Below are 144,179 nucleotides of genomic sequence, written 5' to 3' on the forward strand. Positions count from 1 at the left end.
TTCTTGACTTTACTTTCCAGTGTTTCAGGGGGCAGCCAGGATTCCTGTGCCCAGGTATAAGTGCCCAGCAGTTCTTGCTTTGGGCCTGTCTGCAACCTTTGTTAGAAAGTAAGAAGTCTGCTTGTTTTACTCACCCATACTTTGCAGAGAGGAGAAATGAGGTGGCAGTGATGGAAGGAAACAATTACAGTGACTTTTGTACGTGGTTAGAAGAGTGAAGCTGAAACTTAGGAAAGTGCTAATTCTGAGTGAAAGCCTGGCGGGGAAGTGGAAGTGAGAAAGCTGCATCTTCCAGTTCTCCCTGTGGGGTATTTTCTTTAGGCTACAAAGCTAACGTGATGGAGAGCTCCCTGTGAATTTAGGGATTTCTGTACATTTTCTAACTGTAGCTAGAGTAACTAGTTCCTTTTCTTTTTGGTGTATGTATTCATTTCACTATTTTAAAGGGAGTTAAGATTTTTGGCATTTGCTTCTGGCTTGCTATTGTTGATATGGGGAGAAACTGTCAAGATAGTTTCTCACCCATGAAAATCCACACCAATTGACTACACTGTAAAGTAGGTCATGAGAATCACAGAAACCATGGGAAAAATGTCTTAGAAATAAAAAGCTCTAGCCGAGTGCAGTGGCTCATGCCTGTAATCACAGCTCTTTGGGAGGCTGAGGCAGGAGGATTGCTTCAGCCCAGGAGATCAAGACCAACCTGGGAAACATGGTGAGACTCTATCTCTACAAAAAAAAAAAAAAGAAATTAGCCAGGTGTGGTGGTGCTACTTGGGAGGCTGAAGTGGAAGGATATTTTGAGCCCCCAAATTCAAGGTGGCTGTGCCTGTATTAGGGTTCTCTAGAGGGACAGAACTAATGGAAGAGATACATATATAAGGGGGAGTTTATTAAGTATTAACTCGCACCATCACAAAGTCTCACAACAGACTGTCTGCAGGCTGAGGAGCAAGGAGAGCCAGTCCAAGTTCCCAAACTGAAGAACTTGAAGTCCGATGTTTGAGGGCAGGAAGCATCCAGCACAGGAGAAAGATGTAGGCTGGGAGGTTAGGCCAGTCTCTCTTTTCACATTTTTCTGCCTGCTTATATTCTAGCTGTGCTGGCAACTGATTAGATTTTGCCCACCCAGATTAAGGGTGGGTCTGCCTTTCCCAGACCACTGACTTAAATGTCAATCTCCTTTGGCAACACCCTCACAGACACACCCAGGATCAATACTTTGTATCCTTCAATCCAATCAAGTTGACACTCAGTATTAACCATCACAGTGCCACTGCACCCAAGCCTGGGCAACAGAGTGAGACTCTTCCTGTTTCAAAGAAAGAAAAGGGGCAATGGATCAAAGCTGGATGGAAAATGACTTTGATGAGTTGACAGAAGCAGGCTTCAGAAGGTTGGTAATAAAAAACTTCTCTGAGCTAAAGGAGTATGTTCTAACCCATTGCAAGGAAGCTAAAACCTTGAAAAAAGATTAGATGAATGGCTAACTAGAATAAATAACCTGATGGAGCTGAAAACCATGACATGAGAGCTACGTGACACATGCACAAGCTTCAGTAGCCGATTTGATCAAGTGGAAGGAAGGATATCAGTGATTGAAGATCAAATTAATGAAATAAAGCGAGAAGACAAGTTTAGAGAAAAAAGAGTAAAAAGAAATGAACAAAGCCTCCAAGAAATATGGGACTATGTGAAAAGACCAAATCTATCTTTGATTGGTGTACCTGAAAGTGATGGGGAGAATGGAACCAAGTTGGAAAACACTCTTCAGGATATTATCCGGGAGAACTTCCCCAACCAAGCAAGGCAGGCCAACATTCAAATTCAGGAAATACAGAGAATGCCATAAAGATACTCCTCGAGAAGAGCAACCCCAAGATACATAATTGTCAGATTCACCAAGGTTGAAATGAAGGAAAAAGTGTTAAGAGCAGCCAGAGAGAAAGGTCGGGTTACCCACAAAGGGAAGCCCATCAGACTAACAGCAGATCTCTCGGCAGAAACTCTCCAAGCCAGAAGAGAGTGGGGGCCAATATTCAACATTCTTAAAGAAAAGAATTTTCAACCCAGAATTTCCTATCTAGCCAAACTAAGTTTCATAAGAGAAGGAGAAATAAAATCCTCTACAGACAAGCAAATGCTCAGAGATTTTGTCACCACCAGGCCTGCCTTACAAGAGACCCTGAAGGGAGCCCTAAACATGGAAAGGAACAACCGGTACCAGCCACTGCAAAAACATGCCAAATGGTAAAGCCCATCAATGCTATGAAGAAACTGCATCAATTAATGGGCAAAATAACCAGCTAACATCATGATGACAGGATCAAATTCACACAAAACAATATTAACTTTAAATGTAAATAGGCTAAATGCCCCAATTAAAAGACACAGACAGGCAAATTAGATAGAGTCAAGACATCTCAGTGTGCTGTATTCAGGAGACCCATCTCATGTACCTAGACATACATAGGATCAAAATAAAGGGATGGAGGAAGATCTAACCAGCAAAAGAAAAAAGTAGGGGTTTCAATCCCTGTCTCTGATTAAACAGACTTTAAACCGACAAACATCAAAAGAGACAAAGAAGGCCATTTCATAATGGTAAAGGGATCAATTCAACAAGAAGAGCTAACTATCCTAAATATATATGTACCCAATACAGGAGCACCCAGATTCATAAAGCAAGTCCTTAGAGACCTACAAAGAGACTTAGACCCCCACACAATAATAATGGGAGACTTTCAAACCCCACCGTCAATATTAGACAGATCAACGAGACAGAAGGTTAACAAGGATATCCAGAACTTGAACTCAGCTCTGCATCCAGCTGACCTCATAGACATCTATAGAACTCTCCACCCCAAATCAACAGAATGTACATTCTTCTCAGCACCATATCGTGCATATTCTAAAATTGACCATATAATTGGAAGTAAATCACTCCACAGCAAATATAAAAGAACAGAAATTATAAGAAACTGCCTCTCAGACCACAGTGCAATCAAATTAGAACTCAGGATTAAGAAACTCACTCAAAACCACACAACTACATGGAAACTAAACAACCTGCTCCTGAATGACTACTGGGTAAATAATGAAATTAAGGCAGAAATAAAGATGTTCTTTGAAACCAATGAGAACAAAGACACAGTATACTTGAATCTCTGGGACACATTTAAAGCAGTGTGTAGAGGGAAATTTGTAGCACTAAATGCCCACAAGAGAAAGCAGGAAAGATCTAAAATCGACACCCTAACATAACAATTAAAACAACTGGAGAAGCAAGAGCAAACATTCAAAAGCTAGCAGAAGGCAAGAAATAACTAAGATCAGAGCAGAACTGAAGGAGATAGAGACACAAAAAACCCTCCAAAAAATCAATGAATCCAGGAGCTGTTTTTTTGAAAAGATTAACAAAATTGATAGACTGCTAGCAAGACTAATAAAGAAGAAAAGAGAGAAGAAACAAATAGATGCAATAAAAAATGATAAAGGGGATATCACCACCAATCCCACAGAAATACAAACTACCATCAGAGAATACTATAAACACCTCTACGCAAACAAACTAGAAAATCTAGAGGAAATGGATACATTCCTGGACACATACACCCTCCCAAGACTAAACCAGGAAGAAGTTGAATCTCTGAATAGACCAATAATAGGTTCTGAAATTGAGGCAATAATTAACAGCCTACCAACCAAAAAAAGTCCAGGACCGGACAGATTCACAGCCGAATTCTACCAGAGGTACAAGGAGGAGCTGGTACCATTCCTTCCGAAACTATTCCAATCAATAGAAAAAGAGGGAATCCTCCCTAACTCATTTTATGAGGTCAGCATCACCTTGATACCAAAGCCTGGCAGAGACACAACAAAAAAAGAGAATTTTAGATCAATATTCCTGATGAGCATTGATGCAAAAATCGTCAATAAAATACTGGCAAACCAAATCCAGCAGCACATCAAAAAGCTTATCTACCATGATCAAGTGGGCTCCATCCCTGTGTTGCAAGGCTGGTTCAACATACACAAATCAATAAACATAATCCATCACGTAAACAGAACCAATTACAAAAACCACATGATTATCTCAATAGATGCAGAAAAGGCCTTTGACAAAATTCAACAGCTCTTCATGCTAAAAACTCTCAATAAACTAGGTATTGATGGAACGTATCTCAAAATAATAAGAGCTATTTATGACAAACCAACAGCCAATATCATACTGATTGGGCAAAAACTGGAAGCATTCCCTTTGAAAACTGGCACAAGACTGTGATGCCCTCTTTCACCACTCCTATTCAACATAGTGTTGGAAGTTCTGGCCAGGGCAATCAGGCAAGAGAAAGAAATAAAGGGTATTCGATTAGGAAAAGAGGAAGTCAAATTGTCCCTGTTTGCAGATGACATGATTGTGTATTTAGAAAACCCATCGTCTCAGCCCTAAATCTCCTTGAGCCGATAAGCAACTTCAGGAAAGTCTCAGGATACAAAATCAATGTGCAAAAAATCACAAGCATTCCTATACACCAATAACAGAGAGCCAAATCATGAGTGAACTCCCATTCACAATTGCTTCAAAGAGCATAAAATACCTAGGAATATAACTTACCAGGGAGGTGAAGGACCTCTTCAAGGAGAACTACAAACCACTGCTCAGTGAAATAAAAGAGAACACAAACAAATGGAAGAACATTCCATGCTCATGGATAGGAAGAATCAACATTGTGAAAATGACCATACTACCCAACGTAATTTATAGATTCAGTGCCATCCCCATCAAGCTACCAATGACTTTCTTCATAGTATTGGAAAAAACTACTTTGAAGTTCATATGGAACCAAAAAAGAGCCCGCATTGCCAAGACAAATCCTAAGCAAAAAGAACAAAGCTGGAGGCATCACCCTACCTGACTTCAAACTATACTACAAGGCTACAGTAACCAAAAGAGCATGGTACTGGTACTAAAACAGATATATAGACCAATGGAACAGAACAGACACCTCAGAAATAACACCACACGTCTATAACCATCTGATCTTTGACAAACCTGACAAAAACAAGAAATGGGGAAAAGATTCCCTATTTAATAAATGGTGCTGGGAAAACTGGCTAGCCATATGTAGAAAGCTGAAACTGGATCCCTTCCTTATACCTCATGCAAAAATTAATTCAAGATGAATCAAAGACTTTTAAATGTTAGACCTAAAACCATAAAAACCCAGAAGAAAAGCTAGGCAATACCATTCAGGACATAGGCATGGGCAAGGACTTCATGACTAAAACACCAAAAACAATGGCAACAAAAGCCAAAATTGACAAATGGGATCTAATTAAACTAAAGAGCTTCTGCACAGCGAAGGAAACTACCATCAGAGTGAACAGGCAACGTACACAATGGGAGAAAATTTTTTCAATCTACCCATCTGACCAATGGCTAATATCCAGAATCTATAAAGAACTTAAACAAATTTACAAGAAAAAAACAACCCCATCAAAAAGTGGGCAAAAGATATGAACAGACACTTCACAAAAGAAGGCATTTATGCAGCCAACACACACATGAGAAAATGCTCATCATCCCTAGTCATCAGAGAAATGCAAATCAAAACCATAATGAGATATCATCTCATGCCAGTTAGAATGGCAATCATTAAAAAGTCAGGAAACAACAGATGCTGAAGAGGATTTGGAGAAATAGGGGTGCTTTTACACTGTTGGTGGGAGTGTAAATTAGTTCAACCATTGTGGAAGACAGTGTGGCGATTCCTCAAGGATCTAGAACTAGAAATACCATTTGACCCGGCCATCCCATTACTGGGTATATACCCAAAGGATTATAAATCATGCTGCTATAAAGACACATGCACATGTGTTATTTGTTTATTGCAGTACTATTCACCATTACAAAGACTTGGAACCAACCCAAATGTCCATCAATGATAGACTGGATTAAGAAAATGTCACACATATACACCATGGAATACTATGCAACCATAAAAAAGGATGAATTCATGCCCTTTGCAGGGATATGGATGAAACTGCAAACCATCATTCTGAGCAAACTATCACAAGGACAGAAAACCAAACACCACATGTTTTCACTCATAGGTGGGAACTGGACAATGAGAACAGTTGGACACAGGTTGGGGAACATTACACACCAGGCCTGTTGCAGGGTAGGGGGCTGGGGGAGGGAGAGCATTAGGAGAAATACCTAATGTAAATGACGAGTTGATGAGCAAACCACCATGGCACATGTATACCTATGTAACAAACTTGCATGTTGTGCACATGTACCCTAGAACTTAAAGTATAATAAAACAAAACAAACAAACAAAAAAACCCACGCAAACTTAAAAAGAAAAAGAAAAGTGACCTAAAAAGCAAACTGTTTCTAAGTAATGGAAATAATATGAAGAGCATACTATTTTCTGGCGTTAATCTAATTGTTCTTTGTAGTTTTATCTCCATAGTAAAGGCTTATTGTAACCAAAAGATGGTCCGGCTGTTCTCCATGTAGGAAAAAAAGCCAAAATGACAAGAGCGAGGGGTGATAAAAAGAGTGAATTTTATTATCTTTTCCCAGAAGTGGGGAAGAGGCCAGAATCCTTTCTGAAAATTGCCACCTTTCCAATTTCTGAAGAGAGGGCAAGGGTTTTAAGAAGGGGACTTGGAATACATGGGAGGGAAGGAGGGGCGGGACTTGGAATACAGGGGAGGGAAGGAGGGGCTAGGAGGTGCCAGTTGGCGTGACTCACTCCAACAGCTTATCTTGAATTATTGTTCCATCTGGTGAAGGGGCCGGCTCCGTCGTGGGCCTAAGTGGGTTACAAATTAATTGCTGTCAATCTTGCCGTTAATTTCTAGCTGGGAGTGAACTCTGGCCTCGAAGTATCTTCAGCTGGGGAGAGAGTTCTGGCGGTGCCTAGGTTGTGTCAGAATTCGGCCCTTGAAGCTTCTAGGGAAATATGTGACCACCTAAGTGGTGGGCATGGTGTGAGCGTAACAAACATCGAGGTAAATAAATGTGCATATGGCGTGAGAGCATAACGTGGGTTGAAAGGGAAGGGAGTGGGGTTTTAAAGCACATTCTAAAGCTGTATTTCCAGACAAAAGAAAACACATCCATAGTTTGTCTCAAAGGTGTATTGAGACTAAGGAAAAAGGAGGAAAGAAAAAGTTTTCAAATGCAGTTTGAAGCTAAGCTGCTCAGTTACATTAGGTGTACCTGTTATTAAGTGAGTGAGTGTCCAAGTTAACAGCTCATGCATTGCATAAGTGATAAAAGAAAGTCTCTAAGGTTGAATAGGAAAAACTTTTAAAGAAAAAAGGTATTCTTACATTTGCATGTAAGAATCAGAAAATGTACGTACTCACAGCTGCTAAGTGTGACTACAACTGAGATGTTACTGGAAAGGGGTCCTGATCCAGACCCCAAGAGAAGGTTCTTGTACCTTAACCAAGGAAGAATTTGGGGTGAGTTCAGAATAATTTGAAAGCAAGTTTATTAGAGAAATAAAGAAGCAAAAGAATGGCTGTTCTATAAACAGAGAAGTGGAATGGGCTGTTCGACTGAGTATACTTGCAGTAATTTCTTGATTATATACTAAAAGTGGGGTAGATTATTCATGGGTGTTCTAGGAAAGGGGCAGGCAATTCCTGGAACTTAGGGCTCCTCACAGTTTTAGATCATATAGGGTCACTTTTGGACATTGCCATGACATTTGTGAACTGTCATAGTACTGATGGCGGTGTTTTTTTTTTTTTTTTAGCATGCTAATGCATTATAGTTAGTATATAAGGAGCAGTGAGGATGACCAGAGTTCACTTTCATCTTGGTTTTGGTGGGTTTTGGCTGGTTTGCTTACCACATCTTGTTTTATCAGCAGGGCCTTTATGACCTGTATCTTGTGATACCAACCCTGCCAACCTCCTGTCTCATCCTGAGACTAAGCATGCCTAAACTCCCAGGAATGCAGTTCAGCAGGTCTTACTTTATTTTACCTAGCCCTTATTCAGGGTGGAGTTGCTCTGGTTCAAATGCCTCTGATGGAGGTAATATTCATTTTTAAAAGCCATGCTTTTCTTTTCTGCCTTTCCATGTATTTTTCTTCTACATCCTGAGGGATTCATAGGGCTGGGGATAGAGGTAAAGTTAAAGGATTGTTACAGTGGAAATAGAAAGAGAAAGAAAGAATTAGTGTTCAGTTTCTGGTATTTCAAACAGGATTTTGCATTAAGGCAATAAGCTTGCAAGACAGACTTTATTGAGGAAGGACCATTTTTGTCAGTCTCCTCAAATTTTATACATATGAAGAACCAAACAGGGAGGACTTTGATCAGTATCATTTCTTCCACAAAGGTGAAAAAAAGATACCCCCTTTGATATTGTGAAATAAATCTGTGGTCTCTCTCATTTCCTGACATACAACTCCTAAAATCCTTGAAATCCCCAGAGTAGCAGGTGTGTTTATATAGGCCAATGAGTTGGCTGATCGTTGGGGGCTCCTGGGTGACCTCAGGATGGGGGCTGATTGCCATGGGAACCAACCATGTCATGAGAGGTTGGAACTTTCAGTCATACCTGCAAGTGACACCTGAAGAGGGGATTGTGGGAACCCTGACATACAGCTGATAGATTAGAAGCACAGGTAAAACAATATGAGTCTTGCAAGTGTCATCTGAAGTTGGGGGCAGTCTTGTGAGGGCTGAGCCCTCAACCTGTGGGATTCTATGCTATCTCCAGGTAGACAGCGTCAGAATCTAATTGAATTAGAGGAGACCCAGGTGGTGTCCACTGCAGAACCGATTGGTCGGTTGGTGTGGGGGGAACAATACCCACACGTTTGGTCGTAGAAGCATTCTCTGTTGTGAGAGTAAAGAGTATTGTAGAAGAAAAAACAGTTTGCTTTTCTGCACATCCTCATACACAAAGAATAGGTGAAATGAAATCCTCTTGTCCTGAAAACTTGTAGGATAAGGAAAGAGAAGAAAGGCAGAGTAGATGGGAGTGAGAGACATCCCAACCCCTCCTCGCTGGGCTAAAGGATATGAGGATCAGCTGAGGGAAAGGCCGAAGGCCAGGAGCAGCCCTGTCCTCAATTGGCGTTTTGGTGTTGGGGCTAGGGGATTATTTATAAATTTCTCCTGATTTGTGGTGGTAGCCACATCAAATTAAATGGTTGGCTCAGTGGTTTTAGGCACAGAAGGGGTGCCTAAGCTTAGCTTTCCCACTCCCCTTTGGTTAAGGGGTAGCACAGACAAAATCCAGATTTCAGTGTCCTCCAGGAAGGACATGAAATTTAGCCGAGGCAGTCACTCTAGGCTGTGCAGGTGGAAAGGGTGTCTTTGCAGTGTAGCTGAAGGATCATACAGGCCATGCAACCAGACTTCCAGTGGCCAAGTAAACCAGTGAGCACTGTCAGGCCTGGATCAACCAAAGAGACCATTAATGGAAAAAGCAAACTATGTACAATGTTTTAAAGAAGTTTTTACTGAGCCAGTATGAATGACCATGACTTGGCGAATAGTCTCAAGAGGTCCTGAGGTGCTTGCGTTACAGCTTGGTTTTACACATTTTAGGGAGACATGAGTTACAGGCAAAGACATAAGTCGATACATGGCAGGTACACATTTAGCCCAAAATGGGAGGACATCTCCAAGTGTGGAACATTTCCGTGCAGGGGCATACAAGTCGTAGGGGGGTTTTGGGGATTCTTTAGTTAATTGGTTGAGAGAGTTAAAGTATCATCTGGAAACCTCAAGTCAGTAGTACGGGGTGCTTGAGTTAAGAGGTTTATGGGGGGTCAAGGCCCTTGTTATGTAGATAAAGCCTCATAGGTATCAGCCCTCAGAGAGAATAGATTGTAAATGTCACTTTTCAGATCTTAAAAGGTGTCAGAGTCTTAAGTAATCTCTTGTACATTCAGGACAGGCCTAAAACAGGAAGCCCAGGCTGTATTAATGGAGATTCTCTACAGGTACAAATTTTCCCTACAAAAAATGGCTTTCCAGGCCCATTTCAAAATACATCAATAAAATGTATTTTGGGGTAATGTATTTTGATTTGCTTCAGAGTCTGCTGTCCGTCAGGTGATGCTATTTTAGAGTCAGATTGAAAAGTAAGCCATGTTATACTGGGTTAATAAAAAACTCATTTACTGGTCAGGCACGGCGGGTCCCACCTGTAATCCCAGCACTTTGGGAGGTCAAGGCAGGTCGATCACTTGAGGTCAGGAGTTCGAGACCAGTCTGGCCAACATGGTGAAACCCCGTCTCTACTAAAAATACAAAAATTAGCCAGGTGTGGTGATGCATGCTTGTAATCCCAGCTACTTGGGAGGCTGAGGCAGGAGAATTGCTGGAACCCGTGAGGCACAGGTTGCAGTGAGTTGAGATTGTGCCATTGAACTCCAGCCTGGGTGACAAGAGCTAAACTCTGTCTCAAAACAAACAAACAACAACAACAAAAACCTTTTACCAAGATGCTATGGTTTGTAGGGTGTGACTTCACCCTGACCTTGCATGGCCTTAGATCTTGTTTATAATTTGGTATCTTATTGCTACAAAGAGTCTGTTCTGTCAGCCTTTTGAGTGCTATTTTAACCTTAATGCTGGTCAGTTGTGCATAAACTCCGAAAGGGAAAGGGTATAACGAGACACTTCCAACTTCCTTACTTGTCATGGCTGGAAATTCAGTTTTTCAGGTTTCTCGGGGTCTCCTTGGCCAAGAGGAGATCCATGCAGTAGGTTGGGGGCTTAGGATTTTATTTGTTGGTTTATAAGACCAAATCACAAATTACACCAGGCACTGACTGGTACTGTAAGTACTGGCCAAGGAAGAAGGAACCAGGCTGACTAGGGAGGTTGATGTAGAGGTCAGAGAAGCCAGAGGGTACCACCCAATCCCAGATCCCAGATCTCCTTCTCTACTGCTATGAGCATGCAGTACACTCCCGTCACACAACTGCATGCCATCTTAGGGCAGGGGTGGTGGGTGGGAGAAGCTTGGAAAGCCTGGGCGTGGTCCTAGCCTGGCAAGTCCTAGGAGAAGTCTGGCTATATCTGTCTCCTGCATGATGCAAGCCAGGGACTCTGCCTTGCAGCCTTCAAAAGAGATAAGTTAATTCAAGAGAGTTCAGAGTATGGTCTCAGACAGAAAATTACTAGATTGAATTAAAGGGTAAATGTTTTCCCTCTGCTACTAACTGGTGGGTAGTTGTGCAAATGATCAGAAGAGTTCTAATAAAAAGATATGTTTTCTCTGCCTGTCTGACTGAAGAGTGAGAAACTTACATCCATGCAAGGGCACAGCAAGAAGGCAGCCATCTGCAAGCCAGGAAGAGGACCTCACTGGTTCCTGGCCATGCCAGCATCCTGATATTGGACCTCCAGCTTCCAGAACTGTAAGAAACAAATGTCTGTTATCTAAGTGACCCAATCTATGGTATTTTGTTGTAACAGCCTGAACTAAGACCTATTTCTTACTCATGAATTTTTCTAAATCTTTGAAAAAGTTCACTGGCATGATCACTTAAAGGTAATGGGTTTCCTTAGTTTGTTGCCCACATTGTTAAGTAGAAATTTCTTTGTAATAAATTCACCTCTCTCAAACATATTACCCTTTGTTACTTTATCAGACAAAAGAAACAAGGAAAATATGTTTTTATTTTTATGATGCATACTCCTCTTTAAAATGAGATGGTTTGAAAGGAACCTGGCAAATGAAATAGATTATTTACAAAAAGGAAGAAGTCACTGTTCTTTCTGCCTCAGTAAAGAAATGATGTTTTCTGAAAATGGCTCCATACTGTCTCTCACTGAAATCCAAAACCCCCTCTCAAGAGTTGAAGTTTGGGGATTGTTGTATCCGTCAAAATTTCTTAGCAAGGTTTTTATGCTTTTCTGAGGCATGGGTAGGTGCAGCTCCTAATGTAGTTCTTCTGGTCCTTGCTTTTCACTGGGGAAATTAAGGTAGTAAGCTCCTTGTCATTCATGTCTGCCATATGACTAACAGCTTTTAATTGAGTGGCTGTATATTCAGTATACTTCATAGAGAAGAGTGAACTGGAAAACCAAAATGTAGGCATTGGCAGACATTTCTCCATGAGTCTCTTGACTTTCTGCACATCTTATGAGCAAAAGCACTGAGTGACTTTGTTTTGGGCTATCATTTCAATGACATTTTATGGCAAACATCCTTGGAAGATAGAGATAGTATCTCCTTCTGGAACAAAGACAGCCACGCTTACTGTTCATTGTAAAGTATTGGTTTCCTGTAACACCCTACTGAGTATGCAGGTAGCACTTGGCTCTCATTGCTTTGCTTTTTGGTAACTGGGGCTTGGAACTGACTTAAGAAAAGGTGAATACTCTGGCAACTGCTATTGCTGTGAGTAACCAAGTGTTTGATTCTGGTCCAGGAGTTTCATATTTTCTGTTAGGATCCATAAGCTGTGGCAAGCTGAGAGTGAAAGAAGAATAGATCGTCAGAGAAAGTCAGCTTGCAGTTATTGCAAAAGGAAGAAATTGATCCTTCGCAAACAACAGCCAGGTATCTGCCACCATGGCTTACTTTCGTCTCTATTCTCCTTTCGTCATACTGATTTCCTTGGGTAGCATGCTCTCCTTGTTCAAGTCCTGGTCTTCACTCAAGGCCCAGGAAATCTCTCCAGCCCACGAATGGCATGGAACCTCTTGTTATCTCATTTTTCAAAAAAATGCATTGCATAAAGTAGGCAATAAATATTTGTTGATTTTGACGGCATTAGGCCTTCTGTGTCCTCTGGCCATGAGCACTTGGAAGACAGGAAGTATGATATCTGGAACTTATTAAAGGGTTTAGCAAATATTAAAATATAATGTAAAAAGTCACATTACCTAGAAAAATATATGTTAATACGAACTATGTTTTTAAATACTCATGACTGATTTCAAACTTACGTTGTGGGGAAAAATCACTCTCAGTAATATAAAACAGGTATAAAACCCTTCTTTAGGGAAGGACATGCTATCTTCCATTCTTTTCTGGTCTTTGGGATCGTGCAATAATTTTTGGCTACATCTAAGAACTTAAAGAATCAGTGTGAGAAGAGATGCATACTGAGAAATATTTTTACCTCAAATATTTCATTGGAATGATGGTACGTTTGATAAAAAATTAATAAGGAGAATGGTCAGAGGTTGTGTTTTCAATATCTAGAGCTAATTTAACTACATGTATGCCTCAAGCTGAACTTATTTCTTTGCAAAAAGAAACTAGGCGTGTTCTTGAGTACACAATGTCGTAGGACCAATGCTCTACGCTGAGACTCTCTCTACAGCTATTGACCTCATTTGAAAGCATTCCAAACCATCTCTTGAAATACAAGAAATTTAAACACTTCTTTTCCATATCCATTACCAAGATTCCTTCAAAACTCCATCTCTTCCTTTTCTTCTCTGGGGTTACTTTACAGATCTGAAAGCTTTTAAAGTTTAATCATTCCTTTTAAAGTAATTCTTTGAAAATGGCATGTAATCCAGTGGGTACAAAACTTTACTCAAAGGAATTAAATCCAAGGCGGCTGGCTTTGTCATTGGCAGAGATGTGTACACTGGGGAAGGACTGGCAAAGTGGATCTCTAGGGTGAGAGCAGTTCCTAAGTTCTCATAAGCGTGATAAAGGGGAAAACATAAGCAAATATCCAATAAGATTTTTTAAATAAATGACTTTATTTTAATAAAGAAACCACGAGGGAAACATTTAAGAGTTTTAATAAACAGGAAAAGTAAACCAAGAGTTTTGAACTTGAAGATAAGTGAAAAAATACATAAAGAACTGCTATGAAAGCTGTGGTTCCCAAAACATTGTTGGAATCACCTGGGGGAATCCTTAAAAATGACTGAGGCCTGGTTCTCACTCCCATACATTGCAATTTAGTTGGCATGGGGTGCCACCTGGGCACTGTGAGTTTTCCAGGTGTTTCTAGTGTGTGAGCAGTTTGGGAACAAATATGCCACAGAGTATTACCTCAGCAAGATGCTTCATGCTCTGCAATGAGTTTTTAAGGACATTAATTACCTGTAGTGGGCTGAATGATGGCCCCCAGAAGGATATGTTCACGTTCCGTGTTACCTTATTTGGGAAAAGTGCCTTTGCAGAGGAAATTAAATTAAGCATCTTGAGATGAGGAGATAATCCTGGGTTGTCTGGGTGGGTCCTAAATCCAACGACAAACATCCTTTTTAGAGGGAGGCAGAGGGAGATTAGAGAGAAGAGGAGAAGCCAACAAGAGCTGTAGGACCAAGAAGGCAGAGATTGGAGTGATGCACCCACAAGCCGAGCAATCACCATAGCCACCTGAAGCTGGAAGAGGCAAGGAGTGGAATCTCTCCTAGAGGCTCTGGAGGCAGTACAGCCGTGCTGATACCTTGATTTAGGGCTTCTGGCCTCCAGAACTGTGAAAGAATACATTTCCTTTGTTTTAAGCCACCTAGTTTGTGGTGATTTCTTATGACAGCCCTGGGGAACTAATATATTACCTAATGCTGCTAAGCAGCAGGGCAGATGCTGATATGAAGGACAAAGTTGATAAACGCTAGCTTCCTGCCACAAATGCATCACAGCCATAAGAGAGCTTGGTGATTCAGGTCTAATTGTCTCCACTGTGAGCAGCTGGGCTGGGGCAGGCCATGGTTTGCTAAAGTGAAACCTCCTCTGTCTGCTATATCCTTTATCTTTATATCATTTAGGATTTCTTCAGTTGCCACAAGAAAAAATCCAACTCATCTCTCTCATACTGGTAAACAGATGATTGACAGAGAGGTCCTAATGGAGTACTCAATAGCTTAATTAGGGGATCAAACAATGTAAGTGGGATTGCATTTCTTTCCATCTGTCAGCTCTGCTCCCTTCGCTTGGGCCCCATTCTCAGGCAAGCTCAGTCCTTTGTGGGAGAGAGAGCAGCAGCTCCAGATCTTATGTCCTTGAAACTTCAACTGCTCCATCCCAGAATTGTCAGCAAACTTCTCCCGGTAATTCATGGGCAGTGACAGGGCTAATTGCTAATTCCTGAACCCATGGCTATGGTCAGGGGAATACCATATATTGACTGCTGTAGGCTAGTATAAAGAGTGCCCATTCATAGATATGTGCTGAGATCTCTGAATGTTTGATTCTGTCTCAAAGCTAAATTTTAATGATTAGGGGTTTTGATTCATTGTAATTTATTCTTACAGATAGAATACTTGTATTTTAGTCTTGCTGATTTTAATTAGTATTCAGAAACTGTCTTTTGGGCATTTTTCCTCTTTGTTGTGGAATTTTCCTTGGCCACAGGCCCTGCATGGAATGAAATCTGTCCCTGTGTGATTAGTTAGATGACAAGCACTGCGTAGTGCCTCCACAAGGCAGAATGGATGCATCTGAAGGACCATATTGGGGACCACATGGTTTGGCTTCTAGGTACACATATGTGGGCATTTCCTGTAGAAGCTGCTCTTCCTGAATAATGAGCTATTTGAAACTGAAATATGCTTACCTCTTGTCATCACTGAGATGCTGACATAAGGGTGTCTTTTATTCCAAGTAGTTATACGGAAATAAACCCTCCCTTTCTTTTGAGTATTTGGCCTGAAAGTCCAGTTTAACAGCCCATTCCTAGACACTAGGGATATATAAGGTATTTCTTAAGTTGCTTTTTTTCCTCCTCCTGCTCTCCCATTCCCTTTTAAGTTAAAGAAATTGAATTGCTTGTTCTGTAGAGTTTTCATAGTCTGGATTTTACTGATTATATTCCTGTGGTGCTGTTTAACATCCTTTGTATTTCCTGTAAATTGGTAATGGGTTCTAAAGTCTTCATCAGATTCAGATTCAGATTTGATTTGGGGCTTGGGGGAGGTCTCCTTCACAGGTGGTATTGTGTTTGTCCTTTGGGAAACACTCGCAGTCTTGTTGTCTCTCTTTTTTAACATTAGCAGTCTTTGATGATCAATGCCTACATCTATTAATTCATTAGTAATTGCAAAATGACATTCCAATTTTATCATAACCCTATATTTTTAATCTATTAAAGTAATGCATGCATAGAGTAATACAGTCTAAAAAGTCAAATAGTATAATAGAATATACCAAAAAGCAACATTTCCTACAACAAACAATTTAATGAAAAGAGTAGCATTATTTTACATTTTTACACATCTTTTAAATGTCTAACTTAATAGAAGACAGCTGGATTCTCATAGCTTCTCTGCATGTATCCTCCGGAAAACTCCCCTATACACTAATGAGAATGAAAAATGCATATCATATTCTGGTATTATTATAAAAATAGTTTTGATCATGTAAACCCCCAGTAGTATCCTGGGGACTCTACACTTTAAGAACTGGTGCTCTGGAGAACACATTTTCCTCCTCTTGCTGGGGTGAGACTGGGTTGGTGGTCTGTCTGTGCAAGTTGGGGAAAGGATCTGGGAGTCAAAGTGCTCCTTATGTAGAGTTTCACCCAGTTTTGTTTCAACCTTCACCTCTCTTTGCTGTACCCTATCCCTTCACCTTGGTATGTGATGTATTCAATTCTCAAGATGTACTAGAGTTCTACAGCATGAATTGCCTTGTTTTTGTTTGCATCCTCCTTTATCAATTCTAAAATTCCAGCTTTTCCCACTCTGCTAGGTAGATGTAGTGATTTTGATTGATTGATCGATTGATTCTTGATTCAGAAAGGGTCTCACTCTGTCACCCAGGCTGGAGTGCAGTGGCATAAAGAAGACTCTCTAGAGCCTCAAACTCCTGGGCACAAGCAATCCTCCCACCTCATCCTCCTGAGTAGCTGGGACCACGGGCATGTGCTACCATGACTAGCTAATTTTTTATTTTTTTGTAGAGATGGGGTTTCACCATGTTTCCTAGACTGATCTTGATCTCCTGGCCTCAAGCTATCCTCCCATCTCACCCTCCCAAAAAATATAGTGGTTTTAAAACACGTCTGCAAATACTTTGACTCTTCTTCCAATGAAAGGTGGGGTCTGTGTTCTCTCTTCTTGAATATGGGCTGACCTCAGTGAGTGACTGACCAACAGAATACAGTGAAACAATAATAAGTGGTGTCCAAGGGTAGATCAGAAAAGAGGATGCACTTTCTGACTGGTTCTCTTGGGACACTCATTGTCTGATACCCGAGGTGCTATGTAAGAAGTCCTAGGCTGCCATACCCTGACAAGGCCCAGACTACGTAAAAAGATCACATGCAGGTGTTTCAGGAGACAGACCAAGCTGAGGTTGCAGCCAATAGCTAGCTAGCATCAACTGCCAGATGTATGAGTGACAGAGCTACCAGGAGTTCTTGAATCACCCCAGTTTTTGAGTCTTCCCAGTTGAAACCACAACATTGTGAAGTGAAAAGATGTTCCTACCATGTCCTTTTCAAAGTCCTGACTTCCAGGATCTATAAATATAAAAAATAGTTGTTTTAAGTTGCTAAGCTCTATGGTAGTTTGTCATACAACCACAGATCACCAGGGCAGTCAGTGGTCACTCATTCTTCTGTTCTCCATCTTCTAGAATGCTCTTGTCATCATTGGTCCATTGTCTTCTAGTTTCTTGCTCTTTTGTCTTAATTTGTTTATACCCTTTATTCCTTTATTTTAGGGATTTTGGCAGGTAGTAGAGAGAATACATGCTCACTTTACAGTGTTTCAAAGGGCTACTTTTCTACATGTGTTATATCCCACTGAAGTTCATTTGAAGATTGTCTTCATTTTTAATGTAGTGTGGCTTTAAATTGGCAACTCTGTGAGTGGGTATGCCTATGTACACGTGAAACATATTTATTTGACCTTTCTGAGAAGTTAGAAGAATGGCTACTCCATGAAAACAACCGTGTGGGTATTGTCAGCAATGCCCATGGTATTCCTCTAAAGCTGAGGTGCTCTAGATAAAAACACATGTTTTTCCACATCCTGGTACTTGGGAAAATGGCATATTTTTGAGTTATTGTAGAAACAGTTATAGTGCTCAGAATCTCCAACGGGAAGTAATTGCTCAATAATGTTAAGTATTTTTGCTTTCTCCATGGATCCCCACACCTGTCCGATAACAAAGGATCAAATCAAACCCAGTAGGGTTTGGTGAGCTCTTTCAGAAGGGTGATGTGTGAGAACATCTCCTAAGCAGTGCCTGAAGAAGATTAGTCTGGAACTGCCTGCTGTCCATCCAAGCGAGATTAGGCTGGTGGGGCTAATGCATTCTGTTTGATCATATTACTTTTTTGAAGTTTAGGAAGAGGTAACACCCAAATGGACCCCACACACTGAATATTTAACTTGTTCTAGCCAGTATCCAAGGCACTTTTTTGTTTAAAAATTCCATCAAGATTTTGTTTTTCTCTAGAACCATTGAGTATACTACTAAGGAACTAGCACTTCTGTATTAAATGAATAATAATGAGATCCTTTGGAAGGAGCTGCAGGCTGCTGCACATTCCGTGAGACAGGTGAAAAACTGGTGTTCTCTCAAAAGCGCCATCTTCTGGCTGGAGGCCAACCAACTCAGGACATTACAACAACTCATGACAGAACAAGCTGGCTCCAAGGAAGGAGAAAACAACAGCTAATTCCACTGGCTACAACATCCTGGCTAACCAGTGGTCCTGAGTCTGTCCATGTGACAACTTCACTGCTAGCATAACCAGCATTCAAGAAAGCCAGCACACTAAACATATCTACAACCAAGGACTCTCACGGAGTCTTATTTAACTTCCCTGCCACCTCCACTAGAGCAGAAGCTGGTATCCACACCTGGGAGACCTGAAGACAGATCACATCATGGGACTCTTTGGAGACACTTCTCAGCACCAGCCTGGAACCTGGTAGCCCCAATGGGTCGCTAGATTCAGAAGAGCAATAACAATCACTGCAGTCCACCTTCCAGGAAGCCCCATCCCTAGGGGAAGGAGGAGTTCATCACATCAAGGGAATACTGTGTGGGACAAAAGAATCTGAACAGCAGCCTTTGAGTTCCATATTTTTCCACTGAAATAGTCTACCCAAATAAGAGGGAACCAGAAAAGTAATTCTGGTAGTATGACAAAATGAAGTACTATAACACTCCAAAAAGACCACACTAGTTCCCCAGCAATGGATCCAAACCAAGGAGAAACTCTGAATTGCCAAATAAAAAAATTCAGGATCTTGATTATTAAGCTACTCAAGGAGATACCAGAGAAATGTGTCAACCAACTTAAAGAATTTTTTTTTTTTAAAAATTCAGGATATGGATGAAAAATGCTCCAGAAAAAACAGATATCATAATGAAAAAACAATCACAACTTCTGGAAATGAAAGACACCGATAGAGAAATACAAAATGCCCTGAAAAGTTTCAACAACAGAATAAAACAAGTAGAAGAAAGAACTTCAGAGCTCAAAGACAAGGCCTTTGACTTAACCCAATCGGATAAACACAAAGAGAAAAGAATAAAAAAATGAACAAAGCCTCCAAGAAATTTGAGATTATGTTACATGACCAAACCTAAGAATAATTGGTGTTCCTGGAGAAGAAGAGAAATCTAGAAGTTTGGAAAACTTATTTGAGGGAATAAGTAAGGAAAACTTCCCCAGCCTAGAGAGCTGGACATCCAAATACAAGAAGCTCAAAGAACACCTGGGAAATTTATTGCAAAAAGATCATTACCCAGGCATATAGTCATCAGGTTATCTAAAGTCAAGACAAAAGACTCTTAAGAGCTGTGAGGCAAAAGCATCAGGTAACCTATAAAGGAAAACCTATCAGATTAACAGCAGATTTCTCAGCAGAAACCCTATAATCCAGAAGGGTCTGGGGTCCTATCTTGACCTCAACCAAAATAATTGCCACCAAAAATTTTGTATCCAGGAGAACTAAGCTTCTTAAATGAAAGAGAGATAAATCCTTTTTCAGATAAACAAATGCTGAGAGAATTTGGCACTACCAAGCCAACACTACAAGAAATACTAAAAGGATTTCAAATCTGGAAACAAAACTTCAAAATACACCAAAATAGAACCTCCTTAAAGTATAAATCTCACAGGGCCTAAAAAACAATAACACAATGAAAAACTCAAGGTATTCAGGCAACAACTAGCGCAATGGATAAAGTAGTACCTTATATCTCCATACTAACATTGAATATAAATGGCCTAAATGCTCCACTTAAAAGATACAGAATGGCAGAATGAATAAAAATCCATCAACTAGTATCTGCTATCTTCAAGAGACTCACCTAACACATAAGGATTCACATAAACTTAAGATAAAGGGATAGGAAAAGACATTCCAAGCAAATGGAAACCAAAAGCAAGTAGGAATAGTTATTCTTATATCAGACAAAACAGACTTTAAAGCAACAACAATTAAAAAAGACCAAGAGGGACATGATGTATTGATAAAAGGACTAGTCCAACAGGAAAATACCACAATCCTAAATATTATGTATGTACCTAACATGGGCACTCCCAAATTTATAAAACAATTATTACTAGACATAAGAAATGAGATAGACAGCAACACAATAATAATGAGGGACTTCTCATGCCTGTAATCCCAGCATTTTGGGAGGCTGAGGTGAGCAGACAACCTGAGGGTAGGAGTTCGAGACCAGCCTGGCTAACGTGGTGAAACCCCATTTCTACTAAAAATACAAAACATTAGCCAGATGTGGTACGTGCCTGTAATCCCAGCTACTCAGGAGGCTGAGGCAGAAGAATTGCTTGAACCCAGGAGGCAGAGGTTGCAGTGAGCTGAGACCACACTATTGTACTCCAGCTTGGGCAACAAGAGTGAAACGCAGTCTCAAAAATAAATAAATAAATAAATAAATAAAATAATGAGGGACTTTAATACTCCACTAACAGCACTAGACAGGTCATCAAAACAAAGTCAACAAAGAAACAGTGGACTTAAACTATACCCTAGAAGAAATGGACTTAACAAATAATTACAGAACATTCTACTCAACAGCTGCAGAATATACATTCTTTTCATCAGCTCATGGAACTCTTCAAGTTAGACCATATGATATGCCACAAAACAAGTCTCAATAAACTTAAGAAAATTGAAATTATGTCAAGTACCCTTCCAGACCATAGTGGAATAAAACTGTGGGTTTTATTTCCTGCAAAAGGAACCCTCACAACTATACAAATACATGGAAATTAAATAATGTGCTCCCAAATGATCTTTGGGTCAACAGTGAAATCAGGATGGAAATTTAAAAATTCTTTGAACTGAAAGATAATAGTGACGCAACTCATCAAAACTTCTGGGATACAGCAAAGGCAGTGCTAAGAGGAAAGTTCATAGCCTTAAATGCCTGCATCAAAAAGTCTGAAAGAGCACAAATAGACAATCTAAGGTCACACCTCAAGGAACTAGAGAAACAAGAACAAACCAAACTGAAACCCAGCAGAAGAAAATAAATAACAAAGATCAGAGCAGAACTCAATTAAATTGAAACAAACAAAAAATAATGCAAAAGATAAATGAAACAAAATGCTGATTCTTTGAAAAGATAAACAAAATTGATGGACCATTAGCCAGATTAACCAAGAAAAGAAGAGAGAAGATCCAAATAAGCTCAATTAGAAACAAAACGGGAGATATTACAACTGCTACCACAGAAATACAAAAGATAATTCAAGGCTACTGTGAACACCTTTATGCACACAAACTAGAAAATCTAGAGGAGATGGATAAACTATTGGAAATATACAATCATCTTAGATTAAATCAGGGAGAAATAGAAACACTGAACAGACGAACAATAAGTAATGAGGTTGAAACAGTAATTAAAAATTGCCAACAAAAAAAAGTTCAGGACCAGATGAATTCACAACTTAATTCTGCCAGATATCCAAAGAAGAATTGGTACCATTATTTCTGAAACTATTGCAAAAGATAGAGAAAGAGGGAATCCTACTGAAATCATTCTATGAAGCCAGTATCACCCTAATACCAAAACCAGTAAAGAACATAACAAAAAAAAAGAGAAAACTACAGATCAATATCCCTGATGAACGTAGATGCAAAAATCCTCAACAAAATACTAGCTAGCTGAATCCAACAGTATACCAAAAAGATAATCCACCATGATCAAGTGGGTTTCATACCAGGGATGCAAGGATAGTCTAACATACACAAGACAATAAATGTGATACTTCATATAAACAGAATTAAAAACAAAAATCATATGATTATCTCAATAGTTGCAGAAAAAGCATTTGACAAAATTCAGCATCCCTTTATGAATAAAACCCTCACCAAATTGGCATAAAAGGGACATACCTCAAGGTAATAAAAACCATCTATGAAAAACCCACAGCCAACATTATACTGAATGGGCAAAAGTTGAAAGCATTCACCCTGAGAACTGGAACAAGACAAGGATGCCCACTTTCACCACTTGTATTCAACATAGTACTGCAAGTCCTAGCCAGAGCAATCAGACAAGAGATAGAAATAAAGGGTATCCAAACTGGTAAAGAGGAAGTCAAACTGTTGCTCTTTGCTGATGATATGATTGTATACCTACAAGACCCTAAAGACTTATCCAAAAAGCTCCTAGATTTGATAAATGAATTCAGTAAAGTTTCAGGATACAAAATCAATGTTCACAAATCAGTAGCACTGCTATGCACCAACAGCGACAAGGCTGAGATTCAAATCAAGAACTCAACCTCTTTTACAATAGCTGCAAAAAAAAAAAAAAAATAATAATAATAATAATTAGAAATATACCTAACTGAGGAGGTGAAAGATCTTTACAAGGAAAATTATGAACCAGTGCTGAAAGAAATCATAGACAACACAAACAAATGGAAACACATCACATGCTCATAGATAGGTAGAATCAATATTGTGAAAAGGACTATACTGCCAAAAGTAATGTGAAAATTCATTGCAATTCCTATCAAAATACCATCATCATTCTTCACAGAACTAGAAAAAACAATCCTAAAATTCATATGGAACCAGAAAAAAGCCTGCATGGCCAAACAAGACTAAGCAAAAAGAACAAGTCTGGAGGCATCACATTAACTAACTTCAAACTATACTACAAGGCTATAGTTACCAAAACAGCATGGTACTGGTATAAATATAGGGACATAGACCAATGGAACAGAATGGAGAACCCAGAAATAAAGCCATACACTTAAAGCCAATTGATCTTTGACAAAGCAAACAATAACATAAACTGGGGAAAGGACACCCTAGTCGACAAATGGTGCTGGGATAATTGGCAAGCCACATGTAAAAGAATAAAGCTGGATGCTCATCTCTCACATTATATAAAAATCAACTCAGGATGGATAAAAATCTAAAATCTGAAACCATAAAAAGTGTAGAAGATGACTTTAGAAAAACCCTTCTAGACATTGGCTTAGGCAAAGAGTTTATGACCAAGAACCCAAAGCAAATGCAACAAAAACAAAGATAAATAGATGGGACCTAATTAAACTAAAAAGCTTCTACAATGGAAAAGAAATAATCAACAGAGTAAACAGACAGCCCACTGAGTGGGAGAAAATCTTCACAAACTGTGCATCCAACAAAGGACTAATATCCAGATTCTACAAGGAACTCAAATTAATCAGCAAGGAAAAATAAATAATCCCATCAAAAAGGGACAAAGGACACAAATAGACAATTCTCAAAGGAAGATATGCAAAAGGCCAAGAAACGTATGAAAAAATGCTCAATATCACTAATTTTAATGGAAAAGTCCATCAAAACCATGGGATAGCACCCTCTCTGGCAAGAATGGCCATAATTTAATCATCTAAAATAACAAATGTTGGTGTGGATGTAGTGAAAAGGGAACACATTCACACTGCTGGTGGGAATGTAAACTAGTACAACTACTATAGAAAATGGTGTAGAGATTCCTTAAAGAACTAAAAGTAGAACTGTCATTTGATCCAGCAATCCCACTACTGGGTATCTACCCAGAAGAAAATAAGTCATTCTGTGAAAATGACACTTCCATGTGCATATTTATAGCAGCACAATTTGCAATTGCAAAAATATGGAACCAGCCTAAATGTCCATCAACTAAAACATGGATAAAGAAAATGTAGTGTGTACACACACACACACATGCACACACCATGGAATACTACTCAGCCATAAAAAGGAATGAAGTAATGTCATTCATGCCAACCTGGATGGAACTGGAGACCATTATTCTAAGTTGAAGTAACTCAGGAATGGAAAACCAAACATCTTATGTTCTCATTTATAAGTGATAGGTAAGCTATGAGAATGCTAAGCTATAAGCATAATATAATGGACTTTGGGGACTCGAGGGGAAAGGGTGGGAGGTGAGTGAGGGATAAAAGACCACACATTGGGTACAGTGTACACTGCTTGTGTGATGGGTGCACAAAAATCTCAGAAATCACTGCTAAAGAACTTTTCCATGCAACCAAACACCACTTGTTTTCCCAAAACTATTTAAATACAAATTAAAATTAAAATTAGAGAAAAAACACAATGATATAACATGAACCAATCCGAAGTGTGATTAGAGAAAATCCACAAAAGAGAAGGGTGGGAATTATCTAAGTCGACCACATTCTTTCTCTTAGAGGGCTCTTTTACTTTTGAGATGCCATGATTTCTGTGTACAAGGGCCCTCTGCCAGGAATGTCTTCCCTTGACCCCCACTTATAAGCAGAGTAAATGCTTAGTTCTCATAACTCAGATCTAACAGCTCTTTTTGAAGGCTTCCCAGTTCAGCCACACTATTACCTTATTATTCTCTCTTTTGGAAGAACTTGTCAGTTACTTTCATTGTTGATGATATGGGTATGGTTTTTAAAGATCCTCTAATTGAAATATTATAACTTTATTTTTTAAAAATGAAATTTAATGCTTGGGCCCCATTCAGTTAATTCTGATTTGCCCTACTTTTTTTTTCCCCCAGGGAGGTTTCATATAAATTCTGAGGAATAGGCCAGGTGCAGTGGCTCACACTTGTAATCCCAACTCTTTGGGAAGCCAAATCAGGTGGATTGCTCAAGACCAGGAGTTCAAGACTAGTCTGGGAAATATAGCGAGACCCTATTTCTACACTAAAAATAAGAAACTAGCTGGGTATGGTGGTGTGTGCCTGTAGTCCCAGCTACTTGGGAGCCTGAAGTAGGAGGATTGCTTGAGCTCGGGAGGTCGAGGCTGCAGTGAGCTGTGATTGTACCATTGCACTCCAGCCTGCGTGAAAGAGCAAGACCTGCCTCAAAAAACAAATAAACTAATTAAATAAATTCTGAAGAATCTCCCAGCACCCATGAAAAAGGAACATCTTATCTTTGGTTGTCATTGGTCCCTGTTGGCATCTGCTTCTGTCAGTCATACCAGCTCATTCCTGCCAGACCTAGTTATTGGCTTTTATCCTTGCCAGCATCCATGAAACACGGACTTTCCCAAATGGATTCAAATGCAAGTCCTAGAAGAATATTCTCTGTTCTTGATTTGACAAACATTGAGGCTTTTTCAGGTCCTTGGGCTTTTTCTGCTATACCGAGCCTCTGTAGGTACAGTCAGGTCAAATAAAGTTTTTGATGCTTTTCCAAGTGACATTGGGGTCATGAGCACTCAGTGAGGGTGTCTAAAGCTTCTCTTTCTTGGTCACCATATGTGCTCTGCCACTGTGGGGTGTGGGTGAACTCTGGGACTTCACATAGGAAACAAAGTTCATATTTCCTCTGTGCCCACATCCCACACTTGCAGTGGCTTCCTTGTGCTGAGAGAGGCCAAGGACAAAGTTGCCAGGGGCACTCCCCAGTCTCCGGTTCTCTTGTCTCTTTCTGACTCCTCATGCAGCTCAGAAAACCTCCTGTGTGGGTGAAAAATGCCTGCTGCAAGTGGTCTGCTATTTGTTTTATAACGGACTTTAGAAGTACCAAAACCAGTAATTTGAATCCTTTGTTCTCTAGGCTGCCTCTGACACTTCCCCTTCTGTCCCTTCACCCTTGAAACAATGGTGCCAATTTATGATTCTCTGTCAGGTATAGTGTGACTGCATGCGTGTGTGCGTGTGTGTGTGTTGAAGTAAAACAAAACATTTCTCCCTAAAATATTGAGGATTGTTAAGTTAAAAACACTGAAAACCCAGGGGAACACTCTGCCTCAGCCTCTATTTGCCTGATGGTGGAGGTAAATCCTTCCTTACTGGAGACAGCACCTGCTTTTCAGCCCAGAGAAGGCACCAGCAAGCACCAGAGAACCCCAGGAATAGATTTTACTGTCTTCTCATGTTTTCCCACCTTTTAAAAGACTGTAACTGCTCTCCCCTTTTTCTTATCACTATGTAGGATTTATGACTCTTTGTTAAAATGCTATGTAAGCAAAGCCCCTAAACCACTGCCTTGAGAGAAATACTTTTGAACAAAGGCCTCTCCCGCTGATGGGTACAGCAGGAGTTAATAAACTTCTGCTTGTTTTTCTTTTGTTCATTTGACTTTTGTTTTCAGGAGAATGTCTCAAGTAAGAACCAAAAAAGGGAAAGAAGAGAAATTATGCTTTCTCCCTTACAGTGGTAAGTGGCTTGTTTTCCTTTTTTTTTTTTTTTTAATATTTTATTTTTGGAGATCTGGTGTGTTCTTTCTGCTCTTTCTCCTATTTTCTTCTTCTTGTTGCCTGCTGCCTATAATTCACATATGACAAGTGGAGCAGCCTTAAGGTATTCTTCACGATGAAAGTCAGATTCTGGGGAAGGCAGGGCAGAACTGAGCCTGGGGCCCTGATAACTTCATGCAGCAAAAGTCCTTGCCCTGGACTGCTTGACCCCAAACAACCCTATCCCTGGGCTTTTTTTTTTTTTTTTGGTCACAGAATACATCCTTTGTGTTTAAGCGACTATTATTTTTTCTTTGTATGTAGCCAAACCTAACCTAATTAACACTGCTATCTTCATCATTTCAAACCTGAGTCTACAAGTGTTGCATAGAAACCAAGGTAAACAGAGTATTATTCTTGTTCTCAAAGAGCTCAGGAGCCATTATGAAGGGTGAAAACCTGAACAAGTTACTTTGGCACAAGATAAAGTAGGAGAAGTACAAAAGAGATGGGTGAATACTGTCAGAATTCAGAGAAGAAAGATGTACATAAAGTTTAGTGTGGAGCAAATGTGGTGAGTGGCTCAGCAGAAGGTAGATTTAGAAGAAAATGGGTCAATTTTTTAAAATGGATGAAGACAGGAAGGGAAGGGCCTTCTAGGCAAAATACATAGCATGAGGAAAGGGGGCTGCATAGTTTCCGTGCCAGGAATTCTGCATTGCCTGGGTTGGCAAAATTCCTAGGTGGAGAAGAGGAGAGTGAGGAGAGATGAGGCAGGAGAGTTAGGTTAAGGCTACCTCTTATAGGGCACTGAGTGCTCATGCACCAGGGTCAGTGTATTGAAAAATAGTAACAAGCATTTCTCTTTGTTTTTTCCATGTAGCTGACCTTCTCCATAGTCAAGGCACACAGCTTCCTAGAAAACAGAGACATTAGGATTCTTAAAGTTAGAATGCAAAGAAAAAGCAAGTGCCATTATTTAGCTTGTGACATTCAAAATGGATTCAGTAGCAAGACAATAAGCCTTGGAAGCCAAATTTTATCTTAAAAGGAGAACTTTCTGAATTCCATTAATAGGCAAAGAATAGAGCCCTGAGGCCTCAGATTACAGGATTCTACCACAGTGTTTAAAAGATTCCCCTCTTCCTTTTGTTGTGTAAGCCTGGAGGCTTGAAGCCCAAGTAGGAATGAAACTGTCTTTGCAAGATTATAACAATGAGAAAAATATGACAGTGAAAGAGACATGATCCAACCAACCCCCATCTTGCCTTTAACCTCCAAATTGTCTTTGGTCATTCTTGGGCTTGGGCCAAGCTAACTTTGGCAAAAAATTAGTTTATAGTTTAAATGATAATAGTCCTTCCCCAAAACTAAACTGCTTTGTAAAACTAATGAAAGACTACCAAGTTAGGAAGATGAGAGGAGTCTGAATTCTGCTAAGATCTGGGCATGAATGATTATCAACCATTATTCTGGTGGTCACAAGATTTGCAATTTCTGCAATTACTTTTGCAGACAACATCACTATTGTAGAACCTAAGACTGGCCTTTTGAGATGTCCTTTCAGGCTTTTGCATTTCTGATGACCAGATGGCCCCCACCCAGACCTGTGATTTCTGGCTCAACTGCTCCTGTGGTCCCACCCAGAAGCTGACTTAGCACATGAGGACAATTTTCCACACACCTCTACGATTGCATCCACAACCAATCAGCAGTAGCCATTCCCCCATCCCCCTGTTTACCAAACTATCCTTGAAAAACCCTAACTTCTAAATTTTTGGGGAGATTGATTTGAGTAATAACTCCATCTCCATCTCCCATGTGGTGTGGTTGGCCTCATGTCAATTAAAACATTTTTTTACTGCAATTCCATAGTCTCAATGAATTGGTATTGTCTGTGCAGTGGGCAGGATAACCCATTAGGCAGTTACAGGATTACAGGAATCAAGAATAAGACAGTACAGATCTTTTCAATCTGTGTACAACCAGTGAGCTAGATGCTTCTCTTGATCCTTGGTCTTCAGGAAAACCCAACATGACCCAAGGTGGCCATACCTTTTGGCTGGAAGCTATGGCCCCTGGCTGGAAGCCTCTGGACATGAACAATTTTGTCTGGGGCTTGAGTACAATGGAATCAAGCACTCTTCCTGCGCATGGCCTAGGAGGTGCTATACACCCAGTATTGTCTTCAGGAGCCAGCTGGTAGGTGGGGTGTGTTTTTACCCATTGTAGACACGTGGACTCTGATGCTGCTGGAGATGGGGGAAGGGCTCATCTTCCAGGTGCCCAGGAGCGTGGGGGGCAGTGTTGAGAACCTATGGTCAGTGTTCAGAGGTGAGTGGCCTCATGGGGACTCCTGATTGACCTAGTTGGGGCTGTTTCTCCATGTATCAGACACTTTTGTCCATGTGCGGCAGATGTTCCCTTTTATGGTACCCAAACCAGTGGCAGAGTTGTTATAGTCTCACCAATGCACCACAACATAGCATTCTCTTGTGAGGTATCACTTGGAATTCTTTGTATCATGACCAAGAGAATTAAGGACTGTGGACACAAAGGTTGAGGTTGGAGCGAAAGTTTAATAAGCCAAAGAAGAAAGCTCTTTGCTGTGGAGAAGGGACCCAGAAGAAGGTTGCTATTTTTACAGTTGAATGCAAAGGCTTTTATAGGAAACTGATAAGGGCTGGGTCTCTCATTTGCATAAGGCATGAATTTCTGGTAGCTTCACCCTGTCTTCCTAATGCAAACGTGGGCCCTTAGCTTGAGTTAGTCCATATAGCTTTGTTCCCCTTACTCCTCATGTGTCAGGGGACAGAATTTTGCATTGTGGGCATGTCCAGGCAAGTCATCTGTGTAGCCTTTCTTATTTGTATGGCTATGGGCATGTCTTAGGGAAGTCCCTCTGTGCAAGTTCCCTTTTCTGTGCCTGCAGGCTGTTTTTTTGTTTGTTTGTTTGTTTGAAAGGATTCAACTGAGGACCCACCCTAACTGCTTGCCTGACCCGATTTTTTCCTTTCTTCTTTCCCAGAGTGACTGCTCTAACAACACATGTGGTTCTGCAAATTAACTTCACCACTAGTTTGAATACTTGTAGAAAAAAGTGTGATTGCACTCGAAGTGCCTTTGTATTATCACCAAAAATTTCAGTGTTTCATTTGTCAATAACAAAAAAAAAAAAAAAAAGGAAGAACTGGTAGGCCTTTTAAATGTAATTTTAACTCTTGTCAATTTTTGAATTTACAATGTTCAAAATTCAAATATTTATGGTAGTTATTTCCAAAATTTTAAATGGCTGTAAAATATCTGGTGTAAAAAATGGTTTTAAACCTATCACCCACTTGTGGGAATAAAGTTTCTCATTAATGTAGACCGTCTAGAGTTTGAAGAGCTTGTCATTAAAAACTTGAACAGGAATTGTTTATGCCTATTTTTATGGATAAAAGCTGATGTAAAATTTACGTACATAGAATCAAGTTCAAGTTTCTCTTAAAAAATGGAAAATACCTTATTTATGGTCAGGTGCAGGGGCTCACGCCTGTAATCCCAGCACTTTGGGAGGCCAAGGTGGGCGGATCACGAGGTCAGGAGATTGAGATCATCCTGGCTAACACGGTAAAACCCTGTCTCTACTAAAAATACAAAAAGAAATTAGCTGGGCATGGTGGCAGGTGCCTGTAGTCCCAGCTACTCAGGAGACTGAGGCAGGAGAATGGCGTTAACCTGGGAGGCAGAGCTTGCAGTGAGTCGAGATCGCGCCACTGCACTCCAGCCTGGGCGACAGAGCGAAACTCTGTCTCAAAAAAACAAAAACAAAAAAAAAACAAAAAACAAAAAACAATAACAAAAACCTTATTTATATGTTTTATAAATATTCAAAATTTAAGTACTTTCCTAGTACTTGGATTTTTATTTATTGTATGTTAGAAAAATAACGTAATAATTTTTTTCAGCAAGCCATGGATAGGTGTGCCCAAATCCCCTCCAGTTTATCCCAGTGTGCAGTACAAATATTATCAAATTTTATGTTTGTTATGAAAATGGATGAGAAGTATTGACAAAGAATACTCTACTCCCTTTACAGAGCTTAAGAAGGGAGACTAAGTAAAGCAAGCGTCAAGGATTAATTAGAACTATCCAGACAAGTATATCAGAGCCTGAGATGACCAGGACTAGTAGTAAAACTTCTCAGTTACACTAGAGGACACTGCAAGATTTAAGAAGCAGCCTTTCATGTAGCCACTACTAACAGGAAAAGTACAAATGATGGCTCAGCAGCATTGATGGGAGGAGCTGGACAGACAGGCCTGTAGCAGTCCCTCTGGCTCCCTGTGAGCGAGGGATGCAGGAAGTCCCATTTGTGCCAGTGAGGGGGCATGGAATTGTTAACTGTGATGGGGTCTGATTAAGGCCTGGAGGGAGCACATAGGGATTAATATGGGTGGGGCCCTCTGGCCTGGGAACAAATGACTGGGGCCTGAAGTGGATGTTCTCACATCATCCCCAACACAGTCAGACATGGCTGGTTGCACCTCAGGGTCAGTCAGTCCAGCCATTCTGCAGCAACAATCAGTGGACAGAGGAAGCCATGATGGTCTGAGGGCCCCTTCCTGCTGCTGCTGGGAGGGCACAGTAAATCCCTGTAACATATATAGTGGCTGTCATGGTGGAGTTGGAAGTGAGAGGGCAAAATCAGAAAGACCGAACATTTGGCAAAGGGTCTCAGTCATCCAAAAAAGATCATGCAAACTAGGCATGATATGAGGTTAACTTTGAATACACTATTTAAACTTCATTATCCAAACTGACTGTTTAAAAGAGATGAGATTAAAATATTGCTAATTGCAACTCTAAATTACCCATGCTACTTAGCTAGGTGGGAGTTTGATGATGAAAATCAGGTCAGTCTTACAGACAGAAGAAATTAGGCTTTCTGGTCACATCAGAATGCAGTGTGAAACAAGGAGTATCTGTCCTTCGCCAGGTGAGAGGTTTAGGCTTCATTTCATAGGCAATGGGGTGCCTTTAAACCTTTGTTGGTGTCATCAGCTTCCTGTGCTTTACAGACCAGGAATATACCTTCCTTTCCCTCTTTGCTCATCTGAACGTCCCAACTCTTCCAAAAAGGACACACACTGCTCCTGGAACAAGAACCCCACCTCCACTTCCCAAACTCCTGTTAATGGAAATTCTAAGGTTTCCTGTTAGGGAATAGTTGGGAGATTTCTGTATTTCCCTAAAATAATCTGGCCTAATGAATATGCTCATTAGAGTTTTTATTTCAGTTCACACTATCTTCTTTTCCTAAATCCTAAAATATATGAAAATACATTAGGTAACAGAATGATGATGAATCCCCTTACATAAAGTGACTATAACTAGAGATTGTTTTTAAAAAGCTGGCATTGAGACATCACCAAAAGCATCCTCCTAGGTCTGCAGAAGGGATTTTGGAAATGGCATGTGATACATTAATTCTAACTTACTGCTTCCCACATACCATGGAATAATCATTTTTTTAAAGCTGAAAATATTGGATGATTATTTCTAATGTGAAATGTTTTTAAGTCATAAAATGTGCATTGTGAAATGCCTATCATATGTGTTTCTTGGGTTGGTAATCTCTGGGGTGAAGATAAACAAAGATGACAGCAGAGAAAGAATGTTTGTGAGGCTGCCTGGTCCCCTCATTGACTACGGTGATGTGTCTTGGCCTCTCCCACTGTTGACATTACACTTTGCTTAGGATCTGACTTCTTAACTTTTCTGCCTTACTCCGTTCTCTTTCTCTCTGGGATGCATCTTAATTCAGGTCCTTTCTCTTGAAACACTCATATTTTATCACAGTCAATGGGAGTCACACAGTAAAAATGCTTTGTGATTAAATTTTTTTTTCTGTTTTCTTTTACAAAAGGTACAAGCCCAGTTAAGAAGTTTAAACCTGAATTATATATAGAAAAATGTGAATATTACTCATTAAAATGATAACTTCTGTACCTTTTTATTTTTGGTTTTAAATTATACCACTAATCCAAATACTATAAGGAATAACTGGTTTATAAAGGTTGATTAAGTTAGGAGTGACAGATACTTACCTTTTAAATAAAAAAGTCAGATCCTTAAGGTATCACAGGGTCCTAATTTATAAGGTCATCCTCTTTCAGCAGTCTGCCCATCTCAATTGTCTCCTGGGTTTTCTTTATTTTGAGGACACAACAATGCTATTATTTTAGGTGTGGCAGCACGATGGAAAAATAAGGAAGCATTTCATAATTGATGATGCAATCCTTTCCTTTATCTTGACATTCTTTTTTTTTTTTTTTTTTTTTTAGTGGAGACGGGGTTTCACCATGTTAGCCAGGCTGGTCTCGATCTCCTGACCTCGTGATCCGCCCGTCTCGGCCTCCCAAAGTGCTGGGATTACAGGCTTGAGCCACCGCGCCCGGCCTATCTTGACATTCTTATCTTTGAATAGGAAAGGGGTAATGTGTTCACTATGTAAATTAATTGTAAGCCTTTGTTTTTGCTCTGTAAAAAGGGAAAACATTAAGGTTTTAGATAGTAATTGTTCTTTGACTCTGAACATGAGTCTTTGGAGAAATTCTCTTTGGTAAATGCAATTCACTCACATGCAGTGAAAACAGCCATCAAAAGCTTTCATAAAGAGGCTAATAGTATGGAGTAATAACTACTTTGAAGGGCGTTGGGGGAATTATTCAGAGAGGTTCTGCAAAGTGGTTTGGAGACGAAAAGTGCAATATAAATGCTAAGTAGCCCCATATTTTTCTGGAAAGAGGTGCAGTAAACGTAATCACGGCTCTGCTCAAGCTGAGAAGCCACCTCTACGCCCATATTTAATGTTGATGAAATCACTGACACAACTTCCAACAGAGGATCTCTTTCTTCCCACTCACTGTCATGTAAATAATTTCCACAAAAGTCAGAGCAATTCCTGCTTATGAAAGGTTTACACAATTTTCAGAATTGTGAAGAAAAAAAAAAAAAACAGGCATATGGTATTTATATAGTAGGTACTCAGTAAATATTTGTTTATTTTGTTTTATTTTACCATTGCTTTTTAGGTGCCCTTTACTCGTGTGCTTTTGAATTCCCCTAAGATGATATCAGCACTAGATGGCGCTATGTTACCGTGAAGACTGCCAGGGTGGTGGTGGTGGTGGTGGGGTGAATCTCTAATTTTGTAATTAGCCAACAATGCAGATAAGCAGAGGTTTAATTTAAGTCATTTCCCCCCTCATTATACTTTATAAGAAATCATGACCTTTTTATTTTGGAGGGGGGACAGGGACCTACTGTATTATTTTATCTCAGCATAAGCAAATTCAATTTGCTTTAATTCTCACTTTGAAGGAGAGAATGCCAGGCTGCCTCCTGCTCTGTTTCACAGTGTGTGGCATTGGTAATGAGCTATGACAGCATTCCTCCTGCCGCTAACTGTGTCACATGAGCCGTCGGAAGGTGACTTGAGATGTGAAGAAATGAAGGTGCGTAATTGATTCTCACAGTGAGAACATGCTTTCTAGTCTGTCTTTCTCTGAAAAGCTCATGACAATTTTTATTAGAATAAAAGGGATGGTTTTCTCATAGTCCTTGGAAATTCCCATAATAGGCTAATGTTCCTTTTCCCTCTAAAAACAGTTTGTAGTGATTCAAATGGTCAATGATTTTGAAAATAATTGAACAGCTAAGCCTTAAAGTAATGTATACAAGCAAATTTTAGCAGAAGAGATCACTGGCTTCCACATTATCTTTGTGGGACAGAGGATATTCCTCCCAGCCTCTCGTCTTTTGTAGGTGTGAGGTGACATGGTGTTTTAGTGTGTTAATGTATGTTTCTATCTGTCTGGTGTTGAAAACCTTCAAAGGCGATTAACTCCTTTACAGAAGCTGAGAGGGAAGGAAATGAGTCCTTCACCAGGATATAGGTCTCTGAATGGTGGCATTACTATAATGACATACATGCTTATGTATCTCTGTATCTCTACATACTTTAAGTCATATTTTATTAGGACAGTCTGTGGCTACTCGAAAAGGAAATTGGGAAGGAGAAATTTTAGAAGGGCAGCCGGAGAAGCTACTCAAGAGAATAGAAATAGCTTGATCCAAGAAAAGGAAAGAGGATAAGGTATAAACTAACCCTGCAGTTTCCAAACTACGTGCTGGGACACCCCAGGATCCTGCAGCCAACTCACAGGGAGGCCCCAGGATATTTTGAGTTTTTGAAGGAAATGGAGCAGCATCTACCGGAAACAAGCAAATGACGTTTAGAGTTTCGTACTAAATTGCGCTACATTCATATAGTCCTAGATGACATCATATTTTTGCAAAGCTAGGTTTTTGGAGGCTGATGGGATAAAATGAAGTAGTATGCAAAAATGAACAGGAATAGTTAACAAAGATGGCAGTGTCCAGTCTCATTCCAATGATGGAGCGGCTGTGTAGGTCCTAAGGGGCACACATGCCACATTTGTAAGTAATTGTGGTTATTTAAGACTGAAATGAAACATTTTTTTCAATTTGTATGTATAATTTTTTCAAATAGCTACTTAATTATTAGGACATACATAGTTAAGATTTTTGGATTTAACTACCTAATGAAAGGAATGGTTATGTATTTTTATTTATTTATTTATTTTTTGCTGTTAAAAAATTACTAAGACACTAAGGGTGCCAGGAACTTAGAAAGTTTGAACTTCTGGGCTAACACTGTTTCTTGATGTCCCTTGAGGAGTAGACACACTCCTGCCCCAGAGACTTGGCTCTCGCTGTCCTTCATCTGGAATGCGCTTCCCTCAGATAACTGGTTGACTCAATTCATTGCTTGCAGTAAGCCTCTGCTCAAATCTCACCTACTCATGGGGGCCTCCACTTACCACCCTCGTTCATCCTGCCCTGCCCACCCTCCCCAGAGCTCACTGCCTCTTCCTTTCTCTATTTCCCCTTTGGTCCATCACCCATCTCACTTTTAATACCCTACATCATTTAGTTATTTATTACTTTTGTTGTTTATTGTTTGTTCCTCTCACTAAACTGTAAGTGTCACATGGACAGGGTTCTTTGCTGTTTTTTTAAAATAGACTAGTAAATTTAAAAAGTGTTTAGAACAGTGCCTGACACATAGAGCTCTTAGTAAATATTTGTGGAATGAATGAAAAGTTGTCAGTGGCATCTCAAGCCTGGTAAATAATATGTTTTGTTTCTATTTATTATACAAAAATGTATATAAAAATTATACAGAAGAAAATACCTTAGGAGTTCTGAGGTGTTTTGTGATTCATATATTGGAAGAATAGTTAACTGAGTCATTTTTGTGGTTGTTGTTATTGCTTAAATAAATCCTGTGTTTTTGCTCTATAAAATGAGAGAATGGGTACATCAAAGATTGTATTCTTCCTTTTCTTAGTTTACCATTCTTTAACATAAGCCAATATGTATCTAGAGTTATATAGTCACGTGCCACATAATCACACTGTGGTCAATGACAGACCTTATGTATGATGTTGGTCCCTAAAGATTATATTGGAGTTGAAAAGTTCCTCACCTACTGATGCCTTGATGATCCTGACCTCTGTAGGCCTAGGCTAATGTGTGTGTTTGTGTTTTAGTATCTAACAAAAAAAGCTTAAGAAGTAAAAAAAAAAAATTTTTAATAGAAAAATCTTATAAAGATAAAAAGAAAAAATATTTTTGTATAGCTGTATATGTGTTTGTGTTTTAAGATGTGTTATTACAAAAGAATCATATAGTTTAGACGAATTAAAATGCTTTTAAAGTAAAAAAGTACTAGTAAGCTAAGGTTGATTTATCACTGAAGAAATATATATATATATATATATATATATATATATATATATATATTTTTTTTTTTTTTTTTGAGATAGAGTTTCACTTTGTCGCCCAGGCTGGAGATCAGTGGCACGATCTTGGCTCACTGCAACCTTGGCGTCCTGGTTTCAAGCAATTCTCATGCCTCAGTCTCCTGAGTAGCTGGGACCACAGGCGCAGCTACCATGCCCGGCTGATTTTTTTGTATTTTTGTAGAGATGGTGTTTCACCATGTTGCCCAGTCTGGTCTCAAACTTCTGAGTTTAGGCAATCCGCCCACCTCAGGCTCCCAAAGTGCTAGGATTACAGGTGTGATTACAGGATTACAGGATTACCACACTGGCCATGAAAAATGTTTTAAAAATAAATTTAGTGGGCCGGGCACAGTGGCTCATGCCTATAATCCCAGCACTTTGGGAGGCTGAGGCGGGTGGATCACAAGGTCAGGAGATCAAGACCATCCTGCCTAACACAGTGAAACCCCGTCTCTACTAAAAAAAATAAAATAAAATAAAAAATAATAAATAATTAAACAAGTAAATAAATTTAGTGTAGCCTTAGTGTTTATAGAGTTTGTGGTAGTATACAGTAATGTCCTAGACCTTCACATTCACTCACCACTCACCCAATCACTTACCCAGAACAACTATCAGTCTTGCACGTTCCATTCATGGTAAGAGCCCTACAAAGATGTGCCTTTTTTTTTTTTTTACCTTTTATATCATATATTTATCTACATTCTCTATGTTAACATATACAAATACTTACCATTGTTATACAATCACCTACAGTATTCAGTACAGTAACATGCTGCACAGGTTTGTATCCTAGGAGCAATAGGCTCTACCACATAGCCTAGGTGTGTAGTGAGCTCTACCATCAAGGTGTGTGTAAGTGCACCACTCTATGATGTTCACAGAGTGACAATATCTCAGAATGTATCCTAGTCATTAAAAGATGCATAACTCTATTTACTAAAGTCCTTTAATTGTCATCCAGTAGGGACCAACGTTCTGTAAAAGAATTAGAAAGTATCACAAGGCATTAATTTAAAACTTTAGTCTTCTCTGAAGTGAAGAACAGCTCACACAGATAAGTACCATGCATCTAGTAGTGATGGTTGTAATTACTACAAATAAATGAGAGAGGGAGCTCACCAAAGTTTGATCCAAAGTAAAAAGGATTCCATGTTGACTTCGTGTATTGGTTCTCTATGCTGAAATTACCATAACTTAGTGGCTGAAAACAACACACATTTCTCACTTCATAATTATCGTGGGTGAGGAGATGGCACAGTATGGGTTAGCTGGCTAGGCCCTGTGGCTGCCAGCAAGGGATTGGGCAGGTTGCATTCGCAGCTGGAGGCCCAGCTGTGAAGGATCTTTGTCTACACTCATTCAGGTTGTCGGTAGAATTCATTTCCTTGAGGTTGAATGACTGAGGATCCCCAGTCTTACTGGCTGTCAGCTGGAGGCTGCCCTTGGGTTCTAGAGACCACCTGCAGTTCCCTGCCATGTGGCCCTCTCCAGAGCCCATTCCCAGGAAGGTGGTTTTCTTCTTGAAGACCAGAAAGAGAATCTTTCTCCTGCCTGCTGAGATGAAGTCTCATACAGTGTAGCATAATTGTGAGGGTGACATTCCATCACAGGTCTTACCTACACTCAAAGGGAGTGGATTTCACAGAGGCATTAACACCAAGAAGTGGGAATTATTGGGAGTCACCCTTGGGTCTGTTTGTTACACTCAGGCAGCAGAAAATGGAGCACCCTTTATGTTCTGTAAGAATCCTAGTCCCCTATTTGCCCCCTAAGCTATATTTTAGAGTAGCCCTCTTTTCTCAGCATGTATTCTCCTTCAAGACCTGGGATGTTTACTGAAAGGCCGATCACTTGTGCTCCTAGCATCACCTCAGACAATGCAGTTCTTCAGGCTGAGGTGGTCTCTCCGCAGCTCCCTGAGATGTCCTCATCCCCTCCGCACTGGGGGCACTGCTGCAATCTCCAGCCCCCTGCTCTGATAGAACTGGGTCTACTTTAGGTTCTTTGCTGCTAAAGCTCTGTGTTTGTTAAAAAATAAAGGTTTGAGAATTATCTATTATGGTTCTTCTCCCTGAGTATTAGGCTAAATTGTTTTATTTTTTAAAGTTTCATTGTTATATTTGTGATCTCATGAGTTATTACCTTTGAATCAATAGTAACATGTTATGTCTAGCAAAGCATTTTAGATATATTAAGATTATGAGATATTAATACAATACATACATTTTCTTATAAATGTAAAATATTACCTATAAGAAATCCTATGCCTTAACTCTTCTTGTCTAGTTTGAGTTGCTAGTCTATTCATTGCTAATGTAGGGAGTAGGATGATGTTCTGTTAGTATCAAAGACAAATTACAGTAACAGAAGTAGTGAACAGCAAGGTGGAGTTATGTAGCTAGACAGGATCGCTGATGAATAAACACTAAATCATCTACTTCCCCTTGCCTTCTCTGTTCTCAGATTTTTCTCATGGGTAACATCCATGAAACATGTTCACGTCTATTTAGTCCTTGGGAAAGTGGGAGAGAGTTTTGTGCTCAATGATTTAAGAAAACTTTGGACAAAAATGTGACTCTATTTATTATGTAGGGTGATGTTAACTACATATTAAATAACTATATTTTGCTGGGAACAGTGGCTCATGCCTGTAATACCAGCATGCTGGGAGGCTAAGGAGTGACTGAGGCCAAGAGTTTGAGATCAGGGTGGACAACATAGTGAGATCTTATCTCTGAAAAGAAAACCCAAAAAACAAAAAGCTATATTTTACTTGACCATGAACTTTCACTGAAATATAGTGTGTTTGGTATTAAATATTGATACTCAATATTTTTTAAAAACAAGGTTGGAGGCAACCAGTTTGGTATTAGAGAGAGAGGGTTCATAATAGTTTTCTTGCAACATCTCTACAAAATACTTCCACTCTCTTGATAAATCTACTAATTATAAAATTGAATTACAAAAATTAAAGAAAAATATAACACTATTTAAGGAAATTAATCTATTATTTTAACAGTGACTATATCATTTCTATAATATGAAACATTAAATATTATTAATAAAGACATTAATCTATCAAAAGATACGTGGGAGCTATTTAGAGCAAACAAGTCGGAAAAAAGGTCATATTATAAAGTAAAATTCATTGGGGAAGAATACTAGACTGTTTTTCTCAAGACCCGTGAGAATCATAAATCCATGGAAACTGAGGAGTCTCATTTTTCTTTGGCAAAGAAGAACCGTGTGAAGCTTTACCAGGGGTATGAATTTGCATTTATAAAAAGCTGTAAAAATTCCAGTAAAGCCCTGTTTTTAATTATTTCACCATTCCATGGGTTTCATTGTACTGTGGGTCAACTCTGTACCCACAGAGAGCATACGATTAGGTAGTTACCCAAAAACAGACTCAGGATTCAACTATTCTAATAAGTAGATAAGCTTTTAAAAAGGTTTGTTAAGCACTGCCAAATAGTGCCATATAGAAATATGCATGGTTTTTCCCCATGGCCTCATAATTCAAGGCATCATGGTATCTATCCTATCTTTGGTTGTTGAAATACAAAACTGGACATATGTGCACGTTGCTTTTATAGGAATGTTTATTTTAATCTTTTAAGGTTCTATAGGTTTGATGTGGGCTTTAGAGGTAAAGGTTTTTGGAGGCAGAGATTTCCTGTGTCCAGGCGAGGGGAGGTTCAGAAAGGAGGTCAGCAGACTGTCCCTGAGGGGCAGGAAGATGGCTCTTCCAGGTGTCTGGAACCACATTGGGAAGGAACACCATCTAGAATACTTGTATGACCCAGGGCAGTGTTTGTCAAATTAAGCCTCCTTCAGCATCATTGGGAAACCTTGTTTGAGATTGCTGTTCCCATTCCCAGTTCCTGATTCAGTAGATCTGGCTGTGGGTCTGAAATTTTGCATTTCTAACAAGTTCCCAGATGATGCCGATACAGCTGTTCGAAGACCACATTTGAAAAACATTAACCTAGTGGGCCAGTCATCACTTGGCTTGATTAGGAGCTGGTTATTTGCAGAGAACAGGAGGCAAGGAAAGCTGGAGGGAGCACCTAACATGAGGGTGAAGACCTCAAGTCTTGATGCAAAATGCTTTTAAGGAAGCCTACGGATGACACTGACTTTGGGGACGATCACTCTTCCCTACTCCATGTACACTGGCAAGAAAACAAAAACAAGTACAGTGATTGCTCTCTAGGGGAAGTCTTTATGACTAGGATCACAGGCTTTGAAGTCAGCTGAGACTTGAATCTGAGTTACTGCTCTACCTGGCATAGCCAGAGTGAGCCATTTCACCACTTAAGTCACAATTGCTTCTTAGTGGGCTAATGCCACAGAGTGGGTTCTCAAAAATGAGTGTCATTACCCTTTTCCATTTAGGGAAGCCCCTAGTGAGTATAACTGTAACCCCTTCTCCCTCTGCCCAACCTCCAGCAGCCAGGGCAGGGGGACTCATAACTCTGGCTTGGCCACATAGATTATCTTCCTGGAGTGAGCAGGTGGAATCAGTGAGGGAGATGAAGATGGGAGGATGGTTAGGATTTGGTGGTGGTCATAGCCTATCAGTGTTCATCTGCAGTGGGAGCAGCAGTTAGTGGCAGTGGCATTGTATCTACTGCCAAAATTGCTCAGTGCCTTCACATCCTCAGGGACTCTGCCCACATGTGAACTTTATGGGATCTCTTCCCCAACTATTCTTATTTTAAAGAGCAATACCCACCTCCCTCGATGTATAACTCCCTCTCCCCATCCCTGCTTTAATTTTTCTATTAGCATGATCTACTATGCTGGGTATTTTTCTGATTTGATTTTGTGTAATTCTCTCATTAGAAGCTGAGCCTCGGGAAGAAAGAAATTTTGTCTTTTCTTCACTGTCATTTGCCAATGCCTAGAACAATACCTGAAACATAGTACTAGATCAGAACTTATTGAATGAATGAACACTGTGAGCTTGTTATAGTCTAGTAAATTCACTATCTAAAAGAACTAAAATCTATTTTTTGGTTGTCATTATTGACCCTGGAGATACCCATCATTATGAAGTGTTTTTAGTAGTTTTAGTTACCGTTAAAGTGTTTCCATTAACATATAGGAACTACTTTTAAAATTTCGTGTAGGTAAGTTATCAGCTAAGAATGTTCCTTATTAACTAAGATTTTGATGACATACAAACATGAAACAGCTGTATGTCTTTTCTCCAATGTTTTTCTTTTATGCCACCAACCATGTACTGTTAAATATTTCCCATCTCAACAATATTTTAGATGAATCACATTGCATTGTGGACATTTTTGGGTATGGAATTCCAGTCCCACTCAGTGTAATAAGCTTGAAAGGTCAGCCTCATGTCCAATGGAGAAAGAACTCTTCTCATCAAGCCTGGCCTAGGACCCACAGCACCTGCATTGGTGAGGGAACTGCATTGGTGGAAGCCTGTCTTGCTACTTTTCTTTTTTGGCATCTTCTTTTTTTCCCTCTAGTGTGCTAGGGTATGGGGGGAATAATGGGTGAAGGGACAAATGCCTCCCACATAAGAAAAGTCCTGTGTTTCTTCCTTGGCTGGCCACATGATCTGTATGGCAGGCATCTAATAACAGTTCTCTCATTGTCCAGTGGGCAGCCCTCTGGCCACCCAGCTTAAACCTGGGTAATTTCCATGGTGTCCACTTGGCCCAGGGAGATGCACCTAAGGGTGGGAGGGCAGACTACTATGTTGCTTCCCTTTCTTCAGGCAGCCACAACCCCACAATTAATTCACTTTTACTCTGCTCAGAGCGGGCACAGGAGCAGGTTAACAAACTCGCCCACACACAGAGTCCACCTGGAGAATGGATGTCAGTCTTGCAGTTACTGCTAATTTCTTTGAGCATGTGACACTTGGCTTTGGGATAGGAAAATAGCCCCATCCCTGCAGGGAAGAAGAAAAGCCATAGACTTTCACCTTGCCAGTGTTTCTTAATGGGAGAGCTAATGGAAATTTGAGTGACATCAGGTTTTGCTGTGCAGTGCTCTACCTTAAATTGCAGGATATTTAACATCCCTGGATCCCGCCCATTAGATACCAATTGCACCCCCAACGCCTCCCCCCGTTTCCAACCTCCACTCAGCCTGAGAACCATTGGTAGGCCAACAACTCAATAACACACTGGAATTCTAGAACTTCTAAATCATGCTTATGCAGACTGGTGGGAGTAGTGGGTGATAGCTGCATAACTGATAAGTTCCACAGAGATATGTCTGTCAGTTCTCTTTAGAATGTGAAGGATCTTAGCACCTATTATCCTCAGCTTTGGGTTTTAGTTGAAATTCTGAGACAAGGGAAAAAGAGTCCTTCAACATCCTATTACAGGCTGAAAGCAACATGTCTCCATATTACAGTGTAAGATTTGTAATGTTTGTAGATTTCTTTATGTAGCTAGTTTCTTCCTGGTATGTAGGTTCCACTTAGCCTCAGTCGGAAAAGCTGCCCCATTCCTATCTTCTTCATTCAAGTTCTTGTGAGGGACCCCCAGTCTTCAGAGCAGCATAGCTTTTATTCAGCTTCTATAAATACAAATCCTATCCAAATAATCACAGCTATTTTTATGATGTCTGTAGTTCTACAGCATCATAAAAGGAAAATTAATCTTTTGTATTTGATTGAACCATGAAATGACCATTTTTTGTAGGTTAAAATTATTGAATATTGGCAATTTTGTGTAATTCAATCTAAGTATGTTAGTGGACTTCACACCTAATTTAAATGTAAGCAAAAAGCTTTAGCATAAAGCAGTATCAGTGATTGAAAACGACAAGATGTTTATGAGAGAGAAACTCAGATTTCCTCCCCATTCACCATGAATCAGTCTGAACTGAAGAACATGGGGGGGAGAAAGGGAGCTAATCTCTCAAGTTTGCATCATGTTCTGCCATTTACAGAATGCCTTCACATGCATCATTTCATTTGCTTTTTTGTTGAGATGGAGTCTCACTCTGTTGCCATACGGAGTGCAATGGCGCAGTCTTGGCTCACTGCAACCTTCTCCTCCTGGGTTCAAGCAATTCTCCTGCCTGAGCCTCCCGAGTAGCTGGGACTACAGGTGCATGCCACAACACCCAGTTAATTTTTGTATTTTTAGTAGAGACAGGGTTTCACTGTGTTGGCCAGGTTGGTCTTGAACTCCTGACCTCATGATCCTCCCACTTTGGCCTTCCAAAGTGCTGGGATTACAGGCGTGAGCCACCATGCCCAGCCTGCCTTTTCTTTTTTTTTTTTTGAGATGGAGTCTCGCTCTGTTGCCCAGGCTGGAGTGTAGTGGCACAATCTTAGCTCACTGCAGCCTCTGCCTCCTGGGTTCAAGCAATTCTCCTGCCTCAGCTTTCTGAGTAGCCGGGATTACAGGCACAGGCCACCATGCCCAGCTAAATTTTTGTATTTTTAGTAGAGACGGGGTTTTGCCATGTGGGCCAGGCTGGTCTCAAAACTCCTGACCTCAGTTGTTCCGCCTGCCTTGGCCTCCCAAAGTGCTGGGATTACAGGCGTGAGCCACCACACCTGGCCTCATTTGCTCTTTATGCCACCCTAAAACCCATCTCACAGAAGAATATTGTGTTCCTTTAGGGGCACAATTGAAAATGAACATCTTCTACACATGTATAAATATCTAGTCTCTTAAAGAAATTTTCAGTTTTAGAAAAGCCATTTTTTTGCTAATATTCAGGACAGTTCCTCAAATTTAGTCTCTAGTTAGGCTAAATATTTAAAACGCCCAAATAATTAAGAAATACCTTGCCATGATAGTAGCATTATATAAATTACATTTAGTCATATTGTGGGTTTTGGTTAATGATTTCTACATGCCCTACAATGTGTGCTTAGATGAAATGTCTTTCCTGACTACCCGCAGCCCGCAGACCCAGTGGAGATTTAACGTCAGTTTCCTTACGAAAGCAGTCTTGAAATGGTGAGGGAAGAGGATATTGATTTTGGAGAAGGGTGTATGGTTCGGGGATATCATCATACATTTCTTGGGCTTTATGACTTTTGGAAAAGGTTATTATAATGGAGTCGAGCTTTTAGCATTGTTTTGCACAAAAAAAGAGAAAGTCTTTTGTGGGTGAGAATAAAAAGGAGAAGCAGTTAATGAAAAAACAAAATTCTCAGATCTTCTATTTGTCAGTATTTACAATAAAGAAGGTCTATCTACTTATCTAGTGCATGCCAAACCATGGAATTCCATTCAGCGATTTTTCAAGAAAGGAGGCTCTTTCCTAGAGTGAATTTAACCTTTGTGTCTATCCATGTGGATTTGGAGGATATGCCCCGGTGAATAGTAGGACTTTTAATTTGCATGCTACTCAATATATTCACTGTAATTGTTTTAGCTGTGTTTTTTTTCTCCCAGAGGAAAAAGTCACGAGAATCTTAATGCTGTGTCCTTTACTGTCTTCTTCCTGGAAGATGTCATACTGTCATGTTGATCAGTTTGCTCTGAATTCCTTCTGTTTGCTCTCAGTGGTCATTTTTGCTGACTCTCCTTATTGGCTTCCCCAGAGGAGCAGTCCCAAATCTCTGCAACTCTCCCTCATCCTCACTCTGTACTAGTCTCTCAGCAGATGACTCCTAAAAGTCCTGGAAAATGTCAGGGGAGTAGAGGTCAAGGGACTTTGGGCTAATTCCAGCCAGACTTTTATGTTTATAACAACTTACAAGAAACAAAAGCATTACATTCAGTCATATACCCCTTGGGGTACATCTGTCTTTTGGATGTGACATGAGATAATTAATGCGTAAATAATAATTAGAGTGCTTGGCACAGAGCAAGCAGTTAATAACTGCTGGTTTCTATCTGTCTTTCTTTAATAACCTTTTGACCAGTAAAGATGGTTCAGAAAATATTATGTAATTCATTTTCAGCAATTATGATCTAATGAGTTATGACGACCTGATGTCCTTGCTTCATTTGGTGGTTCAGGTAGTATAGCCAGAATAGGAGTGTGAGATGGCTCTAAACCAAAGACAATACCTAAAATGACTTCTGCTGTCAAGCCACTTGGATGGAAGCATCTTTTTCAGCTGTGCCCCAACTTGGATTAATTTTTATAAGATAGACCACCTCATCTCAATTTTAGTGGCAGGGATCCATCTTGCTGAAGCTCCCTAGCAACTAGCTAATGTTTGCAGCTTCTTCAAGCTATTGTCTCAGTTTTGCTGCTGCTGTGGTTGCCACTTGCTTATCTGGACTGACTGGTGACCAACACAGTCCCCAGCTCTCTTCTGAATTCCACTAAATAATCATGATAGCTGGCTGGGCGCAGTGGCTCAAGCCTGTAATCCCAGTACTTTGGGAGGCCCAGGTGGGTGGATCATGAGGTCAGGAGTTTGAGACCAGCCTGGCCAGCATAGTGAAACCCTGTCTCTACTAAAAATACAAAAAATTAGCCAGGCATGGTGGCAGGCACCTGTAATCCCAGCTACACAGGAGGCTGAGGCAAGAGAATCACTTGACTCTGGGAGGCGGAGGTTGCAGTGAGTCGGGATCGTGCCACTGCACTCCAGCCTGGGTGACAGAACAAGACTCCATCTCAGAAAAAAAAAAAATCATGATAGCCTCCCAACTTGGTGTAATGTTAATGTGTGTCCTATTGTGCATGCTGGGACCATTTTCAGTGAGAGATTTACAGTGGCACCGACTCAGCAAAGACTGACTTTTGTGATAAAATGAATTAATATTTATTTAGTGCTTTGCAGGTTAAAATTACTTCTTATATATTATCTCATTTTATCCTTATGTTAACCCAGTGAAGTAGATACAGCAAATGTTTTTATCTGTTTTTTTATTCATAAGATTAAAGAATATTGTTTGAGAATGTTCTTACACTTTAATTTTTTTTTTTTCCCTGTAGGTGAAATGTCCAGCTTTTAAGTGAATTGGTATGGTATGGTGGCTAGTTCCAATTGAAATGGCTAAGCTTCATCCCTTTGAACTCTCAACTTTTCAGGTAATACTTTGGAGGTATAACTGCATGTAGTTGGGATGTTGTAATAGGTATGAGTGTTTTATGTACAGATGCTTTGTGCTTTGAACCGGTTTCTTCCAACAAGCTGTTGTGTTGCCCCACCTTGGAATGATGCAGTTTCTTCCTGAAAAAGTCACATTAAACATGCATAGGAAATTTTTTTAGCAACGTCAACTGTGATATTATTATAATCTTAAAGCAGGAGTGGCAATTTGTGAACAACAACTTTGGCAAAGGGCCTTGTGAAAAATTGAGAATCACTTGTTTATTATTGTTCTTTTAAATCCTCTTAAGTCTCTGCCAAAAAAAGACTTAAATATTTGTTGCACCCAGTAAATATTTGTTGAATAAATGAGTGAATGAATTATAGAAGGCAGCATTATAGATTGATTGATACACCACAGTTGAAATGGACGATAGTGCATCCTGTGCATTTACTAAACTGAACTATTGACCGATTCTTGAACGTTTCCAGCACCTTCCCACCCCATGCTTTTGGTCACTCCATTTCTTTCATCTCTAATGTCCTTTCCATCTCTGTGATTCAAAATTCTACCCAGCCATTGGACTAGATCAAATGCCATTTTCTTCTCCATTTTTTCCTGAAGCCTTTGTGGCTTTTCCATTCCATTCCATTCCACTGGAAATGACTATATCTCAGAAAGTTCCCATTGCTCATGTCTTTTTGGTACTTAGTATATTTTCCTTGTAGAGCACATACATTATTATTTCCTAGTAAAGTATACGCATTATATCTTTCTCTTTAGAATGTAAGTTCTCAACGAACAGACTGTACTGTATTCATCTTTTCAACACACACACACACGCATACATATATTTTAGCAGGGTGTTACATCTGCTAATTTCTCAATCTATGTTGTTGAATTAATTAGGTTTATAGGGATTTAACTATTCTTTCTATATTGTAATACCTATAGTGAAAATTCTTATCCTTAATAACATTTTTCAATAAAGATGCTGACAAATAGGAAAAACACTGAGATTTGATTTTCATTGACAGTTTGAAGCCTCTGATAGAAATACAAATAGTAGAATGGACAAGGCCTTGAGAGAACTAAGTTTGTAAAAGACACAGAGCATATAAACTTGTTGTGATTAGTTAGGGATGAACAGAATCACTACGAGAATCATTGATATTTACTCTAAAAATCTAGTGAGCTAATACAGCATTTTTCTTCAGAGAGAGCAACATGTTAATTTTTTGAAGTTTGCTTTGGAATTCAGCACGTGGCTCTTCAGTAGTTTCCAAATTATTTCATAACATCGCAAAATCAAAACAACAATATCAAAACACTCCTAGAATTATTTCTAGACCCAGTAATGGAACTGACAATAAATATCAGGGGTTTGCCTGGGCTGGGGGTGGGGCCAGCGTGGAATGCATTATTTCTCCCTTACTGTCATTCCAGGCAGTTGCCAATTTGGGCTGATTATTTATAGATGACTCTGCAGTGTGACAGGCAGTTCTCCGAGTGAAGCCTCAGGCAGTGAGGTCCTGAGGAAATAGGAAAGACCTGCACATTCCCTAGAGCAATGGGGAAGGAACTGCCGGGCAGCCAGAAGCAGTCTTCCCCCAGAGCCCCCTTCTTGTTGTTTCCTTTTCACACAAATGCTCCCAGGGGGTTTGCAAAACACGGATTCATTTTAAAAGGTGTTACAGTATATTCCCTAGCGGCAGCCTCCTTCCCTACAGAGACAAGCATTAGAGCCCTCAGAAATCTGGGTTACTGACTTGGAAACCGAATAATTGGGGATGAATGAATGGATGAGAGTAAAGAGGCTCCACATAAAAGAAATCCCTTCCCACAGCATCTTTCATGCCGGAGGACATTAGGATGCCAATAGACGCAGTCCATGGGTTTGGGTTGCCAGGTAACCAGGGTACCCGCAGATTTCCATTTTTACTTTATTTCCGATTCAGGAAAGCCTCGTTTCATACACAGAAAGGAAAGAACACCTCTCCCCACCCCCATTTATTTAGGTCTAACTATTAACATTCACCTGTTGGTAGCTAAAATGTTTCAGACGACGCAGTTGTTTTTAAACATTTAAGCTGTTAGAAAATCAACAGGAAACATCAGGATGAAAACCGGAGGGTGGTAAGGTAAAGGGCAGCGGTGTTCCTGCTTGGTATTCAGGCAGCCAGTGGAAAAACCCCCCGCGTCCCCGCTGAGGTTTCTCAGTTTCTGTTGGCCTGAGCGCATTAATCCGGCTTCAAGGATTCAAGCTCTTCTGCCTCCTTGCTGTGAATTTCCTTGCCTCCAGAAAACACTCAGACACACTGAGGAGACTCCCCCCAATTGCTTGCTTTTGCTTCTTTAAAAGCTTATTGGTAACCCATTCTTTTGTAATAAAATAAAATAAGCCTTTTATGTGTAATTTTGCAATGCAATAAAACCAAACAGAACATTCTCTACCCCACTCCTGTCAAGGAATATGGGGCTAAGTCGTTTTCTTCCCGTTTGATAGAAAAGCAGCGGAATTGAAGAGCTTCTGAAATTCAGTGGAACAAAGGCTAAATAAGCCTGCAGCCCAACATGTGGTTACAAATGAGCTCTTTGGATAGTGTTCATGTCTCTGGAACATATATCTGGGTGTGTAAGTGTGTGAGTGTGTGTGTACAGTTGGGGTTTTGTTGTGTTTATGGCATATAATTATCCATCTGGACCCTGGATGGGAAGCTTGCCAAAATGATGTGCCCTTTAGTGTGGCAATCGGTTTGAGGCTGAGCTGTTTAAGGCTTATCTACCACAACACTAATATTTTTCTTCTAAGGCAGACACAAGTCTAGGAAGACTCACAGGGAAGTTTCCACAGTTCTGGGTGTGGAGTGTGAGTGGGGCTGGAAAGACAGATCTTCGATCTGCAGTCTTTTCATACTGCCGGCCTAGGAAGGTTTTGTCTTTAAAATCTGTCATTTTTCCAGGCTCTTGACGGAGGAAGGCCAAAGCAAAATGAGCCTTGGTCTGGCTGACAACTGTCGTTAGCGCTTTGTGATAATTAACCCCTGACAGATCAATGAGATGAGTTTCCATCAGAAAAACTTGGGACGTTTACAAGACTGAACTAAAATGAGCAGAGAACAATAGTTCAGTGGAATTCTTAAAGTTGCTAATAATCTATAAAAGTAATCTTGGTTGAATTAGTAACGCCTGCTAGCAGACTAGTAACCCTAGTGTTTGCATGTTTTCAAATGCCTTTTGTTCTTGAGTCTTCAATGTTAGAGATGCTGTTTGTGTTAGTTATAAATTACTCAAGGGAAACCAACAGTGCATATTCACGGTCTCAAATTACAGTACGTTAGAAAATGTTATTTCGTCCCTAACATTTCTATACAGTTGAAATCTGGGCAAGATGAACATCAAGGGTAATGCTGAAGGGAAAAAGATGCCACAAAAAAAGCAAAAAATTTCTGAAATGGTATTTGGGCAGGGGCTGGCTGTATTCCATAGTCTTCTAGGAGAAGGAGATGAAAAGAAAATAATTGTGGTTATTTTTATGTGTTTATGTGTATTTGCATACATATACATATTTGTTTGCAGGCACAAATATGAATATGTAAGCACATGTACAAACCGCATTTTTAGTGTGAAGGAATACCACTACATTCTCCTCCAATTCTCTTTCATAGTTTGGATGCCACTGAATCTAGTCACCCTAGTTGGTCCTACTGCAGGAATGTCTGTCTGTGGAATAGTCAGGAAGGGTAGGATATGTACTTTTTGGCATGTAGCACATACTCAATAAAGGTGTGATTTTTCTGAATTATAAGGGAGAAGGGAGGGGTGGGGAGAAGAGAATCAGGAGATCCAGAGCATAAGTTACTCTTCTGATAAAAAGTGAAAATATTGGCCCACAGGGAGTGAAAATGCTGGAACCAGGATTTGCAGATCCAGAGACTAAAACATGACTTTAAATCAGACTGCATCTGCCCATTTTGATGGTAAAGACCTCATGGGGAAGACTTTTTGATAAATGAACAGGCATTAGTCTTATGACATTTCTCCAACATCCTGCAGTCATCTTGATGGCCGCACCTCACTTTTCTTTACTGCCCGCTACTCCTTTGCCTCTCTAGGAGCAGAAAAGGTGAATAATTTTCATTCCAAGGTGAGTTCAATTCAAAGTCTCTCCCCTCCTTTTTGAGCTCCAATCAGCAGGGAAATGGTTTTATTTAGAGTAATTATTAGAAGAATTATTCATAATTCTTCAGAAAGCCAATTTCATGGCATGTAAATGTTGAGTGCAGGCTCTCAGATCCAGTTATACTACGACTCCCAAGGATCCTTTCAAGGTTGTGTCCAGTAGCAGGATTTATGTCACAGAATATTTTTGTCTTATTTATATGTATTACATTGTTTATGCTGCTAAGTTGCAAAAATGGTATTTACTTTGTAGTGATTTACAGTATCTTGCCCTTTTAAAGCAATCTCTGATTTTGGTGTAATGTGAGGTTTTTGTTTAGGAATACAATCATGTGGCCTGGAAGAAGTAAAGATATCTACAGTACTTTGATTTGATTTGCTGTCACATCTGGTTTCCTCAGCAGGCTCTTGGTCAAAGTATGCATGGGGTGGTGGATGGAAGCTGAAGAAAAGTGATAACAGAATGTAATTTGTCTTTGTTTCCCAATGAGATGGATGGATGTCAGCAAGTTCTTTCCTAATGGAAAAAAGATGGCTGAACCATCAAGCTTTTAGGAGTGCTTTTAATCATTGATCTGTTTTTCCTAAGAAATTATGTCCCACAGGTGCCTACAAATGGGGAGGAAATAATGGGGGGAAACTTACCACTTATCTCGTCTATTCACATGCTCACAGAGAGTGCACTTTGAGAATCAGTTCTGTGTGTGCTCTTATATAGATAGGATTGGGTCATATCCCTCAGGAATATTCAGGAAGGAATTGGAGAAGAGTTTGAGAGCCTATATCTTAGGAAGTTTAAAATTTTTCAAAAAACTCACAAAATTATTGCATCAGAAATCACCACTTTCGGCTGGGCATGATGGCTCAGGCCTGTAATCCCAGTGCTTTGGGAGGCCGAGGTGGGCAGATCACGAGGTCAGGAGTTCAAGACCAGCCTGGCCAACATGGTGAAATCCCGTCTCTACTAAACATACAAAAATTAGCCAGGCATGGTGGCGGGCATCTGTAATCCCAGCTACTCGAGAGGCTGAGGCAGGAGAATTGGTTGAACCTGGGAGGTGGAGATTGCAGTGAGCTGAGATCATGCCATTGCTCTCCAGCCTAGGCAACAAGAACAAAACTTTGTCTCAAAAAAAAAAAAAAAAAAAAAAAAAAGACCACTTTGAAAATCCTCTATGAGGTATCAAAGAAAGTATTATGGGCTTTCCTGTTTAGTGGTCCATGAAACTGTGGAAACCAACATATATGGCTTCTGAGTTTCAAAGGAAATTGCTGTCAATAAGTGCCATGTGCATCAATTATGAAATCATAACATGTCTGAAAGTGGAAGGGACATTTCGAATCATTTAACCTAGCTCTTTCATTCTACTCTTGAGGGAATTTAAATCTTATGCCAATTGGGGTAAAAATGTTTTCCACTTCTTATAAATCTGGTTCAATTACAGGAAATGAGAGCACATATTTTAGTGCCTTTCAGCATCTGAGTGTAACTTCTCAGATTGTTGAAAGTAGAAAGGAATGTGGCAAATCTCCTTCTAGAGATTCAGTGCACAAAATATTTCTTTGCAAGAGTTATTGGTCAATTGTAAACTAATTAATCAGTGTTTCCCACAGATCCTTAATATTTCTTCCTCCACTTCACTTCCCTCAAAAGAAATGAAGTTAGGTGATAATGAAGGAGTATATTTGAGGAGGGTCTGTATTACAGTTATTTTTTATGCTTAGAATAGGAAGGTATCAATTTTTAATAGAAATAATATTATATTATACCAAAAAATTGTGTTTTGTTGTCTCATGACAGCTATCTAGAGAGATTTCAAAGTCTTAACTTGAGTACATGTAGTAATTAGGAGGTATAATTAGGTTAATTAGAAGCTGCATCTCTTAATGATTCAAAATTATTCAGGAGAAAAAAAATCACAAAAGAAGAGACAGTACAGGGAGAGAATTGCCTCTGAAAGCTTTTCTCCTTTGAAAGTCATATTATTATTATAGCAGTATTTGCTTATACTCTTGTTGGAAATTTTCATTATGCCTGCTTTGTTTCAGCTCTATTAAGTGAATAGTGATGGATTTATCAAAATAATTTCTGTTCATTGACTAAAAGCTAAAATATTAATACAAACCAGTTTAGACCCTGACATTAGTTAATGCATCTCCTCAAAATCTAGTCCTCTCCAGTACTCTTTCTCCCTCTGAGACTGAATGTCTTCTTCTGGTCCCCATTGCTGGATCCTCTTCTTCTGCCTGCTCCTGTTGTATTGCTAGACCTGGGTACTGTCTGCATGATTTAGCACTTTCCTGGTCTACACCTTTCTCATGAGCTTCTGCTGCCTCACCAGCCTCTCAGACTCTACCCAAATTGAATTTATTATATTCCTCCCCAAATTGCCCACATCTGTTCCTAATTTCTGTAAATGACCACCAAGTCCTCTAAGCTAGAAATAGAGGCATCAACTTTGACTCTTTCCTCTCCCTCATACTGCAAATCCATTCAGTCATCAAATCCTGTAGATTCTATCTCCATAACTCTTTCAAATCTATCTCCTCCTTTTCAATTCTGCCAGTGCTCCTGTTGATCCCTTGTTCTATTTTTGACCCAGGCTGCTTTGGCTACTTCAATCTCTGACAACTCACTCAGGGCATCAGGAGCAGGAACATTTCTCTTTCTCTGTCTTTGGTTTCTTCCATGCAGGGAAACCAACTAGTACACTAAGCATGGTATTGTGGATATGGTTTGTTATATATGTTATATTATATATGTTGACTGAATTGGAATCCTGGCTATATATGTTGACTGGATTGGAATCCTGGCTGCACACGGGAGGGGGGCCTGGACCCAGCCAAGGAAACCATTTTTTCCCTCCTATGCCTCAGGGCCTGTGGTGGGAGCGGTCTCTGTGAAGCTCTTTGACATGGCCTGGAGGCATTTTCCCCATTGTCTTGGTGATTAACATCTGGCTCCTCATTACTTACGCAAATTTCTGCAGCTGGCTTGAATTTCTCCTCAGGAAGTGGAGTTTTCTTTTTTATCGCATAGTCAGGCTGCAGTTTTCCAAACTTTTATGCTCTGCTTCCTCTTGAACTCTTTGCCACTTAGAAATTTCTTCCACCAGATACTCTAAATCATCTCTCTCAAGTTCAAAGTTGCACAGATCTCCATAGTCTTCTGGGAGCCTTTGAGACCTCCCTGCTCCTGCTTCTCCCACAGTAGAATTGTCTGCTCTAAGTCCCCACTGTACTTCACCTGCTTCTCAGTAGCATTTGGTAATACCATTATCGAGCTTAACAGAAGCTCACCTTAGAAAGCCCCTGGGTTCCAGGCTTCATTCTAAGCACTTTACATAAACCACTTGCTTGGCTACATATCCATCTCCCCTATGGGACTGCAAGCCCTTTAAGGACAGGAAAGTCTTAACAATATTTAAATTTTTAAAATTTTTAATTATACAAGTAGTAGATGCAATTAGAGGAGAAATGCCTTTCCTAAAACAAATTCTAACTACTTATGTCTGTATCAATAGACTCTGTTTTCCATCTGCTTTTGTACCTAAGACTGATCCCTCAGCTTGTGCCCTGGTGCCTGCTCTCCCTTTCCTTTTCAGGGATTACTTTTCTACAATTATTTGCTTTCTTTCTTGCATCTTCTATGCAGCGGTAAAGAGCTCATATTGTCAGTTTTCAAACCATGGTTCTATAACTTACTAACAATGTGACTTTAGGCACATTAATTGACTTCTCTTTGTCTCAGTAACTTTGCCACTGAGTCAGTGATACTTTTGACAATTAAGTGAGCAATACAAGAAAGTATGTGTGCCAGTGGTTGGCACAGTGTAATGCTGAATAAATGTAAATTAGAAGATTATTAAAAACCATTTGCAATCGCATGTAACATGCCTTATTATCATGCATTGACAAATATCCTTTGGGTTGATGTTTCTCTCTGGCCACTGCCCTATTTTCATCTCTGCTTCACACAAAAATTGCTTGAAAGAGTTGCCTATACTCTTCTGTCACTCTTATTTTCTTTCTCTGCCTAACTATTTGGAATGGGGCTTTTATCCAAAGCTGTTTACTGAAGCAGCTCTTGTCACGCTTACCAAGGTCACCAATGATTTATATCATGTCAGAGTCAATTGTCGGTTCTCTCTCCTTGTCCCAGTTGACCTCTCAACAGCAGTTGACATGGTTGATGAAATGCTTTCTTCTTTAGGCTCCAGTGACCCTGTAAGTCTGTTTTCCCCCACCTTTTGGGCCTCTCCTCCTCAGTCTTACTGCTGGTTTCTGTCCTTTCCTCGATCAGGCCTCTGAAAGTAGAAGTCTATCAGTCTGGTTGTGTTTTTTTCTTTATCTATGTTCTCATCCTAGCTTGAGATAACATCTATGTGCTGGTAAATCCTCAGATTTATATTGCCAGCCCAAACCTCTTCCCTGGGCTCCTCAACTTAGATATTGAACCGATTATTGGACATTATGACAGGGATATCTAATACATATCTTGGATGTAGCATTCCCCAAATAGAACTATTAATTCCTTTCCTCCAAAATTGCCCTTCTCTCCAAGTAAAGGCACCGCCCTCCATAGTAGGTTCAAGCTGAGGAATCATCCTGGATTGCTCTCTTATCTTCATGTCCCCAGTCATCTCTCTTTGCATACAGTCTCTGATGTTACTTTTGTACTCCTGCTGTTAATCTTCCTGAGTGATAGTTCTAAAACACATATCAAATCATGTCACCCTTGCTTAAAACACTCTAAAACTTCTATTATGCATAGAATAAAATTCAGTCTCCTTGACATAGTATACAAGGCTTCCCATGTTCTTGTTCTTTCATAGTTCTGGGACCTCATCTTCTGCTTTCTTGTTTGCTCTCTTCTCTATAAGTTTACTGGATTTATTTGACCTTCGTCATGCCACTGTCATTCCAGTATCAGGGCCTTTGCACTGTTATCCTTCTGTAGGAATGTTCTTTCCTACAGATTTTAACATGGAAGCTTCCTTCCCATCATACAGGTATCAAGTGAAATACAGTAATAGGTATTAACAGAATTGCCTATATTTAGAATTTTTAATTGTAAAATTCTAGCTCTTTTATTGATCTGTATTTTGTTTTTATAATTGTTAGGAAGTAGAAGTCTAACAATTTTGTTCTCCAATTCAGTCTTTTGTTACAATAGCATTTATTTAATAGACAACTATTTTCTCCACTGAATTGAAATGCCAATATCTGACACCTAGACTGCTTGTACAATATTTCTTGTGAAAGAATTGGTGAATGTACTTAGGAATCTAAGTCTGGATTTCACAGGATAGTCAGTAATTCCTGTGGATTGTGGTCAAAGTTTACATTTGATTGAAAATTACTCTGCCTTCACGAAATTTTTATTTTACATTGGCATCTACTATCCAGAGAAATTTATTAATGAACAACTTTTACTATCTGGTGAATATTACCTTTTATAAGAAATATTTGACTGGGTGTGGTGGCTCATGCCTGTAATCCCAGCACTTTGGGAAGCTGAGGCAGGTGGCTCACCTGAGGTCTGGAGTTCAAGACCAGCCTGGCCAACCTGGTAAAACCCCATCTCTACTAAAAATACAAAAACTTAGCTGGGTGCGGTGGTGGGGACCTCTAATCGCAGCTACTTGGGAGGCTGAATCAGGGGAATCACTTGAACCTGGGAGGCGGAGGTTGCAATGAGCCGAGATCACGCCACTGCACCCAGCCTGGGTGACAGAGCGAGACTCCATCTCAGAAAAAAAAAAAAAGAAGAAAAGAAATATTCAAGTTAAAACCCCAGGGGTTTCAAGTTAACTGAAATTCCCTTGATCTCAGTTTTGAGTCTCCTCATTTGTAAAGTAACTTTTATAGCCCATTTAGCTGCTATCAATGCTGTAACTGTAGACTTGGGCTTCTTAAAACTTCCTCCCTTATATTTTTGAATGAAGTCTCCTCATGTACACTGATATCAAAGATATTCTATAGTTTCCATACTACATTCTTTGGTCTAGAAATTAGAGTGTAGAAATTCAACTGTTTCTAGGGTTTTTGTTTTGTTTTTTTTTTTTGGAAAAACATTTGTCAACATCAAAGACAGCGTTTGTTGTTAGCACTTTGAGGTTGTAAAGTTTTCCTCACATCCATCTTTGTTTCCTTTTTGCTTCAGTTGCTATGTTTCTTTTTAAATATATGACCAGAGAAAATGTTGATAATATTACCTTGGGAGTATGCTGGAGTTGTGCAAACTTGATTCTTTTTCTCCCTATTAATGATGGAAATTTCTGATCTTTGGAACTGAAATGCAGAAATACCAATGGTTGCTCAAGGTCATTAAAAATAGCATTGTGAATTTGCACTCTATTTGGACAATTTCCATACCGAAAGGCTCAAAATGCTCTACTGTGTGACTCCCCTTTTGCCCTCTAAGAAAAAGGTCTAAACATTTTAAATGGAAATAGCAAGGCTATTATGTAGGAAGTGTGGTTATAAAGCAGAATGTCATTTTGATAACAGAAAGCAAGAAAACTCCTGAACAGAGCCTGACTTCCCTATTCTTAGTGCTAAATAAATAATGCATTTCTCAAAGCCTGCATCTTTGGATGCAAAACTAGTTTTTTGGTAAAGAAGAAAGGCATTTCAACTCTATTATTGGTCTTTGGACTGTTTCTGTTTTCCACCAATTCTGAAATTACAGTCAATTAGATACTTCTTCTCATGACAGATTGGAAACCAGAAGGGAGCTTTATGAATTCAAACAGAGAAATTTGAGCTAAAGTATCTTTAAAATACTTCTTTACACATTTTCTCTTTAGAATTTACAGAGTACATTAATTTTCTGATATAATTAATGATGAGATGTTATAGGCTTAGTCTTATGTAAAGTTAATAGTAGGCATGCTTTATTTTTAATCCTTAACTACTTTTAGATTTAAATATTTATTTTATGCAATTGGTAGACTGGTTGAAATGAGACTTCTTATAACTAGAACCCACATCTCCTTGACTATTAATTCCTAGTTTCTTCAACTTGATCCCTTGTTGAAAATCTATGACAGCTAAACTTTTTTTGAGTTTGTAGCACCATTTGGACCCCTTCTAAGTCCATAGTGTGAAAATGATAGATTTCTTTTTATGGTTGGGAAAAACTCCCATTTCAATATCTTCATTTTGAAATAGATATTTTAAACCCAATAAGTATCAATCTGGGAAGGCAGTGCTCATGTTTGAAACATTTAGTGGATAGGGAATTTGGTGGACGCTGTTTTGATGCCCTGCCCAGATCTAAAAATGTTTTTGAAATACTTCTTTGCATATTTTCTCCTTAAAAATTTACATAGTACATTAATTTTCTGATATAATTAATTGTGAGATATTTTAGGCTTAGCCTTATGTAAAGTTAATAGTAGGCATGATTTACTTTGAATTCCTACCTATGTTAAAATTTATGTATTTATTTTAACCATGAATTTAAATCTCTGATTCAGATTCTGCTTCTAGAGAGCCTGACCTGTGATAGTTGGTATCAGATGAGGGAAACTGGGAAGAAGACTGTAAGGGATTCTGAAGTTGAATAGCTTCCCAGGTAATTAGCAGCGAGTCCCTATCACCAGTGATAGGTGAAGTACTGATAGCCCCAGACTTGTAGAAACAGTGAAGTTGCTAATCCTTTTACTTGTAGTGAACTGGGGTGGATACAGGTGGGAGAGAGACTGGTTCGTGTAGTATCTCTGGCATTTGAGATGTGCGGGAGCAATAGCATTACAAGGACTTATTTGGGTGTCTGTGGCTGTGTGACGCTCATGGCAATCAATCATTGTATTAGTTTGTTCTCACTCTGCTATAAAGAAATACCCAAGACTGGGTAATTTATCAAGAAAATATATTTAATTGGTTCATGGTTCCTCAGGCTGTACAGAAGCATGATGCTAGCATCTGCTTGGTTTCTGGGGAGGCCTCAGGAAGCTTTCAATTATGGCAGATGTGAAGTAGAAGGAGGCACATCTTACAGAGCTGGAGCAAGGGGAAGAGAGAGAAGAGGGAGGTGCTACACACTTTTAAGCAACCAGATCTCATAACTCACTCATTCACTATCATGAGAACGGCCCCAAGAGGATGGCACTAGCCCATTCACAAGAACTCCACCCCATGATCCAATAACCTCCCACCAGGCTCCACCTTTAACACTGGGGATTATAATTAAACATGAGATTTGGGTGTAAACACAGATCCAAACCATATCATTCCATTCCTGAGCCCTCTCAATTCTCATGTCCTTCTCACATTGCAGAATACAATCATGCCTTCCCAACAATTCCACAAAGTCTGAACTCATTCCAACATTAACTCAAAAGTCCAAGTCCAAAGACTCATCTGAGACAAGGCTAGTCTTTTCTGCCTATGAACCTGTAAAATCAACAACAAGTTAGTTATTTCCAAGATTTAATTATGGCGTAGGCATTGGGTAAATACTCCCTTTGCAAAATGAAGAAATTAGCCAAAAGAAAGGGGCTAAGGCTCCATGCAAGTTCAAAACCCAGCAGAGCAGTAATTAAATATAAAAGCTCCACAATAATCTCATTTGACTTTATGTCTTATATTCAGGCCACACTGATGTGAGGGGTGGGCTGCCAAGGCCTTGGGAAGCCCTGCTCTTGTGGCTTTGCAGGGGTCAGCCCTCATGGCTGCTGTCATGGGCTGGCATTGAGTGCCTGAGGCTTTTTTTCCAGACACAGGATGCAAGCTGTTGGTTGATTTACCATTCTGGGGTCTGGAGGACAGTGGCCCTCTTCTCCCAGCTCCACTAGACAGTGCCCCAGTGGGGACTCTGTATGGAGGCTCCACCCCCATATTTCCCCTCTGGACTGCCCTAGTAGATGTTCTTTCCGAAGGCTGTACCCCGGCAGCAGGCTTCTGCTTGGATACTCAGGCTTTTCCAAGGCTTATGGCTTGCACTTTCTGAAGCAGCGACCCAAGATGTACCTGGGCCCCTGTGAGCCATGACTGGGGCTGGGGTGTCTGGGACATAGGCAGTAGTGTCCTCCGGTTGCACAGGACAGGGCAGCGGGGCCCGAGGCCTGGTCCATGAAACCATTCAGTCCTCCTACGCCTCTGGGCCTGTGATGGGAGAGCTGCTGTGAAGGTCTCTGAAACGCCTTCAAGGCTTTTTCCCCATTGTCTTGGATATTAGCACTTGGCTCGTCTTTACTTATGCAAATTTTTGAAGCCTCTTTGAATTCCTCTCCTACATCTGGACTTTTCTACCACATGGCCGGGCTGCAAAGTTTTCAATCTTTTATGCTATGCTTCCCCTTTAACTATAAGTTTCAGCTTTACATCATTCTTCTAACAGCATAGGCTGTTAGAAGCAGTCAGGCTCCACCTTGAATGCTTTGCTACTTAGAAATTTCTTCCACCAGACTCCCTAAATCATGTCTCTCAAGTTCAAAGTTCCACAGATTCCTAGGGCAGGGACACAATCCAACCAAACTCTTTGCTAAAGCATAACAAAAGTGACCTTTACTCCAGTTCCCAGTAAGTTCCTCATTTCCATCTGAGACCTCCTCAGCCTGGACTTCATTGTTTATATGACTATGACTATGACTTGTTGAATGGTTGTGACATTTTGGTTGTCACAAATTTGGAAATTCCCAATTTTCCCTCCTGTTCCTGTCTTCTTCTGAACCCTCCAAACTTCTCCATGCTTTGCCTGTTTCCCAGTTCTGAAGCCATTTCCACATTTTCAGGTATCTTTATAGCAATGCCTCACTCCTCAGTACCAATTTTCTGTATTAGTCCATTATTGCACTGCTATAAAGAAATACCCGATACTGGGTAATTTATAAAGAAAAGAAGTTTAGTGAGCTCATGATTCTGCAGGTTGTAAAGGAAGCATGGCAGCATCTGCTGGGGAGGCCTCAGGGAGCTTTTACTCATGGCAGAAAACAAAGTGGGAGTTATGGGCCGGGCGCGGTGGCTCAAGCCTGTAATCCCAGCACTTTGGGAGGCCAAGACGGGCAGATCACGAGGTCAGGAGATCGAGACCATCCTGGCTAGCACGGTGAAACCCCGTCTCTACTAAAAAATACAAAAAACTAGCCGGGCGAGGTGGCGGGCGCCTGTAGTCCCAGCTACTCGGGAGGCTGAGACAGGAGAAGAGCAAAAAAAAAAAAAAACAAAAACAAAGTGGGAGTTATGTGGTGGAAGTAGGAGGATGGGGTGTGGGGGGAAGGTGCTACATACTTTTAAACAATCATATCTTGTGAGAACTCACTCACCATCATGAGAACAGCATTGAGGGGAGGGTGCTAAACCATTCATGAAGGATCCACCCCAACGATGCAATCACCTCCCACCAGGCACTACCTCTAACACTGGAGATTACAATTTGACATGATATTTGGTGGGGGCACATATCCAAATCATACCAATTGCCAACTCAGACTCTAGTGTGAGAGTCATAGGGCCTCCTCAGCAAAATTTAAAGAGATCCTCATGTCCTGCTCCTTGACGAATGACAGGGTTAAAGACCAGTGTCAGGACTCAATTTTATGAGTGACAGATCTTTGAAAAAGGCTGAATTCTTGGCCTTTCAAGTCTTCTATGAGAAAGTTAGGTCCCTATTAGGGAGGAATTGAAACTCTGAGATTTGGGATGGAGATAACTGAGTAGATGTACGAGAATAACTGGAATCTCAGATTCCTCTGAACTCTTGAGACTCTCATAGTCTCTCTTGTTGGAATACAGAGTCCTTTGCTTGTTTGACTACTGTGGAGAAGTTGCATGTGATAGAAGTGCTTTCAGGACAATAATGGCCCTCTCAGCATCTGTCCCCATCTCTCTCCCTAGCCAGTAGACCAATACCTCAGGCCAAATCTCGGCATGACTCAACTGGGGAAAAACTAAGCTTGCTGATAGAGGGGAGGAATTATATGCAAAAGGAGCTACAGGGCCTGTCAAGATCCAGGAGAGTATGCCTGGGAGTGAATGTGAGTGTGCTGGATTAAGGGAGATGGAATTTAAAGCTAAATAAGGAGTATTTTAAAAAAATGGGATACTCTCTTTTGATACAGGATTTAACATTCTGGCAAAGACCCTGGAAAGCCAATTCTAATGTTCTGCTGAGATGGGTCTTGGAAACTTGGAAAAAGTGATGACCCCCATTAAATTGACTAGGAATGCCAGAATGGTTATGGCTGACTTTGGAGAAGTTGCAATGAAGCCTCTCCCTCAGCTTATACCTATGATCTTGTGGAAGGTTTCCTACAGTCAGCTGGTAAATATGGGAAAACTTGAGCTTGGTTTATGGATGGTTAGTCTGGTATATTGGTGCAAGTGAAAACTGACAGCTGTTGTACTTCATCCCCACTCAAGAGTGGTTTTAAAAGACCGTGGTAAAGAGAAATTCTGGCTGTGGGCAGTGCAAATGATTATCAATTGTGTAAAAGGAGAAGCAGCCGAAGGTAAGAATATATATGGATTCATGAGCTGTGGCAAATGGTTTAGCTGATTGGTTGGGGCCTGGAATAAGCAAGATTGTAAGGTAGGAGACAAGGAGTTTAATGTAGCGACATGTGGATGGACATATGGGAGTAGGCATGAAGTGTGAATTTCTTGGTATCACAGGCTAGTTAGTATAAAACAGAAAGCATCTACTAGGCAAGAGTCATTAACAAACCAAGTGGACAGAATAATTGGCTAAGTTATTCCGAATTTGGCCACCACAGCACTTTTGCAATGAGCTAATGAATGGAGTAACTAAGGTGGGAATACGAAGGACTTGTATGAACCCATTAGCATGGGGTCTCTCACATTCAGGCTGATGTAGCTGCTGTGGCTGAATGATTGGCCTATCAACAAGAGTCTTATGCTGAATTCCTGAGATGGCAATATCCTCAAGGTAAGCACCCATGTACTGGGTGACAAATTGACTACATTAACTCCCTTCTACTGTGGAAAGGGCAACAATTCATTTTGAATAGATACAGATTCTAGTTATGGGTTTGTCCTTTCCACCCATAGAGTCTCAACCAGAACCACTATCTAAGGGCTTAGAAAATGTTTGACTCACAAACATGGGATCTTGCATAACATCACATAGAATCAAGGGACATGCTTCACAGAAAAAAAGGTATGACAGGCAGCTTGCGACTGTGGGGTTTGGTGATCATACAGAAGGTACTGGATTCAAAGCATCAGCTGAGGCCTGCAGGAAACAAATACTGAGATGGAGCAGGAGTACAAAATGGTATTGTATGGGGGAATGCCTTTGAAAGATTAAAGGGAGATTCAACAAAATTGGACAGGGAAAGATTTTAGACTGGGATTCAATCTGACATCTGTGAAAAGAGGGGAGGAAGAAGGATTGGGAAGGAAAGCAAGACTCAGACCATAGTGTAGACCTTACAAAATCAACGAGAGCCCTAGAGAAATGGTTGCCCTTTAGATCCCACACTGGGCAGAGATGCTTTGCTGCTGGCTGCTGGCTGCCAAGGAAAAGTGTAGCCTTGACTCAAAAGCTGAGGCAGAGCTTAAAGACATTAACAGCTGGAGGTTATTACCTAAATGCCCTCCTGCAGCTGAGGAGCCTGTTATTTCTTGGAGGGAGATTTGAGCTGCACGCTTCTGTAGCTGCCACAGCCTATGCCTTGTGCCATGTGGATCCACATGTTCAAGGGGCAGCTCTTTCAGAGTTCTAGTGGCCTCTCTTCATGAGGGGAATTTAGAGAGGGAAAGGTAGTGGGATGATCTATTGCCCTAATAGCTGCAGTTGGTCTTGGAGCTGTGAGTGGTACTCAAGTTTTTCTTTTATAAAATCCATTCTAAATTCCCTTGCTTTCAGGTACTATTTCTGTTGGCCTCAGTGGCTTACCTGGTGGGATGACCAAACTCTTCATTCCTGAGGAATGTGAGTCCCTGATAATTCTATCTTTCTCATGTTGGACTGTTGCCCTTGTCTACTTACAGTTGAAACAGGGCAAAGGAGTACCAAGAGATGTGAATTCAGGTGAATTCCACACATATTTCTCCTTTCCTTCACCTCCACCTGATAGTCTATTAACCCTGCCACAATAGTGACTACTTTTCTTGTCTATTATTCCCTGGACACAAAAAGTTCAAAGTGCCCAGGTTGCAGTCATAGCTTTTAGTTGAATAAGACCTTTGTTTTGTTCCCTGGCAAGAATGTGCCCTCATTGTGGACCCAAAGAGCCCAAAGAGCCCAAAGTTGTGGGAACAGGAAGCATTAAATGCCCAGTGGGACACTGGGACTGTAAGTGGGGCTATTTCTGTTTCTATGCCTTGGTTCCTGGATTCATATATTCTTATTGGGACATAGAGGTCTCTAATTCAGTGTGTATCTTACATCCTATGGGATGACATTCCACCTTCACAGAGTATTGCCTCTGAGATGGCACTGCAGCTTAAGGGGTCCCTTACATAGGGCAGGGGTGAAGCTCATGGTTGAATACAGTAAGTTTAAAGAAAAACTACATGTACAGCCAGAGGGGAGATGAAGAGTTTCTTGTTAAAAGGTGCATGTATAGATTGGTATTTGGGACTATCTCAATGAATATACAGCTCTCTGCTGATGGAGAGATCTCTTTTTTTTTTTTAATTTTTATTTTTATTTTTTTTTTGAGGCGGTCTGCATCTATCACAGGCTGGAGTGCAGTGGCCGAGATCTCAGCTCACTGCAAGCTCAGCCTCCCGGAGTTCACGCCATTCTCCTGCCTCAACCTCCCGAGTAGCTGGGACTGGCCATACCTCGCCGGCTAAGTTTTGTATTTTTAGTAGAGGCCGGGGTTTCACTGTGGTGGCCAGGATGGTCTCGATCTCCTGACCTCGTGATCCGCCCGTCTCGGCCTCCCAAAGTGCTGGGATTACAGGCTTGAGCCACCGAGCCCGGCAGGAGAGATCTCTTTTAAAACCAGATTATCTGATGTTTGAGCATTTAAAAAAGAACACTAGAAGACATTTGATAGATATGATGGAGAGTATGGGAAAAAATTAAGCATAGTACATAGAAAATGAAGGAAATAGAATTTTTAATGCTACTTACCACCTTGTAAATTTAATTATTTATTGTGCTTACTGTCTTCTATTGGAATATCAAAGCCAAGGGGCCAGTGATCTTTGCTTGTTTGCTCACAATTGTATCCTAAGCGCTTAGAATAGAGCCTGGTACACAGGGGAGTTAAAGAAATACCAGTTGAACAGACGAACATTTTAAGCAAACATAAACAAAAATACAAGCAATTATTAGCTCTGGGGGAATTTATATATAAATGAAATCAAACTACATTAAACTCAAATTCAATAGTCATAGAATATAATACTATAAATCATGATTTTAACATTTATATTATAACAATACAACATATAGTAGAATATAAATATATAATTATATAAAATATAAAAATTTTATAATAAATAAAATTAATAATATAATTTTAGTATTTATATCATAATTATAATAAATTATTAATTTGATTAGATAATATATGGTTTTAGTATGATTATTATCATAATTTGCATATTAGATTGTACATTTTAATATATAAAATATAATGATACAATTATACAAGGTTTATATAACAAAGGACATTAATTAATAATATACTTAACTCTAGTAAAATACTTTTACAAAATTTTGTTTAAATTTTTTTTTGAAATTAGCAGGTCAAATTGTATGTAGTTGCTATACGCAACTTGATATTTTGAAGTATATATACCTTGTGGAATGGTTAAATCTAACTACTTAACATATATATGCATTGCCTCACAGTTATCATTTTTGTAGTAAGAATACTTAACATTCATTCTTTTAGCTTTTTTCTAGAATACAATATATCATCATTCACTATAGTCCCTATGCTGTACAGTAGATCTCTTGAGCTTATTTCTCCTATCTAAATGTAATTCTCTATCTTTTGACCAATATCTCTCCAACACCACCCTTATGCTTGCCCCAGCCTTCGGTAACCACCATTCTACTTTCTATTTCCACGGGGTCAACTTTTTTAGATTCCACATATGAATGAGATAATGCAGTATTTGTTTTTCTGTGTCAGGCTTATTTCACTTAATGTCCTCTAGGTTCATCCATGTTGTTGCAAATGACAAGATTTCTTTCTTTTTGTGGCTAAATAGTATTCCATTGTATGTCTATACTACATTTTCTTTATCTGTTCATACATTGATGGATGACACTTAGGTTGATTCCATATCTTGGCTGTTGTGGATAGTTTCTGTAATAAACATATTTGGAGATTTGTGAAAAGAAGGTAAAAGTTTAAGAGTGCTAACTCATCACTTACCATATTTTGAAGTCAATAGGTATTATTAAAAAAATTAGAAAACAGCAGAATAAACCTATTATTTAGAAACATGGAAGCAAATATCAGAAGAAACACTTTAAGTGGTTAAAAGTATTTGGTCCTGGAAACTCCAGTGGACATTTGGGAGAAGAGAGAGAAATGAGTGTTGTTTCTCATTATGAGCCTTTTAGTATATCTGATTTCTTTAACTGTGTGTATTACTTTGATAAAAGTACCAATTTATTTAATCAATTCTCTGAACATTTAAGGAAGGCACTGTGTAGTTTTTGTGATCATCTCAGACTTATTCTAGAATTGTATTAATGACAGGGGAATCAGTCCTGGGACTGGTTTATGCCCTATTATGCTTTGCAGATCTAGGAGATCTTCTTGGTATCTGAGTGCATAAGATAGTGGGTACAGGAGTAGAGGTTCTGGAAGGTGTCAGTGGAAGCCTGAACCTTTGATAGTAGCCTGGGAGCTGAGAAAAATGTTTACAGAAATCTTCCCAAAAGTGCTAGTGATATATGTTCATAGAATGTATAGCCACCACGAAGGACATCGGAGTTGAAAGACACCAAAGTTGTGAATTCCTTAGAGAATTAAAAAGGAATCATGTAGATAAGTAGCCTGAACTTTCTGAGACCTATGTTGTCCTAAGAATCTATTGATTCTGCACTACAATTTGCAGCAGATGATTTTGAGTAGAGCCTAATACGATGATCTTTTCTTTCCTAACGTAGATAACAATTTTCAAGTTGAAATAAGAGTCAAGTAGTAGAATAGGATGCACATGGACAAGTTTACATCCATAATGACCATTGTTTTGTGGAGCTCCTACTTCAGGTTTTGCTGCATTCTGTATTCAATACATATTTATAAGAGGACTGATATTGTTATACCTTAATAAATCTTACTTCTCCAGGGACTGATATTCCTAAATATAGTAAGAACAGTTCCAAAACAACACCTGAATGGGCTCTCTTTCAAAGATTTGCAAATGTGACTGTAACAGAGAGCATATAGAATTTCTTCCAACACCAAGAGTTAAGACTGGCTTTCATTTTACCACTAAATTTGCTTATAGGAATATATTGATTAATTTGTGTTTGTCTATGGAAATTAAATCGATGCTATTGAGAAATGCCAGAATATATATTTTATATTCCATTTCTTTGAAAACGAATTCGCAGAAAAGGTCCTAGGGATGGACTTTCAGGGCAAGTATAAAGGTAGAGATTGACACATGTTCAAATACTTGCTTATGTACTATCAGTGCTCTGCCCACGTCCCAGGGTCAATTCCATTTACTTGTGTACTGCCTCCTTAGTGCTTTCCCTCGGAAGGGCTGTCTTCAGGCTGCTGGAGATGGCTTTGTTTTTGTGCAAAAGGGAGCAGAGAGTGCCTGGGTATTTGGCTTCCCAGAGCCAGTCCTTAACCAATGACTGACAGGTGCAAGGTAATAAACACTCCAACTTTCTCGCCCTTGATGGGACAGCAGCCTACACTATCTCAAGAGGTCCCTGTGGAATTGAGCTAAGCTACATTCTCAAAGAGTTGGCTTGAAATCTCACCCTTGAAGAGCTTTTTATCCTATCATGTTTCCTTTCCCCACTTCCCTACTGTTTGCTCCCTGAAATACTTCTCAGTAAATCAGTTTTATGTGAATCTGCATCTTAGGATCTGCCCCTGGGACCCCACCTCAGACACTTACCATATGGAATAGGAATTGTACTGTAGTTCTGAATACATTTTTATTCTCTGACTTTTCTCTTACAACAGTATTGCTTCTTTTTATTTCCCCACAAAAATTGCTCAATGGCCCTTTACAGGGTTTGAGATAGGCATGCACTTTTGAAAATTCATAGCATATTTGACTAAATCTCCATTTTTTCCTATTAGCAGGTTATTTGCTAATAAAAAGAAACTCAAGTTATTTTTATACTTGAGAAGGGAGTTCCTTTCTCCTTAGCATTGAGATTCATGAATCTGTTTTGTAAACAAGTTGCTTCCTATGGCATAATTTATTTTAGTGGGTTGAAAATAGCACTAAAAATATATCTGGTATCTGCATAAAGCTATAAATATAAGAAGAAAAGGGAAAAAAATGAGAGGTGGGGGAAGGATGTGAATATAGAATCTACCATGTAGCACACACTGTATATGCAATCTGAAGGATGAGAAGTGAAGGAATTTGCCCCAAGGTCACACAGACAGTGACAATCCAGACAGGGATTTAAACCAGAATATAACAGAAATAAGTGAAATTAAGTTCCTTTGTGTTCTAGGAAAAACTGCACTCTTACATTTTACGATAACATTACTTTTATTGTCTTCATGCAACACATCAGTCTTGGTTTAATGCTACTGGCTCATTTTCTATAGTATTTCTATAGGATTTCTTTGGCCTTTCCAGGTTTTTCCGTTCTCATAGCCAAAGTGCTGTGAGGTATTAGTGGACTGCTGCTACCCCCTCTGCTCACTCCATTTTTGCACAGGAGGATCGGCATTGGCTCTTTTTAGTGGGGTGTGTTGTGTTATGTCTTTGTCACCAGAACACAGCTGTGGTTTCCCAATTGCTTTTTCTACAACATTAAATATTTTTTTTTATTATAGTCCTACAGGCTCTCCATCAGTGGATGGAAAGTACCTTTTTGCCAGTTGCTATCAACACCCATTTGCTTTGGCACTTGTGTTTAGCTTAGGAGGATAGACTGATTTGTCTTTAATCCATATACAAGCCAAACTTAGGCTTTGGACACCTCCTTATCCTTCATTCCCTCTTACTCTGCTGGAGGATCCATGTGCTGTTTCCTTGTGACATACACCAGGCCCCAGAATTTGAATCCTTACCAGTAGAGAGAAGGCTGTATTCATCTATCCAGTCCCCACTCACAGAAGTAGCTAAGTGTCTCCGAATATCTGTAGATGGCTTTCTTCTATATGTTTTCCTCTTGTGAATATTTATGTGTTATTTATCCTCCTCAAGCCCACTATTACTTGGTCAAACTTCCAGTTTCCTTGTAGCTTTCTGCTATTTTGATAATTTTGTGTTGATTTTAAATGAAATGTCAGAGTTCAGAGTTTAGAACAGGAAGCAACTTCAGAGGTTATCTAATTCAACCCTATTTAATTTGTCCAATTCATGATGTAAATTATTTTTGAATTATAAAAGTCATATGTTTTTGAGTTCAGAAAACTTTGAGAACAGAAAGGAGAAAATAACAAAGATCATGTGTAGATGTATTTTGCATGTGAGAAGGACATGAATTTTGGGGGCCAAGGACAGAATGCTGTGGCTTGAATGAATCCCCTTCCAAATTCAGGTGTTGAAACTAAATGGCCAATATGATGGTATTAAGAAGTGGAGCCTTTAAGAGGGATTAGGCCATGAGGGATCCTCCCTTGTGAATAGGACCACATAAAAGAGGTTTTATGTAATAGTCCGCTCTCTTGCCCTTTTGCCTTCTGCCATGTGAGGATGTCATAGACCCTCACCAGACAATGAACCTGCTGGTGTACTGATCTTAAGATTCCCAGTCTCCAGAATTGTGAGAAAATGAATTTCTGTTCTTTATAAATTACCCAGTCTCAAGTATTCTGTTATAGCAGCACGAAACAGACTAAGACAGTATGTAGTATTACTGTCTGGTAGTGACCGCTGCTAATATTTTCATGTATACACTTTTAAAAATATTGTGTTATGTTTGTAATTTAAAAAATATTGGGGCTGAGGCGGGAGAATGGTATGAACCCAGGAGGCAGAGCTTGCAGTGAGCCGAGATCATGCCACTGCACTCCAGCCTGGGTGACAGAGCGAGACTGCGTCTCAAAAACAAAAAAAAAAATTTTATGGACATTTAATTTTCTTCATTTTTTTCTTTTAAGATATTTTAATTGAGTATGTTATATGGAAATGCTTACTCATTGTTACAAATGCTAACAATATATATACACTGAAAATTTTCCTTAACCTCTCTTCCTTGCCCATATCCCAAATCTATTTCTTCTAAACATAATCACTATAATCAATTTAGTCTGCATCCCTTAATATCTATTTCCCTGTATTTACATATACATATGTACGTATAAAATATTTAGTTTTGTTTTTTACATATTATGTTAATCATGTCATCATCTATGCCTTTGTCTGAAGTTTGCATTCTTCACTTGTAAATGCTTTAGACATCTTTTCATATCAATCTATCATGTAATTCAGGGTCCAGATAGAAAGCAAATGGATCAACTCCAACTAAATAATTTGACTGAATCTTCATAAACTAAATTTTATGGCCATGTACAGGGAAATCATAGGGGAATACCCTGAGATTAGTAATAATAAAGACACTCCTACCACCTCTAGACCAGAACAGGGAAGGGTGGGGAGGAGGTTTTGGGGAGAGGGAGAGGTTGCGAGAGACAGAGAAAAAGAAACAGCAATATATAGAGAGAGACAGAGAGAGACAGAGACGAGAGAGTTGTGTGGCATCAGCTGCTTGGCAGGGCTGAGAACTTCAGTGGAGGGAGGCAGTCAGTCTAAACCAATTCCACAGGGAAGGAACCAAGGAAATAAAAAGCTCTCCATCCCTTCCTTTCTATTGTGGACTACATATTTCTATCCCCCTCAAAATTCATATATTAAAGCCCTAACCTCCAACATGATAGTATTTGGAGATGGCGTTTTGGCGGGGAGGTAATTTGGGTTAGATGAAGTTATAAGAGCAGACCCTCATAATGGGAGTAGAGCCCGTATACGAAAAGAGAAAGAGAGACAGGACTCGCACTCTTTCTCTTCATGTTGCATGGACTGAAAAAAACACCATGGAGCACACAGCAAGAAGGTGGCTGCCAGGTGCAATGGTTCTTCCTGGTAATCCCAGCACTTTGTGAGGCTGAGGTGGGAGGATCCCTTGAGCCCAGGAGTTTGAGATCAGCTTGGGCAACATAGTGAGACCCTCATCTTTACCAAAAAGAGAAAAAGAATCAGCCAGGTATGGTGGCTCACACCAGTAGTCTCAGCTACTCAGGAGGCTGAGGTGAGAGGACTGGTTGAGGCTGGGAGGTCGAGGCTGCAGTAAGTCATGACTGCACTACTGCACTCCAGCCTGGGTGACAGAATGAGAGCTGTTTCAAAACAAAAACAAAACAAAACCACAAAAACAACAACAAAAAAGATGCCATCTGCACATCTGCAGGCCAGGAAGAGAATCCTTACCAGAAACCAAACCCCACCAAATCTTGATCTTGCACTTTCCAGCCTCCAGAACTATGAGAAAATAAATTCCTGTTGTTTAAGCTACCCAGTCTGTGGTATTTTGTTATGGTAGCTTGACTAGACCAAGACACCCTGTTTGATCTTGGAGGGAGATTCTAATTGGCTGAACAGAGTCAGAAGTTGGAGAGAAAGGGAGTATGATGATGCCATCCATATACGTCAATCTTCCAAGGAACAGTACTGGCATGTTCTTATAGATTTGTTAATTCTTTCAACACATCCTCAGTGCTTCTTTATGACAGACATTGTTCCACGGTCAAGGGAATAAGGTCAAAAAAGTCATTGTCCTTCAGGAGTTCATATTTTATTGGAGTTGGTGTGCCATAGAATACAAAGTAGTTCCTAGCTAGCACATACCAGAGTTTATTAATCCATTACTGATAGGAATTTATGCTGTTTTAATTTTTCCTTATTTATGCAGTGTTGCTTGAATTTTCTTGTTTGTGCGTCTTTCTGCATATGAAAAAATACTTCTTTCAGGTAGATACTAAGGTAGAATTGCTGGATTTAAAGAAATATGCATATTTAATATTAAATGGCAGATTTAAATTACACTTCTACTAATGGGATGTAAGTATACTTATTTCCCCTCATTCAATGACAGTTATCATTCTCTCAAAGTTTTGTCAATCTTTGGGAAGCAGGGATAGTAGGTAATTATTGAGTTTGAATCTTCCTGATTACTGGTGAGAATTAGAACATTTTAATGTATTTATGGCTATCTGAATTTCCTCTTTTGTGAATTGCCTTGCCTGTTCATATCCTTTGACTGCTGTCTCTCTTTTTTTTTTTTTTTTTTGAGATTCATTGTCGTTTAAATTTATTTCTAAGCATTCTTCATACATTTTATGCTATATTCTAAGTCTTGTTCTGTTTGCTGTAGTAACACTGTTTACTTAGTGTCCCATTAGGTCGTGTTTTTGCTTGGGGCCACTCAGAATATCCTGGTCTGGTATTCCTCCTATGTCCACCAATGTTTGATTGAGCTCATGTTGTAATTACTCCTGTTAATACTTTATCTCTTTCTGACACCTGATCTCTAAGGACTGGGGGTCTATGCCAGTGGGTGGAATATACCTGTAGCTTTTCTCCCAGGAATGTAACTCACCTGTTTTTCCTGGGTATTGCTAGTCACCTGGAGCTCATATCTGTCCTAATACTCTGGCTAACATGGCCCACCTCACTGCTCAAGTCTGGTGGCAGATGCCTTTGCTGCTGAGGCTGGGCGTGGGGAGGTTGGGGAGGGGCAGGCTATCTGATTACTCCTGCTGAAAGGTCCTGACCAACCACTCTCCCAGCTGCTGATGGACCCTTCTACTCTCTCTAATTGGTTTTCTGAGCCAGATGTTCCCTGGAGTCATTTCTGCCTTTTATGCCTGACTTTTTTTCTGGGTGTATTATGCGTCATAGTTTTTCCATTTTCCTCTAATCCCATTTGCCTTGTGTCTGTCAGGGATTCCTCATAAATTTAAGTGCCCAAGAACACTCCTTCTTGTTTATCACGGCTATTACAGAATTTATATATATTTTTATATTCTGTCGTGACCAGAGATTTGCAGTCAGAGGAAGAAGGCTGGAACATGATCTAGCCCAGGGATTGCCAAACATTTTCTGTAAAGGGCCAAATAGTAAATACTTTAAGCTTTGCAAGCAAGATGGTTTCTGTCACAACTACTCAACTCTGCCTTTGTAGTGCAAAAACGGCAAATGATGAATGGATGTGGCAGTGTTCCGACTGGCCTGATTTACGGAACAGGACAGAATTTGAACCAAAGGCCCTAATTTGCAGACAACTGACCTAGATCCCTTTCCCTTTATGGAAGAGATGAAGAATCTGCACCTAGAGGAGGCTGAAATATTTGCCCAAAGCTACTCAGCTAGTGTGAATGGAAGGACTAGGTTGATCACCTCATCTGCTTACTCATCTGTGATCTTTCCTCCACTTTGCTGTTTTTACAGGGTTAAAAAGACGCCTAAACAGATCTCAGTTCTCCCAGAGCCTTGGAAACAGTGAAGTTACCTTCAGTTTCTTCTACTTTTTGTTCTGTGACTTAAAGGCAAATAAAGTCCAGGTTAAGTTACTTAACTATGGCGCTCACTGCTGTTGACAAAATGATTCAAATTCTGTAAAATATTTGAAAAGATTTGTTCTGAGCCAAATATAAGTTACCAATGGCCTGTGACACAGCCCTCAGGAGCTCCTAAGAACATGTGTCCAAGATGGTCAGGGCACAGCCTAGTTTTAGACATTTCAAGGAGACATGAGACATCAATCAAATACATGTAAGATTTACATTGGTTCAATCTGGAAGGGCAGGATAACTCAAAGTCGGGGGCAGGCCGGAGGGGTTTCCAGGTCATAGGTAGATTTAAAAATTATCTGATTGGCAGTTGGTTGAAAGATTTATTATCAATAGAAAAGATTGTCTGGGTTACTACAAGGGGTTGTGGAAACCTAGGTTTTATCATGCAGCCAGAGCCTCCAAGTAGCAGACTTCAGGGAGAATAGATTGTAAATATTTCTTTTTAAAAAAAAAATTTTAAGTTCTGGGATACATGTGCAGAATGTGCAGGTTTATTACATAGGTATACGTGTGCCATAGTGGTTTGCTGCATCTACGACTGACCTATCCTGTAATTCCCTACCCTTGCTCCCCACCCCCCAATAGGCCCTGGTGTGTATTGTTCCCCTCCCCTGTGTCCATGTGTTCTCATTGTTCAACTCCCACTTATGAGTGAGAACATGTGGTGTTTGGTTTTCTGTTCCTGTTAGTTTGCTGAGGATGATGGCTTCCAGCTTCATTCATGTACCTGCAAAGGACATGATCTCATTCCTTTTTTTTTTTTCATTTTTTGAGACGGAGTCTCGCACTGTTGCCCGGGCTGGCATGCAGCAGTGTGATCTCGGCTTGCTGCAGCCTCCGCCTCCCGGGTTTAAGCGATTCTCCTGCCTCAGCCTCCTGAGTAACTGGGACTACAGGCACACGCCACCATGTCCGGCTAATCTTTGTATTTTTAGTAGAGATGGGGTTTCACTATGTTGGCAAGGATGGTCTTGAACTCCTGACCTCATGATCTGCCCACCTCAGCCTTCCAAAGTGCTGGGATTACAGGTGTGAGCCCCTGCGCCTGGCCCCTTTTTATGGCTGCCTAGTATTCCATGGTGTATATGTACCACATTTTCTTTATCCAGTCTATTATTGATGGGCATTTGGGTTGCTTCTATGACTTTGCCATTGTAAATGTTGCTGCAGTAAACATATGCGTGCATGTGTCTTTATAGTAGAATGATTTATATTCCTTTGGGTATATGCCCAGTAATGGGTCTGATGGGTTAAATTGTATTTCTGCTTCTAGCTCCTTGAGGAATTGACATACTGTCTTTCACAGTGGTTGAACTAATTTACATTCCCACCAACTGTAAAAGCGTTCCGATTTCTCCACAGCCTTGACAGTATCTATTGTTTCTTGACATTTTAATAATCACCATTCTGACTTGGGTGAGATGGTATCTCACTGTGTTTTTGATTTGGATTTCTCTAATGATCAGTGATGTTGAGATTTGTTTCATATATTTGTTGGCCTCATAAATGTCTTCTTTTGATAAGTGTCTGCCTTTGCCTACTTTATGATGGGGTTGTTTTCTTCTTGTACATTTGTTTAAGTTTGTTATAAATTCTGGATATTAGACCTTTGTCAGATGGGTAGCTTGCAAAAATTTTCTCCCATTTTGTAGGTTGTGTGTTCACTCTGATGACAGTTTCTTTTGCTGTGCAGAAGCTCTTTAGTTTAGTTGGAATCCATTTGTCAATTTTGGCTTTTGTTGCAATTGCTTTTGGTGTTTTCGTTGTAAAGACTTTGCCCATGCTATGTTCTGAGTGGTATTGCCTAGGTTTTCTTCTAGGGTTTTTCTGGTTTTGGGTTTTACATTTAGGTCTTTAATCCATCTTGGGTTAATTTTGTATAAGGTGTAAGGAAGTGGTCAAGTTTCAGTTTTCTACATATGGCTAGCCAGTTTCCCCAGCATCATTTATTGAATAGGAGATCCTTTCCCCATTGCTTGTTTTTGTCAGGTTTGTCGAAGATCAGATGGTTGCAGATGTGTCATGTTATTTCTGAGGTCTCTATTCTGTTCCATTGGTCTATATGTCTGCTTTGGTACCAGTACCATGCTTTTTTGGCTACTGTAGCCTTGTAATATAGTTTGAAGTCAGGTAGTGTGATGCCTGCAGCTTTGTTCTTTTTGCTTAGGATTATCTTGGCTATATGGGGGTCTTCTTTGATTCCATATGAAATTTAAAGTAGTTTTTTCTAATTCTGTGAAGAATATCAATGGTAGTTTGATGGGAATAACATTGACTCTATAAATTACTTTGGGCAATATCCATTTTCACAATATGGATTCTTCCTATCCATGAGCATGAAATGTTTTTCCATTAGTTTGTGTCCTCTCTTATTTCCTTGAGCAGTGATTTGAAGAGATTCTTCACATCCCTTGTTGGTATTCCTAGGTATTTTATTCTCTTTGTAGCAATTGTGAATCGCATTTCATTCATGATTTGGCTGTCTGCTTGTCTACTGTTGGTGCAAAGGAATGCCTGTGATTTTTGCACATTGATTTTGTATCCTAAGACTTTGCTGAAGTTGGTTATCAATTTAAGGAGTTTTGGGGCTGTGACGATGGAGTTTTCTAAATATAAAATCATGTTATCTGCAAATAGAGACAATTTGACTCTCTTTCTTCCTATTTGAATACCCTTTATTTCTTTCTCTTGCCTGATTGCCCTGGCCAGAACTTCCAATACTATGTTGAATAGGAGTGGTGAGAGAGGGCATCCTTGTCTTGTACCAGTTTTCAAAGGGAATGCTTCCAGCCTTTGCCTATTTTATATTATATTGACTGTGGGTTTGTCATAAATAGCTTTTATTATTTTGAGATATGTTCTATCAACACCTAGTTTATTCAGAGTTTTTAACATGAAGGGATTTTGAATTTCATCAAAGGCCTTTTCTGCATCTATTGAGATAATCGTGTGTTTTTTGTCTTTGGTTCTGTTTATGTGATGGATTATATTTATTGAATTGCATATGTTGAACCAGCCTTGCATCCCAGGGATGAAGCTGACTTGATCTTGGTGGATAAGCTTTTTGATGTGCTGCTGGATTTGGTTTGCCTATATTTTATTGAGGATTTTCACATTGATGTTCATCAGGGATATTGGCCTGAAGTTTTCTTTTTTTGTTGTGTCTCTGCCTGATTTTGGTATCAGGATGATGCTGGCTTCATAAAATGAGTTAGGGAGGAGTCCCTCCTTTTCAGTTGTTTGGAATTGTTTCAGAAGGAATGGTACCAGCTCCTCTTTGTGCCTCTGGTAGAATTTGGCTGTAAATCCATCTGGTCCTGGGCTTTTTTTGGTTGGTAGGCTATTAATTACTACCTCAATTTCAGAACTTGTTATTGGTCTATTCAAGGATTTGACTTCTTCCTGGTTTAGTCTTTGGAGGTTGTTTAGGTCCAGGAATTTATCCATTTCTTCTAGATTTTCTAGTTTATTTGCGTAGAGGTGTTCATAGTATTCTCTGATGGTAGTTTGTATTTCTGTGGGGTCAGTGGTGATATCCCCTTTTTCATTTTTTATTGCGTCTATTTGATTCTTTTCTATTTTCTTCTTTGTTAGTCTAACTAGAGATCTATTTGGTTAATTTTTTCAAAAATCAGTTCCTGGATTCCTTGATTTTTTGGAAGTTTTTTTGTGCCTCTATCTCCTTCAGTTCTGCTCTGATCTTAGTTATTTCTTGTCTTCTGCTAGCTTTTGGATTAGTTTGCTCTTGCCTCTCTAGCTTTTTAATTGTGATGTTATTGTGTCAATCTGAGATCTTTCTAGCTTTCTGATGTGGGCATTTAGTGCTATAAATTTCCCTCTTAACACTGCTTTAACTGTATTGCAGAGAATTTGGTATGTTTTCTGTTTGTTCTCATTGGTTTCAAATAACTTCTTGATTTTTGCCTTCATTTCATTATTTACCAATGAGTCATTCAGGAGCAGGTTATTTAATTTCCATGTAATTGTGTGGTTTGGAGTGAGTTTCTTAATCCTGAGTTCTAATTTGTTTGCACTGTTGTCTGAGAGACTGTTTGTTATTATTTGAGTTCTTTTGCATTTGCTAAGGAGTGTTTTACTTCCAATTATGTAGTCGATTTTAGAATAAGTGCCATGTGGCCCTGAGAAGAATGTATATTCTGTTGATTTGGGGAGAAGAGTTTTGTGGATGTTTACTAGGTCCACTTGATCCAGAGCTGAGTTCAAGTCCTGAATATCCTTATTATTTTTCTGTCTCATTGATCTGTCTAATATTGAGAGTGGGGTGTTAAAGTCTACCACCATTATTGTGTAGGAGTCTAAGTCTCTTTGTAGGTCTCTAAGAACTTTTTAATGAATCTGAGTGCTCCTGTATTGGGTGCATATATATTTAGAACAGTTAGCTCTTCTTGTTGAATTGTTCCCTTTACCCTTATGTAATGCCTGTCTTTGTCATTTTTTATCTTTGTTGGTTTAAAGTCTTGTTTTGCCAGAGACTAGGATTGCAACCCCTGCTTTATTTTGCTTTCCATTTGCTTGGTAAATTTTCCTCCATCCCCCCCCACCTCCTTTTTTTTTGAGCCTATGTGTGTCTTTGCCTGTGAGATGGGTCTCCTGAATACAGCACACCAGTGGGTCTTGACTCTATCCGATTTGCCAGTCTGTGTCTTTTAATTGAGGCATTTAGTCCATTTACAGTTAAGGTTAGTATTGTTATGTGTGAATTTGGTTCCTGTCATCATGAATGGTATCTGGTTATTTTCCACATTAGTTGATGCAGTTTCTTCATAGTGTCATTGGTCTTTATGTTTTGGTGTATTATTGCAGTGGCTGGTATCAGTTTTTCCTTTCCATATTTAGTTCTTCTTTCAGGATCTTTTGCAAAGCAGGCATGGTGTTAACAAAATTCCTCACAGCATTTGCTTATCTGGAAAGGATTTTATTTCTCCTTTGCTTATGAAGCTTAGTTGGGCTGCATATGAAATTCTGGGTTGAAAATTCTTTTCTTTAAGAATGCTGACTATTGGCCCCCAGTCTTTTCTGGCTTGTAGAGTTTCTGCTGAGAGGTCTGCTGTTAGTCTGATGGGCTTCCCTTTGTAGGTGACCTGGCCTTTGGCTGCCCTTAGCATTTTTTCCTTCATTTTGACCTTGGAGAATCTGATAGTTATGTGTCTTGGGGTTGATATTCTCATGGAGTATCTTAGTGGTGTTCTGTTTCCTGAATTTGCATGTACTCTGAGTCATATAGGGAGAAATAATTGGAGGTAGTTAGAGGTAAAGTGGGTCTGAAGTTACAGAAAAAAAGTAAACTCAGTTTTTTCTACTGTACTTTTAAAACAGGAACACCTCTGTGACCAAATGTGTGTGGTGTTTTTCCTATACACCAAGGAGGCAATCAGTTCTCAGCAGATTCTCCAGCGGACACGAGGTGAGTGTCTAATTCAGTTTAATTGTGATACTATCAACTGGAAGGTCAAACAAGTTGAGGACTCGGTCCCACAAGATTGTCCTCTACTTCAGATGCCAGTTTTAAGTCTGGGCCTGCAGAACTTCTGGCCAATTAGCTATAATTTGGGGTTCCCATAACCTCTTCCTAGGGTTCAATTAATTTGCTAGAATGGCTCATAGAACTAAGGGAAACACTTCATTTATGTTTACTCATTTATTATGAAGGATATTACAGAGGATACAGATGAACAGCCAGACGGAAGAGATGCAAGGCATGTGATAAGGGTGCAGAGCTTCCATGCCTTCTCTGGGCGTGTCACCCTTTAGGAACCTCTGCATATTCCTTGAAACCTCCCAGAACTCAGTCCTTTTGGGTGTTCATGGAGTCTTCATTACATAGGCATGATTGAGTACATCATTGGCCATTGGTCATCAACTCAACATTTAGACTGTCCTCTCCCCAGAGGTTAGGGGGTGAAGCTTAAAGTCCTAACTCTTTAATCATGTCTTGTTCTTTATGATAACCATTCCCCCATCTAGAAGCTGTCTAGGAGCCGCTAGCCACCAGTCATCTCATTAGCATACAAAAGACACTCATATCACTCTGGAGATTCCAAGGGTTTTAGGAGAACTTTGCCAGGAAATGGGGAAGAAGGTCAAATATATATTTCATCATATCACAGTGGGGGAAATGCTTAAGGAATGAAACTGTTTATTTAAAAAAAACTTCTTCCAAAGCTTCCAAGGCCTTCATTATGCTTTGCCTTTTCTTTTATGACCAAGGAAACCCAAGCTGCACAAGTGATAAGTATTGAAGTCTGATTTTGACCTCAAATCTTCCCTTCTCTGTGGTAGGCCATTACAAGGCCGGTTCCATGGAAATATATGGCAGCCCAATGGCATAGCAAAGATTGAAACATGACAATAGCTGGATTATACGAAGTGCTCTGTCAATGCTAATAGCTGTTATGTTACTGTCATGTATAGAGGATAAAATATAATTTCTTACCTTTTTTAGGTTCTTAGTTACAGGTACTTAGACAGGCATGAGCGGGCAGGGGCAGGGGAGGGCTTTCCCTCGCCCACTAGGAATGTTGGATGATGGTTTGGTGATTATCACATTGCCTTTCTAAATTGGCAGCTGGTGCCAAGGAGAGGTCATTTCCTGATGGTCCACACCTGTTGCCCTGAAGTATTAATTGAATGCAGGTGCCAGGGAGAAGCAACTTTCTGGGCATGCACATTAAGAGACAAAATGGCAGAGTATAACCTTCCAAGGGCACACCACTGGAAAAAGGAAAAAAAACCCTATATGATCATGTGTACAACTTCCTAAACACACTGCGTGTGCTCACCTCCCAAAGGTAAGGAGGGCACTGTGCATGTGGACAGCCCACCCTAAGAGAAGAATCATGGGAAAGGGGCCAACTTCTTTCTGGAGCTTTCTCTGTGGATCATTTTCAGTGAACTGAAAATGCTATCATTAAACTTGGGTTTGGTCATAAACAGAACTGGCATTTTCTCCTTCATTTTCTTAGCACATCTGAGACTAAATTTTTCTAAAAATATGTATATTTAGGCCGGGCGCGGTGGCTCAAGCCTGTAATCCCAGCACTTTGGGAGGCCGAGACGGGCGGATCACAAGGTCAGGAGATCGAGACCATCCTGGCTAACACGGTGAAACCCCGTCTCTACTAAAAAATACAAAAAACTAGCCGGGCGCAGTGGCGGGCGCCTGTAGTCCCAGCTACTCGGGAGGCTGAGGCAGGAGAATGGCGTGAACCCGGGAGGCGGAGCTTGCAGTGAGCTGAGATCCGGCCACTGCACTCCAGCCTGGGCGGCAGAGCGAGACTCCGTCTCAAAAAAAAAAAAAAAAAAAAAAAAAAAAAGAAAAAAAAATGTATATTTATTAATTAAGGAAGGTCAGTTTCTAGTTATAGCAGTATGAAGATGATCATGATTTCTCTTTGCAAAGCAAATACTAAACTGGGTGATATTGTAAAAACCAAACACTTAAGGGCACTGGAAATTGACCAAAGGTAGACAACAAATTTAGAAGAGTTTATTCTGGAAAATGAAAGTATTTCAGCTAAGAACATCATGCTTATATGGCCTGTGGCTCCTCCCATTCCCCTAGGGTTGCTAGGTAAAATACCAGATGCCCAGTTAAACTCAAATTTTAGATAAATGGTAAATTTTTTTGGTATAAGTATGTATAAAAAATGGTACATATTTATATTTAAAAATTACTCATTGCTTATCTGGATTTCAAATTTAACTGGGAATCCTTAATTGTTATTATTTTTTACCAAACTAGGTAAACCTCTGTCCACCCCATGCCTAACAGCTGGATCAGTAAAGACATGGGGCTGTCACAGAGGACAGACTTAATTTGAGGTGGGAGGTGGGGGTAAAAACATGTGAGTTTGCCAGCTAAAACTGATGAAACTGGTTGGGAACAGAAAAAATCATTTGCTTTGCAAACTTGAGATTGTAGTTCTTTCTGGGGTGAGTAGTATTAGAAAAGCCAGAAACTTAATGGAAAGATCCTGGAAATGAGATCAGCTCTCCAAACATCCCTGGTTGAATAGAAAACTACACAGATGCATGGGGAGACCTGAGAGAGCTGGGAGAAAAGTATATACCAAGGGACACTTAACCGATTGCAAATGTGAGTACATTCCCAGGCCATACACACACGATCAGCAGAGAGGGTGGAAAGCTTTATGGACTTAAGATGTTTGAGTCCAAGCTCTATTCAAATCATTGACACAGGTGAAACTACTAAGAAGCCAGGGTAAAAAATGAAAATTAAGATTAAAAAACATGTCCAGAGACATCAGTGGCTGCATACCACAGAGAAGGCATATCTTTTTTTTTTTTTTTCCTAATTTTATGTTCCAGAGGTACATGTGCATGGTTGTTACATAGATAAATTGCATGTTGCTGAGGCCTGGTGTACAAATGATCCTGTCACCAAGGTAATGCGTCTAACACCCCATAGATAAACCTCCAACCCACCCCTGCTTTACCCTCCTCACCTCAAGGAGTCACCACTGTCTATTGTTCTCATCTTTGTGTCCATGTGTATTTAGCTCCCACTTTTAAGAGAGAACATGCAGTATTTGAATTTCTGTTCCTGCATGAGTTTATTTAGGATAATGGCCTTCAGGTGCATCCACATTGCTGCAAAGTACATGATTTCATCCTTTTTATGGTTGCATAGTATTCCATGGTATGTGTATACCACATTTCTTTGTCTAGTCTGCTGTTGATGGGCATCTTGGTTGATTCCACGTGTAGTATATATGATGATAACAGTATAAGGATGGAGGAGGAAATAAAGCTATAGTGAATCAAATTTGCTGTATTTAATAAAGATTAAGTCAGTGTTAACTTGTAGTAGATTATGATGAGTTAATAATGCATAGTAGGGCCGGGCACAGTGGCTCATGCCTGTAATCCCAGCACTTTGGGAGGCCGAGGTGGGCAGATCACAAGGTCAGGAGATTGAGACCATCCTGGCTAACATGGTGAAACCTTGTCTCTACTTAAAAAACAAAAAATTAGCTGGACATGGACATGCCTGTAGTCCCAGCTACTCGGGAGGCTGAGGCAGGAGAATCACTTGAACCCAAGAGGTGGAGGTTGCAGTGAGCCAATATTGTGCCACTGCACTCCAGCCTGGGTGACAGAGCGAGACTCCATCTCAAAAAAAAAAAAAAAAAAAGCATAGTAATTCTAGATAAACAACTAAAAAACAACTAAAAAAAGCTTAAAAAGCAACAGCAGAATCAAAATGATACACTAGAAAATAAATATTTTACACAAAGTAAGGCAGTAAAAAGGAACAGATAAGCAAATAGGACATGAGATATATAAAAAACAAATAGAAAAATGGTAGACAACTCCCAACTATATCAATAGTTACATGAAAAAGCAGAGACTGGCAGACTGGATAAAAAAGCAGGATCCAAAAATGTGCTGTCTATAAGAAATAACACATGTGTTTTCAAAGACACAAAACTGGTTGAAAGTAAAGGGATGGAAAAAGATGTACCATACAAACAGTAGCCATAAGAGAGCAGCAGTGACTATACTGATTTCAGACAAAATAGACTTTATGACAAACAATATTACTAGAGACAATGAGAAATATTTTCTCATAGTAAAGGGTCAAAACATCAGAAAGATACAAATTTATAAGTGATTATACATGTAACAACATAGTATCAAAATACATGAAGCAATAAGAGAACTGAAAGAAGTAATTGATGATTCAGCAATTATAGTTGGAGATTTCAGTAGTCCTCTAAAAGTAATTAATAGAACTACTAGACAGAAAATCAGTAAGAATTTAGAAGACATGAAAACCACTGTCAAACAACTTGACCTATCTGACACATATAGAATACTCCACCCAACATCAGTAGAATATACATTCTTGTTGTTGTATGTCTAATAATTTTTATTGATTTTCTGCACATTTGGTATAAAACAGTAAAGCCTGAGACCAGTAAGATTTACACCCAGAAATCACTAAGATTTATACCCACTTTTAGAGGACTACTGAAATCCCCAACTATAATGGATAAGTTAGGTCTTCTACTTAGGTTTTTAGTGTGGAGGCATTGAGCCAATCTGGTTTTTGTTTAAGCTGATTTTTGGTCTTTTTGCTTTAACTACCATTAATATATAACAGTCTTCAAATCTGTATTAGTCCATTTTCATGCTGCTGATAAAGGCATACCTGAGACTGGGTAATTTATAAAGAAAAAGAGGTTCAATGGACTCACAGTTCCACGTGGCTGAGGAGGCCTCACAATCATGGCAGAAAGTGAAAGGTACCTTACATGGCAGCAGACAAGAGAGAAAGAAAACCAAGTGTAAGAGGTTTCCCCTTATAAAACCATCAGATCTTGGGAGACTTATTCACTATCATGAGAACAGTATGGCGGAAACTGCTCCCATGACTCAATTATCTCCCACTGGGTCACTTCCGTAACATGTGGGAATTATGGGAACTGCAATTCAAGATGAGATTTGGGTGGAGACACGGCCAAACCATATCAAAACCCCTCCAATGGTAGACTACTGCTACAATGTACTGATTGTGAATCCTAAGGTGCTAGAGGATTTTTCTCCATGTTTTCTCAGCTTTAAGTAGCCCTGCCTTCTCGAACGACTAAAGGGTCTCTCTATGCTCTTATCTTTCTTATGCTCTATACTGCTATTGTTGGTTATTTGGTGGAAGACTAAAGGTGGGAGTGGATGCGGACTCTTAGTTGTCTTGGTCCAGCCTCACTTGGTTAGGTTCTGGGTACCTGGGTCTCAGAAGTCGTTTTTTTCAACATTCCTTTGCCCATGTGGCAGCCAAACCCTACTTATTATCTATGAAGCACTTGGGGCAGGAGAGAGTTTCATCGTCCTCCTCCAGTGGTAGCTAACCTCTGTTTTCTGTCAGTACAGAAGGCTGGACCCTAGGGGATTTCCTCTCTCTTCCCTAGTGTTAGCTAGCTATTGCTCTACTCTTCCCTCAGCAGCATTGTACCTTTACTGGAGATCAGGGACATGTGAATTGCCCTGTTTCTCCCCCACCACCCCCAGTGGTAGGTTGCTAACACTTGTTACTCTGTGTAAGGTTTATAGTGGAAATACAGAGGTTTCTGAGAAATCTCTTCAGAGTTTATCTTTGACTGGGAATAAGGGAGGAAGGAAGGGTTCTCCACACCTTCCCAGTGATATTGGATTCTATCTATGACCAGAGGCAAGGAATTCTTGCCTGAGCTCTGGAGGCAAGAGGACTTATTGTCCCTCACCCAGGGACCCAAAGCCCTTGATTCCCATTTCAAGCACGGTCTCTCTTCAAGAAATGCAAGCAGATGGGGCTTTGTGTGTCTGTGGACTACTGAGAGTGGGGTAGAAAGAATGTGTGAGGCAGTGCTGACTTTCTAGTGTTGAGAGGAACCAGGAATCTAAACCATTGTTCTCACCCATCTGTGACCTTTAAGGATTTCTTAAAATTTGGTGTTTTCTTCTTACCCTCCCATAAGGTGTTTGCATTTTCATGCTGTGCCTTGTCAATGGTAAGGCCATTCATTCACCTTATCTCTCCTCAGAGTGGCCTGTCATCTGAAATTTAGTGCACTTGTTTGTCTTGCTACCTTAGATCGCTGATGAGCTCAAGGCAAATGGATGATTTTATTGATTGTCCAGCTTTGTTCCTGTTTATGTGAAAGCCACATTATTTTGTGGCTTTCTACATCTAAGTGCAAGTGAAACGGAATCCTCCTTTAATTAGTGTCTTCCACTTCCAACTTTCTTCTTGAGTCTCCTCTTCCATCAGTAGCTATCAACTTCTCATTCTTTTTGGAAGAAGATATCATTTGGTCTCTATATAACTGCAAAGAAACTGAAGCCATTAAGATACCTTAGCTCTCCTTCTTAAGAGTTGAGTGCATAAACTTTCTAAAAGTCATATTCGCAGTTTAAAATTTTAGCATTTCAATAGTGCATTGTTAAATAATTGCGGATCATGAGGATCATGAGAAAATGGGGAACATGGTTGTAGATTTTGACTGGCATCTGCTTTTAGTAATTTTAGATTCTTTATAGTTGTTTAGTTAGACACCTCATATTGTATAGAGTATGTTTTTCAAAATGTTACAACTTTTTGTATGACTTAGATGTATGCATTATAAGCATCTGGAAGAGAGTGGATGACAGAGCGTTTGGAAGAGTCTGGCTTTAGCCACTACATGAAATTTTATTTGATCTTAATATCAAATGACTTTAAAAATGAAATAAGAAGCTTCCTGTTTTCTAATTTTTAGTTCTTTTGGCATGATACAATGAAAAGAAATCCAAGAAGAGTGCATTGAGTGGGATGATGTAATGTGAAATGCCAACAAAACTAATGACTTAAGAATGGAAAAAATAGGAGGCTGTTTTATAATTCAAATATTAAGAAAAGTAGCTTATTCATTTTGATAGAAGAACAATTTTGGTGATTTTTTTCTTTTAATAACTAATGAGTTAACTTTAGAATTTGTATTTCATCTGGGAGTAACGTCCTGCTTAACAGATAAAGCAAGTAGTTCGCATGAACTTCTGACCAATTTCTAAAGCATTAAATGTTTAGAGACGTAATGTTATACCAACAAGCAAACAAAAACCTCACAAAAATGAATCTTAGGAAGAAAATATTTGGTTTAAATGCCCGTAACAATTTGTGGAGGTCCAAATACCAAAGCACAGAGAGGTAAGTGTCTTTGCAAATCAGAGGTTTTATTTATTTGTTTGTTTATTTATTTGTTCTGTACTTCTTTATGAGTCTTACCCACACAACCTCACTTCACCGCCATCGTAATACTGTTGCAGAGAGGAGTGTAGAACCTTCCACATACACAGTTTGATACTGAAACACAAGAGTAACTGTTCGATCCCTGCTATGTGACGGGCAGGCTCAGTGTAAGATGCGGCAAATACAAAGATGAGACACAATGTCTATCAGGAAGTATGCTCTTTTAAACTTTCTGTATTTGGGTAAAAGTATACATCCATGAAACCACCACCAAATCAATGCCATACACTCATCCATCACCTGGGAGGTTTGATTTAAAACCCACTCTCAGAAGCTCTAGCTCTTCAGTCTTTGTCTGTAAGGCCAAATTACATCTGCATAGAATTCAATCTGAGTGATGATTGGCTGTTTAATGTTGAATTTTCAGGCTTTATTTAGATACAGAATAAACACAATCTTCACATAGGACTTTGTTTTTAAAATTATATATCTCTTTTACTCCCTAGGTTTTATGGAGTCATCTATTACTCCTGCCTACAAATTCTAGGATCTTCCTGAGGAAGATTCTTTTTGGTTTCTGGTTCAGTAACATAGACTGGCCTCGTGAGAACTGCAGGCGGCTCTGCTCCTGACCCCCTGGCTTCTCTGATTTTGTTAAGTAGTCAGCTCCTCAGTTTTCTTTTCTTGATCCTTTCTGTCTATTCATTCAAGGTTCTGTCTTGCCCCACTTCTCTTACTCTGTATTTTATTCCCAGTGGATGCCACCAGTTTCCGTTTTCAATGGATTTTTAAAATTTTTTAATTTTTTAATTTTTAATTTTTATTTTGTTTCTATAGAGGTGAGTCTCGCTCTGTCACCCAGGCTGTAGTGCAATGGTGCCATCTCGGCTTACAGAAAGCTCTGCCTCCCGGGTTCAAGCAATTCTCCTGCCTCAGCCTCCCGAGTAGCTGGGACTACAGTTGCCTGCCTACATGCCTGCTAATTTCTTTCGTATTATAGTAGAGATGGGGTTTCACCATGTTGCCCAGGCTGGTTACCAACTCCTGAGCTCAGGCAATCCACCCGCCTTGGCCTCCCAAAGTGCTAGGATTACAGGCGTGAGTCACCACGCCGGGTAGCTATTTTTATATAGACAACTTTCAAATATTTTTTGTCCAGGGCTTTTTTTTTTTTTTTCTTCTGACCATCAATTTGCCTAACTGAGATTTCCACTTTGATGTATTATGCTCAATTCAAAGTTCCTATTCCCCAAATGAGCTCGTGATCATCAGCTCCAGATTGCTTCTCCTCCAGTGTTCTTTCTAACAGTAAATGATTTGCACCACCCACTCAGCAATTCATGCCAGGAACCTAGGAGTGGTCTTTGCTTATCCTTCTTCCTTAATTTCCATGACCGATCATTATCACCACCTCTTAAATAGCCCTGGAATCCACATCTACTTTCCTTTCTCACTGTCACCATTCTAATTTAAGTCAACGTTATTGGTCATCTGCTTCTGCAATAGCTTTCTGTTGAATTCCCTGTATCCAGTTTTGCCACTCTAAAATCAGTTGTCCTCACTGTGGCCAGAATAGTCAGTTTAAAATGAAAACATGATCATATCTCATTTCGTCAGGGTAAGATCCAAACTCCTTATCATGGTCTATAGGTCCTGCAAACTTGGTTCCCTGCCCGTGTCTCTGGCCTTTCTTGTTACTTACTCCCTTGCTTTCTGTGTTCCAGCTGTATTAGAGTTTTCAGGTCCCTGAGTTCTCATGTTGTTTTTCAGCCAAGTGCTTTTGAATGGTTCCGTCTACCCATCATAAAATGCCTTTTATTTCTAGTCTTAGAATTCACTTTCTCTGGGGAATCCTTTTTAAGTCACCAGCTGAAGTCACATATGTGCCCCCATAGCATCCAGCATTTGTTCAGTGTGCCCTGTTAGACTAAAGCTGTGTGAGGAAAGGCACTGTGTCTTTTTCAGCACTGTATCATAAGCACTAGCAGGGTGCCTGCCATCAATAAATAGCTGTGAATGAATAATAATACAGGCAACCAGTTTGATTTGGATGCATAAATATGAATATTTTGGATTCATAGGAAATTTCTACCTTCATCACCCTGTACATAATCCATTTGAATCACTCATATTCCTATGGTACCCAGTAGGGCTTAAATGCTTCCCATGTATGCACAGTATAAACCAAGTTTGTGTTGAGAATTTCCTAGAAGGAGACAAGCTTCCTACTTAGGCATGTGACATGTTCTGGGCTCAGAGAGAAGAACAGCATGATAAGAGAATTTCCAGACCTGTGTGCTCCTCACATTATTAAGTGAATGAGTCCCCAGCTGTAGCTACCCTTCTGAATGAGGCTCTGAGATAACATTCATTTTCAGACACAATACCATGATATAGACTTTTCCTGGCAGGATATTTGCAGTTCTTCCCAGGGATTAGAGACTTTGTCTCAATGTGTCTCAGCTTCAGTAACCCCTGTGATTCCATTCTAATGAGATACATTGAGTATAATGATGCAATTTATTGAGAATTTATTGTGGCACAATAATAATAATACTAACACTAATACCTAGGATTTATGGCATAATTATGTTCCAGGAAGTGTTCTAATCATGTTTCACTTATTAACTCATTTAATTATTAACCAACCATATAACATAGGTACCATAATTAACCCCATTTTTAGATGAGGAAACAGATTAAATTGCTTGCCTGGGGTCATATGGCTATTATTTGGAGGAGCCTGGATTTTAAAAAAATCTGTTGGGAAACAACTTATTTTCTTGAGAGTTGGCTCGCACTATAGAACAATGAAAGATCAACCAGCCTCTTTCTTATGTGTTACCCTTGGCCCACTTCCCCATCCCTGGCTAGGCTAGTCTCTCCTTGCACTCTGAGTTCCTCATTTCTGTCCCACCCTTCCTCTCAATTGCAGTTTAAAATCTGTGCATTTTAGGGTGAAAGTAGAAAGCTCTGGCCCTGAAGTAGGCAAGGCAGTCTAAGCATGAATCTGTTTTTGAAGGCTTTTAGTCAGCTTAGAAGAAAAAGATGGATTTGGCGGAGTGGGAGGGGATTGGAGGCTTAGTGCTTCCAGGATTGAAGGAAGACACATCTATCCAGGAGCATTTTGAGTACTTCCCTGGCTGGAATGGGGAGAGGTTGCGCACTTAGTGCTTCTGAGGTGGGGAGAAATAGTGCTTGCATGGCGAGCCCACGGAGAGCTGTGGCCTTTAGAGTGGAGGCAAAGGTCTCCGAGGTGAAACTTGGCCCAGAGGCAGCAGAATTGTTGGAAGAACTACCTATACCTAAATGGACTTGGTTTAGGCCAGAAGCAGGTCAATGCTGAGCACACAGGCTGAGGAACAGGCCATTCTTTGTGACCCAGGGCCCATAAAAACTCTGGGTTGTAGCATGGTATAAGGCGTATGGAGGAAGACCTGAAAATTGGCTATTATATTTGCCTGGAAATCATGATTTTACCACTTTGAAAATTATACTGTAAAATATGTTAAAAACTTTATATTCACATGAAGAGATTCATCTGATAAAACACAAAACCTCAGGTAATCTTTTAAAAAATCCAACTGTTATTTAAATTTCCCTTGTGAAAAAAACCATTTCTTTTTTTAATGTGTTAAACTGAAAGCTGATACACATACACACACACAGACACACACACACAGAGTCAATTATGTAGTCGTATGTGCACATTTACTATTGAGAAATGTGACGTTATTTGCATCTTGAGTGACCTGAATCCAAATGCCCTTGTTTCAGTAGACCTTGGCTTTTCCTCTTCTTACAGGTTAGCCCGGATGCGTCTCAGCTTTGATGGAAAAGACGGCTAGCTGGCAATTACTGAATACTCATATAATCAGAGGAGAACTTGTGAAATCATCCTGGGAAAACATTCTCTAGAGGATAAGAATTTTGGTAGCAGTTAAATGTCTAGACTCTGGAGTTATTACTGAAGGTAACACTATTTTTCAAAGGCTGTTGTTGCTAAATTTAGTTCAAAATATTTCATGTCAGCCTGTGATATGTTGTACCTTTAATACAACAGAGTGTGATATGAACAACTGTGAAGTCTTATTTTTATTTAGCTGTATGCAGCCCACATGTAGTTTCCATCAGCCTGAGAAATGCTCCCAGTGTAATTTCCTAGTATCGAATTATCTTAGATCAATCATAACTGTACCTTTTAGAATACGTCTAAGAGCAGTCAAGCATCTTTCAGTTTCACACATTAAAAAAAGACAGTTTTTTTTTTTTCACAAGAGAAATTTAAATAATGGATGGATTTTTAAAAGATTGCTTGAGGTCTTGTGTTATATCAGGTGAATCTCTTAATGTGAGTGTAAAGTCTTTAACATATTTTTAAAGTATAATTTTCAAAGAGGTAAACTCATGATTCCTAAGCAAAAATATAATGAACATGTATCACTGATTTAACTCACTAATTAATGAAGGAGCCAGTTAGATGTTAATATTGGTTCAAAGAACATTTAAGGAGCTAGGGCACTTATGAGCAATTTAATAAAAACATATTAGGATCAGATGGCTGAGTTAGCTGTAAAACTCTTTAATGTACAGCAGGCTGTAAATCTTTGGGGTTATCTGTTCCGTTGAACAGAAATCTACAAGTTAGGGAAAGGGTCCTAGACTAGTTTAGGACCTTTGATCGGCAGTAAACAGTGCCTTCCCCTAGACAATTCTTGGGTGCTGATTGGCTCCACAAGATTCTGAAAGTATGTGCCATGCACCATTTTTTTCTGGCTTTATTTCCAACTTTCAGATAAATTGTCTGACATATTGTTTCCAAAGGAATATTGACTCAGTTTATTTCTGTGACTCCAGATCCTTTCTGAGACTGGTGGAAATGACCCACTTAGGCATGCTTTCCTTACACGTTCCTGCTCTCCCAGTGGGGGTTAGTGGCTACATACATGTTGGGGACAAGGATGCTTCCTTGGCTATAGAACAGGGCAAAGTTGATGGTAAACACCTACATTGGCAAAACACCTTCAAAATATTGCAGTGTCCTAAGGAATTTTAGGTTCTCATTTTAATAACAGATGAACGACGGAGGCATAGAGCCTACATCTTCTTTTCCAGTGAGCTTCCAACATTTTAGAGGTGCCAATGAGTTCTTTACCAGAAGCATTATTAAATAAACAGTTTTATAGCTTAGGAGTCAGGAGCCCAGGCCCTGGATTCAAAGAAATCAGAGTTCCACCATTGGTATATCACTTATTCACTGCGTCATGCTGGCCAACTTCTTAGGTTCTGAGGGCTTCAGTCTTTCTTTCTTTCTTTTTTTTTTTTTTTTTTTTTGAGACTGAGTTTCACTCTTGTTGCCCAGGCTGGAGAGCAGTGGTGCCATCTTGGCTCACTGCAACCTCCACTGCCGGGGTTCAAATGATTATCCTGCCTCAGCCTCCCAAGTAGCTGGGATTACTGGTGCACACCACCACGCCCTGCTAATTTTTGTATTTTTAGTAGAGACGGGATTTCGTCATATTGACCAGGCTGGTCTCAAACTCCTGACCTCAGGTGATCTGCTTGCCTTGGCCTCCCAAAGTGTTGGGATTACAGGTGTGAGCCACTATGCCTGGCTGGGCTTCAGTCTTTTAATGTGGGCTATTGTGAAAGTTATATCAAAGAACAAATATAAGTGCTCACTATAACTATGCTCACTGGACACAGTTGTTCAGTAATAAAAAGTAAATAAGAAAGTATGACTATTGATGTATTAGAATATTCTTGCATCTCTATAACAAATACATACAGCTGTTTATAAAGAAAAGAAGTTTAATTGGCTTATGGTCCTGCAGGCTATACAGGAAGCATAATGGCTTCTGGAGACGCCTCAGGGAGTTTTTACTCCTAGTAGAAGGTGAAGGGGAAGCAGGCAGGTCACATGGTGAGATAAGGAGCAAGAGAAGGAGAAGGTAGAAGGTGAAGGGGAAGCAGGCAGGTCACATGGTGAGATAAGGAGCAAGAGAAGGAGAAGGGGAGGTCCTAAACTTTTTTAAGCAACAAGATCTCACATGAACTCACTAACCAAGAACTCACTTATCACCAAGGGGATGGTACTAAACCGTTCATGAAGGATCCACCCCTATGACCCAATTACCTCCTACCACGCCCTACCTACAACTTTGGGAGTCATATTTCAACATGATATTTGAAGGGAACAAACTTGCAAACGATACTGACTGATTCTAGGTCCAGACACTGTACTAGGTAACCTAGGTCTTGGGCATTTAAGAGGTGACATTGCCCTATACCTGAAGATAAGTGGTCTCCATTAGGAAGAGAGAGAGATTCGTATCGATAACTATGATACAAAGTGTTTTCGTAGAGGGTCTGTATGTATTTCATAGAGCTGTGGATGTATTGGGGACAAAGCTATTAACTCTGCTTAGCAAGGGAATAGTATTTTGAAGATGACTTTCAACGTGGGCTTTGAAGGAATGGAAACAGGGGCCTAAATCATGGGTCAGCAAACTGTTTCTATAAAGCATTAGATAGGAGATATTGAAGGTTTTCTGGGTCATATGACCTCTGTCTACCCCAAGCATATTGTCAAAATTACAGGAGGTCATAACTCTCCTGTAGCCTGCACTGCTCCAGGCACATATGAAGAATTCTTTTTAAAATTCTGGATGCCATATCCTAAGAGATAAACATGAATAAACATATCATGTGAAGAGCATTGTGGCCAGAGAGGTGAAGAATGTGTAAATTATATGCTACAAGGTTGCTGGCCATATAATTTGTTGTCCAAACTAGGATACATTTGAGAGTAAAAGGGGACTGTTAGAAAAAATTATCTAAAACTTGAAAATAAGAGAATGGCCATATGTCTTTCATCCTATTGTGGCATTATTTATCAGGCCTGCCTAAAGATTATTTGATTTCCTAGAAGGATGTGCCTTTATTGACTTTGCTCTTCACTGTTTGTTTAGAATTCAGACACTGTGAAATCTATTTTGTAGATTTCCATCTAGCAGAAGAGATAACGCTGAAGATTATTGTTCATTCCCCTTAGAGGATTAATCAGTTTATATCTAAACTAGCAAACTTAGTCTAGCACTCTTTTCTCTCAAAATACCTATAAAAATCCAATTCTGTTTTTTTATTTGTTCTTCTATTAGATTAAGTTGAATAAAATATTTGGCACGCATTCAGTCTACATGTGTATGAATGTCATATTTTAACTTTTTGAACTTTGCACTGTGACAAGGTGCTACTAATTATTATGCTGGGAAAACAAGGATAACCAGGGCTATCCCAGGAAAACAAGGCTGTATAGTCACCCTAAATATGATAAATGTTTGAAGGAATTCAGAGTTTTATCCTGAAGAAGGCAGAATGAGGGATATTTGACAGGGTATTTGAGTGGCATTTTTGTGTACTTTGAAGGCCTTCAGAGATAAGGATGCAGCCTGTATGTAGGTACCAGAAGAGACAGGAAGATAGTGGCAACAGCAACATAGTTCTTCGGTGTTGAAGCAGACCAAGAGTGAGGCCCTGGTGCAGTGCTTTGGTGAGTGGGTCTATGGCAGGCCTGTCACCCTGTGGTTCAGCTACCTGCCACTAGGAGAAGCTGAGACCTGGAGGACAATGTGGCTGTGGAAACCAACTCTGCCAAAGAGGCTTACAGGGATTAAGCATCCTACCCATAGCTTGACAGGTTGGAATTCAGACCTTGGTTTCTAGGCTTCCAGGCTAGAGTCCATCCCACCACTGCATCCCAGCCGAATCCTCCCATTTCAACTTTGCATAGTTGAGTTTTGTTAAGTATGTTTGTACTGTTAAATATAATTATGGGAGTGGGAGGCCATTGTTTTGGACTGAGCTCCTGCACTAAGCCCCAACAGACCAGACAAATCAAAGTGGAGTCATTCATGCCAAATGCCACATAGTCAAACTGAAACTTTAAGGAAGGAAATAGAACCCCAAATACTCATTTTTTTCTTTGAAAACAGGAGATTCCATTCTACCTGAGTCAACATAATAAGGAAGTCTTTTCTGCTTTAACTCTCACAAAAAAGTAACCTGTTGTAACCTGATGTTAACCAGTTAGTCTATTCTGTTTCCTGATTCCTGCTTTACAAAACCTACTATTCTTCTTTTGCCCACTGAGAGCTCTCATTCTGTTGTGTAGAATGGAGGCTGCTCTGGTTCATGAGTTGTGAAAAAGCGCCAATTAGGTCTTTAACTAAATTTGTTGTAATTTTTTTTTTTTTTTTTGACAGTACTGTAATGTATTGTTGTAATTTTGCTTTTTTGACAGTACTGTTATGTATGTATTTATTGTATATGTGTATATTTCCAAGCATTGAAGGAGTCTATATAGTTGAGCTTCCCAATGATTAAATTCAATCAATCACATTAAGGTATTATAATGTATACAGCCATTACAAGCAAGAAACATTTTTAGCTTTGCCAAATAAATTGCCCATAATAATATGAAATGTTATTATCATTATAATGCCAGAGTATCTTCCACAATATTCATGTATATTTGTATAATGTGTGTACCTATATATTTGTAGGTATGTATTGATATATTTAATCGCAGAACCTTCAGAACTGTAAAGTACTGATTTGAAATGAGTAAGACTTGTACTTACTCAATGGGTTCATCTTGCCTACTGCCCAGAAAAACCAAGGCACTGGGAACAGCAGGTTTTTGCAACAGAGAAAGAGTTTAATAATTGCAGGGCTGGCCACGTGTGAAGACAGGAGTTTATTATTACTCAAATCAGCTTCCTGAAAATTCAGAGACTAGAGCTTTTTAAGAATAATTTGCTGGATCGGGGGGCGGCTAGGGAATGGGGAATACTGATTGGTTGGGTCGGGGATGCAATCATAGGGGCTTGAAATTGTCTTTTTGTTGTCTTCATTTCCTGAGTAGGATCACAAAACCAGTTGGGTGAGTTTAGCTGGTCTATCAGAATTCAGGGTCTGAAAAATACCTCAATCACCAGCCTTAGGTTTTACTATAGGGATGTTATCTATAGGACCTATTGGGGAGGTTAGGAATCCTATAGCCTTTGGATGCTTAATTCCTGAGCCATAATTCTACACTGTGGCTCATCTGTTAGTTTTCCAAAGGCAGTTTTTGTTCCTAAGCAAGGAGAGGGTTAGTTTCCAGAAGTGACTGTTATCATCTTTGTTTTAAAGTTAAACTACACTCCTTTCATAGTTAACTTGGCCTATGCACAGAAATGAACAGGGATAGGTTGGAGGTTAGATGTGTAAGATGGATTCAGTTAGGTCAGATTTCTTTCACCATCATAATTTTTTTATGTTATATTTATCTCCCTGTCATAATTTTTGCAAAGGTGATTTCAGACTGAAAAAATCTTTAGCTGCAGGTGTGACGTATTGGTCTAAACCACTTAAACATGCCTAGAGAGATACAGATTTCCTTCTTGTAACAGCCTTCAGTTTGACTTTAAGAGAAAACAAAAATGGCTCAGTAAACTCTGAAAGTACTCCATTTTATGGATGATTGCACCACTAAAATAAGAAATCATTACCTGTGAAATAATCTAATTGAATTCCTGATGGCATGGGTCAGCTTTATTGTTTTTCAAAAGAAAGCCACATTTAAGATAGATTGGTGCTTCAAAATGGTTACTAAGCTTCCAAATATTTTTGCTTTTTTGTACAGTGTATTTGAAATGTTTAGAAAGCTAATAAAATATTATTAAAGAGACTGAAAACAAAATACATTAAAATCTTGGAAAGAATAGATTAGTAGTCTTAATTCACTTGCTCTATGATCAACCCTTAACCCTTTTCAATATATTCAACACTATCCTGTTTTTTAAAATGTTCACCTCAATTGCCTAATGCTTCAGTTTCTATCGTTGGTTATTATGGGATATGAAAGACATACATTGCTTAAAGTGTCAGTTTTCAAACTTTGCTTTAAACTGTACACCACTGTTAACAATCTTCCAGTGGAAAATGGACCCATCAATAATAGAAAATTGGCAAATAACAAAATAATGAAAGTGGCATAAAAAGTCATGCATCGTGGATTTTTAAAAGTCTTTGTTCTTGTTAGAGTTTGTGGTATAAAACTGAAAGTATCTGGAATTGTAGATGAATCTTCTTTAAAGATAAATAACTTGCATTTTTTGATCAGTTTGCAGTTCGTAAGGAAGACCCTCACCTACTATGGGTCGATTGAATAACATGGTTTTTGAATCTTTAGTTTAAAACAACAGAAATAATCCGAGTGTCAGATTGTTTAATACCAAAGAGAAGTGACTGAAGTGAGATAGGAAGACAGTTTGCCATCCCAGAGGAAAAGTGGCAACTTTGGGGACACAGATAGAAAGCCAAGGATAAGAGACAACACTTGGAAATGATGTTAAAGGTTTGGCTTTTACATATTGATGGGCTTGAATGATTTTCTTTCTATCCTGTGATGGCTTATCTCTGTGTGGGTATTTGGTGGTTGTGGTGGGGTAGGGGAACAGGCACTGAGACAAGGAAGATAGAAGAGATGATCAAAGGATAAGGAATCTCCAGGGAGACCTCTCAATAATAATCACTTGTCCTCTCTTTTTAAATAGGTATGTATGCCTTCCGTTTTTTGTTATCTTATTTCAGAGGTAAGTAACTGTAGAGTGAGCAATTTTTTTCTAATTCCTGATAAGAAAATGCTTTTGAAGTTAAACTATTAAGTGAAAAAATACTGTTTTTGGTTTAAGGTAAACACTCCTTATCAAATGAAAGAATTACTGTTTATGCGATCATTTGATAATTATTTCTTGAATCTTTCCAACCTTACAGTATTCTTCTAGGTGCTTGGAATATCCTTCCTGGTCTAGTTTACTAAGAGGTTTTAAATTAAAAAAAATAAAGACTGAATTCTGAGATTTATCAAGTGTCTTTTCTGTACCTATTTAGAAGGACTTAAAGATTTTCTTTTTAAAGTTCCAGTATGTATTGAATTATGTTAATATATCTTCTCATGTTAAATCACTCTTACGTTCTTGAAATAAAACTGATTTGGCCATTTTTAAAAAACACTGTCCTGGATTTGACTTGGCATATTTTTATTTGGACTTCATAAATATTTTGAATTATTAACTTATAATTATGCTAACTTTATTTAAAATTATTGAATACATATTTATAAGAGAGACTGACATAAGCATACTTTTTTCTCGTACTATTGTGTCAGATTTTGTATCAGGAATTCACTACTTTTGTGTGATTCATTGAGGAGTTTTTCACTTTTTGCATGATCTGGAATAATTTAGATGGCAAGAGCATTAACTACTCTGAAAGAGTAGAGAGCTTATCCTGGAAAGTGGACTCAATTAATGTTATTTGTGGAGATAATTTTAGGACAACTTTTTAACTTTTCTGTATTGTTATTGATATATCTTCTTGAGGCAATTTTGATAACTTCTGTTTTCCTAGAAAATTCTTCAATTCAGGGAAAATTTTCAAATTTACCCTCTGCATCTCACCGAGAGACAGACAAGAGAGAACGACGTCAGAGTCATAGAGTAGGCCAGGTCTAGACAAGGCGTATATTTCTTTTACCAGTTGTTTTAAATATTCTATTAGATTTTCTTTTGAGTTTAATACTCAATGCATCAATCATTGTTACTGCTGATATTATGGAATATTTACCTATATTAAGATCATAATATACATATTGTTCTGCAATTTGGTCCTTTTTTTTTTTTTTCTCGCTCTGTCGCCCAGGCTGGAGTGCAGTGGCATGATCGCGGCTCACGGCAAGTTCTGCCTCCCGGGTTCATGCCATTCTCCTGCCTCAGCCTCCTGAGTAGCTGGGACTACAGGCACCCGCCAGCATGCCCGGCTAATTTTTTGTATTTTTAGTAGAGATGGGGTTTCACGATGTTAGCCAGGATGGTTTTGATCTCCTGACCTCATGATCCGCCTGCCTTGGCCTCCCAAAGTGCTGGGATTACAGGCGTGAGCCCCCGCGCCCGGCCTGCAATTTGGTCTTTTCCCTCTACTTCGTATGTCAGGGGCATCTTTCTTTGTTCGCTTATGGAGAGCAAGTTTTCTTAAACTTGGAACTATTGACATTGGACCCAACAATCTTTGTTGTGGGGGCTGTCCTGTATTGTAGGGTTTATATCAGCATTCCTTGCCTCTGCTCACTAGATGTCAGTAGCACCTTCTCTCCTCAGTTGTGACACCCCAAAGCATCTCCAGCTATTGCTCTACAGCTCCAGGAAGGAGGGGCAAAATTGCCCCCAGTTGAAAACTGCTGATGTAGAACTACATCATTCTTTTCAAAACAGCTGCACAGAACTTTATAAATATACTATAGTTATTGAATGAATGAATCACCTACTGATGAATCTTCAGTTTTTTGTCTATTATTTTTATTTATTGAATTTGTTTTTACATAATTTTAATTTCTATGTGGTCAAATTCATGTCATTCTTTAATTATTTCTCTGCCACACTCATACCCTGAGATGATTAAAATATTTGCTCATTTTATCCTAGATGTTTACGTTTTTATTATTTATATTTAAATCTCTGATCCCTATGGAATTTATGCTACAAATTTGTAAAATCAGCTTAACTTTTTCTCAAGTGCTTATGCCATGGTCCCATACTTTTATGTAAGTTTATCTTTTCCATTCAAAATGTTACCTTGTCGTGTACTACATTCCCAAGTATGCTCACTTTTCCATTTGTTTATTCACACATTTCTGACAAATACCATACTGTTTTAATTACAAAATCTTTGTAGTACATTTTTATATTTGGCAGGAAAGTTATCATTTGATCTTTCCCAAAATTGATAAGGGTATGCTTGCACATGACTCTTCTAAGAATTTTAGTATCCATTTCTTGTGTTCCATGAAAATCTTGGGTTTTTACTGTGATTTTACTGGTCTTTTTATATTACTTAAGGGAAAATTAAAAGGTTGCAAATATTAACTCTTCCTATTGTTAAAATAATTTATCTCTGTTTATTTAGTTCCTCTTTTAAGGCCTCTTGTAAAATTTTTCTTTGGTAGTTTCTTTTTTTTTTTTGAGATGGAGTCTCTGTCCCCAGGCTGGAGTGCAGTGGCCTGATCTTGGCTCACTGCAGCCTCTGCCTCCTGAGTTCTAGCAATTCTCCTGCCTCAGCCTCCCGAGTAGATGGGATTACAAGCATATGCCACCATGCCTGGCTAATTTTTGTATTTTCAGTAGAGGTGAGGTTTCACCACGTTGGCCACGCTGGTCTTGAACTCCTGACCTCAAGCGATCCTCCCGCCTCAGCCTCCCAAAGTGTTGGGATTATAGGCATGAGCCACATTGTGCCTGGCCTCTTCAGTAGTTTTGTTCAGTTGGTTGTATCTTTCCCAGGTTAAAATTCTTCAAATGACTGTTTATTCTTAGTTTCATGTTTATTTTTGTGAAGGAAAGATTTGCTGATTAGAATAGGGAACTGATGTGGGTATGTTCACCCTAAATACCTATCCTTTGTATGGACTCTGTGGTAGTGGATTTAGGGTAGTGGGTAGGTCCTGTTTCATAGGCAGACCTCCCTTTGGTGTGTGTGGAAAGTTCCCTATGATTGCTAAGTGAGGATGACTTTACAGGCGGGGCATCGGACAGATGTGTACTTGAGTGTGTTTCACTCCTGGGAAGAGTGGGGTCAGGCTGTCATGCTTATAAAAAACAGCCAATCAGGCACATCTTTCCCTTTGTTTAGACTGAGGATAGAGTTTTCAGAGTTCAGGCTGAGGGCAAGTGCTGTAGCCAGCTCTTCTGGCAAAGGATGGACTACCATGACAAGAGAATATTTACTATTAAATGGTTGCTGATAAGGTTTTTCAAAGGAAGGAAAATGGGGCAGAGTAGACCCATCTCTCCCCCAGTTCTACCATTATACATAGAGCAAAGTCTGTATATACAAAGTACTTTTCTGAAAGGTTAGAGATTCCCAAAAGGGTATTGCATGGTAGGAGGGACAATGGTTGAAAGTTAATGAATTTAGATGTTTCTTTTATTGCACAAGGAGAATGTTTTCAGGCTTTGGGCTTTCATATGCTTCATGTTCCCTTGCATGTTTCCTTCATGATGACCAGCTTCTCTTACAAGTGTCCCCACCTCTGTGAAACACACACATTTCTCAGCTTAGCAACTTCTGTATCCCTCAGGAAGCTCTATCCTTTTCCAAAGAAGCTTTTATGCTGTAAACCAAAAATTACATTCTAAGCCCCCTGATGAACTGAATGGACCCCTTCTCTCAGCCAAGGGCATTCCAAAGTTAACCTGAAAAACTAGGTCAGGCTATTATGGGAATGTGTGATTGGATATGTCTTATTATACCTTCCTCACTTTGGAATTCAGGCATAGCTGACCAGCATTAGCATTAAAACAGAGACCTTAAGACTGTCAAAACAGACTATTTGTAGCAATAAGATACCAGCATGACATATAGCAGGCCCTGAAACAAATAAAAGTATTTTACCCCAAAATACATTTTTCTTTTTTTTTTTTTTTTGAGACAGAGTTTTGCTCTTGTTACCCAGGCTGGAGTGCAATGGTGTGATCTCAGCTCACTGCAACCTCCGCCTCCCAGGTTCAAGCAATTCTCCTGCCTCAGCCTCCCAAGTAGCTGGGATTACAGATATGCACCTGGCTTATTTTGTATTTTTAGTAGAGACAGGGTTTCTCCATGTGGGTCAGGCTGGTCTCAAACTCCTGACCTCAGGTCATCCGCCTGCCTTGGCCTCCCAAAGTGCTGGGATTACAGGCATGAGCCACTGCACCTGGCTCCCAAAATACGTTTCTTTGACATATTTTGAAAAGGTCCTGCAAAGCTGTCTCTTGTGGGGAAAAATCGACATTGTGTAGAGAATCCCTTTCCCTTTCTAGGTCTTTTCCCTGATCCAGGAGAGAACTGACTAAGAGCCTGGCACCTTTTTAAGTCTGATAAGGAACATTTGCAATCTATTCTCTCTGAAGCCTGCTACCTGGAGGCTTCATCTGCATGATAAGAACCTTGGTCTCTAGAACCTCTTATCTTAACCCACACTGCCTTCTGTTGATTCTAGGTCTTTAGATATTAGCTTAACTCTTCAGCCAATTGCTAATCAGAAAATCTCTGAATTCACCTATGACCTGGAAGCTCCTGCTTCTCAAGTTGTCCTGCCTTTCCAGACCAAACCAATGTATGCCTTACATGTATTGATTGATGTCTTATGTCTCCCTAAAACATATAAAACCAGGCTGACCACCTTGGGCACATATTCTTTGGACCTCTTGAGACTGTGCCTCAGGCCATGGTCACTCATATTTGGCTTAGAATAAATCTCTTCAAATATTTTACAGAGTTCGACTCTTTCTGGACAATGCCTTGATGTTTTCTGGCATTGCGTTTAAAAGAATGAACATAGGATGAGCATAATTGTTCATCTCTGAATAGTTGTGCAGAATTCAGAGGGTTATAGGCTCTTGTTCCAGGAGGGAGAGTGATCATGCTCTCCAATTCTACACAATTCTATGTCATCTCTTCTGTTAGTGAATGAATGAGTCAGAGTCCACTTAGAAAAACAGCATGATACCACATAGCCTAACAGAAAAAAAGAAATATGGGGAATTGGTATTAGAGGACCGAAAAGCAACCAGGGATCACTGAGCTAGCACAGTGATAGGAAGAGCTATGAACAGCTGCCACCCCAGGGATGAAAAGGAAGAGAGGGTGGAGTTAATAGAACCCTGAAGGTTGGTGTTTGGGGCGCTGCAGAACTGCTGCCTGGTTGGTGGTCATGTCTCTGAGGAAGTGCATCCCTGGGAGTGTGGAAACAAAGCTGAAGCTATAGTAGTACTACAGCTAAACCCAGCTGCCACTGTTGTTTCATAAAACCATTGCTGGGGCAATGCTGACAGGAGCAATGAGCACAAGGGAAGGAGAAAGTCCTTTGCCCCTGCTCCAGTGTCACAGTCTCCCTCTAGTGACCTCTATTGGCAGAACGTAACAGGGAACCACTGGCAAAGGAAAAATGTTTGCAGAGTCTAAACCGCTGCATCACCAAGCTGAGTAGAGAAGAGAGTGTTAGGAGGTGAGAGATAACAGTGAATATTCTGCACAGTGAAAGTCAGTGAGGTTCAGATGGGAAGAGGGCAATTGTGCAAAGATGCATATTTGCATCCATCAGAGACATACAAGCTAATCCCACCTCATGGAAATACTACTTTGGTGCAAGGATGGACAAATAAACCAATGGAGCAGATAAAGTCTACAAATAGATGTGCACATATATGGTTTCTTGATTTGCAATAAAGGTGCCATTGTCATTCAGTGGAAAAAGATCATTTTTAAATAATGGTGCTGGAGAAATTGGTGTCTAATTAGGGAAATAAAATGAATCTTGAACTTGACCTTACACCACACATAAAAATTAATTCAAAGTGGATCATAGATCTGAATGTGAAAGGCAGAACAATAAAGCTTCTAGAATGTAACAAAGGAAAATGATCATGGAGTAGGCAAGATTTCTTAAACAATACCCAAAAAACATTAAGCCATAAAAGACAAAGGAAAAAGATAAGTTGGGTTTTCTTAAAATTAAGAACTTCTGTTCATCAAAAGACATAGTGAAGAAAGTGAGTTCAGTGAGCAAGCCACAGATTGGGGGAAGATATTTGTAATACATATACTTGACAAAGGAGTCGTATCCAGTATATATAGATATGTAAAAACTAAACACCTATAAATCATATAACCCAAATTAAAACCACAATGAGGGAAAAGTATAAACAGGTAGATTGGCTAAAATGAAAAGATTCAACATGAAGTGTAGGTGAGATTGTAGAGCAGCGGGAGCTCACATACATTGCTGATAGAAGTATAAACAGTTTCCAGACAAAGTGGTTCAGCCACTTTGAAAAACTGTTTGCTGGTATCTATTAAATCTAAATGAACTTCCATCTTCTTCTATCGTATGACCCAGCAGTTCTCAGTTCTACTTTTAGGTATATATCCAAGAGAAATGAGTTCATATATCAACCAAAAGGCACATGAAAGACTGTTCTTTGCAGCTTTAGTCATAATAGCCAAAAACTAGAAATGCTGCAAATATCCAACAATAGAGGAATACGAAAGCAAATTGTAGTGTATTCATAAAATGGAACACTACTCAGCAATAAAAAAAAGAAAGAACTGATATTTACAATAGTATGGATAAATCTCAAAAGTATTCTGTTGGAAAAGAGAAACCAGACACAAAAGTGTATAGTGTACATACTATGTGATTCCACATACATAAAGTGAAAGACAGGCAAATATCGTCAAGGATGATAAAAATCAGAGTAGTGGTTATCATTGAGGTGAGTGAGTGAGGAGGCATGAGGGAGCTTTCTGGAGTGATGAAAATGTTCTATATATTGGTCTGTGTGGTAGTTACATAGGTTACATACAGAAGGAAAAATTTAGCTGTGCAGTTAAGAACATATAGTTTATAGCAAACAAGTTTTATCTTTAAAAACAACCTACAGGCCGGGCATGGTGGTTCACGCTTGTAATCCCAGCACTTTGGGAGGCCAAGGCGGGTGGATCACCAGGTCAAGAGATCGAGACCATCCTGGTCAACATGGTGAAACTCCATCTCTGCTAAAAATACAAAAATTAGCTGGGCGTGGTGGCATGTGCCTGTAGTTCCAGATACTTAGGAGGCTGAGGCAGGGGAATCGCTTGAACCTGGGAGACAGAGGTTGCAGTGAGCTGAGATCTCGCCACTGCACTCCTGTCTGGGGGACAGAGTGAGACTCCATCTCAAAAACAAACAAACAAACAAACAAAACCTACAAAAGAAAAAAATATTTCTTTTGTTATCATGTTCCTGGCCTAGCCCTTAGGAACAATAGATAATCATAATTGTGTGAAGGAGTATCTGACTCTTTTCTGTTTTGCTGAAGGCTGAGCATCACTGAAAACTAAACTAAACTAAACTAAACTAAACTAAACTAAACTAAACAAAGCAAAACAAAACAGAAATCATGGTATTAGGTTGATCTTTTTGTGTCCTGTGAGGAGTAGCATCAATTTCAAATTGATTTCTTTTAATTTTAGGGCTCTTTCTAAGAGAGGGCAGGGGATGGGAAATTTATTCATTACACTTTTCCATATATAGAAAGATGAAAAGGACCTTATCTACAAAGATCTGACAGCATGTGGAGGATGGAGGGCCCAGAGCACTTTGGAAACGTAGCAGGGAAACAGTGAAGCAGTACATAGAGAGGACACGGGTATGCAGTTAGGTAACCTGTACACAGAGATCTCTTGATAAGTGTTAGCTACTCTAATTCAGATCTTAGGTTTTTGATAATGCCAATAGCATCACTGAACAACTGGTGGAGAATTATCTGGCTTTATTTTAATCTTTGGACAAGTGCGTGCCTGTGTGTGTGCACCTGTGTGTGTGTACATTACAAGAAGAAGAGAATTATCTTTATATTAACCTAGTGATCCTTTTCTATCCCTTCTGCTGACTTTTTGGTGATAAATAATAGCCTACTCGCATCCCTAACCCTTGTCAGCAAGGGGCCCAGAGGAGAATCAGATCCTTTTTTGAAGTCATGGGCATTTTGCCAGAGAAAGTCTGGTCCTCTAAGAAAAAGATGACTCTTACTAAAATATAATTAAAGAAGCAAGAGGATTAGAATGGCCATTATTTGGAAATTGGGGGAAAGACTAAAGAGAGCGAATGAAGACTAATGGTATAATGCTATTCCAAAGCTGAGTTTCCAACATTGCCTGAATAATACATAAACCTGTAATTAAGATTTAAAATGATGCTTGTGGGAAATGTTCTTTTGAGCCAGAAGAATTTAATATTTCTTGTGGTCATTGAAAGCAAGATGATCAATCACTTTTTCACCCTCTATTGGAAGTAGGAGAGCAGTAACTTAAACTACAAAGAAAATGCTGAGGTATTTAGGAGGAGGAACTAAAACTGCGAGGTGGTGTTAGAATGATAGAAATTCCAGACTCATAGGAGTCTTGGTTAGTCCCATAGGCTGAAACACATGGCAAAACCCAAAGGAGTTGTGACTCTTTGGGGTGTGTAAAATAGAGGGTGGGAGAGAATTGAATTGGAGTATTGAACTTTTAAAATTTTTTTTTGTAATGAAAAGTTGATCTAAACAGTTTCTGGCCTACCAATCTATATTTCTTGAGCATAGATTTTAGGTTTGAGATTTTTCCCTTGAAAGGAGAGAGTATTCAAGCTATCTGGATTGAATTCTGTGAAATAATTTCGTGTGTGGATCCTGGGTGTATCCCAATTCACCATTGTCAGGAGGGTACAGGGTGAGTTGAAGAGTGATGGAGATTGGAGTTGTAAAAATCAACCAATCACCTACCTATTTAAATATACAAGGAACCAGAGTAAATCATGCAAAGTTGCTGAGGTAATTAATGGTAGAGTTAGAGGTTGAATTCAGGTTTTTCTGAATCTGCACTTAGGGTCCTGTCTGTTCCACACAATGTAGCACAGAGGTGATTTCCACCAGAGACACTGTTCAGTGTAGGAATCATCATCTCTATCATCAAAAAGTATGCGGTGGTAACTTATTGGCTTCTAATAAATAGTGATGCTGCACATAAATGGAGAGAATTATAGACACTTTTTTTTAAGCTACAGGTTTAGGGAATAAAATTGTATTGATTTCCCTAAGCTGCAATACAGTTCTATATATTGTCAATAAGCAAGAACATTGAGAACTTTTCTCTTTCAGTTTTGTCTGAAAATGTCTTTATATTACCCTATTCTTTAATGATAGTTTGGCCATGTTTAAAATTTTCTGATGGAAGTTCTTTTCCCTCAGCACTTCAAAGATGTTATTGAGTTATTTTCTTCTGCTGTTAGTATTGTCTGCTATCAGTCTGATTAGTGTCACTTCATAAAAAATTGATAGCTTTACTCTAGCCTTTTCACTTTTTGTCTTTGGTTTCTTTGCAGTTTCACCATGAGGGTTCAGTTTTGGCTGTGTTAATTCTGCTTGAAACCCATTGCAATTCCTAAAACTAAGGTTTTGTCTTTCACCAATTGTGAAAATTTCACAGCTATGGTCTCTTTCAGTATTGCCTCTTTCATTTCCTCCATTCTCTCCTTCCCCTTCTCTTATCAGGCATGCACTGGAGCACCACATTTTGTCTTCTATTCTGCTTAATATCACTTTCATGGCTTGCATCTCTGTCTATTTCCACTTCATCTTTGATCATTTTTTCAAATCTATCTTCTGCTTGTCGAATTTTCTCTTCAGATTTCTAATCTGCTGCTTTACCCATGCATCGTGGTATTCAGTTCCCAAAGTTCTATATGTTACTTCAACAAACATGTTTGTCCTGTTGTTCTGAGGGTGGGAGAGTGTTTTTCCTAATCCACTCTTCCCCCGAGAGTGGGTTCCTTTGGGGAATCCCAACAATGAGTAGAGTCTGTTCCCCTCCCCTGTCTAGCTCAGGATGCAGGCTCATCTCTGATCTCTTCATAGCTGTTAAAATGAAAGTCCTCTGTCATTGCCCTCTCATCCTCCATTTCCTCGTCTCACTGAAGTTTCAGCCACCATTTACCATTTCACTCACAGGGAGAATACCATGTGAAGGTGAAGTCAGTGATTGAGGTGATGCATCCACAAACCAAAGAACACCAAATGTTGCCAGCAAAACACCAGAAGCCTGGAGAGAGGCATGGAACAAATTCTCTTTCACAGCCTAGCTTAGCTCATCTGTACTGCGATAACAAAATGCTGTAGACTGGGTAATTTATAATGAGCAGAAATTTATTTCTCATAGTTCTGGAGGCTGGGAAGTCCAAGATCCAGGTGCCAGCAAACTGTATCTGGTGAGAGGCATGGTCTCTGTTTGCAAGGTGGTGCCATCTTGCTGTATCCTCCTGAGAGGAGAATCACTGTGTCCTCAATTAGAGGAAGGTAGGTCCAAAGGGCAGAATATAACTTGACACCTCTTTTCTAAGCATCTTAATCCCATTCATGAGGGAGAAGCCCTCATAACCTAATTACTTCTTAAAGGCTATACCTCTTACTGCTATGACATTGGCCATTAAGTTTCAACACTTGACGTATTCAAATTATAACATGCCCCTTAGAGGGAACCAACGCTGCTAACACTGGGTTTCAGGCTTCTAGTCTCCAGAATCATGAGAGAACAATTTTCTGTTGTTCTAAGTCACCCAGTTTGTGAATTGTAATGGCAACTTAGCAAACTAATATAGGTAGGTAGGTAAATAGGAAGAAAGGTAGATAGGAAGATAGGTGGATAGGTAGGTAGAAGTCACCAGCTTTGACTTGCATTAAATACAGTAAAACCATAGTGGCCACTGGTACCAAGAGACATTTTATACAACCTTATTTTCCTTGCTAACACCTGTCTGGTGGTCCAGAGTTCAGTCAGGCCCACTGGACATGCAGTTACAGGCTGGGTGTGGGAGCAGCAGACAATTTCCATTTCCCAAACACTGTTAGAAAATTGTTACTAAAACACCATGGACTAAGTTCTCATTAGTTCAGTTATTGGTGAGAGTGAGCACTCAAATGCTGCACTGTGGTATGGCTGATGAACAGAGACAGCCAATATTGACATGGCAATGGGAGAGGAGTGGTTATGAGGATGAAAACTTACTGTTTCCAGGTAGGTCGACTATCATGAAACTTGAGCTTATAAGGCTAGCAGCTTCTGGGTTTGGGAATGCTGCTTTCCTGTTGTTGGGGAATGGGTAGTGTTGGGAGTTCGTATCTTGTCTGTTTTACATAAATCTCTAGGGACTGCTTACAATTTCCAGGCAATTTGGTTGTATCTTCCTTAACCAAAGAACCAACTTGCTGTAGGAAATTAATTAAATAAAAATACTATTGTATCTGTTTTTCATCTTATTAAGCACTGGAATCCCCAACAATGTGGGCTGAAATTGTCCCAAATCTCATTCATTGCTGACTTTTTCTTATTCCAATTTAATTTTGTTTCAGATTCTGATTTTCTATTCTGTCCCACGGTTATGATGCCCTTCCTGCCCTAGGGCCTGCTGTAGTGTGTGTGTTTTCTGACTTTTTGGCTTGGATGCTTTCAAAGGTTGTGCATCTTTGGCTTTTTCTGCTTCAGCATTATTTGTGTAGGATCCGTCACCCTCAGGCACCAAGTCCTGGCCGACCCAGCTGGCCTTGCCCTGTCTTTTATGTAACAATGTGAAAACTGAAGATACCACTAAGCACCAAGGTAGCATAAACATGAAATTTCAGTGTGGTGCCCAATTGCCTTAGAGTGGTTCTTCAAGGGAAATGTAAAGAAATGGCTCCACGACCCTTGACCTCCTTACCCACTTCAAGGGTTGAGAGACTAGATGAGGGAGGGTTTGCATGGAGGTTTCTTTGGAGAGAACTGTTGCTGTGAATGCCTTTTTTTTTTTTCACATTAAGCCCTGTGAGAGTGGCATCCACAGGTGCACTCAGAGAAAGGTAGCATGCAGGCCACTGTATTTAGGAACCACTGCACACTGGGGTTGAGATGGAGCAGGGACCCTTCTTAGGTGCTTGTGGGAACTCCAAGCATGAAAATGAATAAAAATCTTGAGTTTCTTCCAGGGAATTCTGGGCACCTAGCTAGTTCTGAGAAGTAAATGATCAACTTCATAAGCAAGAAGGTAATAGTACCTTAAAACAATAGCCACGGAAGTTAGAGTTAGCATATGTTTGGCTTCCTATAGAAACTAAGAATAATATCTTAACATATCTCTCTGAGTTATTTTTCAGAAACCCAGACCCCCACCATCTGTATCTGCCAGTGCATAGACCTTAAATGAGGAGGAACTGAGGAGTGGGCTCCGACCACTGTTCTTTGTTCTAAATTTCTTCCTGAGAAGCCTGGAGTTTATACCCATGAGCCAGAGCTCACAGTCTTCCGCTGATCCTAAATTTTTAGACAAAGCTTTGTCTCCCTAACCAATTACAAATCAGAAAATCTTTGAATCCATCTATGACCTGTGGGCCCATGCTTAGAGAGATCTTGCCTTTTTATGTGACGTCGGAGCCTTTAGCAATGAAAATTCAAAAAAAACAAAACAAAACAGGTAAACTTGTATTTTTTATGCTAGGTTTGATGAAAAGGTTGTGGGGAAGTATGATTGGACAAAGATGTTAAGACCTAATGGTGACAACTTGGGGGATCTTAGCAAATCCTGTCTGCCCAGATTCCTCTTGGCATCTCTGTGTCTTTGAGGGTAAGGATGCTAGTTTTCTTCAGGTATAGGGTAGTGATATGGTTGGCTCTGTGTCCCCACCCAAATCTCATCTAGAATCGTACTCCCATAATTCCCATGTGTTGTGACAGGGACCCAGTGGGAGAAAATTGAATCATGGGGGCAGTTTCTCCCATGCTGTTCTTGTGGTAGTGAATAAGTCTCATGAGATCTGATGGTTTTCTCAGGGGTTTCCGCTTTTGCATCTTCCTCATTCTCTTTGCCCACTGCCATCCATGTAAGAAAGGACTTGCTGCTGCTTGCCTTCCGCCATAATTGTGAGGTTTTCCCAGCCATGTGGAACCGTAAGTCCAATTAAACCTCTTTCTTTTGTAAATTGCCCAGTTTTGGGTATGTCTTTATTAGCAATGTGAAAATGGACTAATACAGTAAATTAGTACCAGAAGTGTGGTGCTGTTGCTGAAAAGATACCTGAAAAAGTAGAAATAACTTTAGAACTGGGTAACAGACAGAGATTAGAACAATTTGGAGGGCTCAGAAGAAGACAAGAAAATGTGGGAAAGTTTTGAACTTCCTAGAGACTTGTTGAATGCCTTTGACAGAAATGCTGATAGTAATATGAACAATAAGGTCCAGGCTGAGGTAGTCTCAGATGGGAATGAGGACCTTATTGGGAACTGGAGCAAAGGAGACTCTTGTTATGTTTTAGCAAAGAGACTGGCAGCACTTTTGCCCCTGCCGTAGAGATTTGTGGAACTTTGTACTTGAGAGAGATGATTTAGGGTATCTGGCAAAAGAAATTTCTAAGCAGCAAAACATTCAAGAGGTGACTTGGGTGCTGTCAATAGCATTCAGTTTTAAAAGGGAAACAGAGCATAAAGGTTTAAAAAATTTGAAGCCTGATAACATGATAGAAAAGAAAATCCCATTTTCTGAGGAGAAATTTAAGCCAGCTGCAGAAATTTGCATATGAGGAGGCAAATGTTAATCACCAAGGCAATGGGGAAAATGTCTCCAGGGCATGTCAGAGGTCTTCATGGCAGCCCCTCTCATCACAGATCTGACTCCGGTGTCAGTCCTAGACCTGACTGTGGTTTTGCGGGCCTGACCCAGGATCCCCGAGCTGTGTGCAGCCTAGGAACTTGGTGCCCTGCATCTCAGCCATTCCAGCTGTGGCTGAAAGGGGCCAATGTAGAGTTCAGGCTGTGGTTTCAGATGGTGCAAGCCCCAAACCTTGGCAGCTTCCAGGTAGTGTTGAACCTGCCAGTGAACAGAAGTCAAGAATTGAGGTTTGGGAACCTCTGCCTAGATTTCAGATGTATGGAAATACCTGGATGCTCAGGTGTAAGTTTGCTACAGGGGTGGGGCTCTCATGGAGAACCTCAGCTAGGGCAGTGCAGAAGGGAAATGTGGGGCCAGAGCACTCACACAGAGTGCCTACTGGGGCACCACCTAGTGGAGCTGTGAGGAGAGGGACACCATCCTCCAGACTCCAGAATGGTAACGGTAGATCCACCAACATCTTCCTTTGGAGGGGGAGATGTGCTCTGATTTTTTTGAATTCCAGCTTTTCTGCCCTGCTTTTTCCCCATCTTTGTGGTTTTATCTGCCTTTGGTCTTTGATGCTGGTGACGTACTGATGGGGTTTTGGTGTGGGCGTCCTTTCTGTTTGTTAGTTTTCCTTCTAACAGTCAGGACCCTCAGCTGTAGGTCTGTTGGAGATTGCTTGAGGTCCCCTCCAGACCCTGTTTGCCTGGGTATCAGCAACAGAGGCTGCAGAAGATAGAATATTGCTGAACAGTGAGTGCTGCTGTCTAATTCTTGCTCTGGAACCTTCGTCTCAGGGGTGTACCCTGCCGTGTGAGGTGTGAGGTGTCGGTCTGCCCCTAGTGGGGGATGTCTCCCAGTTAGGCTACGCAGGGGTCAGGGACCCACTTGAACAGGCAGTCTGTCCATTCTCAGATCTCAACCTCCATGTTGGGAGATCCACTGCTCTCTTCAAAGCTGTCAGACAGCTGTCAGACTCCACCCAGAGGTGGAGTCTACAGAGACAGGCAGGCCTCCTTGAGCTGCGGTGGGCTCCACCCAGTTCGAGCTTCCCAGAGGCTTTGTTTACCTACTTATGTCTCAACAATGGCGGGTGCCCCTCCCCCAGCCTCCCTGCTGCCTCGCAGTTAGATCTCAGACTGCTGTGCTAGCAATGAGGGAGACTCCGTGGGCATGGAGCCCTCTGGGCCAGGTGTGGGATATAATCTCCTGGTGTGCCGTTTGCTAAGACCCTTGGTAAAGCGCAGTATTAGGGTGGGAGTTACCCGATTTTCTAGGTGTTGTGTGTCTCAGTTTCCTTTGGCTAGGAAAAGGGATTCCCTTCCCCCTTGCGCTTCCCAGGTGAGGCGATGCCTCGCCCTGCTTCAGCTCTCGCTGGTTGGGCTGCACCAGCTGACCAGCACTGATTGTCCAGCACTCCCCAGTGAGATGAACCTGGTACCTCAGTTGAAAATGCAGAAATCACTCATCTTCTGTGTTGCTCGCACTGGGAGCTGGAGGCTGGAGCTGTTCCTATTCGGCCATCTTGCTCCCGACCCCCTGCTCCCACCAACATCTTACACTGTGCACCTGGAAAAGCCACAGACACTCAATATCAGCCCATTAAAGCAGCCAGGAGGGAGGCTGTACCCTGTAAAGCCACAGGGTGGAGCTGCCCAAGGCCTTGGGAACCCACCTCTTGCATCAGCGTGACCTGGATGTGAGACATGGCATCAAAGGAGATTATTTTGGAACTTTAAGATTTGACTGCCATGCTGGATTTTGGACTTGCATGGACCCTGTAGCCCCTTTGTTTTGGCCAATTTCTCCCACGTGGAATGGTATTTACCCAATGCCTGAACCCCCATTGTATCTAGGAAATAACTATCTTGCTTTTGATTTTACAGGGTCATGGGCAGAAGGGACTTGACTTGTCTCAGATGAGAGTTTGAACTGTGGACATTTGAGTTAATGCTGAAATAAGTTAAGACTTTGGGGGACTGTTGGGAAGGCATGATTGATTTTGAACTGTGAGGACATAAGATTTGGCAGCGGCTAGGGGTGGAATTATATGGTTTGGCCCTGTATCCCCACCCAAATCTCATCGTGAGTTGTACTCCCATAATTCCCACATGTGAGAAGGACCCAGTGGGAAATAATTGAATCATGGGGGCAGTTTCCCTCATACTGTTTTCGTGGTAGTGCATAAGTCTTGAGATCTGATGGTTTTATCAGGGGTTTCCACTTTTGTGTCTTCCTCATTCTCTCTTTGTCTGCTGCCATCCATGTAAGACGTGACTTGCTCCTCCTTGCCTTCTGCCATGATTGTGAGGCTTCCCCAGCCACATGGAACTTTAAGTCCAGTTAAATCTCTTTCTTTCATAAATTGCCCAGTCTTGGGTATGCCTTTATTAGCAGTGTGAAAATGGACTAATACAGGTAGGCACATCTTACATGAGGTTTTTATGGCTTACTTGAGAGGAAGGTCAGAAAACTGTTTTATGACCTTCTTTAGGGGAAGGGGGAAGGGAAAGGTCATAGAATGATCTTCCTGGGTTTTCCTATTTTTTCAAATGCCAAAGTGCCATATTTTATGCTTGTGTGTCCTGAAACCCATCATGACCTTAAAGAAACAGTCAACCTGTTTCATCAAGAGATAAGGTGAGGTATGTTCATCAAATATAAGGTGAGCATATTCTCAAACTACTTCTTACTAAAAGGAAAATGACTTTATAGTCAAGCCTCGACAACAATTTTTATGATAGGGCATTCTTTTTATTGTTTTATTTGTTTCAAAAAGACAATTTGTGAGGGTAGGCAAGTTTATGCTGTGATAACAAATTAATCTCAAAGTTGCTCTGCTTTAATATAACTTATTTCTTACACTACATGTCCCTCATGGGTTGACAGACTGCAGTTCCATAGGGGAATCCAGGACAATAGAGGCTGTACCATCTTGTAACTGCACCAAGTGGAATATATGCCAATGATTCGAGAAACTTGTATGTGGACTTTTCCCTACCTTAGCTAGGAAGAGATACAATCATTGACTCCCAAGTTTTATTGATTAGAACTCCTCACTGAACCTCATCTAATTGCAAGGGAGCTGGGCGCGGTGACTCACACCTGTAATCCCTGCAGTTTGGGAGGCCTAGTTGAGCAGATGGCTTGAGCCCAGGAGTTTGAGACCAGCCTTGTCTCTACAAAAAGACACAAATTAGCTGGGCATGGTGGTGCATGCCTATAGTCCCAGATACTTGGGAGGTTGAGGCAGAAGGATCACCTGAGCCCAGGGAGGTCGAGGTGGCAGTGAGCTGTGATCACACCGCTACACTCCAGCTTGGGCAACAGAGTGAGACCCTGTCTCAAAGAAAAAAGTGCAAGGGGGCTGGGAAGTGTAGGAAAAGAAATGTATTTGTTGAGCATTATACTCTCTGCCACAACACATTAGCCCAATATCACCTCAGTTAATATTAATTTGTAATATGTAATACTGATCAGCTGACAGAATTGTTTTTAAAAAGGGAAAATAATATATTTTACACAAATTTAGTTAGATACTTTTGTAAACAAAGGTTTTAAAGATGACTTAAAAAGCGATAAAATGAATGGTTACATTTATTTTCAACCATACACTGAGGATAAATTTTAAAATCACTTTCTTAATGTTATACAAAGAGGTACTTTTAAGATCTGAGATAAAATATCCATTGACAGCATCATACATAGATAGATTCAGAAGGATATCTCTCTTCCAACAACTAAGGCAGAAGTGAAAGTGTTGTACTTTAGAAAATATGAGCCTAGAGAAAAAGCACCCTTCTAAATTAACTTCATTCTATGTATTTTTTATAAAACAAATTAATTATAAGTACATAGTTGTAATTATAAGTACACAGATGACTACTTTACCAATAATCCTAAAGTTCGTAAACGGAAGTTATCCTTAAGAAACTTTTTAAACTCTTTGCATAAGATAAAAGGTAAATATTGCCTTGAATTTGTGCTTGCATGGTTTATAAAATGAATGAAAGAGACTATAAAGGAGACTTCTAACAAATTGATTTCAGGTAACAGCAATATGTATTTAAGCATTCTAGAATCTGCTTAAGTTTACTTGAAAAAAGTAGGGTTATGAGATGAGCTTGTATTCTGAACCACACAATCTCGTATTGCCTGTACAGTGTCTTGAATTTTTGCTCCTGCTGCACTTTAGATTGCCAAGTCCTGCCCCTGTAAAATGATTATAAACACATGGGCAGGAGTCAGGCTTCATCTAGTTCAATTGTCTTTTAACCCCCAGGAGCCCTAGCCCTAGCACTGTCCTGAGTGTCAAACAAGCCCTGTTCTATTAACATTTCTGAGGTATTCGCAGTGGTTGCTACAGACAATTTGATAAAAGCAGTGGCCTGTGCAGCCTCAGCCATTTTGGATAACGAATAAATTCCTAAATAGGTAGTCCAATTGATTGCTCATTAATTTAAAAATGCCACAGTGGCACATATTTTTATTATCCTTCTTTTCTCCCTTCTTATCTCACATTTATCTTCACATATATCATGCATTTTAAATATTTGCCCTCCTGAGTAACTTTTCTTAAAAGTCGGAAAGAAGTGAATATTTTCAATGATGACTTAGCAAGTTTTTGTTTTAATTGTGAGGTACAGAAAAAGATCCAAGTATGTTTTAAAATAAAAGTAAAACCATGTGATTTCTCTGACTAAGCAAGATAAATCACATTTGATGCAAGTCATCCTGTTCACATGAACAAAAAGCCCCCTTTTTATTTATCAATTTTTAAAATTTACCAACAAATCTATGTTTGTTTCATTTGAATAATTTGAAAGCATCTAAATGTCACTGGTAGAGAGTTGGGACTGCAAGTTGTCCAGGTTCTTGGCATTTTGAACAAAGAATTGGACAAAACACTCAGCAAAGCAGAGAAAGAATGAAGCAACAAAAGAACCAAAGCAGGGATTTATTGAGAAGAAAAGTACACTCCACAGTGTGGGAGCAGGCCCAAGCAGTGGCTCAAGGGCCTGGATACAGAATCTTCTTGGATTCTGTATCCAAGAAGAAACTTTTGGAAACCCCCAAAAGTTTCCCATTGACCACTTCATGCTCATCTCATGTAAATGAAGTGGTAGCCTGCAATCAGTCTGATTGGTTGCAGAAAGCAGGTAACCAGAGGCTGAAGTGAAGTTACAAAGGTCACATTCTTGTGCAAACATCTGATTGGTTGCAAACACCAACCAAGCACAGGCTAGGGTGAAGTTACAGGGTTATACTTCAATGCAAATGAAGACTCGGCCCACAATCAGTCTTATTGGTTGCAGCCAGCCAGTTTCCCATCTGCGGTGCAGAAAAGGTCAAAGGGAGTAGCCGCTGGTCCTTTTGTTCCTTAAGCGTGGAAAGTTAGTGTTTTCCTTTCAATTTAGTTCTAGGAAGTCCGTGTGAAACAGCCTTAGGTTCCCTGCCTCCAGACCCTATTATCCTGCCTCATCATCCCCTTCAGAGACATGATCCCCGTAAATCTTTATGGGAGACAGAGGGACTGAAGGTCTTTCTTCTGTAACTGCTTCATTTTGACTTGGTCCTACCTGTTGGAGATTCCAGAACTCTCACTCCACTCTGTCTAGTGGAGACAGGGTGCTTCTTGATGGCGGGGGATGGTGCCTTCACCTGGAGCTGGCTGGAAGCCTTGTCGCATGATTATCTGAAGCTTGATGATCTCTAGGCAAAAGGAAATGAATTCGGTTAAAAGATTTAATGGGAATTTTGGGAGTGGATGCCTATGCTGTCAGGAATGTTTGTTATAGAAATAAAAAATTCTGCTTAATTACTATAAGGGAAGTGATTCCATCCATTTAGAAGAAGGCAATTAAACTGCAAAAATAAAAAATGGCTACTATTATCCAGCCTACAGTAACGATGCAACAAAGACACCAAGGAAAGTTGGTGGGCATTTACTTATCTTTTGGCTGTCTTCTAAACAGGTACTTCAGGTCTTCCACAGGTTCACAGGTTTAGTGGCTGATGGGAACTTCATGTTCCTGATCTGGGGTTTCTGGTATCACTGGCTTGATCCTTGAAAGATGTATCCAACTATCTAATCCTACTACTTCTACCACAGAAGGCACGGCCAGTGTTACTGAAAATGGTCCCTTCCATTTGAGTTGTAATTGTTGAGCAGGTGATTCCTCCTTCCATGTTTTAACAAGTACCTCATCTCCTGGCCTGATATCGGGCTGCTGGTTAGTTCCCAGTGTGGGGAGGCTTTGACCTCCAAACTTTTGTAAAACCTGTTGAAATTGTCCTAGGTTGACTAGGTATTTTACTAAACCTACTGTTTCCGGGTCAGTAATTAAAACAGTAGTTAAGAATGGCCTTCTATACAACATTTTGAATGTGCTTATATTAATTTTTGCTCTAGGGTTATTACGGATCCTTAAGAGGGCTATGAGCAGTAAGCTGACCCAAGTTTCTGATGTTTAGCTAATGCTCATTTTAGAGCTTGGTTAGCCCTTTCTACTTTCCTGAAGGATTGATGTCTCCATGCTGAATGTAAATAGTATTTTATTCCGAGAGCCTTAGCCACCCCTTGAGTTATCTGGGAGATAAATGATGGGCCATTATCACTTTGGAGGCTCTGAGGTAACCCAAACCAGGGGATTACTTCTTTTAAGAGAAACTTGATAACCTCATTAGCCTTCTCTGTTCTGGGAGGATAAGCTTTGACCCAACCAGTAAAGGTATCTATTAGCACTAACAAAAACTTACGTCCTCTGTCAGCTGGTATATGTGTGAAGTCTAATTGCCAGTCTTCTGCTAGATAAGTTCCTCTTCTCTGCACTGGTTCTATTAGAGGAGACATTTTGTTTGCTGGGTTAAGTGCACATAGTCAGCAGGCTTGGCAGACCTGCTTAGCCACTGAAGCTAGGTTAGACCTGGTGAAGAGCTTATTTACCATGGCCAGAGTTGCATCCCCCCCCACATGGAAAGAGGCATGCAGGACTTTTCTAACTTTCCACTGGGCTGTCAGAGGGAGATCTGTTTTTGACCCCATATACCACCAGGATCCTTGGTTTTATCCCCTTGGTTCCTTTATTAGTTGTTCTTTCTGTAGTGCTACTCAGGTTCTATTGGGGAATCATAGAAAGGGAGCGCTGCTAGGATCTGTTGGGATTGCACTCTGAAGGCTGTGGCTTTGTCTTCTCTGTCAGCCTTGCTGTTCCCTTGTACTATAGGGGTTAAGTTGCTTTGATGCTCCCTACAATGAATTATAGCCACGGGCTTTGGCAGATGCATTGCTTCTAATAGCTGAAGAATTTCAAGCCTATGCTTTATAAGGGAGTGTTTGCTAGTTAGTAGTCCCCTTTCCAGATTGCAGCATAAGCATGAACCACAAGGAATGCGTATTTAGAATCTGCATAGATGTTAAACTTTTTTCTTTGTCCCAACATTCATGCTCAAGTGAGAGCAATGATTTCAGCCTCTGTGCTGATGTGCCAGGGGGCAGTGGCTGAGCTTCGATAATTGTGTTATGATTTAGTACTGCATGTCCAGCTCAGTGCCCCCCATTTGACACAAAACTATTTCCACCTGTGAACCAGTCATCCTCAGCGTCTGGAAGAGGCTGGTCTTTTAGATCAGGCCAGCTAACATGTGTGTGCAATGACCTGCTCAAAGGAATGATCAGATACTGGGGCTGTGGGCAGCAATGCAGCTGGATTCAGAGTGTTACAGGCTTTAAGGATTACGTCTGGATTGTCTAGGAGCGTGGTCTGGTATTTGGTTAACTTCTCCCCCATCATCCAGATGTGTCCCTTTATCTATAAGACTGATTTTACCTGATGGGGTATTAGAACTTCCAGTGGTTGGCCCAGGGTGATTTCAGTGGCTTCCTCCATTAACATAGCAGTGGCTGCTATTTCTTGCAGGCAACTTGGCCACCCCGAGGCCACTCTATCCAGCTTCTTTAAAAGTAGGCAATTGTTCTGGGTTCTGAACCTAATTTCTGGTCTAGCACTGCCACAGCTATGCCCCTCTTCTCTGCTACATACAAGGAGAAAGGCTTAGTTAGGTCTGGGATGCCAAGAGCAGAAGCTGGGTGAGAGCCTGTCTTAACTTGGCAAAGGCTTCTCTCATTTTCAAGATCCATTCCATTAGCTCATTTTCAGATCTCCTCATTGCTTCCTACAGGGGCTTTGCTATGATCCCAAAATTTGGTGCCCATATTCTGTAAAACCTGGCCATTCCCCCAAAAAGAATTAAGCTACTGCTTGGTGTGGGGGCGCCCCCAGATCACATATGGCTTGCATTCGTTCTGGGGATATTTGCCAGGCTCCAGGTGTTAAGACATACCCTAAATATTGGACCCATTGGAGGGTAATCTGCATGTTCTTTTTGGACACTTTGTATACCCTGTCTACCACGAAATTCAAAGTTTTTATAGTATTTTGGTCAGAAACCTCCTGGGTTGGGCTATACACAAGAAGGCCATCCACATACTGAAATATACTCCCGTTCCCCAATTGCAGGTCCCTCAGATCCCTGTCTAAGGCCTAGGCAAAAAAATGGGGCCTATCCCGAAAACCTTGAAGGAGCCCTGTCCAAGTGTATTATTGTTTTTTTCCTGGTACTAGGATTTTCCTGTTCAAAGGCAAAAAGGTATTGGGACTCTGGGGCCAGAGAAATAGAGAAAAAGCATCTTTTAGGTCTAGAACTGAGAACCATTTTGCATCCCCTGGCACCCGAGCCAGGAGGGTATATGGATCTGCCACTAATGGGTGGATAGTGGTGACAGCCTGATTAATTACTCTGAGGCCCTGTACTAACCAGTATTCCCTCGAAGTCTTTAGAACAGATAAGATGGGGATATTGCAGGGAGAATTACAGATTTAGAGCAGATAAGATGAGGATATTGCAGGGGATTTTAAGAGCCCGTGGGTAAGTATTACCTCAACTATGGGTGCTAGGCCTTTTCTTGCTTCCTGCCTAATAGGGTATTGTTTTATATTGGGAAAATAGTTGGGGTTTTTAAGCTGTATTTTGACTGGCACTGCTGTTCTATCCTTCCCCAGTTTTCCAGTATACCATGTCAGCAGGTTAACCTGTTTATTAATGTGGTCTAGGACATTGTTCAAGCAGGGAATCAGGTGGAATAGGTGGAGGGTTGTCTACAGTGGAATCAGGTGGAATAGATTGAGAGTTGCCCACAGTGGTCTAGAAAAGAGATTTTGAAAAGTGGAGGGCTCACTAGGTGACCCAAATTTTACCTGGAGCATTCCCCTGGAAAAAATATGGGCCCAGACTAGGGTCCCTGCGGGCATCCCCCCTTTAGGGCCCTGGCTGAGTCTGTTGGATGTTGCCAACCTTAGATGGGTGCCAGCACTGCTTTGGAATGGTTCTCTCCACCACTGAGGACTTACTGTGAACTTTTCTTGAGGTTTTTCTATCCCACTTAAAGCAACTCTTTGACTCTCTCAACTTAGGCAATAATAATCCCCACCCGCCATGCACCACACACACCACCTTCCACATGCCCAGGCCATCTGACTTGTATAACCTTTTTGCATAGCTAGGTGGGTTTTCTGTCCTTAGCCAGTTGTGTGGCGGAAGGGAAGAATTTAGCATAAGAAAAGAAGGGGTTTAAGTCACCTGAAACGTGTGTGAATTCGCCCTGGATGAGCTGCTGCAGCCGACTGTGTCACACATAGGGTTCCGGGAGTATAACCAGAAAGGATAGAAAAGAGTCTTTTCCCTTTCCAGGCAAGGCATACATCCCTGTTTGCTTCTTGGCCTTCAGAGCACACCAGAGAGCGGCCCCAGTCAGTTTCCCTCAATTACCAGGAGCTACGAGGAAACCATTGCTGAAAGACTGAAAAAGGAGAAAAGGAAAAGAAAAAAACCTCAGAAAAAGGGAAAAAAATATAGGACTCAGAAAAATGAAAACAGGAAAAAGGACTCAGGTCCCTCACTTGAACTGGGCAGTGGCAGTCAGGCACTTCCACGTGGAAACCTTTCAGTTCACCAGAGAGTGGCCCTGGGCAGAAACTTGCATGAAGTCTCCATGCTTAGGTGCTGTCCACCTAGGGCACTGAGTTGGAAAGGAAGAGAGAGAGAAAGATTTAAAAGAGGAAAGGAGAAAAACAATCCCAATCCCTTTCCTCCTGGCTGGCTTGCCAAGATATGTCACTGGTAGAGGGTTGTGACTGCAAGTTGTCCAGGTTCTTGGCATTTTGAACAAAGAATTGGGCAAAACGCCCAGCAAAGCAAAGAAAGAATAAGGCAACAAAAGAAACAAAGCAGGGATTTATTGAAAACGGAAGTACACTCCACAGTGTGGGAATGGGCCCGAGAAGGGGCTCAAGGGTCTGGATACAGAATCTTCTTGGGTCCAAATACCCCCTAGAAGTTTCCCATTGGCCACTTCATGCTCACCTCATGTAAATCAAGTGCTAGGTAGCCTGCAACCAAGCAAATCTGATTGGTTGCAGAAAGCAGCCAATTGGAGGCTGAAGTGGTTACAAATGTGTTGCTCTTTTGCAAACCAATTGCTTTTTGCAACCAGTCAGAAGCTAGGGTGAAGTTACAAAGTTACACTTCTATGCAAATGAAGACTCAGCCTGCAATCAGTCTGATTGGCTGTGGACAGCAACCATTCAGAGGCTGGAGGGAAGTTACAAAGTTGCAAACGAATACTCAACCCACAATCAGTTTGATTTGTTGCCAACAGCCAATTTCCCATCTGCAGTGCAGAAAAGGGGAGGAGTTTGCAAAGGAAGTAGCCTCTGTTCCTTTCCTTACTCAGGCGTGGAAAGTTAGGTTTTCCTTTCAATTTGGTTAAAGGAAGTCAGTGTGAAACAGCCTTAGGTTACTTGCCTCCAGATCCTATCCTCTTGCCTCATAAGTATGACCTTAAAAGAAAGAGACAGAGGGCCGGCTGCAGTGGCTCATAACCATAATCCCAGCACTTTGGAAGGCCAAGGAGAGAGGATTGCTTGAACTCAGGTGTTCGAGACTAGCCTGGGCAACATAGTGAGACCTTGTCTCTACTAAAAAAACCAGAAACATTAGTTGGGCATGGTGCTGCACGCCTGTGGTGGGAAGATTGTTTGAGCCCAGAAGATTGAGGTTATAGTGACGTATGGTCATACCACTGCACTCCAGCCTGGGGGACAGAGTGAGACCTTATCTCAGGAAGAAAAAAAAAAAGCAAAAGAGAATACTGTTTAATTAACAAATACCGCATGCACTCAACGCTGATATAAATTCTGTATAGTAATCTATGGATTTCCCCCCATGTTTACTTAATGAAGGTAAGATAATTTTGAGAGAATTTTGGATATTAGAAAATGCATTCAGAAATAGGAAATGCAACACCACACAGTCCTTTCTGCCTACATACATGTTCACGACTCCAGTAACAGTTTTAAAAAGGGAAGGAAATTAGTCCTTCCAGAGAATTCATTGGTTCCACATGCCCGAGATGAGGGATCATACAAAAATAGAAAGAATCTGGTGCTAAAATGGGCCACACCAGGGCTCTAATCCCAATTACATAACTAACCCTATAACTTTGGACTATTACTCAACCTGTTCAAGCTGCATTTTCATTTGAAACCTAGGAATAGGGTTACTAGACAAAATATAGGCCATCCAATTAAATTTGAATTTCACTAAAACAATAATTTTTCAGTATGAAGTGTGTCCCATGCACTACTAGCAAAGCATATAGAAGAATGCAACAGTATACAATAACTTTTTCTCTGAAATTCAAATTTAACTGGTCATGTTGTATTTTTATTCATTGTATCTGGCAACTCTATCAAGGAATAATAATCCTCACTCTAGCCTTTAGGTGGGGACTTGATAAGTCAATTTTCTAGAGACTGTACTAAAAGGCTTTGCAATTATTTTCAATCTCATTTAGTATTGAAACAAGTCCAATGAAGAATGGAAAATTATTATCTTCATTTTCCAGATTAGCAAAAAAGGTTAAAATTCAGAAATCTGTCCGAAGTTACATATTCATAATGGCAGAGCAAAGATTCAAGGGGGAGCTGTTTAACACCAAGGCCTGGAAGCTTTTCTCTGTGACAGTGGTTCTCAAACTTCAGCATGTTTCAGAGTCATCAGGAGAGTCTCTTAAAACACAGATTACTAGGCCCAGCCCACAGGTTTCTGGTTCAATTGATCTAGAAGAGGGCTCCATAATTCACATTTTTCAAACATTCCAGGTGTTATTGAGGCTGCTGGTTTAGGGACTAGTTTGAGAACTGCTGTCTGCTGTCCTGTGGTGTGTCATCAGTGCCAGTGCTTGACACTTATAAGTGACAGCTTCATGATATCACTCATCATGAACCATCAAAGAAATCATGCCCACTTATCACTTATTGGCTTTTAAAACATTGTTATGAAGCAGAAGGTAGTAATGAAAATATGCAGCCCCACAAGCAGTACTCCAAAATCCCTGATCTTTCTAAGGCCGTGAATGCCTTTCCTGCTTCCTCTTCTGACTTTGGAGAACTTCTCTCTAGTATTGTCCTTGAAAGAAGCACCATTCCCCAGAGATAACCAGTAATTGGAAGAAACACCACTTGGAAGTAATCAACACAGAATTTTATTTAGTCCCTCCCTGTTTCTTGAAAATGTATTCAATGGGGACATTTTTTCTCTGTCCCCTCAATAAAGATTTGGGCAAACTCATGACTTTTCTTCTCTTTTAGCTAACAGACAGTCCAAAGGTCACTTTAGGTCTCTCTCTCTCTCTCTCTCTCTCTCTCTCTCTCTGCCTCTCTCTCTGCCTCTCTCTCTCTCTCTCTCTCTCACACACACACACCCCCACACATACAGAGAGCCCACTTTAGAAATTAGACCATCTAGCCCCCCAGTTAACACACCATTTCTCCCCTCTCACCTAAAATTTCTTTAAAGAGCCCCCAAACTACTATTTTTTAAATTTATAAATTATTATTTGTCACACTCTTAAAATGATATTGATACTGATACCGTTTCTAGCATGTCCACTAATTTTTAGCTGGCAAATAACATTAACAGCTGGTTACTGCATCATCATCTGGGGCTGCAATATTGTGAAATATATATTTGATCTTCCTCTATTTCTTGACAAATAGCTTCTAAAACCCTTGGAATCTCCAGAAAGAGAAGGGTGTCTTTTTTACGCTAATGAGGTAACTGGTGGTAGGGAGCCGCTATGTAGCTTCAGGATGAGGCTGGTCACTGCAAGACCAAGGCATGATGAGAGGGTTGATGACTTTCAGCCCCACCGTCAACCTCTGGGGAGGGGAGGGGACAAAGAGTTAAAGGTTGAGCTGATCATCAATGGCCAATGATAGAATCACTCATGCTTATATAAGGAAGCCTCCAGGAAAACCTAAAAGGCAGGGTTTAGGGAGCTAACTGATATCTGAACACACGAGGGTTCCTGGAGGGTGGCACGCCTGGAAAGAGAATGGCAGCTCTGTACCCCCGCTCACATACCTTGTCCTGTGTATCTTTCCATGTTGCTGTTCATCTGTATCCTTTGTAATATCCATTATGATGAATGGATAAACATAAGTAAAGTGTTTCTCTGAGTTCTCTGAGCTGCTTTAGCAAATTAACAGAGCTTGAGGAGGGGCTCATGGGAATCCCAATTTGTAGCTGATCAGTCAGAAACACAGGTCACAACCTGGGGCTTGTGATTGGCATCTGAAGTGAGGGGCACTCATCAGACTGAGCCTTTAACCCATGGGATCTGAAACTATCTCCAGGGAGATAGTGTCAGAATTGAATTATCGGCCACCTAACTGGTATCTGCTAAAGAAGTACTTGGTATGTGTGGAAATATCCCCCAACATTCGGTGTCAGAAGTGTTGAGTGATGTGTGAGGGAGTGTAGGAAAAAACACCTTTGGATTTTTTCCATATCTTTTATGAGCAGAATTGGTATTAGGCTCTGAAAAATAATGATCTTTACATTGCTGGCTTTGAGACCCACAGTTTTCTCAGGAGGTCTTTGTAAACATTCTCCCAGATTCACATAGGCCAGAATTTGATGGTTAAATGCAAGAATAATGATTGAACTAGGTGAACAGACAGTTCTATTTGTACCAAAGACATTGTGGTACCAGAAAATAGTCCCCATGACATAGCAGCAGAGCCTTGTCTCCCCACAGGGTGCCTGAGGTGTGTCCCCACAGTGTTACCAAACTGAATTTCAGTCTATCTGCCCAGTGCAGCAAAGCCAGACACTGACATCGGGATGGCAGTGACAGAAAGTGAGGCACTTATTGCAGGGCACCAAGCAAGAAGAATTGGGCAGCTAAGGCTTAAGACCCAGACTCCCCAATGGCTTACAGGTAAGGGTTTTAAAGGTGAGGAGGCAGAGGTTACAGACAAAGCCATAAATCAATACATGGGGGCTATACATTGGTTTGACCTAAAAAGTCAGGGGCCCACAGCTCATAGGTGGATTTAAAGATTTTCTGATTTGCAATTGGTTAAGGAGGCAAAGATTTGTCTAAACATTTGGGATCAGCAGAAAAGAATGTGAGCTATGGCTCATGAGTGTGACCTCCTCCAGGTCACTCAGGAGGAAATTTATAACAAAGAACAGCAAATCAGAGCTCAGTCCTCAGTTCCTCCTTATCTGAAGATTACGCACAAGTAGAACCATTTAATAGGGGTCCAGGTTTCTGAAAAATAACTCAGGGACATATGCTGAGAGGTTATCTTTAGTTTCTACAGGGAACCAAACATTCCCTGACTCTAACTTTTTGGCTATTGTTTTAGGATACGATTTCCTTCATGCTTATGAAGGTGCTTACTTTTCAGGGCTAGCTAAGTGCCTGGAATTTCTCTTAAAGGAACTCAAGATTTTCCTCTATTTCTATGCTGAGAGTGGGGGTACCTGGTAGGCTTCTAAGATGGGTCTCTACTGTATCTCAATTCCCCGTCTCTTGTCACTCATCAATCCTGATAGGTATGGGGATGCAGGCTGCTGTAGCTACTTCCTGCTGAACTGGGGCAATGATTGGAGATTAGGATATGAGGAGAGAAAGTTTCTAGCATGTAGCTTGAGATATTCATGTGTCTCAGGCATGGCACCATGGTGCTGAACGATCATTGTATTGTTGCTTTAGTTAATGCTGTACCATAACACTTTAATACACATTTGGCTATAATATAAAGCATAAGTAAAATTAGCAAGATGCCTAACTTTAGCAATCCAGAAAACATGGACTGCATTCCATAAAGAATCTAAGAAAACAAGGAAGAAAATCAGTTCTTGGGGACAGTCAAGGAGACCTGCTGTAACCAAATGGCTTGTTCTCTAATTCTTTTTAGATGAGTTTTTACCTCCACAGATTTATTTATGTAAGAATATCATGTGATATTTACAACCGTACACATTTTTTTTTCTGATCAGCTAAAATGTAATCTAAGGCTATTGTGTAAGATCAATTATGTAAGACAATCTGAGTTAATGAACTAATTCCTCTCTGCTGAGTGTCTATTGCCAATGCAGTTTCATCACAAGAATTTCTGAAGTTGGGGAGAGATTTCTAATCATGTACACATGGGATGCCATTCCTCATCAAGGTAACAAAATTCACCCGAGGAAGTACCCAGCTCCATCTTTTTGGTATTTGGGCAAGTATAGATTTGTGGATCCCCAAAGTGAGTATGTGGACTGTTTAGTTTCAATAAATTGCTTAATTTGTTGGGAGCTAAGATATGCGACTTCCAACCTGTTTAGAGACCAGGCCTCTAAGGAGGCATATTGAGGGTGTAGGGGTCTTGCTTATCTGAAGAGGAACAATCCAGGAAGGTATTATAATAGGGTAGAGCCTCAATATTTTTTGGCAAACTTCCTTGAGATCCAACAGAGGGGACTTCTAAAATAATTTTGGGGGGGCATTCAGGATATGACAGTTTAATGAACTGGTGCACTGTTGTTCTATTAACTGAGTCAGATGACATCTACAGGCTACCTCTCTTTGCCAATGAATGAGAAATCCTAAACATAGAGCTGTCCTTTTGATTTGGGAGGATCAAAGTCCACAAGCAAGCATAACAAAAAAGGCAATCATGTCAACAGTTCCATGTGAGCACCTGAAGAAATTAAGACCCCCACAGCAGCACAGAGAATCTGCTTAGTAGTAGATGGAAAAAATAAGAAAAGCAATGACAAATAATATTGTTAAGTATTTGGTATCTCTTATTACTTATCTTTAGGAGTCTGTCTTCTGAGTAGCAACTTGGGATCTATCAGGGGTTTGCTGGTCCAATTAGAGAAGTCAGCCTTGGGGGTTCTCCATCTCAGGCTTGGATGGTCAGGACTGTGATGTTTTTATAGTGTGCTTCCTATTTTCTGTCACATTTCAAGAGTTGCGGTCAAATGACTCTTGGAAACCAGCTTTACCCAGGAATCAGTTTGACTCTTTAATTATACTGAGGAATGAGTCATCAGCAGCACCTCATATGGTCCCATCCAACAAGAATAAAGTTGAACTGAAATCAGTAGAGTCTGGAAGCACTAAGTTGAGGTGTCTAGATGTTAGAGTGAAAGCATCTTTAGTTAAAGTGGTGGAAGGCAGTGGCAACCTGACAAGTTTTCTTTGCCTGTATCCCAAGGTAGAAGTTTCAGCTTGAGGGGCTTCAGGAAAAAGATGGTAGCAATTTCACTGAGTTCAAGTCAGAAAAGTGGGAAGAAACATTAGTTTTGAGACTTATTCAGAAAAGAATTCAGGATTCAGTTCAAGTGAAAACTCAAACAATGGACAGTCCTAGAATCTATTAACATGTGTACTATCATTTTCTTCTGAAATGTAATTTTTCTCTTTCCAGTCCCACTTCTCTTTAAAAAAATCATAATAGGATCAATTTACTTGCAAAATAAGTTTTAACCTTATTATAGTTGGCCTAATTATTTGCATAAAGTGCAGTAAGAATAGTTATTGGCCATATAGGTTTTTTAAAATAGGCTTTACTAGAATGTTTTTCATTTAAAAAAACTCAAATTAGACATTTAAAAGCCTCTTGAGCCAAGCCAAAGGTTTACCTTTGTCTGTAGATACCTGTATGAATTGAGTGATTCCTCTCTTTTCAAGGTCCCAAAATATCTTGAGGTTCCTGGGCCTGTCAGAAAATGACCTTACTTACCACAGGGTTCAGGAACATTGTAAGAGAACTGTGTACACAAAGTACCAGGCCAGTTTTTCTCAGGGGCTATATATTGAGTCTATAAAGTCAACCTCAATTCCTCAATGCAGCCTGGTCATATCAGAAAATACGCCATTCCAGTCAAAGCCTTGGTAAAATAACCAGTGTCTCTAATTGTGTCCTGTTATAAAACAGATTCTTACTGAACTTATGCAAATAACTATTGCTATAAAATAAAAATATATGCAATTTCCAAATTTTAGAGAAATAAAAGTGCTTCAAATTTTGCTCACAAGAGTATACTTTACTCAGTTGTTAAAAGCTATAAATAGCTCAAAAGAAAAAAGTTTCCTTGACTCTGAAAAACAAAACAGAAAGAATCAGCAACATTTCAAACAAGAAAGTAAAAAATTATTTTAGTCCTCTTTTAGTTCAGTCCCATGTACCTAACTCTTGTTCTGCTTGATATTGGGTTAGCAAGTCTCATGAACACATCAGCTTTTTAATTAAAGTCCTGGAAGCTTTTTAACCAGTCTAATGGTATAATCTCCAAAGTTATCAGAAATCCCTATTCAAGAGCACTTGTATGAGTCCTTTCTGTGAACTTAAAGAAGAAAATGCTTTTTGAGAAGAATCAAAGTAAAACAATAATTGTCTATAGATGACAAAAGTCTTAGAACAGCCATGGTTAAAAACCCAATTGACAAGGAAATGTGGTTATTTCTGTGGCACACAATAATTTAATATAATCATAACAATTACTGATAACATATACTGAGATATGAGAATTACAGAAATCTCATGCAATTTTGGAATACCTATTGATAACACATTTATATAAATATAACTCAAAGAAAGTTAAATACAGTTTTATATTTGGCAATGCTTACTGTATGATTTGAACATACCAAATAAACCTAATATGACTCTCTTGGACCTCTAGGGGCCTTAATATGCAAAATATTCCTTTGAGATGAGAAAGACTAAATTTAGAATTTGAAATTTGATTTTGGAGTTTGTCAAATATCAAAGATTTAAATCACTTGATAACCCCAAATAAGATCACAGGTCACTGCAAAATAATAGTCATTCATTTAGCCAAAGTGGTAATTCAGAGATTTTGAAAAGCAAAATCCTTCACTGTTTGATAGAGGGGATGCTCAGTTTCCCAAAACAATCATTAAGACTTAATAAACCAGCTTGGGGCCAGTTGAATCTCATTTTCTTTCCTGTCTCTTATTTTTTGGAGGTTACTTAAAATGTTAAAACATCTTTTATTATGTCTTATTTCTTAAAATTTATTTATTTGGGACAGGGTCTCACTTTGTTGCTCAGGCTGGAGTGCAGTGGCACAATGATGGCTCACTGCAGCCTTGATCTCCCAGGTTTATGTGATCTTCCCACCTCAGCCCCTTGAGTAGCTGGGACTATGGGTATGTGCCACCACACCTGGCTAATTTTTTTAAAAAATTTCTTATGGCGACGGGGTCTCATTATGTTGCCCACGCTGGTTTCAAACTCCTGGGCTCAAGAAACTCTCCTACCTCAGCCTCCCAAAGTGCTGGGATTACAGGCATAAGCCTCCATATCCAGCCTATTATCTCTGATTAATATTACACGAAAGTCTCATTTGAGAAAGAAAAAATTCTACCTTTGCATAATGTATTATTAATACTAAAGCTAATTTTAATAAAACTTAATAAATTCATTTAATCTCAATCAGCTTTGACTATATGAGATAAGGTTTTCATAAACCTTTTATAACCTTTCATAATTTTTTATTAAAGAGTAGATCTTGCTGGATGTGATGGCTCACACTTGCAATCCCAGCATTTTTGGAGGCCAAGGTGGGAGCATGGCTTGAGATCAGGACTTCAACATCAACTTGGGCAACATAGTGAGAGTGTATCTCTACAAAAATAGAAAGAAAAATTAGCCTTGTGTGGTGGCATGGGCCTATAGTCCTAGCTAGTTCTAGCTGCTTGGGAGGCTGAGGCAGGAGTTTGAAACTGCAGTGAGCTATGATCATACCACTGCACTTCAGCAAGACTATGTCTCTAAAATTAAAATAAATAAATAAATAATCAGATCAATTCTCCAAGAAAACCCTGTTATCCTGACACAGGGGCCCAGACTATGGCCCTGCATCATTGTGCTTTGGATATTGTTTTAATTTTTAGGAAAACTTTGTAACTTTTCATTTTAGCTGACTTGATTATACACAGAATTCCTTTCACAGATCAATTTTTCATAAACCTTTTACAACTTGCTTGAACTTTCAGTTTTGTCCTATTGTTTTACCTATGGACAAAAATTTCATTTATTTTCCACCTTATCATTTTGACCACACAGTGTTCTCTCTCATGTAAAACAAAAATTACTGTCTTAAACTCTCTTTACATTTTACTTTTCCTTTAACAAAAACAAGATTCTAATACCTTTCTGTAACATTTTAAAATTAAAAACACATCTTGTTTTCTTTATATACTTTGCATATAGAATTGCTTTTCATATATCTAGTAGTCTTAACTACGTATACTAATTATAGTATTAACTCTTACTAACTCTTAATTTTAGTGAAAAACCTTGGAGGTAAGGAATTTTAATTATGTATCGGATGTAGAACCCAGGACAAAGGACAATGTCTGGAGCTAGGTGTCATAACCTAAGGCTCAAATCTAAAGACATAAGTTTATAGACAAGTTAAGCAATTATCCAAAGTACTACAAAAGCAGTAGTTTTATGACCTGAAAATATCTAGCAAAGACAGTTTCTGACCAATAGATCTAGGCAAAAATGTCTAAATTAAATTCTAAAGATGCTTTTATTTTGTTTTACCAACAATTTTGAAAATATCTTTATTAACTAAAGATTATTAAAATCACATGAACCAAAAAAAATTTGGACTTATTTAATTTATGAGTACTCCTTTATTTATAAACCAATTTGATATCATGGACAACATACAAAGACATACACACATGCATACATGAACATTCAAATAGACATAAACAAAGATCCTACAGCCTTGATTTTATTTTATTTTTGTTATTAATAATTCGTTTTTAGGGTTTATATATTTCATTTTTATTTTTATAGACTTAGGGATACAAGTGGAATTTGTTTACATGGATATATTGTATAGTGGTGAAATCTGCGCTTTTCGTGTACCATCACCTGAATAGTGTCCATTGTATCCAATAGGTAGTATTTCCTCTCTCACTGCCCTCCCACCCTCCCAGGTTTTGGAGTCTCCCATATCTGGTATACCACTCTGTAAGTCTGTGTGTACTCATTGTTTAGCTCCCACTTATAAATGAGAATATGTGGCTTTTTACTTTCTGAGTGATTTCACTTAGGAAAATGGCCTCCAGTTCCATTCATGTTGCTGCAAAAGACATGATTTTATTCTTTTTTTGTGTACATTTTAAAACTCTAGTCATGAGCCTGGCAAGACTCACCAGTTCAAAAAGGATAGCTGTATTCAAATTATGCCCCAATAAATGGAACAAGTCAAAATCCATTTGTCCCACATGGCTCAAGCCCTCACTGAGCCCCAGTGGAAACAAGGTAACAATCTATATAACTCAAAGCAGGGGGGTGGGGGGGGAGGGGGAGAGAGAGAGAGAGAGAGAGAGAGAATCTATTATTCTTTAAGAAGGAGTTTGAGTTGCACTAGAGGAAGACTACAGATGGATACCAAAGCTGGGCACGGTGGCTCACACCTGTAATCCCAGCCGTTTGGGAGGCAGAGGATTACTTGAGGCCAGGTATTCAAGACCAGTCTGGGCAACAAAGCAAGACTCTGTCTCTACAACAAATTGAAAACAAATCAAACCATTAGCCAAGCATAATGGTGTGCACCTGTAGTCTCAGCTACTTGGGAGGCTGAGGAAGGAGGATCATTTGAGCCCAGGAGTTTGGGGCTGCAGTGAGCTATGACTGCACCACTGCACTCCAGGCTGGGTGACAGAGCATGACCCTGTCTCTCTTTATCTATGAAACGATACCAAAGCAACAGAAAATCACAGGAAATTACCACAGGATTTTATAGGACAAGTTTCTTCATAATATAAAGTATTTTCTGGTACCCCCAAAAGCCAAAGAGATTAGGTAATGCAATACGAAAGAGAACAGAGATTTAGATCTGAGAGGATGCTGTCCATTTACAACTCTTGGGATTCTCTGAGGAAAAACAGAGGTTCCTCCCCCAAAGAAGAGTCTATAATGCCTTCTCTGTTTTCCTGAAGGGATCTCAGGCTGTTAAAAAATGTTTTTTGGTCCCCCCATGTGACATCAAGTGTGGTAAGAGGAAGGAAGGGCAGGTAGAAGTACATAGGGAAATAGAGGGAGTGCATATGGCTAGCAGGGCGTTAAGATGACATATATCAAGTTGACAGAGAAATTTCTGCAGAGAGAAAACAGAGGCCTTGAAATAATATACATACAAATATATTGCCTAAATGTCAGTTTTAATTAAAGTGATTTTTGACTACAGAACTCTTAAAAAAAACTCCTTTCAAATCTCTTATTACCAGATATTAGCTGGGACAAACAGCTGATATTCCTGACTTTTGAATGTTTTCTCCCAAAGTTGTCTTCCCCAGTGAAACTAATAAGCCTCAACCAGGGTTATGACTTAATCAAGGATGCACAATGTATCCGAAGAGTTGCAAAGCAGTTCTCAAAAGATTCAGAATCACCTCACACACTGCTCAAAGAAAGGAAAGTTTTGCCAACCACAAATGGAATACAATTTACATTTCCATTCAGCCATATTGTTTAGGGTCTCAGCTTCTCAGCTAACTGTCTGTACACAAAGGCACCAAAGCCCCATATGTCCCCACAGACCGAGGACAGAAAATTAAAAGCTCTGTATGCAAGAAAAAAGGACCAAGAATGGCAAAAATAACACAAATACCACACCCAAAGGACTTGTTCCCTGGCCAGGCTGCCTCAGTGAAAGGGAGGAACTTTAGTTACTGAACTACAGCATGGGATGGCCTCCACTGTTCTTCCCAGAGGTGGGGGTGCGGGGGTCTCTAGCAGGCAGTTTTCAGCTTGCAAAGGATCTTAGCTCTATTTAGGTCAGATTTTTGCTCTTTAATTTAGTAAAGAGAATTCTTATGGCTAGCCATGATACTATTATGTATCTTAAAAAAATTGATTTTTCCATGAATTGTTTAGAATAAGAGATCTCTAAATTTCTTCTTTTAAATTTAGGAGTCCAATTTAAAGGATCCCTTTTTCAGGCCATTTTCTTCCAGAGGCTAAAGAATATTGCAACCAAGCAGTGCAGTAATAAAATATCATCTTTTTCACAGGCTCAAAGATAAAAATGGCTCAATTCTGCAGAATACCGCTTAATGGGCTACAAGGAGGAATAGAGCTCATATTTCCCATTTTAGATGACAAACCCTTAGGTGACAAACCCTTAATGCCTCCTCTGGGCTTTAAGCTGAGTTTCAAGCAAGCAAATAAAAATCAAAATGCAATTTCTCACGGGCTCGCTCCCTTCAGCTTTTTGCAGGGTATCCCCTACCAAATGCACTCTGACTTGCCGAAGCAAAGCCAGATCCTACTGCCTTGCTGAAGCAAGGCCAGATGTCCTACCAAAGCAGAACCACAGGTCTGAAGGAAGAATACATGGAGGCTGTTGCCCATGAACTCTCCACTTACCAAAAGACATTTTTCCAGCCTGGTGCCTTGTTTCTAATGCTGCAAAAATGAAAGTGCTATGGGCCAGCAATGGCTCGTTGGCAGCCAGACTCACGGACCTGTCCCTTAGTGAAATGGTTCAGGCACCTGCTAGATGGGATCAGAGGGTGGCTGCAGCCAGGAGCCCATGTGTCATGGATGAGATGCCCACCTAGGACTTTTGTCCTATCTAGGGTGCCAATTAATTGTTACCAAACTGAACTTCAGTCTAAGTACCTAGTGTAGCAAAGCCAGACATTGACATCAGGATTGCAGTGACAGAAAGAGAGGCATTTATTTCAGGGCACCAAGCAAGGAGAATGGGGCTGGTGATGCTTAAACCTGGAACTCCCCAATGGCTTACAGGTAAGGGTTTTAAAGGTGGGGAGGCAGAGATTATAGGCAAGTCATAAATCAATACATGAAGGCTATACATTGGTTTAACCTAAAAAGGTGACACATCTCCAAGCAGGGGCCCACAGGTCATAGGTGGATTCAAAGATTTTCCGATTTGTAATTGGTTAACAAAGCAAAGCTTTGTCTAAAAATTGGGATCAGCAGAAAAGAATGTTAGGTCTGGTTCAGGGGCGTGACTTTCTCTCCAAGTCACTCAGGAAGAAATTTAGAACAAAGAGCAGCAGTCAGAGTTCAATCCTCAGTTTCTCCTTATTTGAGGTCTCCGTGCCAGTGAATCCATTTGATGGAGATTTCATTTCTGAAAAACTGAGAGACATATGTTAAGATGTTATCATCAGGCTGGGCATGGTGACTCACGCCTGTAATCCCAGCATTTTGGGAGGCTGAGATGGGCGGATCATGAGGTTCGGAGATGGAGACCGTCCTGGCTAACACGGTGAAATCCCATCTCTACTAAAAATACAAAAAATTAGCCGGTATGGTGGCATGCGCCTTTAGTCCCAACTACTCAGGAGATTGAGGCATGACAATCGCTTGAACCTGGGAGTCGGAGGTTCCAGTGAGCCGAGATCACGCCACTGCATTTCAGCTCCAGCCTGAGTGACAGGAGACTCTGTTTCAAAAAAAAAAAGAAAGAAAGAAAAGAAACAAAACATCCCCTGACTCTAACTTTCTTGTCTATTGTATTAAGCTACGATTACCCTCATCCTTATGAAGTTGCTCATTTACTTCTCAGGACTAGCTGGGTGCCTGGAATTTCTCTTGTAGGAACCCAAGATTTTCCATCCAGCCTTTTCATCCTTCTCTGCAGCTTCATCTGGTGTAATATCTCTGTGGAAAAACTTTTCTTCTTCAATTATAAAACAAAGCCCAACATGCCTTTCACAGACATCAGCATGAGTGTGCGTGATATGTGCCTGTGCCTGATATGTACCTGTGCCTGATATGTGCCTGTGCCTGATATGTACCTGTGCCTGAAATGTGCCTGTGCCTGATATGTGCCTGTGCTTGTATGTGCTTGGAAGGTGGAAGTGTCAGCACCAGCAGAAGTCCTGCCTTTTGAAACCGAAGTCTACCTTGCACATGGCTTTACTCTTCTATGACTTGCTTTTCATGGTATAGAGCATTGTAATTACATTGGAGAGACTGATATATCTCTGAGGGCAATTGAAAAAGACTGATCTGGGTCTTTCAAGCCAAACCAAATATAGAATTTGTAGAAATCTGAAATAGAAACAAAGTTACTTGACTAAAAAAAAAAAAAAAAAATCTCCTATCAAAAAGTGGAAATAACTGGTGTCCATCAACAAATAAATGATTAAACAAAATGCGCTATAAGCACACAATGGAATATTATTTGACCTTAAGAAGGAATGAAATTCTGATAATGCTACAACATGGAGAAACCTTGAAAACACCATACTAAATGAAAAAAGCCAGACACAAAAGGACAAATATTGTATGATTCCACTTCGATGAGGCATCTAACATAGGCAAATTCACAGAGACAGAAAGTAGAATTTAACAAGAACTGAGGGGAGGGGAGAATGAGAAGGCATTGTTTAGGGGTACCTAATTTCTGTTTGGGGTGACGTGAAAGCTCTGGAAATGGATAGTGATAATAACTGTACTTAATGAATGTTCTGAATGTCACCAATTGTGCACTTAAAATGGTGAAGGATAATAAATTTTATGCATGTTTTATCACAATAAAGAAATGATAAAAAAACAAAAAACAAAACTGAGATTCTAGAGTAAATACACTCCGGTAGAGACTTAACCAGGGGGTTGGAGGAGGCTTATTTGGTTTTGCTAGATTGTAAACTGCTTGAGGACAGGAACTTTGCCATTGTAAATGCCACACTACCTATAATAGAGTCTTGAACATGGTTAGACTCGATGATTCCTAGCTGAATAGAATTTGATGATGACCTGCAGAATTTTTCAATTTAATTTGTTCTTGGAGGAGAGAAAGAAGTGGATTTTCTGATCAAATTCAGGGGAATGCTTTTAAAGCCTTGTTTTTTTGGGAACAAGTTTGTGTAAGCTTGCCAATGTTTGACTGCAGGCTGGCTCCTTGAAAAGCTTGGGAAAAATCCAGGCAAAGCAATAAGAGAGAACTGGAGGTTGAGGGGTGAGTGATCAGAATTCAATCTGATGTGCGGCTCTGGCAAAGGGATGCTCAAAGGTTAATAGCACAAAGCTATTGGCTTTGAAAAAGAACATTCTTTGAAAGAATCCAAAAGGACACGGGAACAAACTTGATTGGAATTGATTGTACAGAGAATCTCTACTGTGTAAAAAGAGGAGACAAGTAGAAAGCACTTAAGAAGGATAATATTCCACTTTCGCTGCAGGAAAATACAAGTGACAAAAACAGCCAATGTTTATAGCAGCTGAACTTTTCCAAAAATTTATTTTAAAAGACTTTTTTTGGAGTCTTCCCTTTGACACAAATGATATCTCTTCATACAAAAATAAAATTAAAACTCTTTTTTTTTTTTTTGTCTGGGAGATTACAGCCTTAGGAGAGTACAATGTGGCATCTGGATTTTGTAGTGTAGATTGAAACATTATTTTATAATTGGAATTTAATCAAATAAGCTTACTTTAGATCATTTCTTACGAGTACTACATAAACATTCTCACCCTTAAAAATTCAAACAATTGGATTTTGTAGTATACATTGAAACATTATTTTATAATTGGAATTTAATCAAATAAGTTTTCTTTTAGATCATTTCTTACAAGTACTACATAAACATTCTCACCCTTAAAAATTCAAACAATTGACTGAAAAGCATCCCCCTCTTCCTATTATTCTTTTAACAGAGGGGTCTCCTGGTAAGGTTTGAAGTATATTCTCGTAGATGATTCTCTCATATTTGCATACATAGGTGTGAATACAGAAATAGCTTTTATTTTTCATTAACTTTTTGATATGAACTGGATCAAATCATTTTTCTGAAATCCACTTTTTGTTGAAGTTTTTCAAAGCAGTGAAGTGACTGAAAGGAAGACAAAGAGTAAGAAAGAGGCCATAGGGAATCTACACACCTAAAAACCAGTGTTTGTGTAATGAGGAATTGCCTGCATGACTTGGATATTTAAAGAAACCAAACTCTACAAGGTGATTTTCACATTCTTCTTGTGTAAGGTGTGGAAGTTTATGTGACCATAAAGTAATAGAAAAAATTCTAAACACTGCACATAAAAAAGTCTCACCACTTCAAACTCCTATCTTTATGCTTACATGCAAAAAGTGCAGGTAACTTACTTGTTCTTTGTCTGGCTGACACCTTGAGAAATAAACACCTTTTGTATAAGTGTAAAATTTTGCATTTTTCTTCATCCTCTGTTCATTGAAGTGAGGAATCACAGCTAGCTGAATTAATTATGCAAACTAGAACATGCATAATATTAAAGCCAGGTATTTTGGGAATCTAAAACCTACAAAAAATTAAATTAGCTAGAGCATTCTCGTTTCAGTCATAGCCCTCAAATTAGAGCTTGGATGTATGATTGGTACAGTGAGTAAGAAAGAGATGGGGCATTTCCGTTTCAATTATTTTCTAATCACTCTGTTACAGATTAAAAAATATTTTGTTCATTTTATAGGTATTTGTGTTTCACTTGCAAAAATCAGCTGCTTCAGATTGTGGCTTGTTGTTTTGGTGCACAGGGCAGTCTCTCTCTTTGATCTATAGACATCCAGGCTGCTGCCACTATGCCACCCTGTGCAGTGGGATAGCTCATCCACCTCAAGCCATGGAGACTCTCCAATTCCACGCCTCCCTGGATCTCAATCTTTCCCAGAGTTCAAAAGGCCTGAGGTGGGGATGAAAAGGGGACTCAAATGGGTGTGGGGCCTTGACTCATACTGGTACCATGTCAGCTGAATTTTTGGTTAAAGAATCTTTTTCATTTGGCAAAATATAAATGTCAACAGTCCATGAATGTCAGTCTCTTGGCTTCCATCTTCCTGCTTCTATGATTCTAATATAGGTGGTTGCTAACTTACAGTGCCCCATTTTTGCTAAACCAATGTGTCAGTTGCTAATAAGAATGATTATTTTTCATAACTTTCAAGATAGACTGTATCAACTGACATTTATTAAATGACTATTTCATATAAACAATTCAGCATTTATTTCTGAAATTATTTTTGACTGGGGAAAAATGTATACCTCATACCCTTAGTTTTGAACTTGAGCAGAACAAGATAAGCAAAGAGGTTTGAATATAGCAGGAGACTGGTGTTTTATGGCTTTTTTTTTTTGTCCTTTAGCCAAACTGTCATCAAGGGAGCCGATTCCTGATGAGCTGATTTAAAGCCAAGGTTTAGGAGGCTAGACTGAAAGGCAGATGAAGGAAAACAAGTAAACCTGTTAATGATCTGTACATATGGAGTTTTATCGCTTCCAAAATGTACCTAACGGCTTTCGTTTTTGTGAGCCATAGTCTAAAGGGTAATGGCAAAACCAACTTGGATGGCAAAAAATGAAAACTGTTTAAACCAAGTAGGTTTGGAAATGTCTCAAAATGCAAATTACTGCTGTATTTGTTAACGAGGTTGCTATTTTTAAAGACACACACTAATACATCCAATATTTTTCATAGCACAAAGTGACTTCTTTGCTGTTGCTCCTTCTCTTCTTTATTTTTTCATTGTTATCACTTTCTTCCATGTACACATTTCATATCTCTTTTTTTTCTGGTCGGCTCCACTCAGATACTGTAATTGGGCTAGGAACCACAGATTAGGAAACGTACTCAGTTTTCCCAAGCTAATTATTTATAAAGAAGTTTCAGGGCTCTTCCAGCTGGATTCCTAGAGGTCAGCACTATCCAAGTCCTATTTGGAAAGGCTCAGGTAAATATTATTACAACAGTAACATCAAAGATCACTTATCACAAATCACCGTAACAAATATATTGATCGTGAAAACATTTGAAATATTGTGAGAATTACCAAACTGTGAAACAGAGACACGAAGTGAACACATGCTGTTGGAAAAGTGGTGCCAATAGACTGGCTTGACTCAGGGTTGCCACTAACCTTCAATTTGCAAAAAATATCTGCAAAGCACGACAAAGTGAGGCACAATAATACAAGGTATCCCTGCACAGAAAAGAATATGCATTATTACATTGTATTATTAAAGATTGGGAGCAGCCCAATAGAAGATTGGTGAAATAGATTTTGGTATGTGTACACTATTGAATATTCTATGGCTGTATGAAAGGAAGAGGGAACGCTCCAATACTGATATGAAAAGATGTCCAGGATATTATTGTTAAATGAGAAAAGCAAGGTTTATGAGAGTGTGTATGATGTGCAGTCTTGTTTAAAAGAAGGATACAAAGGAATCAAAGAGGAATAATTATATATTTATATATCTGTATTTGTTCTTATTAATGCACAGAAAACCTTTGGAAGGAGAAAAGCTAATTGAGAACCCAAACCATCTACCTCTATTCTCGGCCAAGACACTAAGAACAGAAGCCACACATTACTGTTTAAACTAACATAACTTTGCTTTTCCACTATCTCCGTTATCATTTCTTTACCATGCTGGGACTTTCCTGCCCAGATTATTCATTATAGGTACTTCCAAAAGACTAACCAACTCATGTTTTTCCCCTAAGATTATTTGAATCCTTGGCCTCAAAATCCTCACTTTGACGATGCCACCCATCCTGGGCTGTTGTATTGTGATTCTCACTCCGTCTAATCAAGTCTCTGCATTGAAAGACTTACCTTAAACCACACTTCCAATACTCAATAAATTTTTACTTCACCTTATGCCCTCTGAGACACTACAAGGCTTTGCAATGTGTTCTCTCCTGCTGCAGTAAGCAATTAACTTAGCTTCATCTTTTCAACAGATTGTGTCGGTGATATTTGGGGAAATAGCTTTTGATAGAATTTAAAGTGGGTACTTGTTTGAGGTGGGTATATTGTGTAAGGAAACTGGACAGATGGTGGCAGGAGAGTGGAAGAAAGACATAGTTTGTTTTACCTTTTTATTTTTCTTCACTGAAAATTTTTGTACTGCTGAATCAGGTGAATACATTATCTATTAAAAATTAAATGAAATAAAAGTTAATATTATTTTGCATAAATACAAGTATAAGAGAAAATTAGGGATTAATTTTTAAATCACTGAACTTTTTTCAATGGTATGATTCTACTACATTTTATATTATCTAGTAAGAAAATGACTTCCAAAATTGTTGCAATATTTCAGAGGGCTGCACATTTATATTCCTGTTGTAAGGGGATGGCTTTCAAATGCCCAGCTCATGGATTCACAGGTGTTTCTAATGCTGATTTCAATTAACATTTGTCAGAGCTAAAAATATGAATTTTATCTAGAGCCCAGCTCTGTTTTGACAATATCATTTTCAACATTGTGACTTTTTAGCATAGACTCATGGTTTTAGTAGGAAAACCAATTACTTTTAAAACTCTTCTGCTCCTGCCCTTTAACCTGATTTCTATCAAGAGTCTTGTATTTTTGGAAGATTATGATTATTAGGATTTGTTGCTGTCAGAAGAATCCAAGGTGTCTCAGAGAGAATTGTGGGTAACTTGAGAGGACTCTGAGGATGTTCTCAGAGCCTCAGCTGACTGGAGCTTCAAGGTATGTTGTTGTATTAGTTAAAAAGTTAGAGTAACATTAAAAAATGGCAAAAAGAAAAGGAAGCGAATTTGTAAAAGTAGGGAAAATGGATAGCATAACTGACTTTGGCAGGTTTTTAAAAAAATAGGATTATAGCCTGTTTTACCTTTTTTATTTTTCTTTAAATCAAGTTTGGAGGGAAAGGGCTTAGATAACAAAAGAAAGAAGTGATACTGAGTGAGGATATGTTAGGGTTAAGCAGGATGGAAAGGTAAACCTGAGCTTCCTTCTTTTTGTAATGTAAGGGCTAAAAGAAGGAGAAATTAGACACAAATAATAGAACACAAACCTTGAATTTTTATATTTTATTCTTAAGTATCCATATATTTTTGGAACATCCTTTTTACTTTTTAAAATCTGACTGTAGAAAGAAATTATTAATTTTCAAAGTGTTGTAGCATAAACTTACATTTGCATAATAATACCATTTGTTTGAATGGCATTCACAATTTATCAGGGGCTCTGAAATACATTCTTATCCCTGATATTCATTGCTCTGTATGTATGGCACATTGAATAAATAATATATTCTTTCTTTCTCTTAATGCCATTTTCCCTTCATTTAATTAATATCATTTGACATTTACTTACATTTTTCAGATACAAGTAGTTATCATATTTCTTATCACTCAACATTAAATTCAATTATATATTCAAGAGAGTTTCTTAAAACTGGTGTCCATCTGTTAAACATACCCAGTTGGCTGCCTCAATTTAATTCTTTTCTTATGAGCCTTTCTTTCACTCGGTCATTTTGTTTTTTCTTTGTACATTGACAAAGACTGACATTTTTATACTGGCATATGGGATTGAAAATTTCAAAGTGTGGGTATCAAATTTTTCTTTGTGGCTAGAGAAGTGGTTGGAATGAAATTCTATTTATCCTCCCATTGATTGTGATGAAAAATTGGAGTACTCTCTTTCTCTTTAGACAAAATAATGCCCACTGCGTTCTGGGTCTGAGTCTGTCTGGAAGCCAGGTGAGGCAGCTGCCAGGAGAGCATTTGCACGAAGGGCTGAGGGGATGTCTGGGAGAGAACTCATCTAAGGGAAGGAAGAATTTGAGGACTGCCTAGAGGCTGTCCATCAGCTCTGTTTCCTCCCCTGCCATATGGACATATATCTGCTTCTTTGATAAGAGTAGAGAGGTTGGTCAAAACTGAGAAGAACATGGCCATAGGTCACCATGTGGCTCTGTACCTCAGTGTATCTGGTGAGAAGTGGTTGGAAGTGCCTTGTAGGCACCACTGATTTTGCATAATTGATGTGGCACTGCCTGAGGGCCACTGTGGGAGTGAATAAAAGCAGAAATAGTATCCATGCGGTACTAACGGGACCTAATCATGCGCTTTCTGAAAAGACTCCATTGTGTCTCCCAGAAATAAATGTGGGAGACTTTACAGGAAGCAGAGGTCTTGTATCGGCAGAGGAGAGTCTAGAGAGTAAAACACTAGTTAAGATGGATGTGTTGCTGCGAAAGGAACATTCTTTAGATGATGTCCACTTCTTAGGAAGGGATGTAGGTTGAGCTGATTTACACTGACCTGAAAATTAAGAAGGTTTCTGAACAGGAATCTCTTACCAACTGGATTTGGTGAATGAGATAGCCTAATCAACACTAGTTTTAGTGCCAGACCACCACACTTTTAGCTGCTTATTGATCATTTCCAGTGAAGAGTTGTAGCTCATTCTCAGAGTGAGTTCAGTGGAAGTAGTAGTGACTTCCGGATAGCTAGAGAAGACTAATGTTTCTTAAGGAAATATTTTGAGGGAAGTTCAATTTGTCAGACCTAGAGTGCTCACAGGGATTTCCACTGAGCAGAACTCCAGTGAAGAATCATTAAGGGTCCTGAAGTGGAGGCAGGAGACACTGATTCAGACTAACTTTAGCAAGAATTGTACTGCAAGTACTATTAAAATGGCTTCTGAATGCTTAAAGATGGAAAGAACATAGAGGTTTCTTTAAATGCAGACATCTCTTGCTTCACAACTCAGGTTCTCAACTGTTAAAAGAAGGCACCTAACTTTCATATCCGTGGGAAAAAAGTACCCAGAACTCCAACTATTTAATGAATAAATGAATAGCTATTGATTCTTGGGAGTCTCTTCCAACTTTGTGGGGTGCAAAATTGTAACAAGAGGGTTATTTTTGCAGACCTTCTTTGTATTTTAAAGTTTCTCTTCCTCAGAAGCAAGGTTTTGTATTGACTGCTTTGGATATTTTTGTGCTTGAAGCTAGGATGACATCTAGCTTGAAGCTAGGTAACAGTAATATATATCTCAGTGCTGTGACTCTAGTATTTCCCTAGTAAAACCCAACTGTGCATTCCTAACCCCCAGGCTCAAGACTCTTTCCACGCCAGTGAAGAGGTGTTTAGAATTTTGGTCAATTTTTGGTTCTTTTCTTAATGTCCTAGGATGGCTGGGAAAAAACTCCAAATCTACTCTAACTTTATGTATTTACTAATTGAAAAGTAATAGACATATAAAAACTGAGAAACTATTGTCAAAATGCAAAATAAAAGGCTAGCCAAAGATTTACTTATGAACTCTTAGACTTTCTACTCTTAAGAAAACCCTTTTCCCCCTCATTCATTTATTCATTTCTTCAATGAATATTAATTGAGCATCTACTATGGGCCAGGAGCTATGCTGTGTGTGTGTCTATGGGAAAATTTACAGTTAGAAACAAAGGAGACATGGTCCCTCCTCTCACGGAGCTTTCCATCTAGTAAGTGAGGCAGACAATTCAGTACCTTGTAAGAGGGAGCTTAGCATGCTTTGGGAGCACAAGGCTAAGTCAACTTATCTCAACATGTCTAAAGCTAAACATTTCATCTTCCTCCCTATATTTGCACCTTCTTCTCTATTCTGTTATAACAATTTTATTTGTCAGTGGCAAAATGTTAAAGCCATCCTTGATTCCTCCTTCTTTTTCACCCTAATATCTCACTAGACATAACTATTTTTAAATTGATAAATTCATTGACACTTTAGTCAACAAATATTTTATTCTATATCTAAAATATTCTTCCTCAGAAACATTGCTGTATTATTTCCTGTCTATGAATAGTACCTAGCTTGATTGAGAGTTACTATGTGCCAGGCAGTGGTATAAGGGTTCACTTCTTCCAACAGTGTATTATTTAATCACCATGACAACACTTTGAGATAGGTGCTACAACTCTCCTCATTTTACAGATGAAGGAATTTAGCAAAGAGAGAACTAGGGTTTAAAGCCAAATGGTCTGACTCTAGAATCCATGCTGTTACCTACTATGCAATGCTGCCTTTCCTATGCCTTGTATATATCTGCTAAGACTTTTATTCAAAGACTGATGGCCTTATGCCGGATGTCTCTGCCTCCAAGTTCTCCCATTATAATCTAGTCTGTTCTTCATATAAGATTAATCTTCCTGAAGCCACAATTTAAAACACTCTCTAGCTCTAAAATTCTCACAAGCATTTCAGTGTTTATAGAATAACATGCAGATAATTTAATAAAAGGCTAAAATTTATAGAATACTTACTATATGCATGGATAAACACTTATATTTATCTATGGGGATAAACTCATTTATCCAATACAACAACCCTGTTGTAATAGGCCAACTGTGAGATGCCTCCCAGTAATCCCCCTTTCCTGGTATTTATGCCCTTGTGTAATTCCCTCCCCTTGAGTGTGGTTTTGACTCACTGACTTGTATGTGATGAATAGAATACATCAGAAGTGGTGAGATGACAGTTATTTTTTTTTAACCTTTAAAATGGGTGCATTTATTGAATGAAAAGTATACCTCACAGAAATAGATTTGTAAAAAGTGAAGCTGGAGATACTGTATTAATACTCAACTGCATTTTACCATTTGTCTTCCAGTTGT

General features: G+C 39.7%; 1 long non-coding RNA gene across 4 annotated transcripts; it reads left to right on the forward strand.

The window, feature by feature from the left end:
• The first annotated feature begins 10,390 nt into the window (after positions 1–10,390).
• Positions 10,391–91,368, forward strand: LOC103885333. Of its 4 annotated transcripts, none has more exons than XR_002522690.2 (4): positions 10,391–12,562; positions 46,365–46,460; positions 78,655–78,742; positions 89,871–91,368. It is a non-coding gene; the product is annotated as an uncharacterized LOC103885333 (long non-coding RNA). The 4 variants fall into 4 exon arrangements; XR_002522692.2 differs by lacking the exon at positions 89,871–91,368 and adding an exon at positions 79,904–80,371; XR_002522689.2 differs by lacking the exon at positions 89,871–91,368 and having other exon boundaries at positions 78,655–80,371.
• The last annotated feature ends 52,811 nt before the right edge of the window (positions 91,369–144,179 follow it).

The sequence above is a fragment of the Papio anubis genome, chromosome 5 (genome assembly GCF_008728515.1).
Source record: "Papio anubis isolate 15944 chromosome 5, Panubis1.0, whole genome shotgun sequence".
NCBI classification, from domain to species: domain Eukaryota; kingdom Metazoa; phylum Chordata; class Mammalia; order Primates; family Cercopithecidae; genus Papio; species Papio anubis.